Source organism: Pomacea canaliculata, linkage group LG7, assembly GCF_003073045.1.
Source record: "Pomacea canaliculata isolate SZHN2017 linkage group LG7, ASM307304v1, whole genome shotgun sequence".
In the NCBI taxonomy this organism is placed as follows: domain Eukaryota; kingdom Metazoa; phylum Mollusca; class Gastropoda; order Architaenioglossa; family Ampullariidae; genus Pomacea; species Pomacea canaliculata.
The window spans coordinates 26051966-26195240 of record NC_037596.1 but is presented as its reverse complement, the minus strand read 5'-3'; the positions used below and the strand labels follow the sequence as shown (position 1 = coordinate 26195240).

The window sequence follows — 143275 nt, the reverse complement described above, 5'->3', positions numbered from 1 at the left end:
AGCTTTGTCTTTGCACTGAGCACAAGCACCATCAAAATTTGAAGAATACACACGGCATCACAACTTAGCTACAACTCTTGCAAGTTCAGTTCAGCTCACTTGACTGTCAAATTAGTCACAACTTACCAACATCTTCATCAGAACTGCATGGTGGTACAAGACATAACAGTGCAGGAATCTCTCAACTGCATGGGCAAGCAAAAGACCGCATCAGTGAATGTAAAAACATGCACATCAAAATCATTTTGTTCTACTGAGGCAGTAAGCTATAACAGCGTATGGGAACTTCATGCGAAAAATATGCTTATCATCATAAAAAACGCCTTCCTGAGGGTTCATTTCTTCCAGTCTGACACATCTGTCAGACATTTCACCTTAGCATCGTTGAATGTCCATGCCTTTGGTTTATTAAGGCTACAAAAACAGATTTTTTTTCCTATGGAAACAAACATGCATACTCCTTTCACACAGAAGACAGCATCTCTTCTATTATCTAAGTCAGGCTCACCAATATAGATACAACAACTGCACAAGATGCTGAACTCTACACAAGTACAAATGACACTCTGTTCTATTGTATACATATACAGAACAGACAAACTAGTACATGACTGCAGATAATGCAGGAAAATAATATACAATATGATGCTTGCAGGGTGAGGGCGAATCACAGTTTTTCCTGACCCGTACTGGGTAAAGCATCTACAACAATTTTAAAAGTCACCGCAAAATTGTCTATAAATTACTTTTGGTCACACATTTTCAATGGCTTGAGAAAGCCACCAACACAAGTACACGTTGTTGGTAAAAATCTAGACTCTAGGAGTAGTTAACAGTAGTACAAAGTCTCTACAATAACAGATGATACAAACATAAAACAGCTGTCAACAACCAACATCGGCCAAGTGATGCTGGACCTGTCTTCTGGCACATTACGACACATCCATATGTTCTTCGAATAATTCAGAATATCTCTGAGGTGCTTCAGGCAAGTTACTCCCTTTCATGGCTTCTTTCCCAGCAGTCTCTTGGGTGCCGATATGATCAGGCAGACCTGGATTGCTGAAGGAACTCTGCTCCAGTGGCTGAGATGCTAGTCCTTCTGAATCTACAACACCCAGCCCTGAATCAAACCCTTGCAAGGGATGCAAGGAAATGCCAGTACCCTGCAGCGAAAAAATCTCAGATGGAGTATTCCGGGAACTGCTTGTGGTGATACTGTTGAAAGGCGCAGAATGCCCTGAGGGATTGCAAGAGAACGAGGACCTGCTATCAATCCACGTACACTGAGGAGCACTAAGGCCTGCAAGACCAACATCTGCATTGTCAACGGTTTTCTGTATGCCAAAGCCAGAGCTGGGTGCCACTCAAAAATAAGTTGCTCTGCTTAGATTCAGGTACAGATAAAGCAGAAGCATTTTGAAAGGGATGCACAGCCATAAACACGCCTGGTCTTCTTTGCCACTGTGTGTTTGCTGAGGTTGATATCATACTGGCACTCACAATCTGTTCACTATCATCCCCAGACTCCTTGCTTGCCAAATTCTCAACTAAGCCATCTTCAATCTTCAGATTGGCACCATCACTGTGGCTGTCATCATTAGTATTGTAACCACAGGAGTCATGTGTGGCTAGTGGGATCTCTGGAGGGGCAGTAAAAGTGGATAGCTGAAGAGCAGGAAGGTGTGTGTCTTGCTGTGCCGAAGCTGGCACTGGAAGAAGAGTAGACGGCAGAAAACCTGGACTGCAGTGCTGACCTGCTGATGGTCCTAGACTTTGCTGCAGAGAGTTTACTGAATAGACCCCGAATAGAGCTTGGGAAACAGAGTACAAAGAACTGCCCTGGGTAGGAACTGCCGAAGGATAGCTGGAGGTGAAGTCAATCTTGGGTAAGTTGTTTGGGTCAATTTGCAGCTGTTGCAGCTGGGAGGTCAGAGGCAGAGGAGGGGGAAGGTCGCTGTCCTGATGATGAGGGTGGGGTGCGTGCTGATGCGGATGGCCATGTTTCTGGAACACTTGCCGCTTCTGCTGTAGCCTGTGTGACAGGAGTTGCTGCTGCAGGGTCTTGCTGCATGGGGTGTACTCGTATGGCAACGGTGGTGTGGAACAGCTTGGCAAAGGTGGGGCTTGAGGGGCGTGCAACTGGGGACTGGGGGCTCCAGCAGCGACATCTTCCTCAGAGCCTGCACCTGTTCCTGCCCTGTCCAGCTGCTGCTCCAGGTACAGAGACTGTTTCAGTGCCAGAAGCTTATGTGGCTGAATGTCGAAGGACTCGGAGGGCAAGGACATGCGTTTCATCAAGGGTCGACGTCGACCCACTGCTCCGCCTCCACCTTGCTCATCTAAAGACCATTGTCGGTGCCCATGGTGAGGAGCAGACAGCTTTCGATGAGGTTGAGGATGAGCCATAGTCTGGGGAGGTGAGGACGAGGGTGGAGGAGTTGCTTCCCCTTCGCTGCTCTCAGCGAGATTGCCCGAGGAGTAGAGACTTTGAAGCTGTTGATGTTCTTGTCGCAGTTCCACCATTCCACATGCTCGCATGCTCTCGCGTAACCGTTGTCGGAAGGCAATGATGCCTTGAGCAACCAATCCATCTGATGCTCTTCTGCCTTCTCGGAAATTCACAGGTGACCTCGTCTGACCCCTGTCCTGCAGCACGTCCTCCCCAGCTGATGCTTCACCCCGCCCACCACCGCCATTCGGCATTGGGACCAGCCCTGTCACACGAGTCATGGAAGTAGCTGACACTGGATTAGAGCTCGCTGTTGCTGTTGCTAGGCAACCACCTGGTCCCATGACTTGTAGGTATGGAGAATGTCCAATGTTTGTCATGCCTTGAACCCCACCTAAAGAACTCAAACCTGGACCTTTTATGTAGGTGGACATGGGTATAGTTGCACTACCGCACAGTGTGCCAGAATTACTTGTGGCGATATCAACCTCCAGTGATGAGTCAAAGCTGGCAAAGGGTGAAAGACTGCTGCCAAGGGCAAAGGTGTTCAGGGAGGAGCTGCTGTTGGCTCCAGAGAGACTTTGCCTTTGAGAAGCGCCTGACAAGTTCGCACCATCAAAGTATGTGTATCGGTATTCTGGAAGAAGACCGATGCCATAAGGATCTCTCTGCAAAGCTGCAAACCTTCCTGCTGAGAATGCCATGGCTTCATTTGATTCAGACTCTCTGTCCATGATGTCTGCCTCAACGCCTTCATCGATGGATGTTGTGATGACTCCTGGTGTTGGTTGGGGTGCCGGTGCCCTTGGAGGTGGCAACATGTCTGTCATGCACAGAAGCACAGTAGGTGGCGGTGGCATCATGTCCGACTCAGCAGCACCCAGGGTACCATAGGGATATGGGGATGTGGCCTGGGGACCAGCCCCAGGGTTAGGTGGACTATTATTGTCCAGGGTGCGACTCAGTCGGCCTTGCTTCAGGCCAGCCAGGGGCGGCCGAGGAAGTCCCATTGCCTGTGAAGATATAACGTTTTTAATTAAAAAAAGTATGTAAAGATGTTTCAAAAATTTATCTCTGCAAGGCTGTTTCACTTTGTCACTTAATATGGTATTGACACGACTAAATAACTAAATAAGCAGCTGGAATAGTTAAACTTAGGTGCCATTTCTAAAAATTATTGAAGCATAGATCGTTCATTTAGGTATGTGGAAAGGTAAAGTCATATATAGCTGGAAGAACTATTTTGATACTGTAACACTGATTGCTGCTTAGTCAGCAATTTAGAAACTGCAGCTATCCAGGGAGGTATCATAACACAATTTGGTTTGTGACCATCTAATCTCTTGCAGAAGGGTGATCAACTTAGCTACCTGTGAGGGCAACATGTGCAGCATGGCTTGTTCAGCTATTGTTGACGGCCGCCTTCGCCTGGCATCAATGCGTGTGTCAGATGGGAAGCTACTCCGATGCTGCCGGAGGCGGTCAAGCAGAAGATAGTATATTGCCGTATAGTGGTCATATGCATCACTCCTTAGTGCCTTGACAACACAACATATAAAAAAAAAAATATGAAATCTGCCAAAAAAGAAAACAAAAAACCAAAAAACCAAAAACAAAAACCGACAAGGAGCTCAAATTTAATTATAGGCTCAACTTCAATATGAGTTACAAAATTGCGACTGAAGGATAGAAGGGATAAGACAAAGCTTTCCAAGTCACCTCCATTGTCTTCTGCTGGTCGATACCCAAGCTCTGCATGATGCGAAGAATCTGTTCGTTAAACTGGCCCACTTTAGCATTTTGCCCAACTGTCCCAACTGTAGGGGATGAGGGGCATGATTTCCAGGCACCCCCCTCCATCAACATCCATCGATGCTGCTTGATTTGTTCAATGGTATATCGGCGCATGGGATCCAGGACCAGCATGCGTCGAATCAAGTTCTCGCATTCTGACAATAAAGAAAAGACACCCTTTTACTTATCTGAGCTCACTGTGCTGTTTAAAAAATAAAAGCAACAATCTATGGATATCCCGTTTAGTTCAATCAAATGCTGCAGCTAGGTCTTCTGACACCAGTGACAGAAATAAAGCAATGCTGTTTCTTAGCGTTTACATGCAGGGCTTGAGAGACATTGGCCAACAGCAGTATGCAGTGGTGCCAATCGATGATCCTGACCCAATATTTTCATTCTAATATTTTCTCTGGAAAGAGGATGAGTACAAAAACCAGGATTGGGCATGCAAGAATATTTATAATAAAGTGTGACAAGACTGACACATCAAGTATGGCTCTAGTACATAGTTGTCATTCTCACCAGTGGACATGAAGTATGGTATGCGGAATCGTCCTGACAGAACTCTATCTCTAAGCTCTGGTAATGTCGGGCCATCAAAGGGGAGAGCACCGCATACCAACACATACAGCACGACCCCCAGACTCTGCATGAATAGAAAAATGAGGTTAATATTTTAAAACACCAATTAAATATGTGGATCAGGGTTCCTCCCTCAACATAAAAATATGTAGGTTACACAGAGACTATACTCTGCTCCTGATTGTACAGCAGTGTCCATCCTTTTTAAAAAAAAAATCTATTGTTAACACTAAAACAAATTTATTCCAGTAAATCAATGATCTTCACATAAATACAAACATGTCATTAGTTCATTTACACTTCTAATGAGACAAGGCAACTTTTAGTTATGTTTAGCAACTCTAGTAGGATAAGCAAACTTCTTTAATTAAAATTATTTGCAACCAATAATAAATTTTTTAAACTTTACTCATATCATGTAAAATTTACCCATATATCAATCTGTGGCCCTGAATACTTCTTCCCTTCAAACACCTCTGGAGCAGCGTATGGAGGACTTCCACACCAGGTTGCCAACTGTTCATCGGCTTTGAAGAAATTCCCAAAGCCAAAGTCAGCAATTTTGATGTTCATGTTTCCATCAAGCAGAAGATTCTCGGCCTGCAACAAACACATGCCAAAACTTCCAATGATAATGACTGGATGGTTTTAAATCCTTCTTTTAAGATGAGTTGTTTGTTCATCTACAGTTACAAAGATTTTTTTTGGACTACCAGTGTTTGACAGAATGGTAAAAAACATTACAGCAACTAGCTTTCGATGCTCAACAAATGTATTTAAATATCCTGGCAATGTCTATGATACAATATTATGAATCAGTACATAAATCAGCAAACTGAACCAGCTAAAATAACCTTTTCCTATAACTTTAAATCATCCTTCTATAATACAAAGAAACACCTTGTGCTGTTTTCACACTTCCTGCTTGTGATGAGTAATCAACATAGGATATTATGTTTATATTATCTGCGATAATGCGAATTTTACAACAGGTTAGTTACCTCCCCAACTCTTCACAATCTATTGCAACTTGCAGAAATTCTTCTCCTTTGCATATTGACATTCAAAAAGTCATTCAGTCTAAATATCTGAGTATGTTTGATGTTAACAGCCAGCTCAAAACAATCTCATTAACCATTAAATTCTGATCACAGGAAAAGAGACACCTTCAGCTTATCATCTTAAGGTGCCCTAGTAATTTAATCCATTGCATACTAACTTGTAATTCTGTGGAATTAAAGGAAAATGAATCTAGGCATCAATGTTAAGCACATCAGTTATGTGTATAAGCCTAGAAACACGACCACGGATATCTGTGGCAAAAGCACAAGGCTTTCTTCTACTGTGTCTCAATGATGCAAGTGGTTAAATTTTATATTTATAATCCATCTCAGGTCTTAGCCTTACAAGCAGCCTTGACAACTAATGCAATGACCAATACAGACATCTGTGGAGCAAAGGAGATGCATTTAAAAAGGTGCATGGAAAAATAAGCACTATCAGCCTCAAGACTGGCAGACTGGTGTGTATGAACCTGAAACATTTTAGCTCATCAGCTGTATAAAGCTTAAAAGCAATTGCCCACTTCCCCCTACAGATCATAAGTAGCTGCCACCAATATTACAATAATTTCTTTCCAGCAATTTGCAGGCTAGGTGAACTGGATAAGATAGTGTTTACATCAGCTACAGAGGCAGCATTATGATATTACGTTTTAGGACAGTATTGTAGTTCTCATAGCACAGGTTTTCAATTCTCTTCAAACTTCCTTATGGATGTCAAAAGTGGTGTACTTACTCACCCACCCCAACATTCTCAACCCCCTTCCTGTCTACTCAAATTCATCCCACCAGGTCAAAAGCAGTGTAGAACCCCTCTCCCCAGCATGTTCTAAACCCCCTTCCTCTCCTGCCCAAATCCATCCCAGGTCAAAAGCAGTGTACACCCCCCAACCCCAACATGCTCTGAACTCCTTACACTCATGCCTAAATCCAATGCAGGCCCACGTCTCTCTCTGCATTAGATTAGGTTAAGAGCATGCTCCTTGGGAATAATAGTATGTGCTTTGCAAATTTTGCATTTATTATTATTATTGGTAAAAGCAGGTATTTCTCTTTAGACAACCCAGTGAAGAAGAAGAGTAAGACCACATTGTGCTTGACTCCATGTTCCTAATTACTACATGGTCACTTCTCTCTCTGCACCAAGTATGTCTTAAAGCAGGAAGTTGGAAAGCACTGTTTTCTACAGACTCTAATAGCCAGAACAACTCCTTGCAATGTCTTTCTTTCATTTTCCCATTCTTCACCATCTGCCTTTATCTTCACCGCCCACACCTGTATCCTTACCCTGATCTTCACCCCAAGCCTTCATTACATGCCCCTTTGTGCAACTGTCTGGGAGGCTGATCTACTGCATTGTGAAAGGCTCCACATTCAGCCCCAGGAAGGCACAGACTTTATCTAAATATACCACTGCAGCACCAAAATTAGAGCCAGTGACTCTAGGATTAGAAGAAAGCTTAAACTGAAATGCAGATGGGTTACCTAAACTGTGAGTTGATGAGCAAACCACCTTTGAAGCAGACCTTGCACTTCAGTATGCCCTCAACTTGAGTTATGTAATGCCAAAGTGTTGTAATGCTGTTAGCCCATCTCTTTCATTGAAATACTTGAATTTACTATAAATCAAACCATTAAATAAAATGCTGGAAATTAGCTGTCTTCTTTTTTTCTCTGTAAAAATCATTTCACACACTAGGTCACACTTCTATATATTCTTTAAATTCGACCGGTGAACTTTAGCAGGTCAGGAGAAAAAATAACTTCTAGTTGGAAAAGAATGTGTTGCTGCATAAGTATTACTTTTAAAAATCTTTTGATTCCCTTTTACACTCTTGAATGTCTCCATGCACGAATTAGGCGATTTACCATGCTTGCATCCAAATTTGATATTCATCTTTTTTCTTTTTTTCTTTTCCAAACTCAGGATGAAGAAAGTTCTGACAAAAACACATAGGACTAGGTAACAGCAATTTAGGAGTGCAAGGGGGTGTCTCAGATGAGAGGTGAAATGTTAAAAAGAGAGGGAGGATGACCTACAGGTGGAAACAGATACAGGACAGGGACGTGGCTGAAACCACTGTTATATATATATAAAATTATAGACTGCATGGCTAATAATAAAACTTAAAAAAGAAAATGCGGTTAATCAGGGTTAGGTCAGGTAGCATGACATGACAAAGCACTGAATGAGCAGAAAGCTGTCGACTAGAAATAAACTGAAGCTGTTTAATAACAAGACTGAAGGGCATCTAGCACCTTACCTTGATAAACAAACCCGATTTGCACCCTTTCCTATGCTACCCATGCACAAATTGCACCTGCACACATGTGCTCATGCATGTAAACACAAGAGAGAGAGAGAAAGTTTTGGGGTGGGAGGGGATGATTGCTAAGAGGTTCGACCAGAGTCAACATAATGACTGGTGGCTGTACACTGATTTAATTTGTTTGCTAGTTCAGTGCAAAATGAAGGTAGTGTTGACAAACTTACTTCTCTTTCAGTATTTATACTTTCAGTATGAATGGCAAGTAGGACATGCAGTGTTGATGAAATTATTTCTCTTTTGGTACTAGAACTTTCAGTGGGAATGGCATGTAGGCTTCGGACAACACAGGTGTGCATGAAGAAGCACAGGAGCCTCTTAGTGTTTTCCTTAAGTGCAGGACTCCCACCTCATCTCAAATACCCAACCTAGTCCACCACATGCCATTCTTAGCACATCTGAAAATAGCTCTGTACATATGCCCTTTAAAGTGATTTCCCTAAATAAAGACACCTTTAACCTTCCCACCAGACTTTGTTGCCAAAAAAAAAAATCAGTTTCATCCAAACCTGAACCCGGTAAAATAATGTGTAGAGACCATCAGTGCTTGCGGCAACTTTGAATCAGCTACTGTATTATTTTGCTATTACCTCCAAGTAACTATTTTGATGTTTGAATCAACTATGGACACAAACAACAGAAACAGACGATTCAAAATTCTAATTCTATCATGATTCTTTATGATATGATAACAACTGCTTTTCCTGACATAATTGTTCCAAAGTGAAAACAGTATGTTAGGCTAAAAGAAATGCATCCTGTCAAAATCCACTGTCTTCCCTAAGATAAATCTGTTTCTGCCACTTTTTACTCAGTTCAGGTTTACATTTTCAAGTCCGCTATAAAAGCTTCTACTTGGCTTCATGTTCCTATCTCTACCCCATCAATAACAACACTTTATTTTTTTCATGATGCCCCCACAGATATTGTTTTTTCCCATTTTCTAATTTACTGATTTAAAAAAAAATCTCTCTCTTTTCATTGCCCTACTACACTATGCCTTCCTAAAAATGTTAAATACGTGTGATATTCGCTGAATCAAATAGCAGAAAAGCATGCATCATCCAAACAAAAAAGAACTATTAGCTTCAAATAAAAATGATAAAATAATTCAGCTTTGACAGGAGACTCAAAAGCAATTTTGTACTTCTTTAAATGACTTGTGGATCACCTACAGCGACCCAAGCATCTTGATTTAAAAAAATACTAGACATAAGAAACAAAGGTAGAGAATTTCTATGCGGCTGTGCAGATACTGATATAACCTTAAAGGGGTGGGGGGAACTGTAAAGATATATTCTTCTTGCACTGATTTCCTTTATTACAGAAATAAAATCTGTGATGAGCTGCATAACGATTTCTATCTGCATTATGATGAATGGACAAGTTTTCAGCATTCTGTGCACAAGAATATAATTGGACCAGTTGGTTCATTAAACAAGTTAAGTTGTCTATATAAACCCACAATGGCAATAATGAAAATGAGCTTTTCTTGTTTGATGCATTCACCCAAGAGGTGATCGATATTTTTTGCCACACTCAAGTCTGTAACATGGCAAAACTTTGCTCTGGGATGTAGAATCATATGCCAAAGAAAACATACAAAGTATCAGTGATCTATCTGATGTAAAAATAATGTTACAATCCTTGGCAACCATAATTTTTTTCCAGACATATATCAGTAACTATAGTTAACAGAAAGTTTTTGCTGCAACAATCTTTATAAGACATCAGGTCAGCTAACCTTAAGATCACGATGGACGATGTGTCGCTCATGACAGTACTCCACTGCTGACAGTATTTGCCAAAACTTGCGTCTTGCGTCAGGTTCAGACATTCTTCCGTGGCGAGCGATGTAGTCTGCACGCAAAATGAACTATGTCTCAGAATGCTCCTTGCAGAATCATTCCAGGCTGGAACTAAACCTTCTAGCATGTCTGTCTACAAAATGTCTGACCACTACAACTAGCACTTTCCCCTTCCCACCCATTCCAGAATCATTAAAGACACCCAAAACCTAAACTAGAATACACCTAACATAGACAAGGTGGTAACTTACCAAATATCTCGCCATTTGGGGCATATTCAGAAACAAGGTAGAGCATGTTCTTTGTTTCCATCACCTGTGGAATAATGAAAACTATTTTTAGTTGCTGATCATAAAAACGGTATATGTATAACTGCTGCATTGTGAGGTTTCATAAAGCAGCAGCATGCAGTATTACACCCTTTGGGTTGAAACATGATCAAATCTATACAGTTCATCTAATCCCCACCAAGTATGACAGGAATAATAAAAGCAGAAGACACAAGAACTGTTAATAGGGATACAAGTTTCTTTAAAAAAATTTCTACACTTGTTTAAGTATCTTCTGATGTACTTTATTTAAAAACACTTAATCAGGTGTCACACTATTTTTAGCTGCATTTTCGCCCCCACAGATAAAAGCAAAACAATCTTTCCTAGCCTTTGCTTTTAATCTTCCTCTTATTGTGTATTTATGTTCTACATAGATAATTCTCACTTTAGTGTGCCTCACAATTACAAGTTATCTAAAAGAAATTTAAAAAACCTATCACTAATCTGCACGAAATAGTAATAAACAGGTGATTAATATAGTGCATAATCATCCTCACAAAGGAGCATGCAAAGAAAATGCAACTAAATCAGTAATAGGTGTAGAAAGTTGACTCCTTATTTCACAATCATTTGCACCCAGTAGTGTAGTGGTTACAACACTCGCTTGTTATCACTGGGTGAAAAACTGATTTGGTCTGGAGACACTCTCTGTACACGACACCTGTCCGCAGTACTGGGCATTTTCTCTGGGTACTCCGGTTTCCTCCCCCTCCCTCTCCCTACATAGTATAAAATCACCTCAAGGTGGAAGTATTTTAAGTTTTGTTTTTACATCTAGTAACTTAAGAATGCCAATATTATTTATCTAAACTGTCATTATTTCATAATTCTTCCTTCGATGGAGAAAGAGTAAATTTTTAATATGTTTTGCAGTCTCATATTAAAATCAGATAGCTATTTTCTCTTTAGCATTATCTTTAGAGCAGTAAAACATTCTGTACCTTCCACTGGTCTGGGTGCTACATGAAGACAAGTGAGTGTCACACAAACAACCTTTGCTCGACTCTAGTTTAATTTGTTAATATGTTAATCTCATATTTACGTATAGAATACAAATACTTCAAAGAAGACAGATTTTTCGACAGACATTCAAAAACTATCACCTTTATGCACTTGATAAGAGAACATATAATTTCCTCTTCTTTATTACCGCTATGCAGTTGACTGTCTCTTCCTTTCAGCAGTTGGATGAGGAAACAGACACGGAGTTATCAGTCCTGATAAACAGGCAGTAATCAAGACCCAACCCACACAGAACCTAATCAGATGCTATTTCTATGTTGTAACTCAAGCACTTGATCTCGCAGCACAATTCCAGAAAACTTTGACAGAACAAAAGTACACAATATTCAGAGTAAACAGGGAGGTTGTTCCGAAAGGGTGATTGACTCTACTGCACATTGTTTATTTGGCAGAACAAAGTTTAAATTTATGTCACTCATGTCTTCAAACAATTTATATTTCACAAATGCAAACCACAACCGCCCCCCCCCCCCCAAGAAAATGAAAGAAAAAGCAGAAAAAGTTCTGGCAGAACTCTACATAGTTTTGCCTATTTGTCTTATGTACATAAATGTGTCTGTCACTAAGTCTTTCCAATTCAAGGAACATATTATCATTTTAACAGCTTGTATTAATGTAAAGTATAAAATGCAATCATCCTGTTGGGTAGTCTGAACCTTTGTGAAGGAAAGGAAAGGCAAAGGGTTAAGGGGTAGATAATTTACTCTATAAATGTAAATATATGCGTTCCTTTCTCACTATTTCAATAATCATAAAATAAAGATTCTAATGACACTGGCAGTTACTAAGCTCAGTGATAAATCTCCTTTTAATGCTTTGCAGCTTATGATTTCTTGCTCTGCTAGAAAATAAACGTAGGTTTTTTGATTACTACACATTTTACTGAACTCTACAGAGTTGACACGATATAATCTGCAGACACAATACACACCAAAACTTATTTAAAGAAATGCAAGATAAACTGTGATGATAGCAATACCAAAGATCAAGCTGAAAATAGCTACTTGTGACCAAAGTACTGTGTACTTCTATAGTGTCATTAGGTGCATGGAAATACAATCCTTTCTTCTGGCAAAGGGCAAGGATGACAATGTTATCACCAACACAGCTCAGATTTATCAGTGCATATGTGACACGAAATCCACACATAGTTTCTTTATCTGCAATTATATGATGATGATCTCTGTCTTGTTGTCTGCTGTTGTTGACACTACTCACCTGGTAAAGCTTGACAATGTGCGGATGACTGAGTAACTTCAGGATGGTGACTTCTCGGTAAATTTTTTTCATGTTGGATTCATCTAATTGACTCTTGTCAATGATTTTGATGGCCACCTGCAAAAGAAATATAGCCCTATTTAAAATAGTTTTCACTTAAACTCTTGAATGAATGGTCTGTAACTCATATAATTTTAATGAGCAGCCAGTCTACTATAGCAGTGCTAGCTGTTTTATAACAAAATAATGCAAAATGACCATCCTCATATATAGTTTTATATATTTATTATCCCCTGATTGCAATTTAGTAATGCAAAATTTGTAAGGACACTAAACAATCAGCATAGCTTTTGTCGAGGGAGCTTTCTTCTTGCATCATAAAATTATCAGCGTGCAAGTTCCCTCACACTGTAACAACATAAAGAACAAGCAAGCCTTGGTCCTCTGTGGCCTAATCACACGGAACCTGCAGCATCCTTCAGCAGGCACCTTCCTGTTTGACTCCACACTGCAGATGTTGCTTCTCAGTAATAACTCATAACTGCCGGTCTGATGACATTTGTACTTAGTCTGCCGTCAGCAATATTACATTTTTGAGGGGTTTTTATGTCTTCCTTGTGTACTCCCCTCTTTCCCATCATTCATCTGCATTATTTTTTTTTTTTATTTGAAGAAAAAATACATCTGTATTCTAAACAGGTGTGGCTCAGAAAACATTTAAAAGGTTTCACATGTACTTGCATACCACTGATGGACCTAGTACATTAACAAACTGGAGTTGTGTTTACTCTTGAACAATTTATCTGAATATATTAAGCTAAAACATAATCTACTTAGCAGGTGAGCGAAAACAAAAACCATAAATTATAAAAAAGTTAATTGCGGTGTAGAAAGCATTGGGGAAATACGAAGCTGCACATGAAGCGTGTTTATATCATCTTACAATATTTGGTTACAAAATCATAATAAAGGAAAGGGGCTAGCTGCTGACTTCAGAATGTCATGACTAGGTTCCACACTCATTTACTAAAGAATAGAAAATACATAAAATACATTCCTCTGTGTCAGTTCTAATGGTACAGCTTTTATGTGAAAATGCCGTACTGAGTGCTTTAAAATTACAAGGGTCTTATTTGTAAAGGCAGCATGCTCAAAGTGTTTACCTAATACTATCTGCACCTAGCTACAACAAAAGCTGTCAATAGCTGCAGTCTAGCGTTCCTTTCGACTGTCAGTGTCTTGGCCATACCACTTGAATAGCTGCTGTGAAAATGCATGATAAAGGAAATGCCTTATGCCGTTGAAACGGTTTAGATGCATTACTGGGAAGTATAAAACTGGGGATCCACTGCAGTGGGTTCTCTAATGTACACTTGTCAAAATCTGGGTCTCTGCCTGCGTCATCCCATGCAAAAGGGTTGGTGGTTGGAGGGAAAACACTGAAACTTGCCATAAAGAGGTGGAACGAGTGCTAACTTCTACCCCCTGCACCGGCTCTTCTTGAAGATTGTAAACAAAGGCAATGCGATCGTGCTCATGGCACGCGCGGCTGCTCAAAATTATGGACTAGTTCCACCTGACCACTCCTCCATTGTTTGAGTCTGGCAAGCGCCTCACGTACTCACCTACTCACGCAAGTGTGCCAATTCAGCTAGTCTAATTATCTTATCTAATTATCGACACCTGCAACTTCTCTTTGTGTCACTCGTGTCCCAAATAAATTCGCGTCTGCTGAATCGAAACTTGTCAAAAAGGCGAAACTAAACCATCATCAACGAAGACTACACAAAGAATCTGGCGCCGCCAACAACAATAAATAATGATTTTATCCTATTGTGGACAAACATACTGACACAGTCACACTCATTTCTTAAATGTACCGAACTATCCGCTTATTGTCTGAAATAATAATTGCTTTGTTAACAGTTTACTGATATTGGCGGGACATCAACACTAAGGGTGTAAGTATAAATATTGTTTTCATACTCAGTGCACCGATTGAACTCTTCCATGAGACTGAGACATGTAGTACGCTACTAATGACAAGAACAAATATTCTCACATCCTTTTCGTACAAAATTATGTCAGGCTTTTCTCAGAACAACTGTGGTATTCGCTTGTTTCTGAAGTACTAGCTCAGCTCAGTGCACTTCCTCCTCCAACGCTTGCAGACAGCGGAAAAGTTCTATGCACTTGATAACCAAACAAATTCCAGACAAACACGAACAGCAATGAGAATTAAAAACATCTACACACCTCAGTCTTAGTTATACGATGTTTAGCAAGTTTGACGACAGCGAAATTCCCTTTGCCGATGGTTTTCTCGATGTCGTAGAAACCGACACGCACCGATTGCGACTGTCCCTTGGGTCGCTGCAACGAGGGAGTGTCGGCCATCATCACCATTCTCGTACGACTGACCACGATAACATTCGACAAGGACTTTCAATCGTCTGTCCTGCTTTCAGTCGCGTCAATATCCTCGACCGCCTGCGTACAGGCGACATGCCTTCTTGCTCACAAGTTAGTTGCTGTTTAGCTGCCTGTGCACTATCCCCTGCTCGCGCATGGCGCTGGCCACCCTTGCGCTGACGTCATAACTACGTCATGCACTATATTATCGGATTCGAAGGCGGAGTTTCGCATTCAACGGTTGCTAAGGACGGTTGACGCAGGCAAATCGTTTGTGATAAAAAGAAGAAGGAGGAGGAAAAAAAAAAAAAACGGTAGAGGGAGAAATGTGTGTCTTACATTCTGTTCAGAGACAGCTAGCGAGGCAAAGGACTGACGACGGAGGGTAGCGGTAGTGGTTCCATCTTGTGTTTACCAGTAAACGTACTGAGGGAATCCCCAACGTGTAAACTATAACAATAATAAACGCATCAGTCATCGTCGCGGCAAGTGGTTCGCTTGGTGCAGCCTGTTGGCATCGTGTCTAACAGTTTAACAGACTCGAATGAAATCTTTTTTAGGGCCACGGTCAAATCACGGGCATTTTTTTTTTTTTTTTTTTTTTTTTCTTAAAAAGCATTATTGTCGATCGGTTTCTGCTGTTGTTTATTCTAACGGTCATTTGATTCGTGGGAGTTTATTTATGTTTCACGCCGTGCCAGTAGCTATTAGGCCATATCCCCGCGATAAATTCAAGATTTTAAAATTATTTTAGCGCTTTAAAAACAAACGGATCATTTTAATGTAATCTTAACTGTCTAATATAGGCTTTTAGACAGTTAGATTCTAAATAAGAATAGATGAGTAATGAACTGGACGCACCTGTAAATAATAGCTGAGTAACGAACGAAATGTTGTTGACTGCATGATGGATAGTGTATGCAAGGATGAGTGACGTGTATCCGTGTAAGTAAAACTGATTTAAATACAGTGATTTAGCGACAAACGTTTTCGACTGCGTATGTGTGTGTGTGGGAGGGAGGGATTGATATTTTACTCCGAGCCAGCAACTATCACGGCATGGCAACCAACCCTGTAGACTTTTGCTTATCTAAAAAAGTGAAAGAAAAAAGAAGGAAACGAGATGGCGGGAAGAAAGAGATATGAAGAGATATATAGGTAAGGAAGGGAGAGAAAGAGACGCAGAGAAAGAAACAGACAGGAAGAGAGTGCGAAAGACATAATTATTTCGAAAACATGATGAACTGCAAAGCACTTTCGCCAGATATCCGGGTCACCACGCTTCAACGAGCATAGTGTAAACAGAAACAGTCCTCATCCTTTACTTATAATATTCCTCTAGTATAATGGCTGTAAATGTTTGCATCACACTTATCTGATTTTTTTTTTTTTTTTTTTTTTTTTTGGTGACCACAGATCATCAAATCATTTCTGCAGAATCAGGAGGTTTTGTCTGCACAGTTTTGTCCAAGCATTGGACTAATACCGACATTGTAAGATTTTTTGTGAACAACACGAAAACTTGTAAAATAGCCACAATACCTCTCCCACCCCCACAAAAATAATATGCTTAGTTTATCTTTGAAAATTTAAGTGGTGTGTAGAATCAGCAAAATCTGAAAAGGAAAATAGAGATGACAAAAGAATCTCTCGCAAGCATCGCAGAGTAGAACTGTATTTAAACAATAAGTTATACGCCGTTATCATACACATAGAGAAAGAAAGGAAAACAGGAGTTACTCAGCAATTAGCAACATAGCAATGTTTAAACGACTCTTCTGCAAATAGATAAACAATTAAATCCCCCAAAACAACGGAAACAAAATAATTCATGTATGATTTATCTAAAGGATTATTGATGGCAACTTTGGTCTAGCATGGCTGCTGCTGCTGCTGCTTCTGCTGCTGCTGCTGCTGCTGCTGCTGATGATGATGATGATGATGATGATGATGAAAAACATTGGCAGTTTTTCATCTAGGTGTCATGGACAGCCATGTGACAATCTAGTATAATATCCGTGAAAGATGATCGCGAAGAACAAAGTCACTCTGACCGACGACTGAAGACTCGTCAGGTACAGATGACAATTAAATGACAACATCACCGTTATTGATCGAGCAAAAACACTTAAGGCTTTAAAAAAAAATGAGCAGTCATTTTTCGTTCACGTTCACGAAATAAGGCACTTTAATAATAACAGCAAAAATTTAATTCCAAGTTTGCTACAAAGATCGGGTTTCATTATGTAAGGACTTTTTTTTTCTATCAAACTTGAGCGAGCACCTCTAACGACAAGAAAGAGAGAGATTCTTTATTGTTGTGGGGTCATAAGCTCATCGTTACCGGGGGATGGGGATGAATAGGATGACAATAAAAGAGACGCATGTCAGCGATCTCACAAAAATATTAACTAAACATTATTAAAGTTATGATAAAAAATTATAATAAATACAATAAAATCATGTTTGAATGAACATTATGGAAAAATGATGGCGGAAACTGGCTAACGCCATTACGGTGATAAAACAGAAGAAAAAAAAACAAATAAAAAAAACTAATAAAAAAATCAGCATGGTAGCATGGGTGACGTGCAACTAATCTCTTAGGAATAAAACGAAATATAAAACCAACAAGTCCGTGGTCTGATACTGCGCAGATGACTTGCGCAGTAAGACGTGACAAGAACAAGGGCTTTGTTGTCTCGTATTACAAGTCTGTACCCTTGACCCCAAAGGCAGGTCGGGCCTTATCATAATCCATCATATTATTTAGTAACTGTTTCAGGTGTGTTACGTCTCTTTTTATTGTTTTTTGTTGGCTCATGATTTAAGGAGTCCCATGAACAGGCCTAAACTGTGGTGCCCCTGTCCATGGACCTTGCGTGCCAGACTTTCTCAACCCTGACTAAACAGATGTCTTCTATTAGTTTTACTGGTTGAACATCTCTCTTTCCAAGACCGCCAGGAATCTCGGTGTTATCATCGACACATCACCCTCATGAATCTCACATCAGTGCAGTCTGCATCCATCTTTCTTGAGCTTTGCAGGATCAGTCGCATCCTTTCTCTCAGTTCCGCACCACAAACAGCTCTTGTCTGCTTTTGTAGTATCCCGGTTCGATTACCGCAACTTTCTATTCGTTGATCTCTTTAACCGCCTACAGGAAAACTTCTGAGGGCTGAGAATAATGCCGGTCGTGTTGTCTTCCGTTGGCGACAAGCAGACTGTGACACACCTCTCCTTCACGAGTTTTATTGGCTGCCAGGCAAAGCCCGGCTTGAATTACAAGATCGCCTTAATGTACCACCATTGTCTTCAGGGCCTTGCCCAAGTATACCTGTCTGAACCACGGACACCTTGCTACCCGAGTCGGTGTCTTCAGTCTGTGCCACGTGTCCGACAAGAAATTTGGCAGACGCTCGTTCTTGTTCACTGGAATCCGTTGTCTAGAATTCTCTACACATTATATCTTCGAAGTTTGTGTACGTTTCTTGCGGTCCCTTCAATTAAAGGCACTTCAAGAATGGCGGCCGTGTTCAAACAGTAAAACGGTAGTGGGAGGATGGTCACGAGAGTGATGACGTCAAAAACAGGTGGCGAGGGACGATTGTGTGCACCCATTGTCCTTCTTGCTTGTATTAACTTGATATCCTGTCGATATCCTCTCAAACGACCCTTAACTACCCACATACCCACATACCCACCCAGCTAAAACAAACAAACAAAAACTTTGCCTGTAATCTTTCTGCCGCGGACCCCCAGCAAGATGTTCGGGTACACCGCTTTTTCCGTCTAATTAATTTGCGTTCGTGTACAGCAGTCACGTCACACCTGGCCGGTAACGTCACTTAAACCCACGCCGATGACCGCACTTTGGCCGGAAAATAAAAGATCAAATCGCTGGACTCGTGCCCACCGGGTGACGTGCTGATGAGTGCTGACGCACGCGCACGTAACCTGAACGCATCGCGGCTGTCGTGAGTGCTGACGGCAGTTCCTTGACTGTGTACCGCGGAGGTAGCGCTCGCGGGCAGTACTTGCGCTCGGCGGCAAATGGAACGTGAAGGTGCGGTGACGCTACGTGCTGACGCTTTGCGGAACTGGTTACTAACGAGGCTTGTTGCTCGTCAGGAGCGGTCGTTGCTGTCCGGCGAGGGTTTGTCTCCCTTGACTAGTCCAGAGTTCAGCCCCTTGATGCTGAAGAGCCCCATAGCGGGTCAGACTCCTTTACTTACCTATAGATTCCTTTTGTGTGCCTTACCTGTGTAACCGTTGTATTGGAGATTTTCTTGTCTATTGTAGGAGATTAAGTATCACTTGCCTCACCGCAGCTCATTTATTTTATGTGTGACCTGACCAACCCCACGGACTGCAAACCTATTTTTACAATATTCATTATTGTTTTAATTGTCCATTTATATTTTTTCTGTGTATTCAGTCGTATATGCTTGTTAGCGATCGAACGAGCCACTTAACTTGACCTACGATATAGGTGGTTATATTGTAGTGTATTCTCTATAGAGGATCAGAATGTGTGTGATTGTTGGTAATAATAATAATAATAATAATAAAGTGGATTTATAGAGGGCATTTCTTTACTTGGGAGTAAATTCAGCGAGTAAAATAATCCTTTCCCTCGTTAACTTCCAGTTGCTGTCTCCTTCGCTGGTTTTTTTTTTTTTTCGTTATTCATCTCATTCAGTTATTCTTGCCACACTCACAGGTCATATGTACTATATGATTCTTGCAGTTATCTACTCCGTTCCTCGTTCATCACTCACATCTTCCAGCAATCGATCACTCAGCTGCTCGCTCACTTTCAAGTTTCTTCCTCAGTCCCCTCAGTTTCTCTCTAACCGCTCATAGCTCATTCCACAATCATTTTAATTACTCTCTCACTTGTCGTTATACTTTTTCGTTCACTTTCAGTTCCTCCTTCTCTCACTCCCTTGTTTATCATGGACCCAGACTTTGAAGGTGCGAACCTTTCTCTTAAGTATTTCAGGGATAGAAGTAGCAGCAACAGGTATTATCTTTTCAGGCAGCGATTTGTCTTCACTCAGTCTTACAGTTGTTCCATCTTGTAATATATGAGATCTGTGATTGACTGACGACCTCAGCATTACAGTTCAATGCAATTCTTTTTTCTCTCTTTCTCCCAGAGCCCAGCTTATTTCATTTTCTTGCTGTCTAGTAGGCAATTTCTTTAAAAAAGTCAGTTTTTTTTCTGAGATATGCATTTCCCATTGATGTTTGTAGATGAAGTGTTTTTGGGGTTTTTATTTTTTTAGGGGATTGTTTTTTAAATCTTCATGATAGCTTAATAAAGTTCAGTTCAAGAACCAGAGCCTCGGTTCTCTGGTTCGGTTTCTCACTCACTCAGTCACTCACTCAAGGTGCACGCATGTGGAACTAAGTAAGGCAGCTGACAAACACTTGTCTGCAGGCGGGTTGGCAAAAAGGAACTTCTTCATTTTTTTCTTCTTCTAATCTGGTCTTGCGTAAAGCGTGCATGAGTCAGGGACAGGAGAGTCTCCTGTGTGTGTGTGTGGGTGTTTGATGCAATGTGGACAGCCAGGGCGTGCGGGGGAGGAAGGGGTGTAGCTATGGTAACGCTTTTGACCGCGCATCCTGCAGCATGCTGAGTCATCATTAAATTCCTGCCGCAGAGCCCACACTTAAGAACCAGAAAATAGAGAAGCGATGGAGATGCCATCATGGCCAACCCTTTCAATGAGGGGTACTTTGCAGACAGGAGTATTATAGTTTAAGCCCATACGAAGCCCTTGTACTCCTGTTTGGCATTACATACAAACATGAACATATATAACAACATACAGTAAAATGAAATATGGACATTTCACAAAACCTTCAAAAGCTAAAAAAAAAATAAATAAAAAAAAAAAAAAAAATAAAAAATAAAAATATGAAGTGATAAAGTCAGGTAATTCTAACAACATCTCAGTCTAGTTTGTTAGTGTAGCCTAGTATACTTTCATTTCAATCAGGAAGTATCACGATTTGCGTTGTGATCGAAAAAACAAACCAAGAGCGCTTGAATGAACAAATTGATTGGTCTAACTCTCCTTGATTCCTCCATCACTCTTCCTCCTCCCTTTCCTATAATACCCACCACTTGCAAAAAATATATTTAACATCGCTTGGCTCGTTTTTTAAATTATATCTCCAAAGTCGTGATTAGTTTATTGGTTGACTGATTGGTTCATTGAACAGGAAAGTGGCTATCCATCTAAATAGCCTTTTCCACCTAGAGCTACCCGAGTCACCATTGTCGCAGGTGAGATAGGTAGCGACTTCATCCTTGTAGGTCTTGGTTGTATTACATGAAAGCAGATACAATCAAAGAAGTAGAAAATCAGTAAGAGAGAGAGAAAAAAGGAGAGAGTGAACGTCCAGAAAGCAGATCTTGGAATTAAAAAAAAAACACAAGGAAGAAAGAAGCATTTAAACAAATAAGTCACCTGATCGTGTGGAATCCACTACGGGCAAAGTGCCAAGTATCTTGTGAAAACGTTTTTGATTTAGCACCTTCACTCAGACCCTAGAACATCGCTTGCGCTGTTTTTTTCCCTTTGGTTATTTTTGCTCTTGAAATCTGATATCACTCGGCGAGCTGGCAGTAATCAAGTTCTACGGTTATTTGGCTAGACATGTAGGCGGAGAGCTGGGAGGCTGGAGAGAAAGAAAGAGAAAGGATGGATAGGTGGAAAGAGTGGAGAAAGTGAACGATAGCGCGAAAGAAAGAGAAGAAGACAGTAACAGAAATAGAGAGAGATGAAAAAAGAAGAGATATCAAGAAGAAGAAAGAATAATAGAGAGAAAGAGAGGTAAGTGAGAGAGAGAGAGAAAGAAATAGAAAGAAGAAAATAAAGGAGAAAATAAAAAATAGATCGAAAGAAGAAGAAAGAGGGAATGATAAAGAAAAGGGAAGAAAGAGAGAAAGAAAAGAAAAAAAAAAAGTGGGAGAAACAAGAAGCTGGGTAGAGATCAAGAGTGAAAGACAGAGCGAGCGCTGACACGTCATCATGAAACAGTCAATAACAATTCCATCTTCCCCCACATCTTGTCTCCACACCCAAATAAACGAAAATAAGGATGTTTAGGTGCAACAAGATGCATCTCTATCAAGAAGGCGGAAAATGCTGTTCCAGTTGTTTCGATATGAAAAATGACATTGTGGTGGAAGGTGTGCACGCGCCACAAACAGGAGGAAATTGAAAAGACGTTTGTTTGTCGTAAATAGCCTCCCGTGACGTCAGCAGCAGACTGGGCACGAGGTTACGGAGTCGACTGCCCAAGCTATTAACGGCCAAAGTGTCTGGGTGGGTGAGTTGCTGAGAGACTGACCTACTGACCCACACACTTGATGAGCACCGGTGACCCCCTGATGACCCCGCTAGGTTTGTGTGTGTGTATACAAAATACTTGCTCCCTCCTAGTGGTGGCTTCGCTCTGCTGGAGAACAGGAAAGGGGAGTGGAGAATGGGATGGAGTAGATGAAGAAAAAAAAATGAAAGAGAGAGAAAGATTATTTGAAATTATGTTTTGAATGATTTGAAATTGATGAGTGGATTTGTAAGACACATTTAATGATAGTATGTGCTCGTGCAGATTCCTGTCTGTAAAGTGACATCATCATCATCATCTAGGACGTTATCGTTGATCACCAATCAACGATGCGTTTCCGGTATGAGTTCATTAAAACTCACTGCTCCATGTAATGAACATCACATTTAAGTTTGTCTCGGAGAAAGACGCTGATAATTGCTTGATGACAGTAACGTGACTTGATTAAAAATTACTGTTTATTATTTTACTTACTATATTTTTAATTGAATTTACTACAACTACTTCTACTTCTACTTTTTACTATTATTATTATTATTACAAAGTGGGTGATTAATACATTTTCTGTTAGAATCGACTATATTAAGACATACGACGTACTGGGCGTTATAAGTATCGGGAAGTGGGAATTTTTCGACAAAGATTTCTCAGCGCCACCTCTCTATAATGAGGTGACTATTCACTTCCGGTATCTTGTTTACTCCGCCCTTGTGTAATTGGGTAAAGCTGTAGGTCTTCGTAACTCACACACACTATACACATATGCAATTTTTCTACTTTCAATTTTGTGTTAAAAGTTTGACAATCAGTTCATTCTCTACCCTCACTGTATTGGTGACAGGTGCTACCCAGACCGCCCTCCCAGAGAAGAACTGTTAGTGATATTTAGAATATAGTGAGAAATCTTCAAAAAAAATGTTATCATAAGGAAACTTCAAAATGGCGATCGTCATTTCAGTTTATTCACTGTAACTTGAAAGTTCCTGTCGAAGCAGGCGGAGGGAATCCAGCCAACAGATCCAAACAACTCACACTTTGCAATAACATTGTAAACCATCCAGCTGCAAAACAGAAGAATTGTTTAGACAAAAGAGAGGAGACCGAAGTATGTTTGTGGCAAGGACAATATAAATTTACTGTGGATAAGTGCCTTTGGATGAGAGTTCCATTTACGTTGACTCCATTTTTTACTTATCATCATTTTAGTTTTGGATAAACGATTAACTGCGGCGACATAGATAATTTGTCTACGAGAATAGAAGAATTTTAATGAAATTTATTTATTTATACATACTTTTTGTATGTTAGTTTAGAATGGTTTTTTTGGGGGGTGTATCATGTGATTGCAACAGTGTTTCAGGATATAGTTCCACCTTCATGAATGTTTATGTCAGTATGAATTGACTGACCTCAGACTAACTTCATTTAATTCCCGCAGCCAACAACATTTTCTAAGCCTCTGAAATTAGCGGCAATACTCGAAATAGAGGAGATAACAAAAGATGGATTGCTTTACAGCCGCCAGCAATTCAGTGAAAAGTACAACTTAAAAAAAAATGAAAGTAAACAATTACTGTATGACAATATACTCCTAATCTCTCTCTCTGTGTGGACTCATTGGAAATGTGTCAGGCTATTTTTAACCTTTTTCGTATATTTTTTCTTTATTTTTTCCCGAGGGCTGTTTGATTTTAGACGGTGTTGACATAGAAAAGAAAATAAAGTGAAATAAAGAAAGAAAAAATAAAGGTAGAGGAAAGAAGGAAAGAAAAAATGCTAAGACTTAAATAAAATAGGAGACAAGAGAAAAGATCATTACAAATCTACTTATTTGAGCCATTTGGAGGGTTTGTTTGGTACTTGGTTTTATATGTGTACAACTATCAGCGAAAAAACAAGCGATAGCTGCTGAGCAGACCGAGTAAATTACTAAAACAAGTCACGTGACGTTAACTGTCTGTGTCTGCAGCAAAATTAAATTTTCGTTTTCGCTGTTTGCTGTTGTTGTTGGTGGTGGTGGGGCTGCTGATACCCTTTGTGACAACTGTTTGTATTTACGTTCATATTATCAGCCGAAAATGTGTATGTTGTACAAGTATAGGCCCTCATTACCCTCTCTGTGGATCATGGATGTGTATAGGTGGACTGATGTCTGTCTGCCAAGACCAACGATTAGTTCTTGATATTAGTCTCGGCGAGCCTAAACAAAGAACGTGAGTAAACCGGAAGCTTTGTAGTCTCATGCCTCGTTTTAGTAGTTAACTGAGACAAATCGTCTGCCAGCAGTCCAGTAATAAAACTTCGTGTGTGGATTAAGACATGTCAGCGATGCTCACCCATGCGTAACATTTACGCAATATGTTAAGCCAAGTACTTTATAAAAGATTAATATTTTGTGAAAAAAGTTTACGAATCCCAGGGAAAAAGTCTCAAGCTGCTGACATATTCAGAAGCTGAAGGATTTCGGTCAGCAAGGTAAGCAGAAAGTTGATAGACCAGGAGCCTGTCAGAGTTTCCAGACACATTCGACTACAAATGTCACATTTTCCCCTCACAGTCTGGGAATGTGGAAATGAGGTCTGTCGGAAGAAGTGACCTCGTTTCAACTTTGTAATAACATTCACATGAAATATTTCTTTAAACGTACGCACTCATTATATTTTTTAAATGTGCCAAAAGAAGAACTTGGTAGAAAGTTTCTTCCAGTCAGCTATGCAGATAAAAATGTTTGCATCACATTTTTTCTGATCCTATCGGAGGCAACAAGTCCAACTGCCAAAAAAAAAAGAAACCTGAAAAAAAGAACAAAAGCAAAACAAAACTCGAGTCTCCAGAGGGAAATTCTGTCGCCTTCTAGAGCTTACATTGTTTCCCGCTTACTTCCTTGTTTGTACAGGATAAACAAGACTTATCTCTTTGTTTTTCTTTCACAAGGGACTTACACGAACATCATATCACTGTATCATCTTGGTCAGTCTGATTAACCTGATTTTTTACTTAATTAGGTCTACGTGTTCAAGACCAGTGCACAAACCCGGAACAAAAACTTTGCTCAATTTGTCTTCGATGTTTGCTCAACACCTCAACAGTCTTGTTGTTGCCTCAACCTGTGCCAGCCTCGATTAGTCAACAGTAGGTGGAAACTTTATATTTCAATTTTTCTGTCTTTCTTGTTTGCTCAAAGTCAAAGGTCGTCTCTTGACCTTGTTCAGACCAGTTTCCTCGTCCGCCTTACAATCGTCTCTTGTGTTTCTCTGCCATCTTGATGGTCCACCTGCAGCATCTGGACGATTGATAGAGATTCATCTTGTCATGTCGTCGCATCACTTCTGCATTCCACTCCTGTTGTTTGTGTGCTCCAGCTTTCTTCGTGTCTGGGAGTTATCACCCTTTCTCGAAAGAACAACAGTTTTTTTTTCCTTCGAGATGGCGTAAGCTGTTAATTCGGTAAGAAGCCGACCAAAAAAAAAAAAAAAAAAAAAAAAATTACAACTAGGGTGTTAAGGAGGTGGGTGGTGGATAAGTAACGGAAGATTTACAAGCTCATTGCTCTAAAGTAAGACAAGGCCATATGCTTTATTTAAAATATTTTATTTTTATTTGTGATTTAAAATTTATTTTTTTAAACCAATAGTCGAGAGCATCAGATCCTGGTTGTCACCAGCGTCCAGAAGTCTGGTGGCAGGTGACACAGATGAACGAGGACATCCTACACAAGGAGAGTAGGAGGTTATTCTGTGTGGGAGTTGTTTACGTGATGTTTATGTACGGCCAGGAGTGCTGCTGAGTTCACGGCTATGCAACATATCGACGCATGCGCGAGACGGGAAGGTCGCCGCAGGTAGTTGTTTACGTGCTGTTGTGGACACCTGCAATGTCCATCCTTACTTCCCCCCGCAGCGCCACCACGCGGAAACGGGATGAAGAAGGGGAGGGGGAGTTTGATGCGATCAGTAGCAAAGGCTATAACTTATATCACAGTAAATCCCTGTAAAACATGCAGAGAAAGAATAGCGTACCCAAAACGAGATCTGAACCCAGGACAACTAATCATGGATGAAGAGAGGAATGAAGGAGATTGAGGCTTATGCATGGAAAAGGAAATGTCAAGGGTAAAACAACCCAGCCTATCTTTTGCTCTTTCCCTCTATTTTTTCCTTACTTGTTTGTGAGTTTGTGAGCTAGATCGTTAGCTTTTTTATAAAAAAAATGTTCAATTGATTTAACTTATTAAACTACTTTTTTTTACATTTTTCTCCTGTAACTTGGAGGGATTGCCGTCGTAGACGTTCTCATTTTTTCTACTTTCCCTTCTCTCCTTCCGATCAACATTCCAGCCTTATTCTTGTGTTCCTTTTCCGTATTGACTCCTTAAAGTTCAGGTGAACGTAGGTAATCTATAAAGAAAACAACATCTGTTCGGCTGATAAACACTAAAAGGCGCTGAGGAATTTTTTTTCACTTATCCTAATATTTATTGCTCGTCTTACTCTTCTATTGCGCTGGGAACTTCAAGTGAAAGAAGCTGTTTAAAAAAATAAAATAATAATCATCATCGTCATCGTCATCGTCATCGTGCATCTCTAGTCTCTCCGCTCCGCCATGTTGGGTCCTAGGTCACTTCACCTGCCACTATCACACTATTACCTGTATGCACTTCAAGGTGTAGACACTTTCAAGAGGAATACAACTGACAACAGCGACACCTGTAGGAATGGATGTTTTCGTCTGTTTTCGGATAAAGTACTCGTCATTGGTGTACTATGTCTTGGAGTTTTATTTCTAGCAAATAGCAACTTCGTGCAATCTTCTCTCATGACAGATTTCGGCTAGAAATAAGCAGGGCTTAATTTGTTTGTGGAAGATATAAGGATAAGCTGAAAGTGATGGAAGCTAATTTCCTGTCTGGATGCATGCAACCATGCGTGAATGAACGTATATCATGATATCTATAATCATATGTGTAGATGAGAAATTGTAGCCAAGATCCATACTTATGAACAGAGTTAAGGTCACAACAGGACTAGTTATGTCCTGTAATTATATAGATGTAATTAATTAGAAGTGATTAGAAGCATCAGGGCACACTTAGGTGTGGGGATAATATTGATGTGGCTGTCTTGGGCACTAGCCACGATAGGTGTACAAAGTTTACCAGGCAAAGGGTATTTCGGAGATGTCAAGGTAACCAAGGTGGACGGAGGTAGTGTGGGGTGTAGTAGGGTAGATTTTGGAGGAGACAGGTGTTGTCGTCTGTGATGGAACTTTCACCTCTTGCTCACCTGAGAGTCTGACCTCAATGCAAGAAGGTTAAAAGCTGTGGAAGAACATTAACTTTCACATGTACACTTGACATGATGAACCACTTACATTTTACAAAACTTAAAGCTATGAAGTCATTTGATTATTTATTTACACTTTACACGCACGCGCACACACATACATGCAAGTACACACACATACGCGTACATATAGACTATTTTTATGATGTATATCAAATTTTCATCTGTTACCTAACTTACTAACAAACAAACTAATTACCTAACTAATTAACTATCAAACGAATAAAAGAACAACATAACTAATAAACTAAATAAGAAACGAACGAATTAACTAACAAACTAAAGAACAAATAAACTAACTAGCTAATCAACAAATCAATGAACAAACGAGAAACAACTAACATATGAACTAATTATTAATTAACAAAGAAACAAACACAAACGAATATGCGAACTAACTTCATTAACTGACTATTAAAAAAATCGATTAAATTAAGAATGCATTATAATCGTGATTATTTTGTATTATTATATAAAATGATGTTAGAGGGATGTACAAAGGTGTACAAATGGCTGCGGACGTAGACTAGGATGTAGGAGGAGGAGACTGGGTTGGGGTTGAGTGGGTTAGGCGTGAAGTGGTGTCGGTCGAAATCGATCTTCACATCTCGACGGCTGCGACTGCAGAAGACAGTGCTAATGCTTGGCGACTGGCTTCAGGAGCAGCACAGGAGCTGCTTGCAACTGCTGGCAAGACGTGACAGCCGCCAACAGGTGCTACCTCCCGACTCTGAGTTCATCCCCATTTCACAACATCAGGTCGATTTTGGCATCACTTTATGTGTCGCTCCCAATCACAGTCTCCATCTCTCACCCTCCTTCCCTTTCCCTCCCCCTCCCCCTCATTTCCTCTTTCTTTCTATACAGCCTTTTTTTTGAACATTATACATTCTGTACAGTTCCACTAACTGCTATATCATGAGAGTTTCTTTAATGATATTTTAACAGCTCATTAGCAACACCATTGACTTCAGCAAAGGGATGTGCTACTGATATAAAATCTGTATATCAGTGTTTATGTAGTATGCCACGGTAGGAGGTAAAAGATTAATTATCCAGGTGTTGATGGGATATATATAGAATGCTGTTTACTTTTTCTGCGGTTGGCTTTGTTTTGTTTTTATTGAATAATTGTGTATGAAATAGGTCTGCAGCCTGTTGATAAAGATTCGATTCGATTCAAATGTGAATAGTGTGTGTAGTTTTTGTTTTTTGGTTGTTTGGTTGTTTGTTTGTTTGTTTGTTTGTTTGTTTGTTTGTTTGTTTGTTTGTTTGTTTGTTTGTTGGTTGGTTGGTTGGTTGGTTGGTTGGTTGATTGGTTGGTTGGTTGGTTGGGTTGGTTGGTACACGAAACGTTAAAGGTTCATCCTAACCTTCTCATCGTTTGGGAGTGAGATATTCGAGATTGCACATTTCTCGAATCGCCAGGTTTCTCTTTTGTGAGGGCGGTGCCCATCTCCTAACTCTTGAGCCTCGCTTCTTTTCTTCCCTGAATCCTACAATTCAACAGCTGAGTCACATTGCGGTAGTAGGCTGCAATACGCAGAAAGCTATCAAGCTAGACATGCCCATTTAATCAAGAATTGTTAATTTCAACTGTAATTCTTTCGTTTTTCGCTTTCTCTCATTCAATGTAACTTCATAGCTCGTATACTTTCTCTTTCTATGCTTATCAACCTGCTTGTCGCGTGCAATAAAATAGATATAAAATAAAAATATTTAAAGCATATAAGAAATATATAAAAAAATCGGGAAAGGGTTTTTTTGTTGGCCTTGCAGGCTTGGTCAACATATTACATTAACATCAAGTGTGGTCAGACCCCGGATGACATCGCGTGACTGCAGACATGACGCTCCCTGTATGCACTACCACGCTGGCCACCTCTCTGCCATTTGTACTGTCATCGCTAATGACACGACAGCAGTGCCTGCCTTAAAGAGTATTTAATATTCTCTAATTCCCTGTGGAGAAAAATATTAAAATAGTAATAAGCAAAAATAGTAATGCCGATGAAGACAGGATAAAATGGAAGCGATCGAAGAGTTTATTTCGGTTCGTCCTGCTGCCATCGACAAAACGTGGGCTGCTTTTTTTTTCTTCTCCAGACGGCCTTGGTTCTTAAGGAAGACGGGTTAGTACAAGGAAATGTCAGACAAATAGAAAGAGAAGAGAGAGAGAGAGGGAGGAAAAAAGTAATGAATACTCTCATGAATAGAGACTTTGTAATAAACAACTTAAAAAACAAAAAGACAATCGCAACCACTCGTCCTTTATTTCCGGGGAAGTCTGACGGAAGTCGGGCGTCAGCAGTTTCTTACTCTACGCATGCGCACTGCTGGCAGGCACAGTCGATGACTTCATAATAAGCTGGTAGAAGTGATTGTATCGAGGTGAAAGAAGAGTAAGATGGTGGGATGAAAATGTTGGGAAGCCATGCCAAAGCGAAGTGCTCAGTATCAGTAAGACAAAAAGGAAAAAAAAAACACCTTTGTAACCGTGGAACGAACATCGTCCTTTCTAAAAAAAAAATTAAAATTGTTTGATTAAAAAATAATGAGATTATTTAATGGTTGATGGTCTTCTTTGTTCTTACCTCCGACCTCAATGCCACGGAGTATTAATTGGTGAAGGGATATTATTATTTTAGATTCATAACAAAGTCTTCTAGGGTGCATCAGCGATGTGTATCTATTAATAACTTCATTGCAAAATACCTCCACGTCTGCCTTGCATGCCTTCCTCCCCTCATCCCCCTCCTCGCAGCTGCCTGCTTATCTAATTCCGCCATTTTGTGCTGTTCGTTGAATGAATGTTTTGTCAGCCCGTGTGTTTCCCGTCTGCTGGCCTCCTCCAGCCTTTCCTTGGTTTCTGATTGTCCAATACCCTCCTCTGCCCCCGCATGCATGTTCTCTGCATCTCAACGCAGGGTTCTTTCTTCTTCCACTGAGATGAGGTTGTTTGCTTACGAAGGAAACATTGTTGCACCTTCAATTTTTTTTTTAAACAAAACCTGTGGACGACAAAAAGTTGCTGATCCTACAGTTTGGAAGTGAATACATATTAGTGTTTTAACAAGTTAGGGCTGGCGAATCATCTTCGAATGCCGAGATTGTAAGAAAATGACAGAAGGAGAGAAGATAAGAAAAGATAGCAGGGAAGAAGTAAGAAGAGAAAAAAATTTAAATAATGGGAGAGAAAAAATTAAACAAAAGAAAAGAAGTGGAAGAAAAGAGATAGACAGAGGATGGATAAAGTAAATAGATAAATAAACAGAGGAAGGACAGAATGACTCATAACGATCTGTTTGAATGAATGCGTAGGGTTCAGATGTGTCGCGCGATCGATGCCACGTTGGCGCATGACAAGTTTCGGGGTTGTTTTTTTCAACACGCGCATGTCCGGAGAATTATTACGAGCAGGCGCGTGCGTGCAGCTCGAGGTCGCTGTCTTTTTTTCTTTTTTTTTCAGTCAATCAGAGAGGGAGTGCGTGTTTTCGCAGTTAGTGCTATGTTTAGAGTCGCGATGTTACCCAAAATGGCAACTTGGCCATATAAATTAAAGCGAAGGCGGGCGTAGTTTGATCTCATCCCTCGACAGCAGCAGCAGCATCTGTCATCTTACGATGCTTCTGTTTCTGCTTTGTATTTATGGCTGTTAATAGGTCTGTGGTTTATTTGTTTGCTGACTGCTTCGTGCATTTACGTGTTTTTGTTTTCTTTTGTGCATTGAACCTCCTCCTCCTCCTCCTCATCATCATCATCGTCATCATCATCATCAGTTATCTCATCGTCGTTTTTTTCCTCTGTATGTCGCTCTACCTTTTAGTACAAGGAGAACAGGATGTGTTGGGTTCAGATCTCGTCTCGGCAGGTAATTTTTTTCTGAATTTTTCGAAGTTGGCTTAGGATCTGTTGGTATGTGTTGTTCGTTTTCTGCAAATAGCATCTATAATTTTTTCCTAGTGACTAAGTTTAGTTGTGGGTAGGATGTATAGACCAGTAAGTTTCCCAGTTCCAATTCTTTCTCTCTCTCCTTCGGTCGAGCGGTCCGGTGATGCAAAGGTTGGCGTCAGCAATACAGTGAGGGTTGGCTGTCCTGGGTTCAAGTTCTCGTCTCGGACAAGCTGTTTTTCATTCATGTAGCATCTGTTTACAGAACTGGGTGCCTTGCTGGGGTATATCCTTAGTTTCTGGCTCAGCGTTAAAACATCTTTCTCTCTTCCTCTGTCTTTCACCTTCCTCACCACCACAGCTTTCAGAACTCTATATCCTCTGATGTAGGATGAGGTGGACAGAACAAACAAACACAACAAAATTGGAGAAAGGCGAGGCTGAGTTAAAAGATTACAAACATTCCACGTTCAAATGCAGGACCGGCCTCTAAACTCCCCGCGGAAGGTCTCGAGCCCACCTTGGTGTGCCTGATGACGTCACTGGTATTTGTACCTGACATTTGCTGCTTAATTAAATGTGTTCGCTATTGATTGCAAACGCTTCCTTCCCCTCATCCAATTTTTTTTTATTTGGAAAAAGGTCTCTCTCTCTCATCTTGCTCACTCCCTCTCTCCTGCCTCCCATACGTCTGCCTCTCTAGGCCTGAAAATTGTCCCGAATCGATCCGAAAGCTGCTTTCCAAACGGTTTTGCCGAGATGACGTCATGATGACGCGAGTATGACGCAGTTTGCGCGGAGGTCCGAGCATTGAAAGGTCAAGCCGCGGCGCGTGGTAGGCGACGTCGATACCTCCAGCGTGGAGTCTGCAGCGAGCTGCTTCACGTGATATTTACGTGGTCACCACGCCGGCGGAGTTTGCAAGGGGCCGGGCTGAGAGAGTCTTGTCTTGCTGGACGGGAGGGGGACGGCGGGCAGGTTGTGATATTTGCAAGGTGAGAGGGAGAAAGAGCGAAGAGATAAAGACGGAGGGAAGGACAGAATCAAGAGATAGAGAGAAAGTCATAGAGGAAGAAGAGAATCAAGAGATAGAGAGAAGGTCACAGAGAATGAAGGTGGAAATGAGGTAAAGGAGAGAAAGTGAGGAAAAAAAGGAGGACAGAGTATGTCTGTGTTGGAGGAGGGGGGATTCCTGGAGAGAGAGAGAAGAATGGAAGAGAAGAAAAAGGGGAGAAATAATGGAAACGGAACAGAAATATAAATCATAAAAAATTGTATCAGAAGTATTGAAAATGTTTTGCTCTCTTCTTGTCTAACTACCTGCCCACTCACCTTTTGTTCATACCTACCAGTCTACTTGTTTTCCTTTCTTGTACTCACCTGTCTACTCACCTGTCTGTCTACTCACCTGTCTGTCAGTGTACGTAGATAATTTATTCACTAGTAATAGATACATATTATTTGGCTATTTTTTTCTTTAAAAATTTGAACCAAGATCAGATACTGTCGACTCATCTCCACAGAAAAAGAAACAACAAATTCCAGCATTCTCCCCCACCCCCCATAACTTTGACAGATTTACCTCCCTTGTCGGTTTTGAACGTAACGGACAGAAGTAATCTTGCTGCGGGTTGGACGATTCCTAGAGCGTCCTTGTGAGGGTTAATGTCTAGACTTGAGTGACCTGCATGGAGAGTGTTAAGCAAAGATAACGGATTTTTTTTTTCTTGTGTGTGTGTGTGTGTGATTACGTGGGCGTGTGTATTGGCGTTGTGTTGGCAAGAGCATCGATTGGCAGCCTTGACACGAGGGATGGTGTGAGTGTAGATGGAAAGTAAGTAAGTAGAAGAAAATAAATAAGGGAGAGAGAAGGAGAGAGAGAGTGTGAGAGAAATAGAAATGTTGTCTTAGTCTCTTATTTATTTTATATTATCTATTTCTAATCCCCCAAAGGACTTGAAAGATGGTTGACAAACAAAGGATCCGAACCGTGCCCTTTGGATCTCTGATCAATAATGAACACAAGACGGTCATAAAAAAAAAGAACAAAAAAAAAAAAACCGACAGCCTGTTGCAGAACCGCTACAGGAAGCGAAGGAAAAGAAACGAACCTCAATTTCAAGACTAGATGATGATGAGGATGTGGTGGTGTTGGTGTTGGTGGCGGTGGTTGGAGAGGGCTGGGTGGAAGGGAGGGGCGGGCAATGGCGAGCCGACCTCGGCCGATGCGATGTCGACATCGCTGTTGCCGCTACTGGTGGTCGTGGCGATGGAGATGACATTTACGTGTCGAGGGTTCATCTGACTCCCTGCCTGCTCATACCTACATCAACTGCCTAGACTACTAGGCCTTCAAAATACTTGTTTGCACTGCTCAGCAAAGTAACTGCAAATGTTTTTTTTTTAAATTTTATTTTGTTTCCTGTTTGCCGAGACTAGCCTTTTACCTCTCGCAAACCATTTAGATGTTTAATATCCGGAACCTGATAAAATTCTTAAAGTCAACAACAGATTTGCAATAAATTGTCACTTATTTACTTTTTTTTATTTTATTTTTTTTTTTGGCAAAAGTTCTCGACTTTCATTTCCTACAACTAAAAGCCAATAAACTGAAAACACAACATATTATGAAGTTTGAACTTTTAAACATCCGTCAATACAAGAGTTCGCATTCTTGTTGATAATTAAACCGGAAGCAGATTTGTGTTCTGCCCTCGTTCTAGAAGATAACTCGAAAAATTTGTTTGCAAGCAGTCCAGCAGAGTATACGTCTTTTGATGACAGTCACGACGACACGACAATCTGTTACCCTGATCCACCATTGACTTTTCCATCACTTGAGAAGGATATGAAAGGCAGTCTTCTCACATCCATGTTAAGTGAATGCTTGGCCCGATTATGACCTGCTTTCTCCTTAAGTATATTCCTTTGTCTTCTCCTTTGGGATCCCCGTCATCAAAGACTGACAATCAAGCGTCTTCCTTACCTCCTTCAAAACTGTCATGATTCAACACTTTCCAAAAAAACTTTCTTTCATGAAAATGATTTACAAAACAATATTGTCCCATCTCGAAGTTATCGAAAGTTAAAAAAAAAAATTCCCATTAAAAAGTGATTTATTTTGAATCCAGCTGTCGCATTCCTCAGTCTCTGTTTATCGCTGATTTCCCAGTGCAGAAACGATTAGTCTGAAGGTCGTGAATGGCATTTTGAGGTAAAGGGCAGGTGGCAATAGCCATCTTGTGAGACCAGTCAGCAACTTTTGACACGAATGATCATTTAATACTTTGCCGCCTCCATATTGTTTGTATTTCTTTGGGTCCTCCCTATAGCGTGATTGTAGTCTTCCTTTTGTGGAAGACCCCCTTCTGTCCTAGTTGGTGTTCTGCTCTCAGCAGTCGTGATCTTTACCTTTTCGTAAAGTAGAAATGGACTGGATGAATATTTCAGTTCTTCTTTAGCCATGAACCTTGCTTTTGACTTACTAATATGTCTCTAGACTGTTTTTTTTTTCTAACATCTGCATTTTTTCCTACGCATTATCATCAGTATTTTTTCGTTCGAACTGCTCACATCCTTGTTTTGTCTTTGTTTTATAAAGTCTTGATAGCCATAATGATGTCTTGTCCGTTCGTCCTTTCTTTCTTCTCTCCAAACTCCAGCAGACTCTCTTAAAACTCTGCAGCACAACTCATACTCCAAGATAACAAATGAAATCATGAAAACATCTTTTCTCATTCTTTACTGATTTCCTGTCCAGGCTAGTAAACAATATACTTGCTTCACTCCTACCACACTTCACTTGCAGTGGGCATCTTCAACTTCTGCACATACTTGGTTCCATTTTTTTTTTTATTTTGGTTTTCAGAATCAGGGCGAAGAATTTTGGTGAATGCATGTTTGTCCCTTCAGCTTTACCTTGTTGGAACTTTTTCCATTTTGGGACCGCAGTCGGCATACAAAAGAGTCTTTCAAACATGCCCTTAAAACACACAAGAAACATCTGGGCCCAGTTGCACAACACATTTCTAATTTTACGCCTTAAATTTATTTAGAATAATCAGTTTTATTAACAGTGCACAACGCAATTTCACAACTTTAAAAAATTCATAATTATTTTCAAATAAAACTGTTTAAACCAGACTTTTGCTTCTCTTAACCAATTTTTTTTCCAAGTGCGCATGTGCAACGCATCTAAGTGGCAAAGGAACGATTAAATAACAGTTTCTAAATTTGCTTTGTTGAAACAGTTTTCAGTTTCTGAAACATGTTGTTGCAACTAGTCCCTGGGGTTTCAGGCTACACGTTTCAGTCTAGCATTGCTCTAAATCATTAGTAGCTTTCAATCTTTTGAATTGTTTGTAACTATTGTTGTATGGATATACAGATATTTATGTAACTAAATTATTATTATTATTATTATTATTATTATTATTATTATTATTATTATTGTATTATTTTTGTATTATTATTATTATTATTATTATTATTATTATTATTATTATTATTATTATTATTATTATTATTATTATTATTATTATTATTATTATTATTATTATTATTATTATTCCCGTATTTCTCCAAAGGAAAGACAATTTACTGATCGTTTAACACTCGATATATGGTGCTTACCTGTCTTGAAAGCACACGTCAGTCACCTTCAAGCAGTTAACCTATTTTTTCGGGTCCCTGGCATGCCTCATTCCTCGTGTCCCGGCCTCTTCGTTAGGAATACTGCTTACTGCTGTTTGTTTACCTGAGCACTCGCTCGTCATTCTTGCCAGGCTGCGCGGTCTGGCAGGTTCTCTGTTGGTTCTTATGTTTATCTGTGTACCGCTGGCGCCGTGTCAACGGAGCTTGCCCGGTCTAGAGAAAACATTTCCTTGGAACAAAACTCCTAATGAGGCGCAATCTGGAGAGAGAGAGAGGGTGGAGTGTGTGGGAGGGATGGTGAGGGGGAAACAAGAGAGTGGAGAGAGCAGCAGAGAGAGAGAGACAGGTGAAAGAAAGAGGAAAGATAGGTGGAGGAGAATACAGAGGCGAAAGAGAAATATATAAAGAAGAGAGAGAAAGAAATGGAGAAAGACACAAAATGAAAAAAAAAGAGAAAGAAAGAAATATTAAATCATAGAATGGTATGTACATAGCATAATTTCATTCTTAAAGCAAACCAACCTTGACCGCTGGAGACTAGGAAAAACATCTGCTCATCCGACGGTAACCAAGGTTACAGATCTTCAAACGAACTCCTTCATCAGCTCTAAACCATTGCCTTTAATGATTAACTACACGGATATAAAGAACTGCGTTTGAGAAAAAAAAAAAGGAGCAGAAAAAAAGAAGAACAAAGATGCACTCACTTGCTGTCGGAACCAGTAAATGTTTCTCAGGGCTATGGGAAACTTTGCACACAGATTCGCAAGCACACGCGCACACATGCTTCCTCGATCCTCCTTCCAAAAAAAAAAAAAAAAAAAATAGTCACCTCTACAGTGCACTACACACATTAGACTAAAGCCATCTGTGTAATTAGATGTTTAATTTAATAGTTTCAGACCATCAATATGGTAGTAAACAATGCATAGGAATTTCCATTTCTTTATAATTAATTTGTGGATTTCGTTATCTTTTAGATGGCGAGTGTTTTTTTGAAGGGAAGGTTAGAGGTGAAGGCCAGTGGGGCATTGAGATCTATAAAATTTACCCGTAAGCATGGCTGGATATCCAGTGAACCGTAACCCCTACCCCCTCCAAAAATCTACCTAAAACAAACAAATCACAATAAAACTACCTTACATACCTTTGGACACAGCAGCATGTTGAAATGCCAAGCATTCTAACTGGAAAAGATTTGTGACAGCCACACACTTCAATCGAAGAAACAAGAAACGGCTTTATTTGCTCGATAAATTGAAGAAAAAATCAATGAAAAAAAGTGGAGACAAGACAAATATTTCAAACAGCTCGCCATGTTCCGTGTTTCTACGTGCTACGTGCCGTGCGCAGCGGGGAGCAACGGTCACTGGGTTTGCGGTAACAGGATCGTTACTTGGAGAAATGTCAAACTTCAGGGTGGGAAGTACTAAAAAAAAAAAATAATTAATTAAAAAAGGGATAGTAAATCTCGAAGTCCTAGACAGACTAAAATCAGAGATAGAAAAAAAAAAAGTATCGTAGAAAATTTTGTGCCTTATCGAAAAACAAATCAGCAATCTACCAAAAAAACAAAACAAAAACAAAACAAAAACAACAAAAAACAACAACAAAAACAAAAGCAAAAAAGAAACAAAAAATAAAACAAATAAACAACGAAAATCTTAAAGATCAGTAGCCTACATTGGGAGCAGAACCCGAGGATGCCAATCTAGATCCCCCCGTCAAAAAAACAAAAAAAAAAAAAAAACAAAAAAAAAACAACAACAACACAACAAAAAAAAAAAAAAAAAAAAAATAAAAAGCAAAAACAAAAGCAAACTCAAAACAAAACAATCCCAAAACATCCGATGCCTACGTTGAAGAACCGAACCCGAGATCGCTAATCTAAGAATTGAAATAAGGGAGGACCCTTGATTGAGAATCGGGCTCGAGATGGCGGGATAAACCTCCACCATAGTGATTCTTGCGCGTGCACTTGAACTCTGGGTAAATTGCATGCCCGTGCCTGCCCACTCCATCCATTTATTTACATCTGTCCAGCGCAAAATATAAATAATAACATCTTTTATCTAAACTGGTGCTTTAAAAAATCCAAACCAAACTATAAAGACAAGTTCAACAACCACGGAATTTTCCAAGCTTTTATTAACATCATGACACAGACGGCAATCAAAGAAGTGGGTTGCAGATGAGAGCAAGAAGCTAGGTAATGATGAACAAAAGACTGATAAAATCTTTTCGCCATTTTTTTCTTCGTTCCTTTTATCAAAATGCGAATGTATAAAATTGGATTAACAAAACATAAAAAAAAATTATGTGCAGAAATGTTTAGATGGAGATACGGGAAGGGGGAGTTGTGTGCCCCTGGATTGGGTTTGAAAGGAAGGAAAGAGCGAATGACGTAATGCATTCCTCCATTTCTCCACCCCACTCTTCTGCTCTCCTTTTATATTCACGCGCATGTCTGAATCACTCGAAAATCTCGTCAAATATTTTTGCTCCAATGTAAGGGGATGCTGCTCGAGGCCCCCTGACAGCCTCATCACAGTTTTGCGAGAACATCAGTACCTGGTCTTAATTCCCTGGCCGAGGAAGAAGCACAGCTACACGCATGCATGCACGCACGCATACACACGTGCACGCCTGCATCACGTGACATATTCACACACACACACACAGATACACAGAGGCGCATCCACCCACACACGCAGCATCTCACAGGGGAGAGCAAACCTCCACATTTTCATCAAACAGGTTCCTAGCCAAGATCCAAACGAACACTAAAAACTCGTTAGCGGGGGACTTGGGCGGCGATGTGTGGTGATGGAACTGCTGTCCACCGTCTGGAGAGAGCATCGATCCAGCCGCCCCAGCATTCATTGCTTCTTGCAGTGACGTCATACTTGCGTGCGCTGTTTGCTTTAACCCCGCTTCTCTCTCTCTCCCTCGTTCCTGCAGTGGGATTGTTTATGATTGCCAAGACTGCCTCCTAGATGGAGGGTGGCTGTGTGGGGTGGTGGGGGGAAAGGGGAAAGTTGAACAGGGAGAGGGTTGGGGAATATTGTCGTTGCTCAATTTCAAGCCGAGAGGTAAAGTTACTGACAGCGATGGACTGGGACTGGTTTCATTTTCACATGTGTGTGTGGGAGTAATAATAAAAAAGAGTGCACGACAATAATAAGCATGCAATGACAATAAATGTATGCAAAGAGCGGAAATTATAAAAAAATAATAAGCAGAATGCAAAGCTATAATGAATAGGTGTAATAAACAATAATGACCATACAATGATAATGAGCTTTAAAATCACCGAGAACGGCAAGATGCAAGAGAGCACAAAAATACTGAACTATTTGAACAGGTGTAAAACTTTAACGAGGAGACGAAAATACAACGAGGAAACGATTGAATATCACAGTAAAAGCGAAGAGATGATGTCGAAAAAAAAAGACAACCATGAATACACGAGTGAGTAGATGATAGGTATCCGCTGGGTAAAGCGCTGACCAGAGTTAATGAGTACTGCAAACATATAAAGGTTCCAATAAGAACAAACAAACAAACGAACAAACAAACAAACAAACAAACAAACAAACAAACAAACAAACAAACAAACAAACAACAGAAGCCCCGTGCACATTCACAAATGGACGCAAGATCACAAACATCAAAGAATAGTCACTACTCCATAAAATAATCTCACTCATCACTCCGGCAGAAAGTGTATTCTAAAAACTCGATAAGTTGTGTACAAGAGTGTACACAGAAATTTATATGTATTTATGAAAATATATATGTACGTATTAGAAAAAAAAAATAAAGGAAATCTGTCCAACATGTCAAACTAATCATTTAACTCGATGCTAATGACAACAAACATTACAAATGTGGTACTATATATAAAAAATAACAAGGAGGGAAGGAAAAAATAAAAAAAGATGTGAATAAAGAAAGAAGGATGAAAAAAATGGAGATTCCAAAGAAAGAAGCAAAAGCAGACGAATTTTGTGTTCAAATACAAAGTAGAGCAAGTTTGGGCCAGCAAGGGGCAGGGCACTCTCAGCAGAATCACAGAACTTGGCTCTGAACAGTGTTTTAGTTTCGTTCCAGGATACACAGCACAGGAGGAAGCCGAGGATGCTATGCAGCGCACCCAAGAAAGTTCTATAAATAGAGCACAGGCGCACGAGCTGGCTATAAATAGAACAGCTCAAAAAGCGAGCGCTATAAATAGAAGCAAACGCGGCTACCCACACGAAGGCTGAGAGTGTACAAGTTGTGCGCCCTTTGAAGAGGTCTTTAGAGCACGTGCATCATCCGCCAGTTTTCTTTGGGATATGGAAGAAAAAAAAAACATCCACTTTCATTTCCCGACCCACACACAAAAAGACAGAAACCGCGATTTTCTCCCCAAAAAAGCAAAAAGACATGATATGGCGAGCAGTCCAGTATTAGGGTCATGATGAAAAAAAAAAAAGAGGAATAAGAAGTAAACGAAAAGAAAAAATGGGGAAAAGATGAAGAAGAGGTTTGAGGAGCAAGAAAAAAAGGAAGAAGAATCAGAGAAGCAAGATGGAGGAGATGGAAGTAGAATAAGAGGAGAAAGAAAGAATAAACAGGAAGAGAATGAGCTAGAGAAACAGGAAGAAGAGGAAAAGGAAGATGAGGAGAATAATAAAAGAAAGAACACGAAGAAGAATAGGAAAGGAAGAAGAAGTATAAGGGAAAAAAAAGAGGAGGATGAATAAAACTAGAAAGAGAAGAGGGAGTAGGAGAGTTGGCAAGGCAGCCAGGCCTGTATTCTACATTTAGAGAAAAACAGTGTGCCCGAGACGAGATCTGAACCCAGGACAGTCAATAGGATAAAAAGAAGAAATAAGAGGAAAAATAAGATGAAGATATCAGCAGAAAAAAGGGAAAAGAATAAAGGAACGAAGAGAGTAGAAGGAGAAGAATAAAAGGAATTAACTTGATTCTCGGTCATTGTGACTTAGACATCCTCCACTCCACGCTCTCATTTTGTCAGAAAACAAGACCAGAGTAGCTCCGCCATCACTGACTGCGCACGTGGTTCTTGTCGAAGATGTTTATCAGCTGCCACGTCATTGTTTGGTGTCTTGTGTAAACATGATTATTACACGAAGCACGTGTTGCGCGTGTGTGTCCTTGACCGTCACGGGCAGTCGATTGAGAGTTAGTCATGTGGAGCTAAGGTGCAGATGACTAGGCTTCCTCCCTCAACCGTGTGATAATCCAGCCTTATCATCCAGCAGCAGGCTGCAGCCATGAAGCCGTAAAACAAGGGAATCAGATGTACGACAGCCTTGAAGGATAAATTATTGCTGTTTGTGTCAAGCGGGGTCATAATTAATGTTGCTGGAATAGAAACATGTTTACGAATTTCTTCCTTTCTTTCTTTCTTTCTTTCTTTCTTTTCTTTCTTTCTTTCTGTTCTTTCTTTCTTTCTTTCTTCTTTCTTTCTTTCTTTCTTTCTTTCTGTTCTTTCTTCTTTCTGTTCTTTCTTTCTGTTCTTTCTTTCTTTCTTTCTTCTTTCTTTCTTTCTTCTTTCTTTCTTTCTGTTCTTTCTTTCTTTCTTTCTTTCTTTTCTTTCTTTCTTTCTTTCTTTCTTTCTGTTCTTTCTTTCTTTCTTTCTTTCTTTCTTTCTTTCTTTCTGTTTTTTCTTTCTGTTCTTTCTTTCTGTTCTTTCTTTCTTTCTTTCTTTCTTTCTTTCTGTTCTTTCTTTCTGTTCTTTCTTTCTGTTCTTTCTTTCTGTTCTTTCTTTCTTTCGACCCTGTATCGAACTCTAATCGTCAGACATCATCCAGAAGACGTTAGAATTGAGAGAAGAAGATGATGATGGGTGTGGTGGTGGTGGTGGTGATGATGATGATGATGATGTACCCTCGCTTAATAATCATCTACCATGAAATTAAATATACAAAAGTGTATACAGCTGCCACATTCAGAAAAAGAACATGGTGCCCGAGACGAGATCCGAACCCAGGACAACCACCCTTCACTGTATCGGTGACAGGCGATACCCGCTGCACGACTGGACCACCCTCACGTGCGCATTTTCGGGTTCTTATACCCTTTAACCATTATGTTGTGTGACTAAGCCATTGATAGTTTTAAAAAAAAATCATGGCAATGGCTTCAAGGCGATATGTCATGTGACATCAGCTCGATTCAAACCACAAGACCGAGGGAACATCTGTGTGCACCGGAGGACGAGCGAGACTAAATAAGACGCAAGAAGTATAAATCACAACCATTACCATAATATATATTGCATGACTAAGATTATTGACGGTTTGAGAGAAAAAAAAATCGTGCAAGGGTTTCAAGATGATGCGTTGTGGAACGTTAACCCGATTCAAATCAGTAGCGGTGGCCATCTGTGTATTAAAGCATGATGCCGAGCAATTAAGATTTGTTTACCTGCACGCCACCTGTCGGTGGTGTGCACACGCTGTGCTGTGCTTGGATAAGAGAGAGAAGATAAATGAGATAAAAATGAGTGTCGCTCGCTTCTTTCTGCTGCTGCGAGTAGGCGTTAACCTTTTGACCTTTCCACTTCGGTGGAGAATGTCGTTAGGGATGAATACGTGGACAGGAATAGCAGAAAAGATTGGAAAGGAAAAAAAAATATATACATGCACTGCCAAAAAAAAAAAAAACTCAAAAGAAAACCCCAAGAAAACAGTGAATTCAACACCTTATGAAAATTGTAGAGAAAAAGTCTTTTGAATCCGAAATAATAATATCGTCGTCGTCGTCGTCGTTGTCTGCATATAGGGCAGTTTCATTAAACATTCTGTTAGCTCATTACACGCAATGGTGAAAAGTTAATGTATGTCTTATGTCCAAAGCCAACGACAAGTCATGTAGTTGTCCTTTTTTCGGTGGACACACACAGATGACTGTCAGCAAAGTCGCATCAACACAATGGCAGTGACGAAAACGAATGAAGCAGGAGGTCAGAAGGTCAAGCTTAGGCTTGTTGACTGACGAAGAAGATCCAAAATCAGAAGCAGTTCGGGGGAAATGTACCAGAAAAATTTGCCACAAAGTGTGAAAGTGGGAAGAATTAACTCAGAAAACAAAAAGGAAAAAAACGGAGTCAAGATGGCAGAGGTGTTGTGATGGAGACTGTTTGTAGATGAAGAAAGAAACAATTGGTTCCAGACGTTGAAAAAACAAATTAGAACATTGACAGAAGCGCAAAAAAAAAATCCTAGATGAAGAGGACTCACTAGACAACAAACATGTCGATAACTCACGACACCAACGAGAAGAAGAAGAACAAATGAACATCCACTTTCAAACCTGTTAAGCAAATGGACATCGCTTTTTAACATGGGAACCAGTCTGTCGTCTGCTAGCATGATTTTTACTTTCTTTTGGTGTTTCCTTGGCCTTTCATTTTGTGTGTGTGTTTTTTTTTTGTATTTAAATTTGTGTTTCATCTGTTTTTCCATTATCTTGCGTTTCTTTGGTCTTTAAACATGTGGCTTTTCTCGTTGATTTTATTACCTATCTAGGGTCTAATACTTCATCTGAGGGAAGCTTATTTGGTTCAGGACTAATGAGAATGGTACCAGCTTATCGAAATGGTTGTGATGCACGTGTGATCACATGCTGCTGGTTACACGGGTTGAGTCGGAAACTTCTCAAGTCCAACACGAGGAAGACATCAGATGAGACAAAAATACAGCAGAGTTCTACCTCCTTCCAGCCAATCAGTCGAAAGGACATCATTGTAATTCAATCTAACATGTCAAACAAATGTACGAGAGAAACATTGTTTACCAACATTCCTAAGAGGAAAGGAGTACGGTGTGGACGTGCAAAACCACTCACTCATTCGCTCACTCATGTTCTCTTTATTGTGAAAGGCAATAAAGAAAGTATATCTGTGAAAGAAAAAAATTATTAATGCTAGCTTTGTTGAGACTGTAGAGAGTGACACCGAGAACACACACATACACTCACACCAGGGGTGGGTTGTGGCTGCCCTGCTCAGAGAAATAAAAACAAGTGGCGGCCCGTGATATTTTGATTATGGCAGGTTATAATACTACATGTAACTGACTGGTCCGACTCTAACAACATTAATAAATACAGCAAACTAATTAACAAGAAACATAATGTTTCTCGACAACATTGCCGTCAGCTGTGTCGTTATTGTCTCGTTCTGTTTTGTATTCAATATGTATTGGCGTGGCGGCCCTTGGAATTGGCGGCCCTTGGAATTTGGCGGCCCTGTGAAGGTGCACATTTTTTTTTACATGCAAAAGGCCACCACAGCTCTCCAACACACTAAAACACACACACATGCTAAGAAGGTCTAAAGATGAGGCAATCGCTTCAGCTCGGCACTTGGCACACATGCACTCATTCCTCTGGAACCCTTACGGGCACCTGAAGTCTGCGGACAGAGGCAAGCTATTTCTGGTTGTTTTGATAATATTGTCTGGCGGGTGCTATGTTTTGGCAGCGCATGCATCTCGGTTCCAGTAGACCTTTTCCACCCGTTCCTGTAACGGGCGCAGAACTGAGACCGCGACTGTGGCGCTCACTCGGGCTCCTCCGAGTTTCCTCCGTGTTCTGTGAGGGGCTGAGACTTCAGAGGTTTCTGTGTCAGGCTTTTCTTTTCATTTCTCCTCCGATTCTTGCTGTACTATGGTTATCCATTCAGTCATCTGTACTTTCATCTTTATTTCTTTTTCTTCCATTTTCTTTCTCTTTTTCCGTTGTTTTCTTTTTTTTCTTTTTTTTTTTTTTTTTTTTTTTTTTTTGTTGTTTAACATTTCTTTGAATATATTGTTATGTTTTTATCGTTTTTCCTGCTTTTTTAAAATCGTTTTTTATATTTTTCTTTCATTTCTTTCGCTCCTTTTACCATCTTATATTTTTTTTAATTTGTTTTTCTTTTCATTCCTTTATTTTTCTTCATTTTTTTGTATTGTCATCGTTTTCCAGTTGTTATCGCAATTTTCATTGCTTTTATCTAATTTTCACCTTCCACTCCTCCCACGCTCGCTTCGTCCTCCTCCCTTGAATCTTCTTTCTTCGCATTCCTGTTTTTGTTTTTTTTTTCCTTCCTCCTATCAACTCCCAGACAACGGACGTCTTAGAGAATGACCGAAATCCCTGATCTTTTAAAAAAAAGGGAAAGGAAGAGGGAGTGAATGATTCAGGACATTGCTACACATAGTCTATAATATGGGCGCCTATTAAACTCGATATGCCTGTACACTTAGCAAACTGCAGTGATCATCTCGAGAAGAAAAAAATGTGACCCAGATAACTGAAGAAGGACACACAAGACCCAGATGGCGGCAGTCTTCAGAAATGTCGAAAGGTCAAGGATGCGTGGGATCCTATTCTCCGTGTATCTAATTAGCAGAGTATTGAGTTTCTCCTGGCTACAACATTACCGCCTACTTTCCTATCAGATTCGTGTAATTTTAGCTGCTTTTCAGAACAGGAAAAGTGAGATCCATTTTATTTTATTTTTTCTAATTGTAAAAATATCGCGACTCACAAGGCGAGACGTCGGGAACTCTAGTCGAACTACAATGTTGATGTGGATCTCGAGTTGATTATTAGGTTATATTAGTCTAATCCTTTCTGACATTGTATACAAAGATACCCCGATTGGAGTTGACATCACAATTACCATTTCCTGACCTGCAGGTTCAATTTTAAGGTCTTGAGCGAGTTCTCAGTCGTCCTCGATTAACGTCCAAATCGTTGTTGTCGTCGTCTTCCTGTCTTGCTCATCCAGTCACTACATCTGCTTTGCTGTGATACAACTTTAGTTGCTGGCTCAGGCGTAAAACACCAATTTCCCTCCCCGTCCCCACACCACCTTGCTATGTCTGATAAAGTTTACATACCTTCCTGTCTCACCTCACCCCACTTAAAAAGATACAGAAAAATACAGAGCTAATAATACCTTTACAACTCATTTTAAACCACAGAAGACTGAGCCAACAGCGTGGTGGTACTCGAGTATTTACAGCTCACCCAACAGGTGACAGGAAGATTAGGTTTTGCAATTTGGCCAACAGAACAAGGGTAGCGATATTTCAAACAGGTGTTACAATTATTCAGTCCATACTACTTATCGATGTACCTTACTTGCTCAATCAACCATTCATTTCTTTCCTTGCCGATCAAGGCACTGTTGCTGACTAGGATAGAAAGGAAAAGTTCAATCCTGGGTGAAGAGTGGGTGGGGTACGTGTGCCTGTGACGTCACTCCGCAGCAACCATGCGCGACAGTCGTTGGCCGCCAGCGTGACGACGAGGTATTGCAATGCTCCCCACTACCCTAACCGCCACCCTTCTCTCCCACCTGCTTTCTCAAGCGTCTATCACCCTCCCTTCTCTAAGGTTGTCGCATCCCTCCTTCACCAAGTTACCTCCCGCTGCCAAATAAAAAAGCTGTGTATAAAAGCTCTTTAATGTCGTATAATAAACGTTGAGTTTGTTCCTGCGACCGTAAAATCTGAGGGTGTTCTTTGTCTGCTCGCGAGCGCCTCGTTTTCTGAGCGGAAAATTGGAGAGCGCTCTGTCCTGCTCGCGATCGTCGTCTTCTCGCGAGGCCTGGAGATGTCTTTATCGACGGCTTGGTAAAAAAAAAAAAAATCAGCTTTACGAAGACACCCACACCTCCATCCCTTTTCCCCCCATTACCCACCAAAATCCATTCTTGGCACCTTCCTTCTTACTTTGAAAGACCCTCATAGTCCGACTCCAGACCTGCTGCCCCTTCCCCGTAGTCTGTGGCGTGCTGGTGACGTCAGAACTGTTTGGCGGAAGTGAATAAGGCTTTTATGTCTACAAACGGGAGGGACCTCCTCTTGCCTTACAACCTCCCCCCCTTCGCCCTTCAGGGTCTCGGTGTACGTAGGTACTGCGTCAGCCGCTTGGCTTGCCGTCCGGCTTTGTGGACGTTCTTCTTTTGCCCTCGACACAGAAAGCGGACTGTGTCAAGGTTACCGGTGGACTGTCCAGAGAAGAGGGCAAACGAAGACAACAACGTTGTAATTTGAGACAGTACTGAAAGAGAGAGAGAGAGAAAGAAGGAAGAAGGGAAGAAACAAGGAAGGAGGAACAAAGCAAGATAAGGTCTTCCAAAACATTGTACTCCCGAACATGAAGTTAAGGAAGGAGCATCAAGAGTACACGTTTCGCTATTTCCTTCTCTCACTCCGCACATGAATGATTTTGGTTCAAATGAACAGACAGATCGAAAGCTGACAATAAAATCAGAGGAAAGCCAGCAACAGTCATCAACCCGGGAGAAGCCCAGTTTCTGACTCGTATGATATATCTACCTTATCCTACCTGTCAATAGGGAACGGTGCTTTCTATTTTTACCTGAGAGGACGATACAAATTATGACACATATATTGATCTTACATTAGCTGTTGATATCGAGCTGCTTTCTATTTATAAATTTATATCTTATCTGTCGATACCTATGTGATTTATCTTTTTCTATTTGTCGATACCGAACTGTGATCTGATTTTTATCTTAGCAAGCTGTGTCAAGCTGTGATCTATTTGTCTATGTTATCCCATTGATGCCTACCTGTGGTTTATCTATTTAGCTACCTACCTATTCTTTGGTGATGTTTGAAAAAATTCTCTTACCTTCACTGCTGCTGACTCTACTGCTATTCTAATTATACTTTAGAGTTTTCTGATGTTGCTGCTGCAACTACTTGCCTACCCACTCCCATCCGATGCTAGTCCCGGCTACTCCTATGCTTCAGTCATCACCTTTCCCGCTAGCTGTCGCCATGGCAACATATTTTGCATTGAATCTTCTGTTTTGCTCAAAGATTTTCCCGGAAAAAGGAAAAGAAAGATCACCACAGCAACAATCACAAAAAAAAACCTTCGCTAAATTTCTCACAGAAATCAGGGACTGGGTGTACGGTAACGCTAGTTAAATGCTAAAGCAGCCAGGCAGACAAAAGTCCGTGACAACCCTCGATGACGCACGAGCGAGGATGACGTCAGAAAAGCCCTCGTTGAAGGAGATCTGTAAACGAATTCCGGCAAGCGTCCCACCCCTGCCACCCCCCTGGGACGAAAACTCGATAGATTTCCCAATACCCCATCGACTGGGCACAACATCCGGCGACCCCCCTAAAATAGCTCCGACACAGTAGAAACCTCATCGACCACCACCAATAAAGGAACATTAATTCCCCAGGCAGTGACACGTCAAACTCAGAAATCACCGTAGATAAACAGACGGACCCGGGGTAGGGCTTGGTAGGGGGTCAGAGGTGACGGTAAGGATGGGGCACGCACCACGGGAACCCAATATTCCATCGATTTGTAGCACGCTATCGAAGAAAAAAAGGGAAAAGAGAAAGAGAAAATGTCAGCCACAAGAGCCAAACAAACTTGAGAGCACAAGACTTCTGCGAGCTGCAGCAATCCTGCCCAATGACGTCAGCCGTCTGTGATTCCGAGTCTCGAATTTATTTGGAGTGCTGGCGAGGGCTAAGAACAGGAGTTGGGGGGCCCTGGAGAAACGAGTGGTTTGAGTTGCACGCTGTTTTCCACAACATGTGATAGCAGTTGGGAAAGGAGAGAGAGAGAGAAAAACAAGTTCCCCACTTTCCTACTTGTTCTTTCTACGCCCCTCTCTCAATCACTATCCCTCCACCCTACCCACACACACACAAACATACCCCGGTGACTGGTCTTGCACGTCTTTTTGGCGCTGTTGTGCATGCATGCGAATCCGCGCACTTTACGGTACATACCCGGATCACCAGTGGTGCCCTTTCTACCCCTACCCTCTTTTTTATGTTTTATTTCTTCGAGAGCCGACACCAAGCGGTTAATTGCTTCAGCGTGACGTCACGGTCTGAGCCGGGTGCATGATAGAAGTAAAACGCTTACATGGTATCTTTTTAAAAACTTGTGTTTCATAACCCCTCCTCATGCCCTAAAAACATTTTCTTATTTCATAATTCATCCCACTTCCTTAAAAACATTTTCTATTTTACAATTCCTCTTAGTGCATAAAAACATTTACTTGTTTCATAACTCCTCCTACTTCCTTAACAAAATTTCCTTATCTCATAATTCCTCCTCGTCTATTACATATCCTTTTCCTTATTTCTAATTTTTCCTACTGCCTTTACAATTTTCCTTAGTTCGTGATTCATCTTCTATACATAAGTTCATTATAATCATGAAATAAAGACTACAACTTGGCCCCCTCCAGGGACCATCGTCTTGAAGCGAAAGAAGGTCGTTTCCCCAGGGTAAAATGGAAAACTCAAGGAAAAGCGTTTCCGAAGTTAGAAACCAGTATCCAGACTCCGTGAACAGTATTTTATATTTCTTTACCATGGGACACCTCTGCAACCTCGCTATAACTATGGATCCAGGGGTAACAGACCGTCTCTTTATAACTTCGGAAACAAGACATTTATCCTTGAGTTACCCATGTCGCCCAGGGCAATGACTTACCATGGCTTCATAACTACGGCATCAGATGGACTAGTTTATAACTCAGTCGACTTCATCCTGCTACATAGACACTTTGAATACAGTATCAACTAGGTCAAGACGAGAGCTTCCAGGTCAAGAAGGTCAAGACGAGAAGGTGCAAGACCCAAGCATTTAAGAAATCTTCAAGTCCAAAGAAGACAACGTAGAGAATCCAGACATTTGAGAACAACTGCTTCGGGAGACTGCTCCTTGTCTCGTACAGAAAAATAACAACCAGTGGCTTTGTACTAAGCAGGGCAGCAACAATCGTCAGACAGAAGAAACACCTGTTTGTAACAGTTAAGTGGCGTAGCCTAATCTGATCTGACTTGGTCATGTGACCCGCCATGACACCTTGTCCTTCAAGGGGAGTTGGAGAAAGGTCGGAAGGAAGAACTTGCTTACGAACGTGAGAGAGTGGACTAGTGCAAGTCCATTACCACAGGTGAGTGGTACTAGTTGGCCATTGTCAGCTGCCATGTCTGTCCACGTGCTCTCCCCGATTGATATCAGTCAAGGACGAATGGCTGAATGATTATAATATTTTTGGTTTTTCTCCAACTACTCCCACACAGGCAGTGGAAGGTTAGGTTCTCGACCGTGACAAATGTAAAGGGTAACTAGGACAGTAACAACCTCTATGTGGAACAGCTGGGTCAGTTGATAACGGGTAGGGTAGCAGGGTCGGTGTATGCCAACAAACATGTAGTCAACTGGGTCAGGCACGTGACTAACGAAAAACTCTATGGCCAAGAGGGTGTCCGGGTCACGTCTACAGCATCCCACAAATGCAAGGGTAGATAGTTCAGATATTTCAGGTTAATGAATGGCAGGTCATGAGAGGGCATTTTGAAGTTAATTTCAGATTCTAAGTCCCGGGTGGGGTGAACAGTCTGTACCTGAAAGAACGAAAGATAGAGAGAGAAAAAAAAAAGAGATGATAATTAAGATGAATGACCAGACTGTCCAACCAACGAAAATAACCACGAAAAACCTTAAAACGTTTAAAATTAAAATGTTTGACCTATAACCTCTCACCGACATGATAACACACGCATTGTCGTTCTTGGCAGGTCGAACAGTGTAAATTTCTGTTTACTTTGACGATCATATTGGGCAACCGCCAAATTCTCGTTCACCCTCCCTTCCCCACCCCACCACCCACATTTCGGACAAGTGCCAAGACCAGGTGCCAATAAGATATTTACCTTCACCTTACCTTTCCTGTTCATTATAACTAGCGAGGCACAAACCTTGACCTGCAGGACCCGGGCCATTAAACGTATGTAGGTAATATATACCCGGCTCTCCTCGCGCATGCGCAGGCCTGCAAAATGTCGAGGGAATAATATCCCCCTCCACCCGACCCAACTCCCTGAAAGAGTCGACGGAGCGATTTATAACTACTAAATAAATGTTTTCACGATTTGTAGAAAGTCTGAAAGGATTCGTCTGTCACCGATCACCACAATGCCATACCTACCCCATCTCCAGGTTGAAACTTTTTTTGATGTCGACGATGAATGGTTGCTGTCAGTCAGTCGTCAATGGACGATGGTAATGACTGGTCCAGCTTTTATCATCTTCGTGTTTCTTTTCTATTTCTGTTTTGATCTACGTTTGAGTACCTACCTCCAGGTGTGCGCCATGCATCGTGTTTACTGAAAAGCTTATTGTTGTGCAGCGGTTGACGGGGTGAGCGGGAACGAGAGATAGAGAGATGAAAGGAAGGGTGGAAGATTTTAAAATATTCAGACGAGGATTGAGTGAGGGAGGGTCACTGCTCTGTGCTAATGAGGTGTGTTCCTTGTTTACGGACAAGGCTGTGCAGGTATGTGCACACCTGGCTACCTGAACCAAATGAACTAACAGACGAACGAGTGTGCTCCAGCACATGTGTATCTATATGCAAGTAGGTCTGTGCGTGTGTGTGCTATTTCAGTCTACTTGTTGATAGCGAGTTTCTTTACTCTTTCCTCAAGAGTTCAGGAGGGTCACTACATTGACAAATAGTTACTGTAGTCATAAACTTTGTTCAAAAATTGTCTTAAAATATTCTAAATTCAATATTCAAATATTTTTTCACCACATTTAAACCATCAATCATTAAATGAAAACAACTTAAAAGGTATTTATTTATTTGTTGTATATGATAATTTTTTTCCAAATTTCCATTAAATAAACCATCACCCACATCTCCAGTTCTTCTGGAGCCAATGTTTTCATTTCTCAGAAAAAAAACTCTGAAACATTGTAACAATATGTTCCTTGACAAATACTCACTGACCCTTGGATACCTACTGGACCTGTTCATGAATGGAGAAAAATGACAGAAAGTAACCTCAATCATTTCAGTGTATTGACGACTGATGAAGTTAATAATGATAGTTTGCTCTACTTCAAGAAGATGGCAAAATTGCTGATGTTCGGCAAGATTCCTTTTTGAGGCTGGGGACTGATTTTCCTGAAAGGTTTATGGATGGCTTTTAGCCTCAATAGCTTTTCCGAGCACCCGCATCTTTTGAAAGAGACTTTCTAAACAGTGATTGATTTTTTTTTTTTTTTTTAGAAGAGGTGAGATAAGTGGGAATTTTTTAGTTTACCTGCGGTCTTCTCTCCATTAGGTTCCAGAGAAAAGATTTTTATATATAGAAAGATTTCAGTTTTTTTGAGTGATAGAAGAACGTCGCCCTGAGCCATTAATGAGATTGAAAAGTACTCACTGTTACCCTTTTACATCGCTTGACATTTCCGTGTGGAGGAGCAGACGAGAGACTGGTGACGTCAGCAGCGAAATTCAAGATGTGGGAGATGAACGGGAGGTGAACAGAAGGTGAACAGGTAAAAGGTGGTTACAGTTAACCTGCCCTCTCTCTCTCAAACACATACAGAGTAAATAAAATATTATCATGTTATCGTCACAATATTCTTTTCGTGGAAAGAAATGTTAAATAATTTTTGTGACTTAAATCACTTCAATCATGTGACCAACCTGTTTTTATGGCGCTTGATGGTTTATAAAACTCAAAGTAATGTGCATTTGACCACATATTTGAGGCTTCTGTTGACACTGAAGAATCGTGTGTCTTGGCGAGTCCAGGGCAACAGACTCGGAAATTAATGTTTTAGCCTGAGCCAGATACTAAAGCTATATCACAGCAAAGCGCCAGCCCTGTAAACAAATCCTACATGCAGAAAAAAACAGCGTGCCCGAGACGAGATTTGAACCCGGGACTGACAGTCCGCCCTGTGTTGATGACAGTCTCTAACCTTCGCACCACGGGACAGCCTGCAAATATGTGGGAGGACAGTAAGCATGTCATGGCGAATTCAATATTCTGTATGAAGAAGTATGTTCCAAGAAACATGATTTTCTCAGACTTGGCAAAGACTTACGAAGCATCTGCAGATCCGACCAAACGATGGTTATGTTTGTGACCGATTTCCATATTTTCCTTTCTTCTTGTTTCTATCTCCAGACAATCTCTCTCATTCTCTCCAGTTATGCTATCATTTCTTATCTAAACAGCATGTATGTTTTTTAAAATTCGTTTCATAAAAGAAAAAAAAAAATCGGTTCGATTACGAAAAAGTTTTTTGGTAGTTCTCGCGACAACATTCCTTTAGTTTTTTTTTTTCCTCCTTACGACCGTCAGATCACAGAACCAACTTTTCCTTTACCTTCCTGCCTTCCGTGATAGACGAAAACCTGCAAGTGGGGTGTTTAGTCACGTGACTGTAGGGCAAGGCGTCTTGAACCACTCACGTGTCAAGCGTTCTGGCTGGCACTACTGCAGACGTGAGGAAATTAACAAAACCTCAAAAGAACTCTTCCAAAATGTTGAAAGAAAAAAAAAGAAAACAAATTAAACAAAAAGAAATACGGAGGAAAGCAGAGAACTGACGTTGCCACGAAATATATTCAACAACGCGTAAGGAAGGAGGGACAGAAAAAGAAGGGATGGGGAGTGAGTGAAGGGAGGAGAGACTTTTCTACAAGGAAGAATGGCGTTACTGATTTATTTTTTCTTCTTGTTGGTCGACTGGCAAATCGAAAAAAAAGATTAGTGTCAAGCCGTGTAGTTGGGAAGCTAGAGATTCTTCGTTCTGTTTATAGCAGTCACACGCCAGGGGTGGTGGAGATAAGCCCACAGTTGGCGGCGCGTGCGTGGGTGGAGTCGCGCCATGTTGTCTTCGCCGGGCGTGCTGCAACGGTCTGTGGATGACGTCACAAAGGGGAGAGAAGTGGCTGTTGCTGAAGATGAACAGGAGCGCAGGTGCAAGAGAGGACTTTTCCTACCGACTTCAGTGATGCATGCGCATAAAGTCTTTTATTTCATCTTTACAACTTGTGGTTAGGTAGGGGTTTGAACCTGGCTGGCTCTGCTTCAGATCAAGACGTTGTATTGGTACTCGTCAAGAGATACTAGTAAGCTGTGACACTCTATTTTTATATTTTTAATGAAGTGTTAACTTTTGCAAGATGGCCCCATGGAACAAGTTATGTCATAGCTTTTACTATCCAGCAGTTATATAACTATTATCAGTGGGTCAGACTCAAACCTTAACTAACCCCAAAATCCGAACACTATCCTAAATAAACAACCCTAATGCAAAATATTAATCCAAACACTTATTCAATAATCTAAACGTACACTTCTTAAAACCCTGAAATAATAATTAAAAAAAAAAATAGAATCAACAAAAGACATCCAGAACAAAAGGGTGCTAGCGTTTTAAGAGAGAGGTCCTGGGTTCAAATCCCGTCTCGGTACACTTTTTAAATTACAGCTGTTACACTTTTTATTACGAAACCTCTAAGGTTGAAACACTTTCTCGCCAAACCAACACAACCAGAATAAACAAACGAAACGAACCCCGCAAAATTTATATATTTTAATAAATGTGTAACTATATGATAAAATCATGACTTCTTCAGAAATAGGAATTACTTAAAACACTATAATTAAAGTTCCTGGCAAACTCCTAACTCTGTAGGAGCAGATCAAACAGGCAGACAGACTGATGTTTCATCTGGAAAGAAAGACAAAGAAGCGAACCTCTTGCCTTCAAAGTCTTGTGAAGCAGGGTTTGATAGACACAACAATTCCTGCTTAACCTATTGAAAACAAAGTCATAAAGCTACGCGCGATTGAATTGTTCATGGTTCAAATTTGTGACTGGAATGGTTCATACCCAGCAATCTTATTTCAATCACGAACAACAACTACCAAGAACAAGGTACGACTTCTTCTCCACAATATCACGTGCTGTGACGTCAGTGTAATCCAACCCCTCGACATAATATGGCGTCAGGCTCGGTTCCAGACACCAGTAAACAAACAAAGCCACTTGTATCGCTGTGTCCAGGAATAGTGTCTATGCTTGAAGACTTTGATCACATAGACCTATCCTCTAGCATTTACGAATACAAAGCTAAAAAAAAGAAAAAAAAAAAATATGAAAAAAAGAAAGAAAATGAGGATTAGGGTTTGAGCCAAGGACCTCTGTACATTTCTTTCAACGTCAGGGTTGTTTACTAATGGTGAGCTTAAGAGAGTTATCCTCATAGTAAACAAGTCCAAGAACTAGACACCAACATGTTTTTTAGTCTTGCCTTAAATGGCTACCCTAGTTATCTCCCTTGTTCGATTTTTTAAAAAATATTTCTTTCCCGTTTGCTTTATTCTTTCACTGTCTGGAAATAAAGTATATTCAATATCAAAATAACAGAATCCAAAAACTGATTTAAACACAGAGCATTTGTCTAGCACCTGGTGGAGCGACAGACTATGGTTTCCATAAACAGGATGTGGGGCGAGAATTAGAACAGCGCAGGTGCAGTGCAACGGTGAAAGCATCTCCTGTGCAGGGCCTGCTGCTGCTGCTGCTGCTGCTGCCAGACAAAGTAGGTCGGCGTTCGACAGGTACCGTCGGACGATGACCCGAGGAAAGCACCGATCAGACGCCAGGGTCGCAGGTCACGCAGGTATTGACGTCACGGGTGTCCGTTTACAGGATTCCTGTCGTGACGCACATGAAATAATAATAAATCCATGAAGAGCATCTTTCTACTGTCCAAAAAATAAGGTACGAAAATCCTGCCCTGTGAAGTTCACGAGCTGTTATCCACAAATAAGAGCAAGAATAGACGCGTTTGTATCAATCAACACCACATCTTTAGAATAGACGGATTGTAAAGTGCAATACACTGACACGTGAACAGTTTTCGTTGATGTAAGTCTTCCTTTCAAGCAGAGATAAGAAGAAAAAGTAATGATCATCAAAAGAACGAGTTAGCTCAAAAGACAAAGAAGAGACCTAGGAATATAAAGACGAGGTAGCGCTTTCCCAGGATTAGCATCGAACCAGAAACATTGCGGGGTCATGAAATTCGAGACCATGGAGGTCAGCCAATGATAAATAAGGTGGACCCTGTAGTTAAAAAATTATATTTAGCTGTAAAAGGATTGGGATAATTATAACCTCATTTTTCAATGAGGAACCTTGACTAGAAAATTATTTGAAAATCCGTTTTGTTAAAAGAACTTCGCTTCGTTCTTAAAGCACCCAACGACTATCTCCTCTGTACTCTTTGAACAGAAGACTTTGCAAACCTCTGGACATTAATCACTTTTCGGCTTACACAGTTTACATTTTCCAAAACTTGCGCAGCCAATCGTTTTAGCGAATTGATAAAAGTCGTTGTGGTGATGGTGTAAGCAAGAGTAACAACAGGACGATTGGCGGTTTTCCACCGTCCACAACAATTGTTGCTGAAGACTTCATCAGTCCATCGGGCGACGTGGCGCTGTCTGCCCATCGACTGGAACCTCCAGAGACCCCGGCTCTTTGTCAAACGCAGCCAGAGATCAGCCAGGGGCTGCTTCCCCCCTGACCCCAGCTAAACTCTACCGCCTCCAGGCACACTTCAAGAGGTCAAAGGGGACGTTAATCCCGCCGCTCGTGTCTTCATTACCGCCCGTGATTTGACAGCGACGACCACCCTCGTTCGTGCTTGATGAGAAGTCAAGCTCGCGAGATATTTTTTCTTCTTCCTCGTCGCAGCACGTGAACTGGCGAGATGTGCGCCTAAACAGCGAAATAAAAACAATAACCGAGGACTGATCCATAATACGACATCTTGAAACATATCATCAAGGAATATCGCAAAGGCAGGAAGCCAATGAAAGAGAGGAAGGTCTGAGGGAATCGGACAAATAAAGGTGGGTAGGAGAGGGAATTCGTAACATATCTCATTCCGTCTACTGTTTGATGTGAGGTCAAAGCCTACCACCATCGTCGTGCCTCTACAAAAGGGGCCCGCCGGCTGGTCTACCGAACAAGTCGAAAATCAAAGCCGCCATGACCCTCCCTCTCCCCCCCTGGCGATGACGCAGTGTAAGGGGGGAAGGACGGGAAGGAATGAGTAGCGTTGGGGAGAGAATGAATGGCTGCTCACAACGAGACGGAGGTAACTGGGCTCGGAACCTTTTCGCACGAACGCCGTTCCAACCGGATGTTCGACGAGTAATCGTCCGTGAATTGCCTCGCGCAACAGGAACTGACAGGCCGTCCAGGTCAGGGCCATGCGAATCCATAATTTAACTCCTCCACCATCTTGTCGTGCTCTTGATGTGAAAAAAAAAATGTCTGCAGGGGAGAAGGAAGTATCTAGCTCCCCGGTTACGAAGGCCCTTCAGTAGATTACCTTTTGACGTAAGTGTAAGGTGTGACCTGCAATGACCTGCAATGACCTAAGCATGAGATAAACAGAAACCATGTTTCAGCATTAATGTTAAATGTGCATTATTATTAATTTTATATTCGTAAAGTATGGACCTCAAATTATTATTAACAGAGCCCCGTAAGTGGAGGAATGTCTTAAATTAGAGAACTATAAACAGTTTACAATGGATTGTGTTTGACCTAAAAAATACTTCAAATAACTTACAAACATTACCCCATTAAAGCATCCAGATTAATACCAAGTCACCTACACGAGCAGAACTGAATAAGTCGGTCCTCAACTTTCAAGAATTAACAAAATTATATTTTACTTTACAATAGTGTGAAATCCATACATAATCAGTAGAAACTGAACTTTGAATTTTAAATTTTGATTTTTTTCCCGGAAATGCAAAGGGCAGCTCCTGGTCAGCTGTAAAATGTGTTGCTAGCAAATTTTTCTTTCTTGGAGGGTGGGTGAATATTGTGTTTTGAGGTTTGCTAAATTAAGCTACATACTCTGGTGGTCAGCGAGATTATTCTGAAGAGAACCAAAAAGAGAGGGAAAGAGAGAGAGAAAAGTGAAGGAAGAGGTCGATAGACGATAATGTGCATCACGCAGAGAAATGAAAATAGACCAGACGACCGGTCATGAAACAGAATTTTTTTTAACAATTACTTGGTCAGTTGGTCGGAGGGTCATCCAACTTTAGGAAGGCTCTCTGTTCATGTCCGGTCGAGCCCAGGGTTCGGGATGTAAACACGTGGCGTGTTATAGTAGGATATGGATTGATAGAGAGATGTAAACAACAGTTGTGTGCTCGTCACTGCCACAGATGTCGGGTAGTTGCTCTCTCTCTCATCCCCCTTTCGTTTCATCTGCTCCGCATGAATGTCACCCACTCGACATGAGATTCCCCCAGAAAGTTTTAGTAATGGGTGTTACGTTCACGACTTGTAGTAGCCTGCAATAATCCGCAATATCAGAACAAAATATTAGCAATCTTGTAAGTAGGAAATGTTTTGATATTGCGGGTTATTGAAGGTATCCTAGGAAACGGGTTTGTGCGACAGAAATTTTTTTAGAAAAACACGAGACGACAAACCTGCCTCCGGCAAGTGGTGGAAGGGGAACAAAAAACAAAGCAAGGGAAAACAACATAAACAAAGAAGAGTTAAGAGTATTGGGAAGGCAAGTCACGCTAGGTGGCGCTACGTTTCCAACGGGCTTCCCGCACGTGCCGCGCGAGGGCGGGGAGAGCGCACAGACCTGATGACGTAGCAGGTCAGGGCGGTCGAGATGCGTGTCGAGTGGCAAGCGCCCTCATTAGGTCCTCTGACGTCAACGCCAATCAATAAGCCTGATAGGGTGCAAGTGGTCTGCGCGCGCACAAGCGCGAGAGCCGACGCAAGCGCGTCACGTTTGCCAGCCGTTGATCTGTCGGTGTATGTGAACATTGCCAATAGCCTCACAGTGGCACTGTGAACGCCCAGAGGATAATATTATAAACTTCATCCTCCTCCTCTTCCTACTCATCCTCCTCCTTCTCATCATCATCATCATCATCATCATCATCCAGACATCCTTATATAGAGAGAGAGAGAGCAATTGTAAGGCGAAGGTTGGAGAAGTAAAGCTAAACTTTAGTATGCTTAGTTTTAAAATACACGATAAATTGAGTGAGTTTTTGTTCTTCAGATAGCATCAATGTCTTGTGTCGCCAGGAGGCGTTTATGTAAGGACCGCTGATCCCTTCTCTTTAAGAAAATGTAAATTGTCTCCCTTTAAACAAAAATAGAATGGAAAAAGCAAGCTATAATGAAAGGAAACGAGAGATATAAACAATTTTTTTGAAATAAGCAAGTGTGCTAGCATCAGCAAACAAAGTCCCTTTTTTTTATCTAATCCTCACCTAAAACTGAGAAACAATTTGTTCAAGAATAAAAACATACGACAATGGGATGAAGCGTTAGGAATTAAAAGTGTACGAGAGAAAAAGGAACAGAAGGACACATAAAACGATGAAGAAAGCGAGTGGTAAGAGACCAAGAAAAACAGAGACACAGTTGTTTTGAACATAGGAGCTGAATACTTGGTGTGTTTTATATTGTCCTGTCTAAAGTCCAGGAAGCTACTACATCTTGACCTGGGCAGAAAAAAAAGGGAAGAAAATAATTGTTGTTGAAAAACTATGAGTAACAATTTAGTAACATCCTTTCGGAACAAACAACCACAGAATGACAAGAAGGAAAGAAGGAAGAAATCGGATGAATACAAACACTTGCAGACATTGAGATTAACGGACTTTTACAAGCAAGAAAAAGGTTTTGATAAACAGTAAGATTTCTGACTGTCGTCTGTCCCCAGCACAATGTCCACACAACAAACATTATTTATTTAATTAGGTTATGACGCAGTCACACAAACTAAATCATGGCCGGCTAGTGCTGTAAACAAATGCCACATCCAGAGAAAAATGACACGAGAAACTCCTCCTCCTCCATTCCCCTCCTTACCCTGCCTACATCATCCCTCCAGTCTCATTGTCTTGGTGACAAGTAACTCGTTACCCTTTGCGTCACCGCGAACTGCCGTCGTTACACCGGGGGCATGACAAATGGCACGTGACCCGAAGACTGAGTGTCTGGCTGGCAGGTTTGCCCTCCACGAGGAAGTGTTCCTGTTCCCGGTCAGCTGCTGTGCCCCGTATGTTGTACGTTTTCGTAACTGGCAACAAGAATATCTACGTGGGGAAGACGTAGGGGGGACGTAGGGGAGACGTAGGGGGGTAGAATGGAAGAGAAACCAAGACACCAACGGTCCTTTTGACAGCAAGGTTTTGTGTCAAGCGTCGGGATTTAACTGATTACATCCTGTGTTTTTACAAGTGGACTTTGCTTTGCCACGAATTCCGACCATGGTGCAAGTAATGGAGAATTTTTACATGTCCTAGTTAATTAAGACACGGAGTGTCCAAACTGCCACAGACTGACTCTCGAATGGACTTCTGACTCAGATCATGGGAACCAAGAAGTGTCAGCAAGCTCAAGAAAACAGGAAAAGCATATGTAGTTCAAGCTGCGGAAGAAGCTGCTGGAAAAACAGTTGAAGCAGTAGTTGAGGAATGCAAAACTTGCAACACGGTAATGAAAGGGTGAGCACAGGCACACCTCATTAGAGTGCAGATCTTTGAAGAAGATGAATTCTGATGGAGTTCCATGCACCTCCATAAGGTCATCCCTGTGGGATCAAATCAGTTATCACAAACCTATTTGAAGCAGAAAGGAGCCTTCAGGTTACCTGGTCCTACGGACCACTGTTCTATAGTTGTCCAGTTCTTGAGAGGGCATCGAGGACAAAATATTTCTGGTGGCCACGCAAAAAAATATATATATGATATTGCAGAAGTAGAGTCGTTCTTCATGCTCCGGCAGGACCTTGACAGCCTATCAATTACCTATGATGGCAGAACATGACAAGGTTCAGACTGTAAACCATTGCCGACAGCCATGAAGGAATGAGCGCATGAGATATGGGTGTGCATGTCTTCTGCATTACTTGGGTATCATAGAAATCATGAACTGCAGGAGGAAAAAATATCTATTTGTCTATTTACTTATCCTTTTTGCTTGATTTAAAAGTCAGTTTGGAGTTCCACTACCGCTGCTAAATGATATGCTAATGGCAAGAGAGCTGCTATGATAACTACTAATGCTAACAGAGAGCTACTTACGATGACGAGTGCTAATTTAGAGAGCTAATTATGACAAAACTGCTAATAGTAAAAAAGTTACTTTATTTCTTGATTACACAACTGCTAACAAAACTATAATTCAGAACTGATAATGCTAATATAATTGTAAACGCTAAAATAACCATAAATGCTAATTCAACTGTTCGTGCTAGGAAAGCTAACAATACTAATAAAAGTAAAAGCTAAGAAACATATCAATGCTAACAGAACTGCTAAAGACAATGCTATCACTACTGAGTAGATTACTCCTCGACCACAAAGTTTGTGTTTAACGCCGGGTCAGCAACTAGGACCACAAAGACTCAGGAATATAATTATATATACCAAAAAGTACCGCAGCCAGGAACTGTAGAGGTTTAGACTGTTGAGCAGAGCCCGGATGCAAGTCTCGATGTCAGGCCGCCACCGGAAATGACGTCAGCTCATTATGAGATCCGTTCCGAGCCTGACCTCCGAACTTCTTTCCTGCTCTGCCGCTCTCTGTCTCCACATTCAATGATTTCGTCTTTCTTGTCATTGGTGGTGTAGTCTCGTGCTCACTATCATCACTCGATCTCGTGCTAAGCTTCATAAACAGTCCGCAAGCAAAACACGTGTTTCACATTCTTCCTGTTGTCTTCCGACATTCACTGTTCTTTGTCATTCTTCTCCGCAAAATGTCGACATTTGCATTTGTATCTAATTGTTTCTGAAACCACGTGATCGCGACTCTACCTTCAGCGATGAACTAAAAGTAACCGAAAGTAGAAATGTGTTTTCGACAATTATCATGTTAATGACAGTAATAGTCATCTTCGACAAAAAGATCGTTGTTTTCTGTTTTTTTTGGTTTTTTTTTTTTGCGCTCTATGTTTTGCAGACGAAGTTGCTCTTCGCCCTCGTAAGTAAGGGCACGTGACGAGGGTCAGGGATGCACTCCTTTTCCCGTTTACGTCACGAAAGGTCAGCTGCACCGTTTTATGTCAAGGCCAGCTAACGTTAATGAGCAGAAAGACAAGTTTTACAAAGCGAGAAACGAGGAAAAATCTTTTTATTTGATGAGTGTTCCCACTGCGATAATCATCGCGAAAAATACGGCGTTGGTGGCGTTTGGAAGACGGGCACAAAAAAAAAAAAAAAAAAAAAACAAAAAAAACAACAACAAAAAAAAAAAAAGAAAAAAAAAAGAAAAACACACACACACAAAACTTACACACAGACACAGAAAATGCACTCTACCCCTTTATGTACAACCATGCACATACATACCCCCACACACACACGCGCGCGCGCGCGAACTTGATTATCTCCCTTAGCGCTCATTTTCTGAATGCCTTCTCTCCTTGTTAATTATGTGGAAAGAATCGTCTTCACACATTGAAAAAACGATTAATCAAGTCTTTTTTTACCTTTTCTGTCCTTTTCTAACTATTCAGTGTACAGGAAACAAACGTTCAAAGTCATCTCACAACAAGTAGACACAACAGCCATCCCTAGTTTCCTCCCCTACTGACACACTTCCAGCTGAAACACAAGGCGTCTATACATGATTAGACAATTTTATAGTCGACATAAACTAGGAGGGAAAAACCCTCTGAATGTTATAAACCAATCTCTCCCACCCCCTCGACAAAGCGCAGTTTGCACGTGCAGCTCGTAGTCCTACATGCGCGGAGGCACGTGCGATGCACGCCATCATTTCTGACGCGCAAACCTTTTGATGCCCCAATAAACATGATGGGGGCGATGATAACTTCGCAGGCCCAGCCCTTTAATCAAAGAGAAGAGGTTTTTCAGAGACCTGGAGACCCACACTTCCAGCGCACTGGGTTAATGAAGACGGGAAGGTAGCACTGGGGTGGCAATGCGGGAACCAATGACGCGGCGGCAAAGCAAAGCCCTCGCAAAAGGAAGAGAAAAATGAGGGAATGATTGAGAAAAAAATGTGGGATGAGGGTTAGTCGGCCATGTTGGGTGCACGATGATCAGGTATGGAAGACAAGGAGATGAGAAGAAGTGTCCTGGTGAGATGAGGAAGCGATGGATGATGAGCGATGACCGACAAATAATGTGCGATGAGCGACATTAGATGGCAGTAAAAATAGTGAAGAGAAAGAAAAAATTAACAAAACGTAAAAAAAACTCCAAACAAACAAAGAAGTCACACCCAAACAAAGCGATCAAAGAAAAATAAAACAGTATGAAAGAAAGAATAAAAGAATGAAAAATAAAAGAAAATATGAATGAAAGAAAGAGAAGAGAAAGAACGAAAGAAACGCTAGAAAGAAAGAATGAATAAATAAATGAAAAAAGAGAAAAATAACTAAACGAGTCAAAGAAAGAGAGTGAGGGAAAGTTACCGGAGATTGGGACTAAAAAGAGGAAGACAGAGAGGAGAGAGAATTAAATCCCAAAAGGTTTTGTAACCTTTCACAAGACTCGCCGCACGAAGATCGTGTTTACAGAAGTTAAAGATCGCTGAAATAAGATATTTTTGGGGGGCATTAATGCAGAACATTCTAATATCATCACCGTTCTCGACATTTCCCAGTCGAAATCTCATGATTGCAGTTTTTGTCTAAAGGAAGTGACGCAAGCACGTTTCCTCCACGAATCAACGAGAACTCCAGCGACCGAGGTGACTTCTGGTTTAACTCACTTGATCTCGTCATCGAAAGAAATATATTTAATTCTGTAATATTTTTCTTATAGCACCGAGGTGGAAGGTGGGCATGGGGAGGACCTTTAGGAGTTGTGTCTCCGTGACCTATGACCGATGGAAGACTGACCAGGGAGGAGGGACTGCACTTCTGTATTACAGACAATGACCACTCTTAACCAGACCCACCACTTCTCTCCGTCCCACTCTCCTCCATTCCCCATGCCGCTCTGACGCATTCTGGGTAATAGGCCTGGGGATGAAAGGGGTGGAGTGGGGAACAACGATGCCAAAGAAAATTGCAAATAAATGAAGAGATGCTGTCTGACGTCAGAGCCGGGGCGCCATCTAGCGCGGGGCCTGACAGCGGCTGCTATGATGGCTGGTGTTGGACCGGAAATGCACGTGCTTCAAAATTAACAAATAAGAAAGTTGATAGTTCGTAGGATTGCCAATATGTTGGACGATGCGAGGCTGCATTACATTATCAATTTTTGAGAAAAAATGGAATTACTGGAAAAACTAAATGACAACAGAAGGTGCTTTTCTAAAAAAAAAAAAATTCATGTGGTGAAGTTGGTTTTTTTCGTAAAAGCACAGCTAAAAATCACAACTTATCAACACAACAACTCTCAACGAAACAGGACAACAAACAATGAAAACACACACACTACAACACAGCACAGCTCAAGAAGGATATAACACAACACAACAAAACACAACCTCATAACAATCAACACAGTTGACTGAAGGAAAATATAAGACAACGGACAAGAAAATAAACATATAAATACATGGCAAAAATACAACATAACGACACAATTTAAGAAAAAAATAATACACAACAATGAGACAACGGGACAATACCAACACACACCCCAGTCTCTCCTACAGTCCCTCCAAATACATTCTTCCACGGGCAAACCGCTTAGTGGGTAGGATGGTCTGTTAATACTGGTTGCAGAGGGGAAGGAAGATGTTCAGCTTTGGATGGGATGGGAAACAAACTCCATGCTAACAGTGAACAAAGTTCAAATTCTCGCCTCCTCATTTTTTTTTTTTCTTGAGTGGGTTGGCAGCTGCCCCCTTGCAGTCCTTCCCGGTTCATACGCTACACACTGGAAAGAATGGAGCGAAAAGAGCAGGGAAGTTAAAAACTCTCCAATCACTCTTATCTTAAGCAGTTTTGTTTGTTTGCTTGCTTGGGTTTCTATTTAGATTGATAAGTTTTTTCTCCTTTGGTTGGTTGGTTGGTTTGGTTTGGTTTGGTTGGTTGGTTTGGTTGGTTGGATGGTTGGTTGGTTGGTTGGTTGGTTTGGTTGGTTGGTTGGTTGGTTTTGGTTTGGTTGGTTTGGGTTAGGTTGGTTGGTTGGTTGGTTGGTTTGGTTTGGTTGGTTGGTTGGTTGGGTTGGTTGGTTGGTTGGTTGGTTGGAAAAGGGCTTCGCTTTTGTGATTTCACACATGGGGAAGCTGAGATCTGAACACGTAAGTTACTACTCTGGGCTCCTCTTGGGCAATGGTGCTCAGGTCCTAAATATAGTTTGGCTGGACCATTCCTTCACGTTTGCCAGATCTTCCTCCAAACTTTCACTTCTCGCTTGTTCAATCTCTGGGCAATGCAATTATGCACCAGCACATGATTGAAATTTTCTAGTTGTATTCTTTTTTTTGTTTTTAGTGTCGCTCTGTTTGTCAGCAACATATTTTTGTCCTTACCTGGACTTCTGTGTGCTTGAATATTCGTCTTTCTGTCTCATCGCATCACGTTAAGCTCCACGTTCACAGGCAGGAACACGCACACACAAACACACACACACATGTCCCTCAGTACTTATCGCCGGTACAAAGAAGCCAATTCAATGGCCGCGATCAAAGAACAGGAACAAGAACATTTGGATAAAAGGGAATGGGCGATGTGCCGCTGGTCCGCTCGCCAAGATTACACAACTATCTAACGTTCTCAGAGGCCGCAAAGTATTAACAAGCTGACGAATAAATCTTTCTTCTTTCAGCCAATCACGAGCCTGCCCCGGCACCAATGCCGCCGTTACTTAACTGATTAGCTTTGCACGTCTTGTTGCCATGACATTCTCAAAGCAAGGCCGCAGACGTCGCACTGATTAATGCTTTTTTTCGGTGGGGAGGGGGAATCTAAGATTTTTTATCCATTTTTTTTTTATCGAGAATGCTTTAAAAACACAAAATAATTCTTCTGGATTTTTTTTTCTTGTCTTGCTTAGAAAGTAATCAGCGTACCCATAATAGGAGTTAAAAAGGGGAGTTACTTGCCCTTGAGACGGTTAACGGAAAAGTTATCTGCCCCTGTCCAGCTACGTGCGGTTACTCACACAACGTGTTTAGCACGTAAGCCACGTTAAAGGCCAGCGCGTGCTGTATCTCTGTATCATGTTATTATATCCTCCCACCTCCCCTCCAGGTGAACATTTCCCGTTAAGAAAAATAATATTTTTTAAATTATTATTGTGATTATCGTCTTCGTCATCGACATCATCTGTAATTTGTTTGTCCGTCTGTTTATAACATTATTTTTTTTATATAAAAAAACACACGCACATGCACACACACAAACACGCGTGACCAAGCACGTAAACACACGCTCCATTTGTCTTTGTTTTCGGTGTGCGCGTACTCAACCGTCAGCGAACGTGACCCTCGCGCGGTGAGCTCACGCCTGACGTCACGGATGCAATCAAAGTGGCGGCGTCCACCCGCCTCATCACGCCACCCGATCGATAGCGAGGCTCCTCGTCGTGACGTCACTTCGCCGGCGGGACGACCGCGGAAAGGTCGCCCGTAAAAATCGGGAGGGAAATGAGCGTTGCCAACGGTGTTGCCTGCCGCGGCAGCTCGAACCCAGAAAAGGTCAAGGTGCTACCGCCTCTGTCTTTCTCTCTCTCTCTGTCGTCTCTCTCTGTCTCCCGCTCTCTTTCTCCGTCTCTCTCTCTATCATCACTTTGTTTCCAGTGTCATCTGACCGAGACGTGCGTCTGATAGTGACGTCAGTCGCGACTTGATCACGAGGTTTTTGTATGACGTCACTCTTAGCGTCACATCTACAGGCAACTGAATGAGTAGATTCTGTACATGTGGTGTAGTCGTCGTCGTTTTCTATTATCATTAACAACAACACATCGTCGTCTTTTATTAACAACAACAACAACACATTGTCGTCTTCTATTATCATTAACAACAACAGCAGCATCACATTGTCGTCTTCGATTATCATTAACACCCCCACCACCACCACCACCACCACCACCACATCATCGTCTTCTATTATCATTAACAATAACAGCATCACATCGTCGTCTTCGACTATCATTAACAACAACACATCGACGCCTTTAGTATCACTGACAACAACAGCAACAACACATCGACGTCTTTTGTTATCATTAACAACAACAACAACACACAACAAACAACAAACAACAACAACAACAACAACAACAACACATCATCGTCTTCTATTATCATTAACAGCACATCGGTGTCTTTTATTACCATTAACACTACCACGAACAACAACAGCAACAACAACATATCATCGTCTTCTATTATCATTAACAACAACAGCATCACATCGGATCGGCGTCTTTTATTATTATTAGCAACAACAACAACACGTCGTCGTCTTCTATTATCATTAACAACAAAAACAACAAGATAAGCACAATCTTACTAACGTCTACTTGAATTTCGAACTAGCAATATATCAAAACATACATTAACACAGACTTGATAGTTCATCTGATATTAAACTCCCTCCCCCCCAAAAAAACAAGGAGACAGAAATAGAAAGTTCACACAGTATGATTCAGAGAAAAATAAGTCCTTAATTTTATTATCAAAAAACAAGAGAGACAGAAAATAGCTCATACCCCGCAAATAAGACCTTAATTCTTGTGTCAAGCACAATTATACGAAAAATAAGACCCTGTCTCCATTCCCCATAAACAACAGTTTTTTTCTCAACCGAAGCCTGGACCTTGTATTTAAAAGCGTTGTAACGGGAGGAAAAGGAAAGAGCGTGTAGTCAACGGTCCTTGTCAGACCCTCGTGCAGCGCCGACTGCTGTCATCTCCAAGCTAAAAGCGGATGAAGCCCACGATGTGACCACAAGCTGCCTGTTCACATTTCTGTTGGAGGTTGAAGTGAAGATGTAGATGTTACTTCACAGGAGAAAGTCGTGGGGTGGGGCGGGAGGTGAGAGTGAGAGAGAAAAACAACGAGAAAGAGATAGAAGGGGAAGTAGAAAGAGAGAAAGAGATATAGCCAAAGAGTAACATACAAAAAGTTATTATATATATGTTCATAGAGAGTGACAGATGGAAAGAAAGCTTTTATGCATGTATAAAAAGAGAGAGGTGAAGGAAAGAGAGAAAAAATAGGATGAGAAGCGAGCGACAGAGAAAAAAATTATGTATACAAAAAGAGAAAAGATTTCCAGGTGGTTTAAAAACTAAAAGTTAAAAAAAAAAAAGACAACACAAAGCAAACAAACTAAAAATCGTATCCTGCGATGCCATGTCCTGAAGGAAGGATCCAGCAGATGTTTGATAATTTTGAACTCTTCTGTGCAATGCACGACCCCAGAGTTCAGCTCCAGTCTGGCACCGAATACATTATCTTCCAATGCAGCTTTTTTCACAGCTGTTCGGAGATAGCTTCGGGCAAGTATTTTAAGTGGTGCTGTAAGAGTCTTCTTCCTCTTTCTTAGTTTTTGTCTTTTGTTCCTTTATCGATAAACAATGCGCAGGTCTTCACGAGGAATGTTTCCATTCACTCCCCTGTCTGCACCTTCAGCAGCCCCAGCCGCATAACACATCACTACGCGCGAGACGAGAACTTTTTTCTGTCTTGTTTACGTAACCAAATATTTGTTTTATGTATTTGACTATGTCAATTTTGTTTTTTCTTTTTCTCGGGTACAATTTTGCCAAGTATATCACATGCTCATTCAATGTCAATCACGCTACGGATAAAAATCTTTTAATTTTTTTAAACAGAATTTCGTATGCTCAGAAGTTTATGGATTGACTGAGCACTTAAGAAAATAACTAAAAATATTGTCTAATTAATTTCAGAATTTATCTAATGACCAGAAATTTCCACATCTAAACGAAAACATAATTTTATTTCATTTACTCGTCCGGGTATTTAATAAATAAAGCGAGGAAAGAAGGAAACATCTTGTATGATGACTAACTACAACATGTCGGCTTATTTGATTCAAATAAGTCTCTAATACGGAAAATATACATTTTTACAACTGTTGCACTGAAAGTAAATACTCTTATATAAGGTGGAAGTATCGACTGTTATTGTAAGACTCAGAGAAATGCGTTTAAAAAAATGCGATTGTATACAAGAAGTACTTTATGAGCAGACACATAAACATGAATATCTAAATAATTCCCGGCACATTTTTAGAATTTCTCATAATAATATACTGCGTGCTCTAAATCTAGATTTGTAAAGTCGTGACCTCTTCCTGAAGTTATGAATGGCGGTTCGGCGGCGCAACGATTAGAGAGGTCGTTATTAAACTGAAGACTGGTTGTTATGGGTTCAGATCTCGTCTCGGCCACGCTGTTCTTTTTCTTCAAGTGGCATGTGTTTACAGGGCTTGCTGCTTTGAATGATATAACCTTAGGATCGGTGATAAACATCAATCCCTCCGCCAAAGCTTTAATTCAATCACTTTTATGACACTTAGTCAATCCGGTTGCACTGACTGGAGTATAAAATACCAATGAATCTTTTTTCAGCCATCTCGGTCCTAGACGAGCCAGCTGACTATTTTTATGACTCTTGCGAGGTTTTTTTTGCAGGTAGGACAGAAGGGCTTGCTATACTCATTGGTTCTGACGCAAAAGGTGGCGCAAGCACCCGGGGTGGTTGCCAGGGTGAGCTCTGACTGATTCTTTTTCAACGGCTAGCCAGACTAGAAGCAATTAGCAATATCCGCGAAAAACTACAGACACTAATGACCAAAATGAACAAAAAAGCACTGTGTGTAGTGCGTGGAGGTTACAATGGTTTCTAGTTGATGCTTGTCTGGATCTCGTTACCAACGAGAGTTGGGTGAGATGATGACCTTCTTTACACTTCTTTTGATGGATCTCGCAGTGTGAAGGCCGTCATACTTTGATGGATGATTACATTTTTCCCTTTACCATCAAAAGCTACATGACTCCTCAATAGATGTTTTCTTGTTTGTTCTAAGAAAACTTGGATTTATTGATCGGCTTAATTTGGTTGCTGATGGATTTTTGAGAAATTTTGACTAAAATAAAATCCTTTTATCAAAGACTCTCTGAAGCACCGACAGGGAATCGAGATTATAGGAGTCAAAACACTATCCGTGTCTGCACTTTCTTCTTTGTGATATCAACCTGTGATTTTAATATCGAAATGTCTGTTGACTTAATGCACGTCTGGGCTACGTGTACTTTTAGATGTTTGGTTGGTTAGGAACCAAAATAAACTTTCAAACCGGCGCAGAAGCCCTACCTGTCTGAGACTTTAGACGATGACTTAAAAATATTGAAGAAAATATTCAATAACGTGCTCCTTGTTCTCAAACTCAAACCTTCCTTAAATTTTCTGCAGGCAGACAGAATACATAATTGTGATCTTAATTTTTTCTACAGAAGGTAGAGAACAGATGAAAATTTCGAAAACCTCCTCAAAACTTATTTGACAAACGGAAAGATAAATTAAGTACAAATTAGATGCACTCAGATGACGAAGAAACTATGATTAACAAATTGAGATTGAGTGAAACTATACAGGTATCGCAATGGAGGGAGAACGGTCAGGTGGCAGGTTGTAGTAATCTAACATATTTTTATGTACAGAACAGAGCACAAATCGTTTCCTCGCTTCCAATACTGATGACGTCAGAGAACCCGAAATGAAAGCTTCAAAGTCGACATCGACTGGCTCTCTGGCCAGGGCCCAGACTGACAAGGTTCTTTGTGGCTGTGTTTGCCCAAATTTGGAAGTCCGCCTTGTCCTTCGAAATTAAGGAACAGCTCCTGGTTGATGGATGCTGCTCGCGTGGGCCTTCCCCACCTTCCTGCCTCCTCCTCCTCCATCACGTGACCTCCCAGGTCGTGCCCAATGGTGCGGGGGTCCAGCTCGGGGACGACAACTGCGTGGGTTTTACTGCGCGCAATAAGGGACGTAACCCAGCTCACATGCCATTACTGAACTTTACGGTGGAAGATCGCAAAAACGCTGAAGGGAGAAAATAAACTGCAAAAGCGTAACATAGAATAGAAGTCAACTCTGGTCTTGATTGAGAGAGAGAGAAAGGCGGTTCAAAGGAATGAAAAAACGGAAGTTGTCTGTCATTAATGAAAACAAATATAGAAGCTCCTTACGTCATCGGGGTAAAAATTTCGAAGAAAAACTTAAAAAGTTAAAAGAAAATGACAAAGAAGGAGAAACGCTAACGTCAAAGCAAACACGAAAACCAAATAGGAAAGCTGTTAATGTTGCTATTTCTTTGCTGTTTTTCTCCCTCCTCCACTCTTTCGTTGTTTGAAGTCGTCTTGCTGATGATGTGGTCTGTAAGGAAAGATAATTTAAAGAGAGACTTCTTTCCGCTTTATTTTTTTCCTTCAGAATCGCGGATCCGAAACTAATGGATGGACCCTTGACTGGCTCTTCTTCAAACCCCATCGTCGCCATCATCGTGCAGGCTGGCACTTATCTGGTAGTTTGCAAAGACCTGAGAAGAAGCCTCTCCCTTGAATACTTATCTCTTATTCGTTATCGAATTTTATATCTTTGTTTCGTAAAAATCTTCAATTGTACAGCTCTCAGGTGGGAGTGGGTAGGTGTCAGATTAAATTTTAGATGCGAAATAGTCCAGTGCTACTCTTTCTACTCCCCTTTAAAATGTCTTCACATCCTCATACATTAATAATTCTTTCACTAGTTGTTCTTCTTTTCCAACTTCTATTGCTGCTACCATCATTGCTAAAGTCGGACAACAAAACAATTTTCAAATCCACGTGGCAATAAGGACATCAAGAAAACGAAAGTTTTAGAATTTTGGCAACTATGAAATATAAAGAGGACGGTAATGTCCCTTCCCCTCCCCATACGACTGCCAGGTACAAATATCATCTCTGACAAGCACAAACATAAGAGGCCCTTGGCAATATTCAAACATACGCCGACAGCTACTGGGGAGGAGGGAGACAGGAGGCCCCGTCCTGTCAACGATGCGGGGAAAGAGTTAAGATGGCGACTTCCGCGTATGTGAACTTGTCAACCCGCTGCTGACGTCAGCACCAAGGTGGCTTTGTCGCCTTAAACCGACAGGTTTAATCTAGGGCACGAGGGACGGGGGTAGAATGATGGAAGAGGAGGAAGGTGGGTGGGAAGCAGACCCCGCCCTTTGGAGAGCTATGCCAACAAGTGAGGAATCTGACTCCCAGGACATAACTGAAAACTTGCCACCCTCAATATGTGTTGATATAATATATTAATATAAATGCTTACACTCAACAAACGCGTGCGTTTATCTATCTAGGTGTGTGATGAGTGTGAAAGAGAAAGGGGAAGAGAGGAAGAACAAATGGAAAAATGAGATGCGTTGGAGAGAGAATTGGGAGCGATGGAAAAAAAAAAACTTAGAAGGACTCACAAGAAAAAATGTGACAGTTCTTCCCCCACCTTTTTTTTTTTAAATCTTCCTTCCTTTTCTAACCCTCCCCACCCCCTCCGCTCAATCTGTTCTCGAGGGGCTCCACTTCCTTCCTCGTCTCTACAATATTTTTTTTTTCTAAGGCAACAGGAAAACACCAGCATAATCTATGCACTCTACAGGAAAGACTTGAAAAACAATTTCCTTCTCACACTTCGTTTGCGTATTACCCATGACGCTGATTTCCGAGAGAAGGTCGGGAAAAAATGTAAACAGCCCACCACACCCTTAAGCCCCCATCCGACTCCATTTACTCATAAACCCTCAAACCTAAACCCAGGCTCCTGTACTTTCTTCGATCCATGTAGGAGCTGTAGGTCTGGTCGATGGCTTGATAGGTACATCCACACGATGAGGAATGAGACGAGAGAGTGTGGGAGGTGACTGTTGAAAGTGAAGATGAAAAATGGGAGTTTCGGCCCCTTCCCGCAACTCGTATCGAAAGAAAAGAAAGAAAGGAAAGAAAGAAAGAAAAAAAGACTGATGGGGTTTGCGATTGTCAGACCCATGATGTCCTCCGACTGCCTAGCTTGGCGATTTGCAGCCAAGCGTGAAAGAGATGCAAATGATTTGCGTCAGTGGCACGAGCGAGGTCTGACGGGATAGTGGCAAGCAGCTGGGGAGGGCGGGGAGGATAGAGGGAGGGATAGACGGCTGAACTTCATGCTAGTGTGTGTGTGTGTGCAAGTTTGTGTGTGTGTGCATGTTTGTGTATATGTGTGTGTGCACGTGTGTGTGAAAGAGAGACAGAAATAGAACGAGAGAGAGAGATGCTGGCATGTGTATGAACGAGAGACAGGCGAGAGTTTCATTCTATACTTGTTGTCCGCTGGATCGTGTGGCGCGTGTGGGATTCGCGTGCAGAAAGGAGATGACAGTTGTTGAGAAATGATAATCTATTTTACAGTGTTCCTATGATATACTGCTGAAAATTGTGTAAACTGGATAGCAGTAGCTACATCACTAGAGATGCTGCTAAACGGCGCAAAAGTCAGATTCATGTAAAACCATACTCCAGATACAACTGCAGAGGACTCAAAAGAAAAAGCAGTTAAACTTATATTTGCATGTTATGCTATGACTTTTTATCAAATATTTAATGTTAGCAATATTGCTTTCAATTCTACAATCTTTGAACCATATGAACCACGGTCTCGATCTTCATCAGATGAAGTTTGCACTGCTGTTACCAAAATCAATCTTGAATGTTAATTAATTTCCCCTGCTTCAGAATTGACAGTGCCACTACAGCTGAAAATCAAAATTAAAGCAAACATCCAAGTTCCTGTGAGTGATTCCTGTATTCGCAGACTCATTCTTCACAATAAATATCGTGCCTGTTCCTGCTCACAATTCAGCCAATCTGTATAGCGACAGACGCTGTATCGTTGCACCGACTGAGGGTGGCGAGGGTTGTGACGCACGACTTGCGTCAGCAGCCGGCTGAAGAGCTATTGGCTGGGTTATGAAGGTGAGCCAGGGGGCGCTGGGGTGAGGGGATGGGGATGGGGATGGGAGGAGAAAGCCTTTCCCGGGCTGCTGACATTCCGGGAGAGAGAGAGACTGAAGGAAATGATTAAACCTTTGAACGACCGTCGTTTTACTTCGTTAATTCCAACGCACTGGGGACTGGAATTTAAATCTGTGGTGTGATGAGAGCAAAGGATGTAATTTGTGTTGTCCTATTATTAAGATGAGTAAAACACACATTCACACTTATATATATACAGAGATACAGACAGATGAGATGATACTTCATAGAGGAAAGTGAACGAGAAAGTGAGAGAAAGAAATGACACATACACTAGACGAGACAAGCAAACATCAGTAAACACGCTCAAAAAGAAAAAAAAAAAAAAAGACACACGTATTCATATCTATGAGGACGATAATGATGACAATGTTAATGATGATGGTAGTTATCAATGTTCTTCCCTTTCCGTGTACTTTCTGATGGCAACAATAAATGTTTTTTCTCGCTACGAAACTCGAACCAGGGATGCTTCCTAGTGCAAAGGTGTGACAACACACATGACCCCATGTCACCCCATCGCGACCCATTTCCTGTAGCACCAGCATCGCAAGCGCCTGCGCGGCCGTGATAGCTGCTGCGTTTTCATTACCACAGAGTTTGTGTAGCCCGCCTCGCGACTGTCCTCCAGAGTTTTCACTTCCTGCTGCAAAATTAGCAGCGCCACCTGTAGGAGAAACTACTTACACAGATGTCATGCATGGTGATGTCGGTGAAAGGAAAACTTTGCTTCGAGTCGGAGATGAACCGGCTTGTAGCGAGATCTTCACTCGAGAGAATGTCTGCGCGAGGGATATGAAGACATGGGGGGAATGTCTTGACGTAAGAGCTGACGTCATCGCAGTGTTCTTCGCTGCACGTGAGTCTGCTGAACACGAGGGAAGAAAAAAAAATTGTTTTTCTTCTGAAGGGTAAAACCGTGCTTGCAGTTTGTAGAGGAGATTGAAGCTTGGCTATAGCCTGCTGCTTGACTGGTTCGGGTAGATTATTATGTTGTTGTATTGGCGGATAGAAGTATTGGGTGTTCATAGACAAGCGCACACACACACACTTAAATGCCAATAAAACAAACAAACAAAAAAAACAAACAAAAAGCAAACAAAAACAAACAAAACAAACAAACAAACAAAAACAAAAAAAGTAAACAAAAACAAACAAAAAACAAACAAAAACAAACAAAAAACAAACAAAAAACACAAGAGAACAAAAGTAAAATAGAAAGTAAGAAAGAAAAAAAAACAAACAAACGCGTGTAATAACATGCATTCATGGACGTGCCACTTTCCAATACACGTGCATTCGCTCACGAATTCCTGTTTACAGAAAACCAATGGACTCCAGGTGGAGTCAAGAAGCGAACCTTTCCCGCCGATCTTTCTTCTCCAGTACAATCACCTACCGGGGAGAGGGACATACGATGCTGTCGACTTTAAAAGGGCAAACCATGATTTGTCCATACATTACCGATATCTACCCTTTATATTCCCAAAATGTCAGCACACATAATCATTAGAATTCATCTCTGAATGTTTTGACATCTGTCAGCTGCGATCTCGTGTATTGTATTGCCACAGATTTCTGGGGAAATGAACGAAACAGAAAATGTGTCATCACCCCCTAGGTCTGTGGTAGATCGCAAACATCGGTGATAATAACAGCAACAAGTGTCTTGATTATCATTCTTTCATCGAAAACTTGGGGGCATAAAAGTCGTGAAAACTCGGCCATGGAGGTGTGAGCGATCTTTATCGAGAGCAGACTGTTTTTCTCGCTATCTCTTTGGTATATCAATATATACAGAGAAAGAGAGAAAGAAAAAGAAATAAACCATGTGTGTGTGTCTTTGGGGTATAAAGAGACGTTAAGTAGAACACAAACACATGGATATTTACTATATACTATAATTGCGAAAATAAACTCCAATCTGAAGCATTAAGTTTTTTTCCTTCTTTCGTCTGTTCTTCACTCTCTCATTTCTACATATAGAAAGAGGGGAAAACGAGAAAGACAGACAGAGAAAAATAATTAATAAAGAAAGAAAGAGTTAAAGAAGGAGAAAAAATAGATTTCACCTCCCCCCATGTACTGGGAACAGCAGGCCATGCCATCAAAAATAACTTTGGATGTTAAAGGTTTTGCCATGGCTGCCAGTCCTCGATCTGTTTGTCTGTTGCTATTCTCGACCGCTCGTTGTGGCCGCCACTCTAAAAATAGATCTCTGCCCACGTGACCGCCTCCACACCCACAATAAATTCCAAAGGCAATGTCTGAGACCACGAGCGATGTGACCACCTACAGTGATGTGCTCTTTCTTGGTGTCAGGCCATTTTTATTATTTCATTTAGTGGAGATGAGTGGCTAACAACGCCTACACCTTGTGACTAACCCCATCCTCACTTTTTTTTAATTAGAAAATTGGGAATAATTCTTTTTGAATTCAGAATATTCTCGTTCTCGACCAGCAAGAGCGTGATTGAAGGAGTGGCGATGGTGGTGTCGTACAAGCAGCAAGTAGGCTACTGCGATGCAGTATCATAGATATATATACTTTTTTTTAATGATTGAATAAACTTCAGTTCTCATGTTATTTCCAAAATGCTTGGTAAAACTCTCCTCATTCACACTTTCTTCCCAAAGATAAACACTACAAACACCATACACGGGAAAGCACAAAAAAACAACAACAACAAAAAACAACAACAACAAACAACAACAACGATATTAGGATGTACTTAACATGTCAAAGCTTAAGTGATGGGGAACTGGGGTCATATGTTAATTAGGCGTGTCGTCATTCGCATTTGCCCACGCTCGATCGTACACACGCGCTGACGCACGCACAACAGCTGTCTGCCTCTCCTTACAAGCCCTCGTTATTTGGCTAACATATCGAAGAACACAATTAACCGTAGACCGAGAATGGGAGATGTAATTAATTCACTTCATACACATTCGCTGAATTCGAAAACATTATAATTGTCAAAGGAGGAGAGATAATAAATTTTACTTCCCTCTCTCTCTCTTCCCGAAATACATGCATCTGGCCCTAGATGTGGCAGTAGTCATGAAGCGGGGTAAGTCGTTGCCCTGGAGCAGCATACAGAAAATAAAGGACAACAAAAATTATAAAACAGTGTCCAGACCCAGAAGATGTTTTACTTCTGGAGCCGTAGTTATAAAGCAGTGGTAAAGCTTCCATGGGGATAAAAACGAACAAACAAACAAACAAACAAACTAACTAACTAACTAACAGCAACAACAACAACAACAACCAATAAAAAACCAAATAAAACAAATCAGTAATGACTTTAGGGTCTAGAGGTCGCTTGATAACTTCGGGAACAAGAAGGTTTGAGTTCCCAACTTTGCCCTGTGAACACGACTTACTCTCGCTTCATAACTACGGCCTCAGGTGAGAAGTTCGTCACCTTGTTGCTGACATTCGCGAACATTCCATCGAGAGGAATCAACGAGCAGCCACAGCGTAAAGCCGGCATCACACAAGGTGCGACAGAAGTAAAATGCATCACGTGACTTATTAATAGCATAATGAAGTAGTAGGCAATAAGAATGTTTAGGTGGTGAAGAAGTTAAGATGGCGCAGATGGAACATTTTGACAGAACTGGGATGAAGGTTTGTGTGACAAACGTTTGAGCAAGGTTATGACATAGGTCTCACTGGACTGAGTCGGACAGTGTGAACGAAGTGTGAATAAGATAACTAACCCTCGTGTAACAGAGAGAAGTAGCAGATGTGAGGGCGTCATCGCATACCTGCGCGTGCACAACGTATGTTTGTGTATGGTTAGAGGTTGCCAGAATTTACACACCCGTGTACATCAAGTAGTCCCCTGGAAAGGGCGAAGAAGGAGTAAGAAAACAAAAATGAGAAGAGGGGCGAAAAAGTCGAAGAAAGAAACAAAAGGGGATAAGGGTGGGAGGAAACAAATGAGAAGGAGAAAAACAAAGAAGAAAGAAAAAAGGGAAAAAAAGAAAGAAGACGATAAAGGACTAGACATTACAAGAATATTGTGATTTTTAAAGAGGACAAATTAAAATGCTTTAAGAAAGAGGCTGAAAAAAATTATTATGAAAAATAGAAAAATAGCAAAAAAATTAGCAATGATTAAGACATGAAGATGAAATTGGATCCACCTCATGGACTGACTCTCCTTCCTTATTGTTTGTTCCCTGATGTGTCTTCTATGTTTGTCTGCATAGTTGTTCCTTCTTTAGTCCTTCATATTATGTCCTTGTCTTTCACATGCCTTGAGCACTAAGAGCATGCTCTTTTGTGTTTTTTTATGATGAGGATGAGGATGAGGATGAGGACGAGGATTGAAAACTTAATCATTTGCAGACTTAAAAAATATTCAGACGTAAAGACGGGCTCATGTGAAACTGTTGGCCTTCATGCAATATACACACTTGCCCAGTTTCCCCGGGACCAATGTTTCGCTTTTGATTACAAAAATAACGAATATTTGTAAAAGTTAAACATTACATTCCTGGGGCAACAAGGGAAAAAAAGACAGCAAACTTTGGGAAATCATTTCATAGTTTGCTTACAGCATCTTTCCTACAGAACATCTATTACATAGTTTAAATCAAATACGGGTTGTGTTGCTGCCTTTTAAAGGGAAAGGCAAGTCGGCTGAAGTAATAGTTTCAATTTTCTCAATAGTGTCCCCTCAAAATTTAGGATTAAAAAAAAAACTTATTACAATGACGGTAGCAGTGTTTTAGAAACATTTGTAAGTAAACGATTACCTTGTTATCCGGTATTGTCATCGTTCATATTTCATCTAGCCAACTTGTGAGGATACTTGCCATTGCATTTAAATAAAAGATAAAAGGGAGGGGACTACATCCCTCACACAACTTGCCGTGCCATATCGTCGGGTCACTCTAAGCTCGCGCGAATCTTCTTACAGATTAAAGCTAAGTAATAACAAACCACTGTGTATTGTATACTAGCTACTCGTGTAATCAGATCTCTCACACAAAACCTCCATTCGGGGTCAGCTCGGTGTAACGAAAACGCCCCTCGCGCGGGCCGGCTGTTGGCGCTGTTGACTTTCCCTCCCTCGGGTCAGACTCGAGACTGTAATCTTCTCGTGCGAACGCCGCTCTGACGTCAGAGCAGTCGTTCTCGGCCCGCGAGCGAAGATCAAATGTCTCGCCAAGCTCGCGACGGGAGGGGAGATGGGAGGGAGGGAAGGTAGGGCGGCTGCCATGAGGGGCAGGTGATTGAAGGATGCGAAGCAAGATGATGGGAGAAGGGGCCACGGTTGGGGAACTGTCGAGCATTGATCGACTACTTGGTTTCCTCTTTGTGTTTTCTGTATTTGATTTTATTCTTCGGTTGTTTATTCTTTTATAGTTCATATGTCATTTGTTTGTCATCACTAGCGTCACTTTTTTTGACACAAACAAACAAGTAAATAAAACACAGTCAACAAGTCAGGGAACCGATCAAATATGTCACCGCCATGTTTACACGAGTAAGACTGCCACCCGACATTTCCTTGTCACCTGTCTACCCCATAAAGCAATGTCATTGGCCAGAGCTTCTGAAAGCGGGTGGAATTCATGCTCCTGCACCCCCTTTCCCCCGGTTCTGACAACGTGCCTATCGGTCGGTCGTCGACAGGTGAAGTCGGTTGAGCGCCGTCGTGGGTGGTAGGTACCTCCACCCGAAACACGCCGGCAAAAGACAAGACGGTCTTGTAGTTGTGTATAGTTAGGTAAGGGCTTGGGAAAGGGGGCACAGGGAGGGTAGGTCAGGCATACGTTATCTCTGTGTGTATGTGTTTGTGTGGATGTGTTCGCGAGCGTGCGCTCGTGGGTAGAAAACCTCGAGACTGTGGGGTAGCCTTTTAGCTCAGCGGTATATTTGTCGCCCCCTTTGCAGTCTGCGATATTAGCAATAGAAAGTCTTGGCTTCACATTTACTCTTAGGGGATCCAGGTAACATCTTCTGGTTTTTAACAGAAACTCGAATTCCCTTGTCACCTTCACTTTCTTCTTCTCATCCCTTAATTGGTACCGAGACCCCCTTATACAAGCTTTCCTTAATTATTCAAGCTGACCACTAGGTGGAAGCATCTTCCTTTCAAATAAGAATAAGCAACAAAAATAAATTGTTTCTAAAAAATGATGCTTCGTTGCCAGCACCCAAATGCCAGCTTCCTCCCATCATACCTTTTACCCCGCAATCATCTCAAGGTGGAAGCACTTTCCTACTAAACAAACAAACCAATCATCAATGTAAAAGATCACTTGTGTTATAAACTGTCACCATAGTAAATTAATTTTTAAAAATCATGAGAAAAATCAGTCTATCTGCTTTCCAGATCCCTGATGCCCAAAAATGTGAAGGACGGAAATTGTGGTTACAAGCGATAAGAAAAGAAAGAGAGAGAGAGAGAGAAAGAGAGAAAGAAAGAAAGATTCGTGATGACAGCAAGCAACATCGTGCGGTCGACATTTCGTGTCAGGGTTTCAGATAAATCAGCAAGATTCCAACATTACACCGAGGGTAGCAAACACAAAGAAAACATAACAGCGTCTCCGTGACGAGCAAAACAATTGCTTGCAGTGTGAGCTCTAACTTCTTTGCCAGACGAAAAGTACCGCATGATGCTGTTGCCCCAGGAGAGATTGATTCCAAAATAACATTTAGCGAAAGGAGCTTCATAAGTATACAAATAAGTATCATTATTACCAGATGAGCCCTAATAAATATCCACAAATATATCAAACATTAATTTAAAAAAAAAGAATTATTGCGAAATGTGTTGAGGATGTATTGCTACTGAATTTAAACCTTTGTTTCCAAATAATATATCTATTATTAAATAGAACATAAAAATTTAGTTCCCACTCCCCTTCCTCATTCATCCTCATTCACCCCCTACATACAAGGAACAGAGAAATAATTTTCCAATATTAAGAGGAGTCTGTCCGTAAACCTTTATCCGGATTGCACACGGCACTAAGACAACTGCTACAAGCTGATTGGTTGTTGCTATAGGACATCAGTCTGAACGAAATACTCTCATAATTTTAGCTCAGTGTCTTCACTTTGTCTCCTTAACGGCTAGAGATCGACGAGCTGAGAAAAGAAGAAAGCAGTAGATACCTGCGGGCAATGACGTCAAGAGAGTAATTAAGGCAGCTCGCATGACGTCATACAGGTTTGTCACACCTGCACGTGTGAAGAGAGGGGAAGGGGATAGGTGTCGAGATCGCCTGAAGACAAAAGTACATGCACCGACCATTCATCTTCCCAACATCCACCTTCCGGCCTAAGCATCCATGGCTGTGAAAGCACTTTTCCCGTCAATAGCTTCGACAGGTGAAAAAAATATATAAAGAAAACAAAAAAAAAAAACAAAAAAAAAAACACAAACAAACCCACAGATAGAGATCATAGAAGTCGGTGGTACAGCCATACCACGCCATTTCTTCTTATATTTTCTGTTTTTAAGTTTTTCTTCAACTTTATATTTCTTTCTTCATCTGTGTCTTTATCTTTCTCTCTATTTTATAGCTTCTCAGTGTTCATACTCTTTCCGTCTTGCAATCCCGAAGCCGTCTGCATCTTTGTATTCTCTTCCATGTTGTTGTATTTAACTACGATATAAAGGAAGCTCTCCTATACTCGAGAAGAAGAAATGGATCATCACCTTTCAGTCTGGCTGAATACGTCAAGGTGTTCGACACCAACGTCGTCTTTACGTCGTCCGTCAGCTGTTTGTCAGTCACTTTCAGCTACCTGGATAAATAAATAGATCAAATACTTGTTTAAAGTTGTCAAAGTAACTTACAACCATTTGTCTGGATTTTTTGAGCTAAGAAATTATTGTAATAATGAATCAAAAGACATAATTAACATATTTGCCGACTGCCATTAGTGAGATCTGCTTTCTGTGAGAGGGTGAGCAGTGTGTGACGGACTTGATGTTGTCTTTCGACATCAGCCACCATGAAGCATAAACAGACTGAAACCTCAGTTTTGTAATGAAACAAAAGTAAGCCACGTTGACAACTTATCAAAATTACGAAACTACCGTGGCCTATCATTCCAATTACTGTTACAGCATCTTTTTTAAAAGTGGTAGACTGTTGCCTGGGGGTTTGAAGCAGAGCCAGCAGCCAGGATCCTCCATTAGTTTCACATCAGTGATTTCCACCAACACAGAGTGCGTTCAGTGCGTTTGTGACATTGCTCGTTACACTTTGTCAGCGATACACGCCGTAAATTACCAGAGCGTGAACAGGTAATTAAAGGCCTGATAACTATCAGGTCGTTAACGGTTGGTCTAGGCGCTCGCACTTTCTCGAGTATTTCTCTCTTAGCATTTTAGTGCTCGTCAACTCACAGCCAGTATAAATCATACGTACTGAGTTAGAGGTAGGTTTGAGGATAAAAAAGATAGATAAAGAAATGAAGGAAGAACAAATGGAAGAGGAGAGAAAGAAAAAGGGGCAGAAGAAAGAAAAAAGTAAGAAAAAAGAAAAAAAGAAAAAATAGAATGAACAAAAGAAATGAAACGAAAATAAAGAACAAGAGGCAAAGCGTGAAAAAAAGAAAGTAAAATAAAAAAAAACCCCACCAACAAATAGAAAGAGAAAGACAAAAGATGACAAAGATGAGAAAAAAGACGAAAGAAGAAAGAAACGATACAAAGAAAGAATGAAGGAAAGTAGTAAGAAGCAGGAATAAAAAGAAAAACAGATAAAAAGCTTGAAAATGAAAAGAACAAATAAAAAGGATAAATCACGAAACAAAGAAAACAGAAAAAAACGAGTAAAAGAAAACAAACCCCCAAAAAATCAAACAAACAAAACAACGCAACACAAGTAAACAAAACCCCAGATATCAGACAACAAAAGAAAGCAAAAAGTTACAGCCAAACATGCAAGACAGAAAAACATTTGTGAAAGAAAAAGAAGATAAGGTCTGGAGTACACCAACATACGAGTGGCAATCGGCAGCTCCACTCGCCAGATCATGCTGCTCCAAAAAAAGTTTCACGACTTTTATCTTTTTTGGTGGGTAGAAATGTGGAGCATCTCGGGTGCTTTTCTTAGACATACCCGTCAAAGACTTGGCAACAGCTCGGCGGTACAACATATGCTTGTTATAAGTCGCAAATAATTTGTTGTTAGCGGTCTTGGGGCCGTGTGCAAGAGGCTAGATGCTAGGTGCTAGTGGCTATACCTGTCAGCAAAGCTGCTGATGTTTTATGAGTACCTGTCCAGTCGTAATTCAGACTTCCATCAGCATGCAGGAAAAGAAAAAAAAAAGGAATGATTTCTTAGCGTCTTTTGACGCGAGTGTCTCTAACGCACCATCAGCAAAACAGTCTTTACAAGCTGCAATCAGTCATCTGCAAGGCCGCTGGCAAAGACGATTATAATCTTCGGCAAAATGCTTTTTAGAAAATTGCATATTTGTTTTCTGGGTTAAGTGCCCTTGAAAAAATGTTACAAGTAAAACTGACGAAAGAGAGGCAATGAAGAAAGGGGCGTGAGGATAAACAAGAAGAGAGAGAGAGGAGGAATGGACGTGTGCTGGCACCTTTATGTCATCCCGTCCTTCTTTAGCCTCACTCTCATCTTTCATCTATTTTTGGAATGATACAGCAATGATTATTGTCACCCAAACAGGAAAGATTATATAGGTGTCACGGGTTATGATCTTGTCTCGGGTGTGGTGTCTACATTGTCTACCCTTTTATTAATTGTTTCCCATCATTCTCTAGATTTCTGAATTTATTATTATTTTTTATTTTATTTTTTTTTTGTTGTTGTTCCTTTTTGCTGTCCTGACACACTTTACGTTTTTGTTTCCTTCTCTCGAACTGGCGAAAGGCGAAACCCATGCAGAAGTCATGTTGTTTTCTTTTCGTTTCTCCCGTTTGCTTTCTTTTCGCGCTTTCGCCGGAAGTTGGCTGCGGTTGAACTGCGCATGAGCGACGTGGCACGTGCGTCACTGGGTCTCATTAGCGGCGTTTCCTTTATCCCTGCCCCGCATGTGCTTGCTCTAGACAAGTCGTTCTCTAATTCTCCTCCAGTGCTCGTTGGTTTGTTTTATTTTATTTTTACAATCCGACTAAAACCTTACGAGCCAACTCCTGCTTTTTGGACTCCAAAGTTCCCCTTCGAACGGCACCGAGGGTAGTTTTTTTTTATTATTATTATTTTTACAGTCTTTTCGGTCATTCTGACATCTTCCTCCAAATCTCTACTTTTCTTCAGTATCACACCAGTGGATTAGGAAGATGCTCGGCTTTCTGGGGTAGGAGGTGGGGTGCAACTCCGTACTGGGAGTGAACGACCTTTGCACTCTCAGATTACCAAAAAAGAAAAAAAAAAGAGGGAGTGCATGAGTGCAGTCATGCGCACACACACACACACGAATCACAAAAACTTATACTGTTCTATGCTAGTTTTAAACGACAAAGCAGCACTGAAAAAAACTTATCTAAAGATGTCTCATCTATCTATTGCAATTACAAGTTAATATGTATAATATTCAGAATAAGATAAACTTTATAATCATATTAATCACAATAAAAGTTTGCAAGTTAGTACGCCTAAAAGATGTTTAAAAATCTACCTCTTCTTTGATTAATGTCTTTGTTTTGTTGTCAAGTAGTGTTTCTTTTTTTTCAAGTAGATCGATGGTTAGATGTTAGAAAAAAAGCATCACCTTTGCTTATTCTGTTCCCCTCGTAAATAAAGATTTGTCTTTTGTCTCTCTCTAGGCTTCTTTACCTTTTTGTACTTTGTAAGGAATCACATCTCAAGCATTGTTCAGAAGGGGAGGGGGATATTTTTGCCCCTTCTGTATCTTTTTTGAAGGCGCAGTAGCCCCTTCGTACACACATGTATCGGTATTAGTTTCTTCTTCTCGTTGTTTTAGACATAAAAAAACCCCAAAAAAATTGGTCACTGATAGATGCTACCTAAGTGTTTTACTACATTCCTTCTTCTGTAGTAAAAGAATTAATGAACCAACCCAAACAAGGGGAAACAACCCACCGTTACCGAGTCGTTACCGCACGCATGCGCACACAAAAAAAAAACACACGCACGCACACATATGCACAATAGAGATCAAGATACCTGGTTTGTAAGCAAGGCATAACTGACAAAAGGGGAAAATGCAAAAAGCGGGTGTTCTAATGAGGTGATCGGTCGTGTACCGAGGTGCCATGCATGACGTCAATGCTACCCCTTCTGGAATGCCAGATTCCGCGGCTCTGGGTGCACGGTGTACCCTGTTTTGACATCAAGAAGAGATGAGCGATATCCTGAAAAACAGCGGCACAGGAGAGGGAGGGAGAGAAGACAGATTAAAAAAAGGAAAAACCAGACAGAAAGGTAGCCAGGCAGAAAGACAGACATACACAGATATTGGACGCGTAAAGAAACCTCGCGAGAAAAAAACAAACCAAAACCACACAGAGAAAAAAACACACATATAGAAACACACACACATAGAATGGCAAAGAGAAAATGAAGGATATTATGTGCAAATGTGTTATTTATGGATGGAACGATCAGGAAGGTTACGTAGGCACATTGAGCTTTGTACACAGACTGACAGATAATATGACAGACTACAGATAGCTAGCTAGAAAACAGACATACAAAAAAATAGAGATAGGCAAATTAAAAAGTAGGGTTAAAGGATTTATGAACTTCTGATGGACGCTCACACACACACAAGCATTACATGCAAGCGTCAAGCCACAGGGAAGTACCCGACCCCACTTGACCTCTTGACCCTATCACCTGGCCGCAAAGTTGAAAGTCGAAGAAGAAAGCTCAAGGAAGAAACGAGATTTGTTTTGTAGTTAGACAGACAGACAGAACTGACTGTAACGACTGTCTACAGCTACGCATGGGCAACAGTCATATTCTTTCTTTTTTATTTCTTTCTCGGTCTTTGTCTCTCATTTTATCTACATTTCCTCAGCACCATTGGCATGACCGTGGGTGCTGTGTGCAAACCCAGTGCTCACCGTTGATGTGACCTGTCACAAGCTAAGCACACGATGTTGATTTACCACATTATACCGCAGACATCTCTTCCTCTTAGTTTTTGTATTCTTCTTTTAAGTTTTTCTTTTAAACTGCTTTTTAGGATGTGCATGAGAGAGAAAGATAGAGAGATAAGCGGATATGAGTATGTGTAAACATCTGTGAGTCATGTTAGAGAGAGAGGGGGGGAGAGTCCAAAAAGATTCCCTCTAAAGTTTATCCCTTGTGTACATGAACTGACGGTAAGGGAAGGGGGAGGGACGAATAAAACACGCTAACAGGCAATAATGATAAGTATAAGCGTGTAACATTTTAAGTCTCTTAAAAGCCTATAGGGGGTCAACAAGAAGTTATGGAGTTATTAACTTTACGGCTGTCTTAGGGATGTACTTGTTAACTTTTGAAGCTGTACTTAGTGATGTACTAATTAACTTTTTACCGATCAGGGATTCTTGATAGATCATTGAGCATAATTTTTTTTTTACTTTGACCAGTCGACTGAACTGTAAATAGTTATTTGTTAAGTAAGAATAAAAAAAACTAAAATAAAATACATAGACAGACAGACAAACAGAAGAAAAAATAAAACACAATGGAAAAAAAAAAATAACAGCAAAACTAGAATGAATAACAATGAATTTAGCTTCTAAATCATGGTAATAGCAATGAAGTTAACAAGTAACCAACCAAACTAAAGCTTATTAACCAGCAATTAGCGAACAATTCTTACAGAAATTCACTGTTTAATAGAAATATATTTTAAAATATACATTTTAAAGCTATATATATATGCATCTATCTATATACATATATCCTTTCATTTACATGTCTGACTTACGCTAGCAAAGGAAATTTCATTTTTAAAAAAAAAAAAAAAAAAAAAAGGGAGATAGCGGGCTAAGGGAAGCAACTGCAGTTTATATTAATCGTGTGGGAATAGCCTCCCATTTATCGAACGTAAGTTCGCACAATGAATACACGTAAAATATCCCAATGGCTCCAGGAGCAGTAGGGATAAGTGGCTCACCGTATCTATTGTATAGGATGTGAAAAAAAAACACAAACAGACAAAAAAAAAAAAAAAACAAAAAAAAAACACACACACACACACACAGCCAGGTGCCTGACACCTGTTGCTTTCCCACAACTGCGCTTTCTAGTATTTGAGTAAACAACATACGTTGATAAAGATAACATGCTTAGATTTACCAACATAAACATTAAAAGAAAATTTAAAATAACATTCAAAAATACTTTGAATTTAGGAGCCTGATTGTTTTGCTTTTATTTCAGCAAGGTCATTTGGTTTCACATAAGATTGTATGAGAAGAATTATAAAATTTTTCATAGGACTGACATATCTGAAGATCAAATAGTCTGAATGGTCAAAATAACTAGAGGTAGAAAGTAATGGATATGCATGCAATAATGTAAGCATAAAATATTGTGGGTATGCTCACACAATTATATGTGTAGACTCGTATAACATTCCTTTAGTGCATATATAAGATATACAATATATGTATAATATATCTATAAAACAGCACTCTATAAATGTAAAGTACGATATAAATATATTGTATGCTATTAAATATATCCTATAATTAAAAATAACTATGTTTGGAAGATAAAGCTTAAATATACAATACGTTGTGAAAACACAGAAGCTATTTGTAGACACATAAAAATCATTAAATAAATATACAGTGTGCGTTATATCAAGTGTGTGTATATATACACAGATATCATAAATATAAAATATGATGTATAATTATCAAAAAGAAAAAGTATTCTTAGGTAGGATGCACTTTTTTCTTGTAACGCGTTATAATATCGATGCTCACCGGTACTTCCAAAAGTCTGAGTTCAGTATACAGACTGGCATGACAAGGCCAAAGAACTGTTGTTTTGAACCCTAACCCCAGAAGATATATAAAGCTGCCCTTGGCTGCTGAAATCAGAAAGCAAGACAACATGTCCATCTTCTGGTGCTGGTTAGTCTGTGTTCTGGTGCTGCTGGGTCAAGCTGGGGCCAAACGGACTGGAAGTAAGACGAAGAGAGGTGAGTAGAACTGAGACACATGTTGCTAAGCATGCTGCTGCTAGCTTTTTGACCAGTGACCAGGTTTCTGTCGTCATTGGTATTAAGGCTAAGAAAAAAAACAAACCCGGTTGCACACACACAAAGTTTGGAAGGAGTGAATAGGTACCGCCACGATCAGACAAAAAAAAAAAAAAATGAAAGAAATGAAAGTTAGATTGGAAAACTATTTTAACAAGCAGAGATACAAAGATGATGGAGATGAGACATGATCGAGAGAAGAAGAGTAGGAAACTATAAAGAGAAGACGTACAGAAAACGCCATCGGTTGGGAAAAGGAGGGAGGCATAAATGGACAGACAGGTCCACAAGTACACAGACACACAAACAGACGGACTATACACACTGGTAAAGGGAAAACAGACTGATGGATTAAATTCATTGGTAGACGTGTACACAGACACAGAGACTGAAGGACTACACACATTCCAAGACTCACAGGCACACGGAGTGACAGATTGATGACCAACCGATAAAGAAGATGACTGACCCGCAAGCCCTTGACCTCTTGCTGTGTTGCAGCGGTCTGCGGCGTTGGTCTTTTTAGGTGCTCCAACGGTCAGTGCATTGAGGAGGAGTGGCTGTGCGACACGGAGAACGACTGCGGTAACAACGAGGATGAAGTGGGTTGCCGTGAGTAGCTTTTATTGTAACTGCAAGACTGCCAACGAGTTTTGTTTCTTCCTTGACTGGACTTAAATATTCATGGCTTTAACTACGTTTTAAGTCTCTCATTCCATTTTTTGTACTTCTTTCTTTCTTACTTTATTGTCTATCTGTCTGTCATTCATCAATAAAAGTCAAACGCTAAGGTCACAAATGAGCATAACAATTATCCCTCCTGACTTCAGGCTTGAACCGTATGTCAATTAAACAATCGTGGTTTCTCAGTAAACAGCTTCTCTTTACATACGGAGATGATCGCAACTCTGAAATTTAAAGATTAAAATATTATACTTAAGGAGAATTTGAAAAGCAGAAACGTTCATGTAAAAATGTAGTCAAGATCGAGACCTTTAACTCTGTTTTCACAGCTACTGACTGCTCAGGAGAACATCAGGTGAAGTGTGCTAACGGCCGCTGTGTCCCCCTGGAATACAGGTGTGATGGTGACAACGACTGCGGCGACACAACCGATGAGCAGGGATGTAGTGAGTACCGAGATTAATTAATTAAATGATTAAGCTAAAAAATTTTGTTAATCATTACTCATTGACCTTCATCTTGTATTATTTTATTCTTCATTTTTACTTTTCTTCCCCTGTCCTTCTTCTTCCCTTCCTCTTTTCCGCCTTCCTTCTTAGTATTTTGTTGTAAAAAGAATTTTCAAGTGTAAAATGAAATGTAGTGTATCATCTCTTGGTTAACTCACCAGTAAAACTAAATGAACAGTTAATTAACTATGTTGCAGACACGTATAAGTGCTCACAACATGAAATCAAATGCCCCAACAATGTCATCTGCTTTCACACTGCGTTTCTGTGTGATGGCAAGAGGGACTGCCCGGATGGGTGGGACGAGGTTCGTGCCAACTGCCCATCCTTTACAGGATAGAACCGACATCATACATACCGACTGAAACTCTAGGCTACACAAGCCTTTACTTATATGTACAAAAGACTACGTACATGTTGAATTAATTTGTAATAAAATTCTTGTAAGATAAAGAGAATGAAAAACAACAATAATAAAAAATCGTTTGTGGAAACCAGACGTGTTTTGTTAAAGTTTTGCTTGTGTCTTTCTTTTCTGGTTTACATGTAAATACTTACCCTTAGTTTAATGGAGGAATTAAGGTTTAAGTCCATCTAAAGGCCAACAGTAACCGACAACAAGAAGAGTTAAAGTTTAGAGAGCAAAGGAGAAAGAAAGAGAAATATGACGATGACGACATTGACGATGGTGATGATTGATTTTTTGATAAAAGTTTTTAGACAAAGGGTAAATAAGCTTGGATTAATATTTTGGACAAAAAAGAAGACTCAAAGACTGGACTGGAGAGTATCTTTGTCTCAATCTGTTACTTGTCAAAATATATCCGTTGAACCTTGAGACTGGTAAAGCCCTCGTGGATTTGATAAAGACGCCACACCACAGTTTTCCACAGGTGTGAGTATCTCAGCAAAATGCAACAGAGAAGTAAGAACAAGTTACTGGTGGCCTCTAAACAAGGGAGATTAAAAATGACCTTATTTCGTGAATATCACAAGAAATTGTTTTTATTAGAGGATGTCAGCTAACAGGGAAAACAAATCAACAAAAGAGAAATATCTCGTTCTCTCCATCTCCCTTTCTTTCTCTCTCTCTCTCTCACACACACATATATATATACTCAGAAATAGACTGTCATTAAAGTGCAGACATAATTTTCCTACCTTTAGCAGCCAGTGACTGTAAGAGAGGTCAGGAGGAGACATTTCATTTTCTTTAGAAGCTCAGTGTGTGGACTGCATGCTGCTACACCATTCGCCGTTAAGTCCGGTCGACCGCATGTGCACAGTAGTGTGATATGAAATTTCTTCTGTGGCACTGTCCCACAGCTTGATTATTATTTATACTGTTTGAAAAGTGGGTAATATTGTAACAAACAAGTGACAGGTGACGCTGAAATACAGCACACTTTTTTTTATTTTTTTTTGCTACATCTTTACATTTTGTTATCTGTCCTGTTGAGCCACTACCTAAATGGCTACGAGAACTTTTCACCCATCAAAAGTGAACCTCAGTGAAAGACATCCATTGAAAAGTTGTTTGTTATCAGTTCTAGCAACACATGGAACTTGTAACGAGTTATAATGATGCTCACTGGTACTTCCAAAAGTCTGAGTTCAGTATACAGACTGGCATGCCCAGGCCAAAGAACTTTTTTTTTTGAACCCTAACCTCTGTAGATATATAAAGCTGGCATTGGCTGCTGACCTGAAATCATAGAAAGGAAGAAGGCAAGACAACATGTCGTCCATCTCCTGGTGCTGGTTAGTCTGTGTTCTGGTGCTGCTGGGTCAAGCTGGGGCCAAACGAACTGGAAGTAGAGTTAAGAGAGGTGAGTAGAACTGAGACACATATGTTGCTAAGCATGCTGCTGCTAGCTTTTTGACCAGTGACCAGGTTTCTGTCGTCATTGGTATTAAGGCTAAGAAATATATATATATATATAAAAACCCGATTGCAAAACGAAAAAAAAAAAAGGTTTGGAAGGAGTGTACAGGTATCGCCATGAACAGACAAACAAAAAATAAAATAAAATAAAATAAAATAAAATAAAATAAAATAAAATAAAAATTGAAACGAATGGAACTTAGATTGGAAAACTATTTTAACAAGCAGAGATACAAAATGATGTAGATGAGACATGAGAGAAGAAGAAAGGGAAACTATAAAGAGAAAGAGAATACCGACAGAAAACGCTATCGGTTGGGAAAAGGAGGGAGGTATAAATGGACAGACAGGTCCACGTTTGCACAGACACACAGACAGGCAGACTGTACACACTGGTAAAGGGAACACAGACTGATGGACTAAATTCATTGGTAGACGTGTACACACAGACTGACGGGCTACACACACTCCAAGACTCACAGGCACACGGAGTGACAGATTAATGATCGACCGATAAAGAAGTGATTGACCCGCAAGCCCTTTGACCTCTTGCTATGCTGCAGCTGCGTGCGGCGATGGTCATTATGCGTGCTCCAACGGTCAGTGCATCCAGGAGGAGTGGCTGTGTGACACTGGAGAACGACTGCGGTAACAACGAGGATGAAGTGGGTTGCCGTGAGTAGTTTTTTTACTAAAACGTGTTTTGCTTCTTCCTTGACTGGACTTAAATATTACATGGCTTTAACTACGTTTTTAAGTCTCTCATTCCATTTTTTTTTTACTTCTTTCTTTCTTACTTTATAGTCTATCTCTCTGTCATTCATCAATAAATGTCAAGCGCTGAGGTCACAAATGTACATTACAATTATCCGTCCTGACTTCAGGTTTGAACTGTATGTCAATTAAACAATCATGGTCTCTCACTAAACAACTTCTCTTTTACATACGGCGATGACCGCACTCTGAAATTTAAAGATTAAAAGAAAATATTTAAGGATAATTTGAAAAGCAGAAACGTCAAGGAGACCTTGAACTCTGTTTTCACAGCTACTGACTGCACAGGAGAACATCAGGTGAAGTGTGCTAACGGCCGTTGTGTCCCCCTGGAATACAGGTGTGATGGTGACAACGACTGCGGCGACACAACCGATGAGCAAGGATGTGGTGAGTACCGAATTAATTAATTTTTATGTTAATCATTACTCATTGACCTCATCATCTTGTATTGTTTTATTCATCATTTTTACTTTTTTCCCCCTTTCCTTCCCCTTTTTTTATCCGCCTTCCTTCTTACTATTTTGTTGTAAGAGAATATTAAAGTGTAAAATAAAATGCAGTGTTTTATCTCTTGGTTAACTCACCAATAAAACTAAATGAACAGTTAATGAACTATGTTGCAGACACGTATCAATGCTCACAAAATGAAATCAAATGCCCCAATCATGTCATCTGTTTCGACACTGAGTTTCTGTGTGATGGCACGAAGGACTGCCCGGATGGGTGGGACGAGGTTCGTGCCAACTGCCCAACCTCTACAGGGAGCGGGTAGGACCAACATCATACATGTAGACTGAAACTCTAGGCTACTTTAGGCAACTCTATGCTACTCTAGGGAACTCTAGCCTTTACTTATATGTACAAAAGACTACGTACATGCTTAATTAATTTGTAATAAAATTCTTGTAAGATACAGAGAACGAAAAACAACAACAATAAAATAATCGTTGGTGGAAACCAGACGTGTTTTGTTAAAGTTTTGCTTGTGTCTTTCTTTTCTGGTTTACATGTAAATGCTTACCCTTAGTTTAATGGTCGAATTAAGGTTTAATCCATCAAACGGCCAACATGACGAGCATTAACTGACATCAAGAAGAGTAAAAGCTTAGAGAGCAAAGAAGAAAGAAAGAGAAATATGACGATGACGACATTGACGATGGTGATGATTTATTTTTGATAAAAGTTTTTAGACAAATCCTACATAAGCTTGGATGTAATTTTTGACAAAAATGAGGACTCAAAGACTGGACTGGAGAGTATCTTTGTCTCAATCTGTTACTCTTCCAAATATGTCGGTTGAACCTTGAGATTGGTGAAGCCCTCGTGGATTTGATAAAGACGCCACACCTCAGTTTTCCCACAGGTATGAGTATCTCAGCAAAAAGCAGCAGAAGAAGTAAGAACAAGTTACTGGTGGCCACTACACAAGAGAGATTAAAAGCTGACCTTATTTTGGGAATATCACAAGGAATATTTTTTTATTAGATGATGTCAGCAAACAGGAAAAAAATCAACAAAAGAGAAATATCTCTTTCTCTCCATCTCTCTCTCACACACACACACATACTCAGAAATAGTCATTAAGTGCAGACAGAATTTTCCTACCTTTAGGAGATATAAGAGAGGTCAGGAAGAGACATTTTATTTTCTTTAAAAGCTCAGTGTGAGCCTCATTAAGCCGCTGCTATTTATGGTGGATGTGGCTCATTGGAGCAACTCGAGTAATCTTCTGACAATGCCCTTGACAACAAATGTTGCTCACCACACGATTGACAACACGACTGACAACAGCCACGCAGTTTGTTCTAACCCCTCCTATAGTCCTCCCACCCTCCACAGATAATAAGTCAGGTTTAGCTAAATACACTGCACTAACAAAACGATTTCCTGAAAATGATTATGAGAATATGTAAACGTACAAACGATTTTATTAATAAATTTACAAAGAGACATACAGATGCTTGCTCAAGAGGAAAAGATAGATATAGATCGAAAAGTTGGATAAGATAAATATATAGATCATATACTTTGGTATCGCTCTCGAGGGTAAGATCGATCACAGTTCGGTATCGATCACTAATGCATATATAATGTATATATTATAATTTGAAACTCCCTCAAAGAAATAGCACAGTTGGGTATCGTATCGACCACCAAAGATCATATATAGTTCATAATTTGGTATCGCCAGCTAAGGTAAGATAGAGGTATGGTATCGACCGATAATGATAGATATATAGCTCACAATTTGGTATCGCCAGTTAGGGTAAGATGGAGGTAAGGTATCGACAGAGGATAGATCGAGCTGAGGACGTTATCGACCGCTCGAGGAAATGAATCTATTGATCTGCACGCGGCGCGAGGGAGCACGTTCTCGCTAGGTACACGGCGCAGTTGTACCAGTCGCAACCTGTCGCTCACCTCTTCCACCCCCTCCTCCACCCGTCTGCCCTGAGCTTATAGTTCTTTATTGACAGCGGTGGGTGGACGAACACTCCAATAGCCTCCTTCCCGACACCCTTGCTATGCGCTGGCAGGGTAATTACTATCGGTGCATCGATATGTTCCTCTGCGATACGTATTGTTTTTAAGGCTAAAAATAGATCAATACTGCGGAAAATTACAAGACTAAATTAAAATAATCTGATAAAACATGTTTTCCCCTTTTTTTCAATATTTTCTTATATTTCTCTGCCGTTGAAGTGATATTTACAGCTAATTAATGTTCAACTTTGATTATTTGTTTATTTAATTTTTTATTTGTTTATGGATTTAGTTCATGTATTTGTTTGTTTTTATTTGTTTGTGTTTATTTAAATAATTTTATTTGTTTTTATCTATTTTTATTTCTTGTTTGCCGTTATTGATTTCTGCAGAATTTCTCGCTGTCGCCATATGTTTGACTGAAACTCTTTCGTCATTAATTTAGTCGTGGTCATCAAAATGAAAAAGCAGTACTACAAAAACAGATCCTACATATTTTTTTATGAATAAACCGATGTTTGAGTGGTATATTCATCTGTACTGAGGTATCAATGACCTCTATCGTCTGTATCGACAGAACTTCTTTAAGCTCTATAGCAGCACCTGTCCGCACCACGCTTACCTAGCAGGTAACTCAAAGAAAATTGCTCTACAGCCTTGGGCCTGCGCAAGTTGGTACAAGCCACCCGACAACCCCCGCGACATTGTATTCTCCTATTTACCCTTCGCTCGAAGCATGAAAAGTGTCGGATCTGTGGCTTTGTTGACTTGATAGACTTCTTCTCAAGCAGGGCGACCCTGCTGTGTCATCCACCCGGCTTCACCGAGCAGACTAGCGCGTGCGACCAGTGTTTCTACTTCGAGGAGGGGCCGGGTACCGGGTGCACTGCGGTTCCAGATACACGCTCCGCTTGGCTGAGGCTAGACGGGTGGCGGGTTCCGATGCCCTCAGACATTTTTTGTTTCGTGACAAGAACCAGTCGCCGCTGGACTGAGAAATAGAAATTCGGGGGGTTCTGGGGATAGTCCCCCATTCCTCTATGCTTTTCTCACCTGGTACCAACCCTGATCAGACCTTGTGTGTTACCGTTCACCCAACTTTATGTTGTCTGGTGTATGGTACCCGCCACCCGAGGTGCTCAGAGAGCGGTCTAGCGAACCTGTGATCGCTGCTGGTTACTAGACAACAATGCTTGACACGATTTCTTTCTCCAGCAGGCAATTAAGAGTGCCAAGTTCATTGTAAACAGAGACGCCACCCTGCGGAGTTTCCAGACTCGGGTGGGCATGTCACGTGACCTTTTGGGCACAGCACATGTGCTGCCTTAGTGTGAACGGTGTTACCATACACCTGTCGGTGCAACGAACTCGAGACGACGTGAGTACAAATTTTATTTACTTATGACAATATTTGTCTTTAATTAAATTGAAATCCGCAGTTAGTGACTTTTCACGCCGAGTCCAGCGAAGCAAGTGATATTGTTTCCCAATATTTAACTACGAGATTTAATTTATAATTTACCCGTAAAGAAGTTTTATGTAAATAAAAGTAAAATATGATGACTCACGTGCGTTTTCATGAAATGTTTGTGACACGTGACCTGGTGGGATGAGACGTACACGGGAATAAAGTAAGTAGGTATACATTCTCAATAGAGACAATACGGTACTTGGTGACGAATGGTTTTGTTCCAATATTTTTGTCATATTAGGTAAGTGACGATACATACATAATAACTGTCAGATATGAGGAACACCCGACCTAAGAAATTACGCCAACGAGGATTTGCCGTCGTCACGTGACCGTTTCTTTCCACACACGGTTAGCTCCAAAGTTGTCTGCCAATATACTTGTTAGTAAAATGGGACTTTTAGACATCTCGACATTTTAATTCGAGCTTTTGAGTCACACCCTTGATTACTGAAACCACAAACTCGGGTATTTTAAAATCTCAGTGGCAGGCAGCTGTCAGGAGGCGCCCAAGGGAAAATGTTTTGATACTTCCCTTTGTCTCTTCTTCAACGACGATCATTCATCTTTTGTTTTTCCTATCTTCTAAGTATCTCTTTTATTCTCTCTCATTTTGCTTGTTTTTCTATGCAGAGCACCAAGAGTTATGTATCCCCATACTGTTATAGGTGAGAAGGTTTCGGGTGTGATTAAGGTTGTATGCCGATTTACTTATAGGAACTTCCATCAGGAATAAATATCTTTTACATAAAAATGTTAGGTGCGCAAACTGCAGACAGACAGACAGACAGACGGACGGACAACGGACGGACGGACGGACGGACGGTCGGACGGACCAACGGACGGACGGACAGACAGATAGACAGACAGACTATGATATAAATGCAGAGACAAGGGCGAAAGCAGTCACCCATGTGTTCGCATGCATTAAACACACCAGGTTCAAGACACGACGCCTGCCAAATATTGTTTTTTGAGTCCCGTTTGTTCTAATTATAGAAAATTATTTCAACGAGAATGAGTGTGGGTGTAGGGTGAGGGTGGCAGTCTAACAGATATTAATCTACGCACGACAATAAACATACCCGCCATGCAAAGCAACAATAATTACCCGTCACTTCTTTTTTTTTTTACTTACAATCCTCCTATTATGCCCTGTTTATTTATACTGATTTTTTTATATCAATAATTGTTATTAATGGACTGGAGCGTCAGATTTCATACCGGCGTCAGCAGCATAAAGGTTTCAGCACGATTGGCTGTTATTAGAAAATCAAATTGTTTGCCCCTCAGGTCAGAATTAACAGCCCTCGACATGGCGTCTACTGTGTTCTAACCTGTAATAACATGTCTCGCCTCAATATGTAATTACAGTCGCAAATCCCCATACTCACCAAGGGGGGGGGGGAGATCGTATCTAGGTGCGGGACGAGAATCAACCAGTCGAAGATTAATAATAATCAACGCACTCACGGTCGGACGTGACATGTGCTATACTTCCTCCATAAAAAAGAGTTCCAGTTTTTCATTGCCACTTATTTTGTCTGTGACTAAATGTAATCTTTATTGCTTCTGGGGAAGAATGTTGATTGAAAATAAAATCATGCACTCGAAGATCAAAGGACAGACGTGTTCTTAACTATGATTTTAGGTTTAATCAACGGGTAGTTTATTATCGCCATGTAGGAGGCGATTCGACTTTTTATCCTCACCGTTCTGGCTCTGATGATTTAAAAATAATCCGTTAATATGGGGTGTTTACTGTTTCATGGATTCAATTTCCTTTCCGCTTTGTGTGGTCTGTTGTAACCAGAAGAAAAAAATAAGGAGGATATTAAGACTACGAAATAAGCAGACGAGGACTAAATTCCAATAATTACTTGACTTTATTATTAAATTATAAAATAATTATCTTTATGTTACAGCCAGTAATCGTTTCTGATGGAATCCTCAGCCCCTGAAACGTTGCGTTGCTGTGCCTGTCGGGACATTTTAGGGGAGGCCACTCTTTGACCTGCCTGCACGTGCTTTGTCGTGATTGTCTTCCCCCATACAGCGTAAGGGGAGACTACCAACAAAACGGTTCGGTGTTTCTATGTCCTGCGTGTCGTCCTAAGTCACCTGGTGACGTACCCCAGGTCCGGCGCAAGTCCGTGACGTCACAGGTCAACTCGCGCGTGGCGGCCAAGCCTTGCCTGGCCATCGAGGAGCTCAGGCGCCGAAGTGAGGCTGCCAACGGCTGGTACGACTACACCGACGAGGACAGCAACGACGATGCCGGTGAGGAGGAAGACGAGGATGGCTGCAGCAGCGAGGTGGCGCCAGAGGTCATTTCCGGCTCCTCGCTCGTCCTCCCATGCCCCGCGCACGCGCAGCGCGACGCCGAGCAGTACTGTCTGGCCTGCGAGCAGCTAGCCTGCCAGAAGTGCGTCACCTCTGCTCACCGGAAGTGCTCTCACCAGCTCGTGACTTGTCCTGAAGCCGTCGTAGCTCGCCGACCTCACCTGAACGCGCTGCACAGCAAGCTTGCGCAGAAGGTGATCAGGTCGCAAGAGCACGTCACTTCCGACAGCGCCCTGCTGGAGGACCTGGAGAAACAGAGGCTGGCGCTGATTGGTCAGATCGCCGCTCAGCGCGAGGCGTTAGTGAGAGCCATTCTCGAGAAGGAGGCCAGGCTGGTGCAGGAGGTCAACGCGGTTTTGGACAAAGAGACCAACATGGTGAAAGCCAGGATCCTGGAGAACACCTGCTCAGGTAAAGCGGCGGAGGGCCAGCTGAGCGTTTTGGAGGCCGTCATCAGCGTTCAGGTATTTTGTAGTCAGATGGTCCCGACGATTCCTTTGATTCCTTTGACGATTCTTTGATCTTGTATCGCGTTTCTATCCAATTCAATTACAATAATTTCATCTCTATCCCAATTCTGTCTGAAGGGGGAAGCTGAGATTTTGTCACTCGTCCCCTCACTGACGACAGACCTGGACCAGGAAGCCGCTAACTACGCATGCGCACAGTCACAAGAAACGATAACTCTCGTCTACGCCCCGGATGCTCAGCTGGAAGACTCTGTGAGCCGGTCACCTCTGGGCAGCCTGACCGTGGCGAGTTCCGGCAAGAGACACGACGACGCACCTCTGCCACACCGAGACGACCTCAGCTTGACCCTGATGACGTCATTCCACGGCCGCACGAGGGAGGATACGTGTGATCCGTTGTTGACGGATTTAGTTTTGCTGCCCAACGGTGACGTCATACTGACCGACAGGGACAATAAGTAAGGGATTTAAACAGGAAGCTTTACACAGACAACAAGTAATGGATTTAGTTTAGGATTTAGGTAAATGAGTTATCAGGAGAGATAAGACATGGCGATAAGAAAAAAACTGTCTCTGTCTGATGGTATTTGTTCTTGTTTCAGGTGCGTGAAGAAGTTCAACTCCACTGGCCACCTCCTGACCCGGGTGCCTGTCCCAGAAGTACCCGTCCCGAATCGCCTGGTGTCGCAGGGGAAGGCCGCCATTCCGTGATGAACAAGAAGGTGTTGCTGTTCATGTCTCTACTGGGAACCGTCCGCATCTTGTCCTCTGTGCGCTTGAAGCGTCCTTACTGCTTCTTGGCCTCAGCCGGGGAGGGTCTAACCCCGGGTCAGGGTCAAGTCCAGCTGCTGGCCGCCACTAGCCAGTGTGACGTCATCGACGTCATCACCGAGTCCGGGGTCCTCCTGCGGCGGCTCTACACACACAAGGGGGAGCGCGTGTCTCTGTCTCGACCCCTGTATCTTCACGTGCCGACGACTCGCGACCCCGACGTGGCGGCGCTGGTGGTGGACAGCGGGCGGCGCGTGCTCTTTGCCCTCAACGCCGAGGGGCAAACGATCTTCACCTTCAAGCCCAAAGGTGAAGCTGCCCTGGAATGCCCGCTGGGAGTGGCTAGCGTGCCCGGGGCAGGGCTGATCCTGCTGGCAGACAGGGATAAAAATCGAGTTCAGTTGCTCAGTCGGCGGGGGTCCTTGCTGAAAGGACCTGTTGACCGAGAAGGACTCCATCTTCAAGCCCTGCGCCCTCAACGCCAGCGCGCGCGGACGAGTTGCTCTGACCCAAGTGGACGGCTGGGTGAAGATCTACAGGACACAGTAGATATGGGCAGTCTACTCCATTGACCTTTTTGTGGAAATATCCACTTCCGGTTTAGACACTGGTACACTCGTACACCAACCGTGTACATCATCCAAGTTTACCGTCTGTTCAGATGGCTTCCACAAGATACCAACAGACATCGACTAACACTCTGGTAGACATTCCTGTAGAAATCCGGCAATTATCTAGCATTTCGACCTTGTTAAGTCCGTGAACCCTAACCCATCGCTAAATCCATATCACTCACTGTATATTTTTGTTAAACATCATGTATATTTTTCCGCCAAACCCAAGATAAAAGAAAATAAGGACCACAAATTTAAATTATGGAAAATAAAGATGGTTGATGTTCTTGTCTTTAATAAGTATGTTACACAATTCATGTCTAAAGTAAAATTGTATCTGGTTTTGATTGTCAGGTTTCAGTTAAGTATAATTAATTATTGTTTCTTACTCTTATAATACTGACATGATATTTTAAGACTGGTTTATTTTTTCAGTTTTTATGGATATATCCCAAACTATTTCTGAATTATTTAAGTTATGTTGAAACCTTTTTTTTTTCCATTTTACTGTTCATTCTCTCTCAGATTTTAAAATGTGATAATCATATTGAATCTTTCTTGTTAACTATTATACAAATGACACTAAATTGTCGATTATTTTTAATGATATAAATTTAATTTGATTTTTTTTTCCTGTTGTAGCTGTACCAGCTCTTCTGGAAACTGTTATACAGAGTACAGCGTTCAGTCTAAACACAGACATAAACTAATGTGATATTTGTGTTCTTGTGTTATTTAATCTTTACCTAATGGTCTTACCAAAATAGAAACGGTAGAAGATATCTTACTTTCAATGTCTTTTGTTTGAGGTATGACTGTATATACAACCTATGGCCAGAAACAAAAAAAAAGGAATTTTGTTTTAATTTGTAAAATTAACTGCAATCAAAGGTTTTACGGAAAAAAGGCAATGGTCCTTCTTTTTGTTTATGCTTTTGTTTATTTAACGATTATTAATACAAACCAATTTTGCTTTTGCAACAGACATTATTATTTAATATTTTGCATGGCTGGCTGGATCATCTCCATTAAAAGAAGTAAAATGAAACAAAAAGACTTTCTGCTGTCATGTCACTTTATTGTTTATATTTTCTCTTTTTTTTGAGTAATTTATAAACTTTTTTTTATTCACAATTGGTGGAATTCAAATAGTTGAAAATGCTTGTATAATTAAAAGAGAATTATCAGAAAAGTAAATGAAGTTTAAAAAAAAAGGAGAAAAAACAAAAATGTACTCTTGTGTTCCAGAAAACAGTTTTCTCATGATTTTATTTGTGGAGCAGCTAACAAAAAGTATGATACACACAAGAAGCCTGAGATAAGATCATTTCTAGAGTGTAGAGTTTGCGACCCAGTATTGTTTTGCCAGTATTGTGTTATTTACTCATCACATCCTCTATCCGCTCATCGTGGTGCTCACTGGACAGTTGGCAGGAAGCTCGTCCGAGCCATCCGGGCAATCACTGTCTCCATCACAAAAATATTCTAAGTCGACACATATGATGTTGTTGGGACACTTGATTTCATATGACGAGCATTCCATGTGTCTGCAATCAGTTATTGGACTCAAGGGTCAGCTTTGATGGTAATCAAAGGTCAGAGGAGCAGAAGAAGAAAAAGAACAAGAAGCAGAAGAATATATATCCAATGTAGTTAATAGATTAAATTCAGTATAATTTTCAAGTAGGTGTCATATAAACACTTCAGTTTCAGATGTGGTTAGTAAGATTTGAGTGATTAGCTTACAGATAAACTAAAAAAAGAAAGAAGGAGATAATCACCGCATCTTTGTTCATCAGTTCCATCGCCACAGTCGTTGTCGCCGTCACATCTGTACTCTAGGGAACACATCGACCGTTGGTACACTTCACCTGATGTTCTCCTGAGCAGTCGGTTGCTGTGGAGACGAAGAAAAAAAAAAGAATTAAAGAAATCCAAGAATTTTCTGAGGACGTGGATTGCTGAGGGCTTAGAGCGCTGGCATCCGATCCGAGAGGCGTCGGTTCGATACCCGTGTATGTCAGTCGACCTACCAGGTGGAAGTGGATGCCTGAGTTAAGATTAGTGATCAGTGTCTAAATCCCATCTACGAGTGGTAATCATTTTAGCCTTAATTAAAAAAAATCCATAAACACGATTGTAATCCTGAAGCGACAGTGAAAACTACTCACGGCAGCCAACTTCATCCTCGTTGTTACCGCAGTCATCCTCCGTGTCACACAACCACTCCTCCTGGATGCACTGCCCGTTAGAGCACGCATAATGACCATCGCCACAATCGGATGCTGCACAAGCAAGAGGTAAAGGTCACGCGGGTCAATCAGGACACTGATGTCGATCTGTCGGTCGGCTGTCCGCCAATCCGTCCGTGTGTCTGTGTATTTCATTTTTTATAGAACACTTATGTTGACTTTTATTCTAGTTAAGTATTTATTTATTATCTTTGTAGTTCTCCATATCCGTCAAGTAGTGAATGAATAAAATGTCTGGTGTGTAATTTTATTGTTTTTCAGTCTGTGTGTTTGTGTTGCTTTCTCTGTAGCCAGTCAGTTCGTGTTTCTGTGTGTAGCCGGTATTTGGATGTTTCTTTTATTATCTTTCCCAACCTGTCTAGGTTCACAGAGTTTCTTAAATAAGCATTTGCCAGCATTAGTTAATCTGTCCTCAGGGCGTATATAGAACATGTCCTTGATATGAAAATGTCCATCTGTCTCTATTTGTTTAACCTTTCATCTTTTCAAATTGAATTCTCGAATATGTCCAAAACATCATTGCACAAACCTCTCTTTATCTTGGCATCAGTCCTCTTGGCTGCAGCTTGACCAGCGACCAGCAGGACACAGACCAGCAAAGACCAGCACAACGAAGACATGTTTCTTGCGGCTTCTTGCTTCACTTTCTTTGTCTTTGTGTTGTCAGGTCAGCAAACAATGACTTTAAATATTAACTGGGATCTGAAGGGTAGCGGTGTGGTGGGGCAGAAATATCTTTGGCCCACTCAGACTACCATACTGTTGAAATGCTGGTGAACATCATTGTAAGGTAGTGGAAGACCCTCAGAATATTTGGTGGTAAGAAATCATCTCGTTTGGTAAACATGCAACACTCTTAGGTACATTATTACTTGAGTAATACTTATACATTCATACTTACACTATATATTTTATAATATGCGGAATATGTTTACTTTACTATGTGTTTCAGTCAGAAAACGAAGGCACATTTCTTTTCGAAATAGTTCTTTGTTGGTTAAAGATTTTCATTGTTTTTATTTACCTTGTTATTTGCAGTTGAAAAGCTAGATGTGTGAAGTATGTCAATAACATAGAAACATAATATATATACAAAAAAGTATTATGTTTGTCATATTTATATATATAGAAAGAGTCTATTCTAAAGTTATGATAAAGAGCTACATGTATAATAATAATTATTATTCTACAAAGTATTTGAACATTATTTTATTTAATAGTTTTGTGTTAATTACAATATATATATCATGATGTTTTTCAAATGATACTTTTGCCCGTTGCTATAGTTAATTATTAGAATAGTCATCAGATCCATTCAGTTCAAGAAATAGAACATTCAAATCATTATACTCAGGTTAATAAAAATTGCTTATCACTATTGACCGTTTCAAATACAAAAAGTTAATTAACAAGCAGGGACAGAAAAAGTAAAGTTTTTTGAAAACTATATTAAAGTAAGAGACTTAATAATGTAAACGGATAGGTAATGTAGACATGGGCTGCTATACTAGACTAGTTCTCTCTCGATGCCATATACTGAGGTCTACTTGTGCCTGAAAATTTAAAATCGTTGAACTATTGACCTTAAAGAGCAGATTACTGTGTCACGGAGCACTTATATGGGCATCCTATATTTAGCAATATAACTGCAGAGTTTGGACATTCATTCGGATTTTTTTTGGTTCTTTTTGTGTCAACCATCAGAGGATGGGGCAGTTGGGGTGGAGTAAACAATGACAACAACATCGTAGCCCACCCTACGGTGAACGGGGATACACAGTTGAAAATATCTTTCTTCGGATTAAATTTCCATTAACTATATCGTGTTTAGGACTTGTAGTCTTTCAAGCCATTTTGATAGTGTTTTTAACCTGTGAAAATTGAGGGCACTTTATCAGTGTGTCGCTGATTCACAGACATGAAACCTAGGGGTATCTTTGGAAAGGTAACATGTGGGAGAGGTCACAAGCAAGTGTGTGTAGGGTCATCTTTGTTCTGTGGTTGTTCTTCAGAACGATTTTCATGCTGTTTGCTACATGCCAGACCTTTCTGTGTCTAAACTTCTTTTTATTTGTTTACATAACCTGTTTTATATATCTATATACATTAAATTACCCCTTGTATACTTTCATGGCTATTCCTTATCATCTTTCTTTCATGGCTATTACTTCCTCAAATTAGTCTGAATCGAGTATTTTAGTTTGAATTTGGATTAAAGGATGGAACTGAGCATTGTGTTTTGTAGTAGCAGCGACTCGTTTGAGGAACACATGCCATGAACATTTTTTTCCCTAGAAAATACGGAAAGTAAAATGGTTTTAATGTTAATGGTAAGTGGATTTACCTCCCTTTGACTACAATAAAAGCTGGATTGGTGTCCACGTATCCATAATATACTTTATGATTATCCGCTCATGATTCCACGTCTTTTGCCGCCTGGATCTACGTAGCAAGTTCTATGTCAGCTTTTTATCTGATAATTTCAGTCCTACTTTCGATACTGGCTACACTGGACCAGTCGCCTCGCCTTGACCTTTGGCACAAATGCGCCTGACATGACCCGAAAGTTCAAGGTCTCGTGACGTCTTCACATCTCACAGTGAGTAGGGTCCTCGTCCCATCCGTTGCCACAGCCGTTGTGTCCGTTACACAGTTTGGATATCTCCACACAGACGTTGTTAGAACACTTGAGTTCACCCTGGAGGCAGGTCCGGGTGGCTGTGAAAAGAAAAGCGCAGACAACGGGGGAATAATTACTAGCTGAAGATGTATCGTGAAGGGAAAATATATTTATTAAGCATCCAAGGCATAAAAGTGTAAATTCACAAAAAAACCAATTCCAATTATTAAAGACAAAACGTACCACAGCCTGCTTCTTCAGAACCATCTACACAGTCGTTCTCTCCATCACAACGGTATTCGATGGCGATGCAGCTGTCTCGCATCCCGCATTTAAACTGATGAGCCCCAGAACAGTCAGTAGCTGAAGCACACAGTAGCAGAGATTTCTTGTAAATTTTTGTGTAATTCTGGAAAAGAGCAAACACATAAGAAACGAACAAACAAACTCATTCAAATAAATGTATTTATTGTCCACAGACATTGCTAGCTTCTATCAAGGTCCTGTTTGATAAGTGATATCATGTAACTTTATCCAATGTGAAAAAAATTTGTGAATTAAAGTGGTCAAGATTGATTTTTAGAGAAATCAAGAGTAATATTTAATAATATTTTTTTTTTAAGTTGTGTGTTTGGAAGGAGAGCAAAATCCTGGTAAAGGTGAGCACTACTTACGGCAGCCGACTTCATCCTCGTTGTTGCCGCAGTCGTTCTCCGTGTCACACAGCTACTCCTCCTGGATACACACGTTGCTAGAGCACAGGTAGTAAGTCTCCCCACAATCTCTACCTGAAACTGGTGACCACGAGGGATGATGATGATGGTAGTGGTGGTGAGAGTGATGAGGATAATGTTGACGACAATGATAACAAAATGATGGTGTTTTTTATGGGTTATAATTATTGGGAAAGTTGTTGATGTTGTCCATTCCGATAAGAAGATAATCAAATCAAAATCAAATCAAAATCAAAACAGACTTTATTGTCTGCCCAGGAGGACAGAAATTTGTCTTTGCTCACATACCCATACAGACATTTAACACACAGTTAGGACTATACGTATACACACATATAAAGACACACACACACACACACAGCGCTTCATATTCTTCATATATAAAATGTTTTTTTCCGAGGTATACGTTTTGGAGATGAAAAGAGGAAGAAGATAAGTAGCAAAAGAAGAAAAACTTGAACAGCACCATCACCAAGAAACACACAACTTGCCTATCCTTTTCTCCTTCAGTCTAGACTCCTTAACCCGTGCAGACACCAGGAGAGGGCAGCAAAGGAGAAACAAGCAGACGGCTTTCATTTCGAGACTCTTCTTGAGGGACTAACCTCTTTCCTGAAATGATCTTGACTTTTGTAACTTCAGAAACCCTGTTTTCAAATCTCTCAGAAGGAACGAAAAGAGCAGAAGTTCTTTATCAAATTCCGTACACAAGGTGCAGATGCATTTTCTTGTTTATTGGAGAGTAGAATGTAGGACATGATAGCAGGCGCCAGGTGACATGATGGGTTAGTCCACGTGCAGTTGTTTGTTTGTTTTCTTTCAGTATTACACTGAAGTCTCTATCGCAGGTAGAAGAAACAATTTTAAACCTGAGCATCTTATATATGTGTGCATGTAGAAGTGTATATGTGTATATGTGTGCATGTATTTTATTTTTTTTTTTTTTTTGTCGTCACAACGAAGTAACGAATTAGTGAAGAAGTAGAAACTAACCCCCTCCCTCCAAAAAAATAAACAGCCAAGCAAGCTTTGTTTATTTTGATGATCATATATTTTAGCATGACTGCTAGACTGTAGGGCTTTCTGTGCTTTGTTTATTAACTAACCTTATCTAATCTGATGGGCAAGCAGAAATTATCCTGAAGACACTGTAATATGATATATCTTTGTTCTTATATCTACTGTCAGTTCTGTTTATTTTTTTTTTCGAGTAAAATGCTCCCCCCAAAGCTATGGGACTGGACGTCTGACGATTGTAAACAACCAGTTCCTGCGCGGGACATAGTTCTTCACAGTCATTTAGCAACGAATCTTGATGTGGGTATGTTGCGGGTGCTTGACTTGAATACTTAAAAAATATTTTGTGACACATTAGTTCAAAGTGTTGATTAATACTTGGCTGAGGTGCGGTCCTGCGGTTCTACAGAACATTTTCCAGAAATAAAATTAAAATAAACAGGAAAAAACCCCACAAAAAACAAAACAAAAAACAAAAAACAAACAAACAAAAACCAACCAACCAACCAACCAACCAACCAACCAACCAAACAAACAAACAAACAACCAAACAACCAACCAACCAACCAACCAACCAAACAACTAACCAAACAACCAAACAACCAACCAACCAACCAACCAAACAAACAAACAAACAAACAAACAAACAAACAAACAAACAAACAAACAAACAAACAAACAAACAAACAAGAAACCCTGAAAAACAATCACCACGTCTACACCTTTCTTTTATTACAATCAATGAGTTCTGCAGTTATCTCCCTTAGCACTACGACATTTCATATGTGATGTCAGCGCAAGAGCCGATAATGTTGTTACGTAGACAGGTCGTGGGACTCGAGGTTTGCTGTGCCAAGAGCGCTGCCTCCATGAACCAGTTCCTCGTGTGTTTTATTAGCTATGCTTCGGTTGTGGCCGTGAAAATCACACTTCACCCGCCCAGCCAGGTTGTTTATTTTGACAGAATGGGTCGAAGCTTGGGTGGTCTGCACGTGAACTGCAGTCTGGGTAAGTTTGAACTCCATGCTATGCTTTTGCAGGTCCAACTCCGTGATTGAGTCGGAAAAATTGTTTGAGATGCTAGGAGGACAGTTTAAAAAAAAACTGATGTTGTTAATAACTACTATATATAAAAAATTCAGAAAAAAAGCACACACACAGATATACATATAGAGAGAGATGCATACAGAATTACACGAATACAAGTACAAGAAAACAGAAAAGCAACACGCACAAAAACACATACACAAAAAAACCCAATAAAGAACAAACAAAAAAATGAACAAAAAAACCCTAAGAAAAATCAAACAAACAAAAATAAAAAATAACAGAAAAATAAAAACAGATAAATAAAAAGCAACAAAATAAACAAAGAAAAAGAAAAATTGAAGAAAAAATAAACAAGTAACGGTCTTTATCTTTGGTTGAACAATTCCTCCCCCCTTCCTACGCAGGTGACACTCAAGCTCAGAAGGTGTATGCCATGGAGGTATCCCGGGTCACTTCATATCCTCCTAAGTTCCAGGTGTTGGCCAGTGCTTCTGTACTTAATGACCTGTCGCACGCCCGGGTCAACACCGAGGTGCTACAGGGCAGAAATGCTTCAGCGACGGGAGGCATCAATTCCTACAGACCTACAGATAGTGCCATAGAGGTAGACTTCCTCTCATACCCGTATATTTTTTCCTCCTCCTCCTTCTCCTCTTCTTCTCTCCTATCCTCCTCCTTATCATCATTATCATCGTTGTCGTCGTCAAAGTCAACTCAATTACTGAGGATCGATCTTCTGTAAAAAGAAGCCTCACTTCTGTCCAGTCCTTTTGAATTAGCAGAGAAACAGTTAAACTATTTAGTTATCAGTGCCGTTGGAGATCATTGTAATAAAAGGAAAGTCTGGTTTCTAACTACAGCCTCCACAAGACAAACATCTTTCAATGAATTGCAGCTGCTGGTCTGTCATGTGCAGCTTACTTTGGGGGCGATGACCTGCACGGACAGCGGTAAATATGTCTGCGTCATCTATTTCTCCAACAGCAACGACCCCGATGGTACCCCGAAAATTGTGTACAAGTATGACTCGACAAATGTTTATGTTGGAGGCACGTGAGCTGAGGTTGAAATTATTATTTCTTTTTTCGAGAGATATACTACTTCTATTGTTATTCTCATAAAAATGTCCATCAGCACATATTTTTAACTCATCTTTTCATAATACAGTCGTGTGTGGTGTGTGAGAGATAACGACAACCGTACCTTTCTATTATTTCTAGAGCATCCGTCGGTGGCTGTGGCCAGAGCCCTGACCAAACCCACCACCACGTTACGGGTATACCAACCAGGAGAAGTCATAAATATCACATGCAGAGCTTTCGTGGGATCCACACCCGTGACATGGGTTTGGGAAGAAAGAATCATTTACCCCACCCCTGCTAACAGCTCCTTTCAGGTACCCGCAAAATTACAATCAGGTATGTAAGACATGGGGAAACGGATGGCCAGCACGATAGAGCACCAGAACCGTATACCGGTGGGTTCGATGCTCATCTTGCGCAGTGTACTTTTTCTAGTTCTGATACAGCTGCTGTGTGGAGAAGACATGAATTAGTTGTTAAAGCAGCGGGTGTCCTTTGTGATACACTTTACCTCTTCCCCCAACTCCTTTTTATCACCTTCCAGATGATCCAGCTGGGTATCTGAGTAGGATAGTTTTCTGTCGTCCTTATTTGTGGTAAAACATTTTTTGTTTCAGCCAATGAAGGTCCTCAGAGTTTCCAATGCACTTCTTCTGAAGTCTAAAAACAAATGTCGGACTTTGGGCTCCTCAGTGATATCCTACACAGTGCCCAATGCCACGGAGGAAACGCGACAGATGAGGTGCAAAGCGACTACCAATGAATCTTCCTTCGAGAAGCTCGCGGGAACTTTTACCTACTTCATCGGTGAGAGACATAGATCTTGGGCTTATTTACTTCTTAGTATACTTGTTTGTATATCCACGATGGTACATCGGGAATCTTGAACAGGTATACAGCAAGCCAATATAGTCAACAAAGAACGGCGAATTATTTACCGAAAAAAAGTAGAAATGTTAGGATTTGAAATTAATTTACTTTGTCAACATAAACACAAAATTTCACTCTACTAGATCGTTGAGAAAGAGATATACCTATAGAAGAAGACTACATCGTACCCGTTTAGACTGAAACCTAAACCTATTTATTTATTTTGAGGTACAAAGCCAACGAACGCCACAGTACCCGACATAGAGCTGTACCCGCCTCGTCTGGACGGTGTCTATACGAACGCCTCGTCCCTTCAAGCTTATCAATCCCAGGCTGGGAGGGGACGGGAAGTCATCGGGTACGACAGTTTGTGGTACCTCCTGGGCTTCGTGGCAGCCACAACACTCTTCATCGTCGTCCTCTTCCTCACCTTGTGGGGGGTGTCCCGCTGGAAGCAGAGGAGCAACTACATCTCCAGACACGCCATCGTGTACCACCAGCGCGGGGTGGACCGAGGCTGGGGTCCGGGACACGAGTACATCGTAGAATGAACCATGTTAGAAGTCGGTGGAGGAGCTGTGGAGAATTTCTTCCAGAAATCCACAACCACAGCAAGTAGTTGTCGTCAAAACCAAGCCAACAAAATCAAATCAAAAGAACAGAAATTTTTTTTTTTTGGCTCAAGGTGTGTGGACTCACTTTGTCTAAAGGCCATGACCTTTTCCATTGACCTCACGTGACATTTGTAAAAAGTGACTTTTAAAGCTAGGAAACACTATACAGAAAATTACTGACATTCGAACAGTTGTTATGAGTTATTATATTTTTAAATTCTTGACACCTTTTACTTGATATACAACTTCATCTATTTCACATGCGTGAACTTTTTATTATCGCCTGTGATTGAGGAATATAATAATTAAACTTTTTGTGTGTTAAATAACAGACGTGGACAATAAACTTAGTATTTGATATAGATTGAAATAAAAATTTATACAAGCGGACTTTTCACTGGTTTTATTTACGCTGTTTATTCAGTTCCTGAGGACCACGTGGTTAAATGAAGTTTACTTGGGAAATATAAATAATATATAAACATATATATCGACAAACTCAAAGCAAGACCATGCGTGCGTGCGTGCGTGCGTGTGTGTGTGTGATGCTAGAAACAGTTTCTTAAACTGAAACCAGAAGCTTGTCCTGGAGTTCCCCCATGCTACCCCAGGTGCAACGACCTACCCTCGCGTCATCAATACGCTCCTTAGATGCAATACATAACTGAGGAGCTTAAAAACTGAAGACAAATTAGAGAAAATTGGTAATAATACTATATAGACTCTTCTCATGTGTACTTTATGTAAGTCATCTCTCACCGATCTTATGTCCTAAGTAAACTTGTTATTACTGTTGTCCCAAGATATACCCCGATTGACGGTGATTGCTGCTCATTGCGAACCATGTTCAGACCGGGGACACATCGCTATATCAAGACACGGCCTAGATGGTTCTCGGGCCTAGCCTAGAAGCTATACCAGGATAGGGACTTTATCTTTTTGCGCAAGTAGAAAATGGACTCGATGATGATGACGAGAGCGATGATGCCACCAGCCGCCACCCCGAAGATGACCCAGACGTCGTTGGTGCACTCAGAGAGGGTGGCAGCAGCAGAGCTTGCATTACTGGGCGCTAGGGGATCGGTGATTCCACCCGTCACCAGAGGGTTCAAAGAGTGCCAAGTAGTGCCGTTAAGGTTGACTGCAAATAAATGAACAAAAATAAATAAATAAATAATCGAGAAATTAAATAAATCAATAAATAAGCAATAGTGAGAAGAGTAAGGATACTCTGGTATCATTCGATTTCGAATATTCACAAATCGTATCCACTTATCTACTATGGTATCAATGCAACCCATCATTTCGAATCAAGACGTGCGGAATCCAACAACAGCGACTACAGACCGATGAAGACAGTGATGATGGAGTGGGGGAAGAGGATCTCGTGTTCACACTTTTCACACCGGACACCGCACTTGAAACTCTTATGGTCATCGACGTCTGAAAGTTGATGCTCCAAAATGCCCGTGCGAGTCCAAATGCACTCTTTGTCCTCGGCCTCGGTTTCCTAGCACACAAGACAACTTTCTTATCTGAAAAAATTGTTTTTAATGTACTGAAAAAATTAAATTCTCATTATTGTCTATGTCACCAAACAACTCAATGTACAAATGAATGTAAACTATCACTTTCAATCTTGAATTTTTTTTCAGGGGGTCTGATATTAACCTATAAACAGGTTAATGGATTCTGGGGTCAGATGTCTCTCCTACCAACCTCAGTGGCGTTGTAAAGATCCTCTTCATTCAATTCGCTTGTAACTAGGTGTTGTTTGGTTGCGAAGTAGAAATGGCCATTTGGCGAACCCACGTTGCCTTCACAAGTAAAGCTGATGGTGGTTCCACTCATGGCGATCAAGAACCCGGTGTCTGAGACGCCATCTGCTTTTATTTTAACGTCTGATGGACGCGCTGTACAGGTGTGAACAAAGGTATGAAACTAGCGAAAACAAACAAGTGTTGAGTTAGCTGTCCTTTAATATGTTTTGTGTGTCTGTATGTGTCTGTCAGTGCGGACATGTAGGTGGAGATATATCGTCCTGTGTGTGTGAGAGAGAGAGAGAGAGCGCGCGCGCATGCGTATGAGTGTGGCTGTGTGTGGTCTGTGGGTTCTCATACAATGATCACAAAGTGAAACTAGTCAACTCCTATCAACACTTTGCTTATTTTTTACTACTTAGGTTTCCAGTTTAAAAGGGTACGAGACAAGAAAAAGGATTGTCCCCAAAGCCTGACACTTATGTTTGAAAGGAAGGGATGTTGATAGGCAATTCGTTAAAAAAAAAAACAATATCCTCTCTTTATCAGCATTTTTTTCTCTTATCCACGTGTGGCTCATCCTAAAACAGTAACAACTCTTTCTTCTCCGTTACAGCACTAAATATTAAAAACAAAACTATTCAATGAACTTTTTGGGACAGACAAAAAAGGTTAATACCCTATTTAAAGAAAATTAAATAGAAGGAAGAAAATTTTGTTTTCGCACACTCTACTACAACCAAAGATTTCACTTACTGAATCCAACCACCTGTATGGTTTTGGCCTTTGCTGTAGCGTGGGCTGATGGAGGAGTGACCTGGCATGTCCACTTGCCCCTATGTCCACACTGCAGGTGTGCAATGATCACCCTGATAAATAGTTCCCCTTTGTTATCCCCTTTGTTATACACTTTGTTATAGCAGAATCTGGCATCCAAGCCCTCGCATAAAGGCGGTTCGGCGAAGCAGTCTAACTTCAAGTTTCCTGATATTGGTGACGTCCTTAATCGCCTTGTAGTCGTGGCGGAAGTAGTTGTTCTTTTTCTCATTTACTTCCAGTCAGAATGAAAGGGAATGACCAATGATGAAAAGTCCAAGGTAAGATAAAAATAGAAAGAAACTAGCTTTTGTTAGCAGATTGTAGTCAGTCATGCATCATGTAAATGTAAGGAGTAGCATGCACAAGAGGAGAGACAAAAGGAATTATAAAGCTATTCTTTTATGCTTGATCATTTGTTCACCATTTCATTTCAATCAAATTATTGTAACTCAGATGAATACTATTTCACCCTACGTATAAAAATTAATATATAAATTAATCATCATCTTTAAAATTTGTTCAAATTATTATCAGAAATAATTTTGGTAATTTAATGATGTCAACATAACATTTCTAGTCTCAGACCAAATAGAGAGTGAAAGAGTTAATTAAGGCAGTGTTGATTAATTAATTAACTCGGCTGTTTCTCACATATCTGAAAGATTTCTATCGTGAGATCAGACTCATTAGCCTGTCTAAACAGGCTGCATGTCATCGTGAGCTTGTCTCCTTTATTGCCTGGCCCCACCAAATACTCTTTTGGTTCGGCAGAAAAGTTGACATACAGGACAGAATATACACGACTTCCTCCTGGAGACAAAGCAGCATGTCATCAGCAATCACATTTTAAATTCACCTTCTTCTGTCAGCACATAAGAAACCGATTTGATTATAATATTAAGAGTATTATTTCAACTCTTAAAAAACAACAGCCCCTGTTTCAAAAGTTCAACAAAAAAGAAGAAAATTTTCAAAGTGTCTGCATGCGCAGTCGTTAATTAATCATAAAAAATGTTGGAACCATTATTAAAGTGGAATTTCAGCATGTGAGATTAAAATAAACTTGTTTCTGTTTTCAGAATAAAACATAAACTATGTGTCTATCTTAAATAAAATTATTTGCTTTAAGTTTCAGAATGTTGTAAAAATGCATTTAAAGCTATATGATCCGGTGAGGTCCAGCCGCAATGTCTATGATGACCAACTGTTCTACAAGAACTGTCGTTCTTCAGAGTTTGAAAAGAACCAATTTATTACTTCACATCAGAAAATATTTAAAAACTTGCTAGTTAGAACTTTAGTGACTAACCTGCACAAAAGAAAATAAATATGAATATAGTCATCCACATTTGTTTGTAGTTGAATGGAAAATAGAGTCTTGGTTCACACAGCATCTCTTTTTTTAAAAAGCCACTTTAAATAAGATAATATTTTTTTGTAGAATCTTCGAGTAACGTGGAATTAAGCTTAAGACATCCGAACTTTTTCTCTTCTAAGACAGTTATGACTAACGATGTTCTGAAAGTGATTTTTGTAAATAAAATATCTTTGATTTGACGTCTACAGATATTTGTGTAAAATACTTTCCACAATCTTAATCTGACGACTACGACTTTACCAACAGAGGGCGTCACTGTCAAAAGCGAGATTTGAATCACTCAGAAGGGTTAGGGGCGAGCACTCCGCGGGAATGAGATAAAACTGTGAGACTCGATGAACTCGATGGTGAGACCTTGCCCATGGGCAAGTGGGTAAGGAGCATCTAAAACAGGACAGTCACTTCAGCCAGAAAACATCTTGTAAATTTTTTTTAAAATTCCAGGAGTTCTTTTTTAATTGTGAGAAACATTTAATTGAAGGAAAAGGTTCGCCATACCATGTACAAAGTCATAACATGTACCCATGCTGTTTAACAAGCAAACATGACACCAAAGCAATGCCGTCAAACATGTTTTATTTATCAGCTCCTATCAATTGTACTTTTACAATTTCATAAGGTATATATATATAAACAGTAATGGCAATAAACAATAGCCTTGAAGGAACCCATTCAAGTGACAATGAAGCGCAGAAGAAATGACAGGTAAAGGACACTCCTTTATATACTTCGTAATTTTGCTGAAATCCAGGATTGAGAATTTGTTGGAATGATTAAAAATCTGAAGCTAGAAACATAACATTGAGGCTGCATGATGTTAAAGGCATAAGATAAATAAATAGAGTATAGCGGTAATCATGTAGACTCACGCAGACAAAAGAAAACAAGCTACACTCGAAAACTCCGCATTTCTATTTTTTTCTTAATTTTATAAATGAACACTTGCTAACACTTTAGCGTAGTTAAATTATTTGACTGTAGCTATGGTAATTTATTCTTTCTCCATTGCTTTTTTCACTTTACGGTAGACAGCGTTGGCGGACTCCAGGATGATGACAATGACCACCACGCTGACGGCCACCACTCCGAAGACGAGCCAGACGTTGTCGAAGCAGCTTTGTTCTTTGACATCAACTGACGATTCCGTCAACTTCAGAGCCGGATCGGAAATGATTTCCATTTTTTCCTTGCTTTTGCTCATGGTGCGCCATGTTGTTCCTGGTCCATTAACTTCGAAAGAAAACAAAAACTGTTTTTTTTTTTTTGTAAATAAACGAATATTGAATACCTAATAAAATTTCGATCTATCTAGAACAGAAATATAACTGACTGACCAACGTATAACGCGGTAGGCGAGCTACTTAAGATGATGTTGTGGTGGTTGTCCTTCACGTTGCATTTAAAGATCTTGAGATCGTCGTTGTTCTGCACTGTGAGGTTGAAAGTGGCCTCGTGAATCCACTGGCATTGACTCTGTTTGTAATCACTTTCCTACGAACATAAGTGAACACACACACATGAATACATCGGTAGAAACAGCAGTATACTGTACTGTGTTCCTTTTTCTTATTTTTTGCACTTATTAGTCTATAATTTCGCAACTTTTGTGATCACATAGTATTTGAAAAAAAAGTCTGCAAGTCTTACATTGTGGAAACTTTTGTAACGAATTACGAAACAATTTTTGGAAGACAAATTCTCCTTTCAAAGCATTTTAATAGTGCCTCGCCCTCTTATTTTGGTTAATAAAAAAAAAAATCCTTCAAAAACGATGCAGTTATTATTTTAAAGTGTTTGAAAACCTTTTCATGGTGTTTAGTTATTAATATTACAATTTCTAAGAGCTATTATTGCTGTTGTTTTACTGGACTAAAAAGCTGTATGGACATGAGAAATTTTTCTTACACCGAGGAATGAAAAGCTTAGCCAGAACATCAGAGATCACTATCATGTTAAGAGGTTTAGTTGTTGTTTTGTTTTTTTTGTTTTTTGTTTTGTTTCGTTTTGTTTTTTTTTTTGTTTTTTGTTTTTTTGTTTTTTGTTTTGTTTTTTGTTTTTGTTTTTGTTTGTTTGTTTGTTTGTTTGTTTTTTTTTGTTTTACAAGGTAATGGAAACAAATTGAGGGCAAGCACAAAGATGTTTGTTATGAACCTTGGAGGCGCTGAACCATTCTTCGTTGTGCTTCCGTGCCGTTGTGGTGGTAGGAGACGAAAATAAGCCGAGCGTTAGTCGAGCCGACGTTTCCCCGGCACGTCAGCAGCACCTGACTTCCAGCTATCACCGCGACCTTGTTCATCTCCTTATGAGATTCCCCAAAGGTCAAAGTCAAATTAGAAGGCCAAGCTGTACGAAGAAAAAGACAAAACGCTTTAACCTTACTGCTAGGCTAATGTTTATAGTCATTAAAATATAATTGTCTACATTTAATAACGATTTTTATGAAGGAATTTTGTGAACAACAATATATAATATTTACGCCTTGTTTCTAACTTGAGAAGAATAAAACTGTCACGTGATTTTTATGACCCTTTATCCCCAGGTATAAAGTAAGGCCAGTGTATCTAGAACCAATAGCTACGCAATGCCCTTATATCTTGGTCCATCCGTTCATCGATTCATCGATCGATTGGTTCATCTATCGATGACAAAATCAACCATCCATTCTTCAGAAAACACGAATAATGCGTCAGCTCTGTGAATGAAGCGATAGACAAGAAGTAACCAGAAAGAAGGTTTCAGTCAAAAATTACAAAACGGACGTAGGACTGACGTCGCGAGCACGTACAGAAGCCGTGAAAAGTCAAGTGGGCCTTCATGGTGATGTCCTCGAGACGGCCCGCATACCGGAAGATGACCTTACATTTCCACAGGCCACGCAGGCGACACAGAAACGACTTGATGACGACGACGATGGCAAGGCTGCCGTTCTCGTTGTAGGAGAACTTGCTAGAAATCCCTTGGCACAGGACGTAGTCTCCGGCGTAGCAGCCAACAAGTTCAGCGGACACGTTGGCGGTAGGCATGCTGCCTGTCGGGAAGACTTTAGAGACGTAGGTTGTGACTTCCTCGTCCACTGACCGGGAAAGGAGAAAAATCAATCGATCAATAAATCAATCAATTAATCAATCAATCGGCACCAGTATCGATCAACTATTGTCACCTTTCACCTCAAAAATTCAAAGATTAAAGTAAACTATATTTACCCCTTGGCTTTTCGGTTTTGATTATTCACAGGCTAACAATAATTAAACATCAAAAGCTCAGTCAGTGCTACTTTTCATATTAAGGGCAAAGCTTAGTTTTCTTTTTACTTACAATTAATTAAACTTTGTTATTTTTTTATACGCCAAATCGAGGACGCGGAAGCAAAGAAACTTAACAAGAAGTTTATTATTTGATAAATATATAAAATATTCGTATTCTTAATCTGTTTTATCATGGAAAACATACAAAAATAAATTTAAAATTTTGCATTTTTTAGAAAGTTGCATTGCTCCTATAAATTACGGTCCTTGTATTCTAAGAAATATTTTTGATTGTGTGTGTGCGCGTGTTTGTTCATGTGTGTCTACAAAGGAGAAAGGTGTTTAGTGTTTACAGGTGTGAAGAACGCTGAAGGAAAGGAAGGTGCTGGTCGGATGGATCATCCCTTTGCATGTCAGGGTGACATTGTCCCCTGTGTTGTTTTCCCTAGTCAGAGGTTGATCAGGGTTTGCCTCCAGCGTTAGCTTCTCCTCGCCCGCTGCCTCAATAACTGTGAGAATGCACACACACACATACAAACACACATATCAACACATACACATACACACACACATACATAAACACACACAATATAATATAGAGACATAGTATGCTTAACTAACATTCAGAAAGTGTGAATGTTGAGGTATTCAGTAATTATTGCAGTTTACATAGGTATAAAGACAAATTAGTGAAAACCTAAGGGAGACAAATCCAATGTTAAGACAAGACTCTGGCTCTTATCTCCCCTGACGTAGCTCGCTTTTCACGTTCATGAGCATTTGTGTGTTGATCACCGTGTACAAACTGATGATGATTTTATTTTTTGGTATGAAGAAAAATAACCATATGTGTGTTTTCTTGTGCAACTTCACACTTATCTGGGAAAGGTGTTGATGTTGGAGCTATATTCGGAAAAGTATGGTATTAAAACACATTTGAAAACTCAACCTAACTGAATGGTTTCAACATGGAAATAGTAACGAATCTCATCAACTGCATAAACATGAATAGAAAATGAAGTACAATTTTTAAAAGGTAAATCCCAGGGTTTGACTCGTCCTACCTGTGAAAAGGAAGGCAACAAATAAAGCCAGGATTACGGTTCTTCTAAAGCTTGATGCTGCATCCAGATAATCCGATGTCAACATTTGTAGATGATTCGGGACGGCCACAGCTTTGTACCTTCAGTTTCACAGCTTCAGGAAAGGAAAGGAATTAAAACTTTGGCAAGCATTTTTCAGTACCTAGATATATAAAAAAACTTGTTATAAAACTATAACCATGTTTGTTAGTTGAAGCTGCGTAAAACTAATTACACAGCCCGCAGGTTAAATTTAGGATCAAGATATAAATAACTCACTGACGTCATCTGCCAAAAGCGTCAGATAGATGTTAGAACATCATCAACTGTTAAGACGAGCAGTTGATAACGTTTGTTTGATGTATTTCTTATCAAAATGATGAAAATTTATTTATGAAAAAATGTAGCCGATCTCCTTCTCAAAATATAACAGGGAAAAAAGCAAATCTCACAGTATTTCAATGTGACAAAACTTCATGTTGAAATATATAACTCTGTATGTTAAAAAACAAACACCAGACTACAACAGTCGAAGCTCTAAGAATCCTTTTTAAACCAGAGGAAGGAGAGTTTTTCAAGGATATGTTTTGATAAAGAAATTATTTTGTAAATTATTTTGGCGATTATTAATCTTCCATGCACTTATTTTTTACGATTTAAAATTAATCTTTGTGGCAAAAATATGTAAAATAAAAATACAGAAAAAATAATCCTATGCTTAATTGCAAATCATACATTCGAAAGTCTCATCCCACAAGATTCACTCCAGCTTACTCTCCTTACAACTGTCATTTTTCACTTTCTGTGAGTTTTTCAGCTCTCTGTTTCCTAACACATAAGCTCTACTGTCTGGAAATTCTCGCTGAAATAACTCAATCAAAAGTCAAGTTTTTAAAATCATAATTTTTATTCAAGTTTTCACCATATTTGTACACATAACACACTAAAAGTTTTAGTCCATGTCAACAAGAGACAAAATGCGCATTAAAAGTGTAAGACTGAAGATATCAGATAATGATTATCTGAATGATCGTCACCTGAGAGGGCCAGTCTGGACACTACAAGAATGCATGTCTCTGCACTTGATGTAGGGATATAGATACATAATGTCGGGTGTATATATAATGTTAACGATAAGTGTTCACGTAAACGGAACTAAGCTCATGTACGAGACAAACATATTCAAAATTGTCTTTTTCACAGTGAGGTTAACTTTATCACGAGGAATAATGTTCAGGACATCTTGATCTTCCTCTTTTTACCTCTAAGTCTCTTCGTAGCATCTGAAATGTCGCCAGGAACCCAATACTTTGGGTCAAAATTTCGGGACATTTGTAGAAAGGTAATGCATGCTCGTCCTTAACTTTTTTGTCGAGGTGCTTTTCTCGGAGCCATCTATTTTTGTGAGGGTGACCATTTTCTGTCCCTGCTATCACACTCTCTCTCTTTTGGGGGTATCCGACGGGGGAGCCCTTTGGTTTACATGCTAATGCTCTAACCGCTCGGCTGTCTACTAACCGAGACAGAACTTTGGTCAACACATTCTGAAAGTGTTAACAGTTTCTAAAACATTGCCAAATACATTTGCAAACACAGTGGGATTTGGAGACCTTTGAATGCTCTGACATTTCGTCTTTAAAAATGAGCATTACACGCAAAACACTCACTTTCCGTAATTCACACACTTGAAAGATAACCTCAAAAATATCTCCAAGTGAACATAGTCTCGTAAGCAATCACTCTTAAACAGAAAACCCATTAAACATTAATACCATTGTAAGCTTCCACCCTCTTTAAAAAAGATATTGCTTTGAGTAGTAACAATAAGTTGTTCAAGTGATGATTAGATTATTTTTATAGTGTATAATAATCACATTGAAATGAAAGAGGGAATATTTGTTTTACTTCAAGACAACACCAAACCATAGCAAAACATATGCCCCTAAATACAGAAAGATAAACACTGAGACATTTTTAAATAACAACAACCCCAGGGTATTGTCTGTACTTTGTGGATGGCAGTGGGAATGAAAAGAAACGGGAGCAAAGACAGTTTGATGGTGGACATTGTTCGATCTGGTTCGGTTCCAAACTGATTTACCGATCGATCCACAGACACGTAGAAAAATCAACTTTGAGTCATTTAAATGTTTGTGAATGTGGGCTCATAGTAGAACATGTCACGTGGGTGTCGCTTGCCCGAGCGCGCTGATTGGTCGCCTTCGAATCGCCGTTTGTTCTGATCTGGACCGAGAGCCGGTGACGTCATGAACACGTCACTCATCTCGTTGTAGCCTTGGTAGACGTAGGCTTGCTCTGTCATAGAAGTTAATTTATGACTCGAAGTGTTCACGTCATACTGGTAGTTGCTGACGTCATATCCTGAATGCCGTATCGTTGGCGTGTAGTTGCTATATGTCAGAGCTTCGTTCCTGTGGCAACAAAACAAACAAGAAAGAGAAGTAAACAAATTATTGAGATACAGCGCACGCGCGTGCGCATGCACGCACACACAACAACAAACAAAATTTTTATGGCAATCTTTAACCACGGTAAAATTTTACTTTCCAAGAAATATTGAGAACATCAAAAACCATTAGCATTTTCAGGACATTCTTTAAGTTCATTCTAACTACTCCCTCTCGTTAGAAAAAAATGTTTTAAAACTACTTGCCCTCGAAGCATTGCAGACGAATCTCCCAGCATGCTGTGCGGCCTTTGCGTAGGCTGCGACGTGTGCCACTCAGTGCCGGTCACCCTTCCGTTGTTGTGCATCATAAGGTGAGCGCCACCCTGGTCTTCCATGGATGCGCCAAGTGTCTGCTTTTTCGGGAAATTTTAGAAAAAAAAAGTCAATGTAAAACGACTAGACTTAAATTGTAATCAAATAAATAGCGGCAATTATTTATTCTTTTCTTCCTTCCTTCGTTTACAATGTTCAAGGCACGATGTAAAACATTAAGTTTTGCACAATTTTTTCTGAAAAATATCCGATGCGCTCAAAAAATGGTCTTGCCATCCACCATTCCCAAGAAAAAACAAAAGAATAGTCTGGATGTGCGTTTATCCGCTAAATATTTCTGCTGGCTCAATATGAAGGAAGGTAGAGAGAGGAAGGTGAGAGGATTTACACTCACGTGTACAGGGCCGTTGATGGCGCCCTCTATGTTGGAGAAGGGGTGAGCATGTGAGCCGCTGTTCATGCCGGACGCCATGTTCTTGAACTGTGACGAGTAGTGGCTGGATGGTCCAGCAGCGTACACCGCCATGTTGTTTCTGTCAAAGGTCAAACCACTCACATTTTTAAAGAAGTTGTGGTGATAATTTGTGTACTATAGAAACGTTTTCCTGTCGTGATGATACAGAATTGGAAACAAAGACACACAGATGGAAGGGGGAAAAAAAACAGAGAAATGCGAAATAAAGAGACCAGCCTGCGTGCCAGTAAGACTGATTTATAAAGTATGATTAAAGCGCTCTCAACTGAGATGTTCCGGAAGTGTTGTATTACTTGCAGAATTGTATTTAAAAATTGATTAATCGAGATAAGTCAGTAAAGAGAGAGACATTGGAAGGATGTATGATGATGATGGTGACAACGACTAAGACGATGATATCTGGCAAAAGAATTCTCCAAACATGAGTGCATGAATGGAACCAGCATCAACTGTATAACAGAGTACTCACGGGTGCTGAGCCGCTGGCGGGGTCAAAGTTGAGGATCGGCGCAGACTGTCACCGAGACCTCTTGGTGACGGCATCTGGTCTAGAGAGCTGGACTCGTCCGTGGTGTAGCCATCTTGCGGACTGTCGTAATCTGCACAGCACGTGAGAAGAGATAAAGGGAAAAATAAAACTAAGAAAAACAACGATTAATAAATAATTTATTTCGATACTACATTTTTTCATTTAATACTTGTATAACATTATTATTTTATTATACAGACATGTAACAAAAGTATCGACATTTAAATACTGCACAATGGCTCAAAGTTTATCGTGGAAACTAATTTAGTTTGATAAATAGCAACTTCTTTCTGCTGATAATCACCAAGAACTGTAACAAATTTTCTAAACAGATCGCAATTTTTTTGTTTGTTTGTTTCATTGTTTCTCAAAAGCCTTTCTTAAAACCTGTTGGTTCTAGCAACCAGTGGATAATTTCTTGATGCCTCACCCTGTAGGTCCGGCAGAATGCTGCGGTTGGACGTGATGACCGATATTCTGTCCTGGCAGACTAGTCCCGGTGGACCACTCAGTGACGTCATTGGCTGTAGGTTTTCTTTCAGCGCCGAGGGGTCAGGCAGGATGAGGTCATCAGACGGGTCACCTGCGTTTTGTAAGAAACATGCTGATGAAGATGTTTTACTAGAATACTTGAAATACAAAACGCAAAGATAAATCTGGACGCATGCTTTGTGAAATAAATTGTCATAAAAATATTAGATCATTGTTTGCTACTCGGTTACTCTTGTGTTTTTTTTTTTTGTTTTTTTTTTTGTTTGTTTTTTTTTGTTTTTGTTTTTTTTTGTCTCTTATTCGTCATCAGTACTGTTGTTTTTACTTCCGTCGTTCATACGTTTGTTCTTCTGTCCCTCGTATGTTGTCCATGTCCATGTGGACAAATAATCTTCTGTACAAACATCAAACGAAGACCGACCAGGTAAATCTTCTCCTCTCACAATCCTCATGAACTCTAGTGCCCTTTCCTGGCTGTGGAGAGCCTCGATGCGGTACAAGACGTAGTCATCAAACATCAAGTGCAACAGGTGAAATGAACCTGTGAGGAAAGAGGGCAATATAACAGGTAACAAACCCAAACGACCTACATAAATGTTATACTTTATAAAGCAGTGGTCCGCGTGTCTTGTTGCAATATTTAGGTTTTTTACTAAGGTGGTGCGCCGAGTGCATGGGCGTCGTTGAAGAATGCTCGTAGCTTTAGAGAATACAAAGGGAGATGATGGAGTAGTGTTCAATAAAGTAAGGTGCAAGGATGGCACTATGCGTTAGGGATTCAAGTGACCAAGCTGGCGATATGTTTAGGGATTCAAGCGACTAAGATGAAGAACTCACCGAAGCTGGGGGCGCTGTGGAGTGTCATGTCGCGGATGACACGTGTGCCGAAGCACGACCACATCAACAGAAACTGCCGCGCGATACGACGAAGCGATCTGGGCCTGCTGGAGCTGGGCTGAGAGTGATGTGAGAAAAAAGGAACCAAAAAGTAAATAAATTAATTAATTAATCAATAAATCAAACAAACAAAGCACAGAAACAATAAATCACACGATCAATTTGATACAGATAATCCTACCATTCTGCGACTGCGTGTAGACCTTTCTTTTATGTTTTTTCTTTCCTCATCCCTCTATTCCTTTTTATTCTCTTTTTACTTCGTTCTTTCAATTTTGTTTGTGAGATAAGATTTAAAAAAATCAAGGAGCCTCGCTGTAATTTTACACGGCAACACATGAAAATAAAAGTTTCTAAAACGAACATAGCAGGAGGAAAAAAAGTAGGGGACAAGGTGGGGAAGGGTAAAGGTAACATAAATCTGAACCTACCTTGACCACACACCTGTCCACCATGATGTCCAGCCACTCTATGTACGATTCTATCGGTGCTTGCTCTTCGAGTAGCCGCTCAAATTCACTACACACTGATTAAAAAAAAGAGGGCTTAATTAGTAGAATCGGGTGGGGGAGATGTCACATACAACAACTCCTTTGCTGCTTTTGATATCTCATAGTTACAGCTACAGGGGTCACAGGTCATAACTGAAAAAGCTGGTATCGTGGATGCAACGAGTCTAAAAGGTGATGATGAAGATGAGGATGATGATATGTGTGTGAGAGAGAGAAAGAGAAAGAAAGACAAGAGGTCATCTAATCACGGGTAAAAAATAGTATAATTTACAGCTGACGATGAGTGAGTGGTCGCGGTCGCTGTACTGGTCCATGGTGTACAGCGTCTGCTTGACAATGCTGTTGAGGTCCACGGTCAACCAGTCGTCCAGGAGCTGCGCAGTGACCTCTGAACTCTGCAGCACGCTGCGTGCAGCCTGACACAGGTGGTTCAACGATGTCTGACGCCGCAGCACCTGAGCAAACCTCCTGGCCACTGGGCATAGACAAGGAGGATCATGAAAGTCTACTCTCACTCACTACGTTCATTCGTTCATCCGTCCGCCCGTCAGTCATCGTTTTGTTCGTTTTATTGTTTCTTCTCTCTGATTACGGGATATTAAAAATTTGCCACTTACAGTCAAACTTGATGTTCTGCAACCCTTGTGGAAGCGAACTCAGGGCCGTCTTCAGCCACTCGTCCAGCTGTTTGGCGAAGCGTCTGATGACCTGCGTTAGGCTGAAGAACGCACAGAGAAAGTAACTTCAGGCATAAAAATCACATAAAAATCAATGAAACTTTAACTAAGCTAATCGAAATTTCAGAAGACTAATAGAACTATATGACCATAAAGGGAATCAATCCAGATCGAGATTCCCGGAGTAAGCGTCATCGCAATCAGTCGTCCAGGGCACTGGGATTGAAAGGTCGTGGGTTCAGATCTCGGAAATACAAGTCTTTTTACCACTTTATCATTCAAGCATCTTCGGTAAAGGTTCCTCATTTCCTCACCTGTCAGGTAAGGCCTGTAGCACGGTGGGCATGAGGACGGCGGCGATGGCCCTGTACAGGATGGAGTCGCAGACACCAACGAGCATGACGATGGTTGGCGAGTCGAGAATAGGGACGATGTGTGGAGGCATGCCCTGCCAGAAGTGAAGTAGGAAGTTCTGCACCTGCAGACAGGAACATTTCCAGAATTGTGGGTGAATATTGAGAGACAGTAGAGCCTAAAGAATACCGCAACAAGCTAAATAAAGTATTTTTTGGTCGACCATGTCGATTGTACAAATTCAGATATTTGACAGGTGTGATGGGTGTTCAGATTCCAATGTCTTGGAGTGATTTTGAAAGAGAGAGAAAGAGACAGAGGCAGGTAGAGTAAGAGAGGTAAAGATTGTGTTATTGCATTTTGTATCCCTTTGGTGAAACTTTAGTAGTAATTAATCAAAGAAATACAAAATAAAATCTTTTAAAAGTCAGACAGTTTGAGCACAGGTGTTCAACTAACCTCGTCGAAGTTGGCTCGTATCACTGTGTCTAGGATCCTCTGACAATGAGTTCGGTACATCATCAAGAATGTTAACACCTGTTGAATTAAAGGTACTCATGCATAGAAAGTTACCAACAGACACATTTTTTTTCTTCCTACACTCTTTCTCTTTGTCTTCCTCCTCATCATGATCATCATCGTTGTCGTCGTCGTCGTCGCTCTTTCCTAACATATATCCAAGTTTCATTAGCGGATTTAAAAGCAGACCCAGCCGCATTCACCTCCCGCTCTCCGTATGCAAAGTTTCCCACACGTTGCCTGGTACTACTTTGAATCAAAGAATGCGTAAATTCCAATTGTGTGCTATACTTACTAGAAATTGATATTTTTGAATAAACTATCTTAGCTTGCATTGAAATATGTTTGCACTAACCATTGTACACACACGCGGACGCGCGCACGCACGTCGACATACAGAAACAAAAAAATTTGCATACCTTGCCCTCTTCCACACCTGCTGGTATTTTGACATCTTTAATATTTGGAAACTCTGGCAGCAGCGTTCCCAGTTTGGACCTCGGAGAGTAGGCTACCATCTGTAAGTGTATGTCAGTACTTCAATGAACATTTAAATATTTAGATGCTATTAATAAATTAAAATAATTTAATAATAAATTATTTTTTAAAAAGCAGATTACTTGTTTTTAAAAGTCATTGCTCGCTGTCTTAGATAAATTTTAGATTAATTTGTACCAATAAATTATTTACCCACCTTTAGTATTTTCCTTCTTTCCATCACCGACACTGAAAAGAAAATGTCTTTTTATTATTATTTCACACACTGGGTACCATACAAGAAGGGAGGTAACCCATAGGTTCGAGTGTGTACATTAGGTTGTTTCCCTTGATCTTCATCGCCTTAAATTTTTTTCTTCAACTAATTCATCTTTTTAAAGCTTTATGGTTTGCTAATGATCTACACTTTTAAGTCAAATATAGAAACAGAACAAACTTACATTCCACAGGCTGTTCGGTGTGTTCAGAGACGATGTGTAACCATATAAACATTTTGTAGCTCGCCTTATGGTTCATAATTTTCGACATTTATTTCACGCATTTCCCTTTTACTAACCTTTGTACACCTTTCGCAGAATAAATGATGTCGTAGTACGAAGATGTTTCCCGAACTCCAATACCATAGTAATGATATCTACAGGAAGGAGTGTTCAGTCAGATTTCATGGAGACATAATTGAAAAAAAAAATATCAAAGGGCATCTACATGACTTTTTCAAGATAGGGTAGCATGCTGCTTCATGATGTGGCAGTGATATCAATGTTTCATATACGTTTTACTGCATTGCTCTGTGTGTATGAGAGAGAGAGAGAGAAAGAAAGAGAGGGAGTGTTCAGCATGTTTACATTTGAATATGCTTGTATGAAATGCTCGTGGGCGTGTGCAATATATGTATGTGTGTAGTTTATGTAGTACGTTTCAATTTGTATGGGTGTGTATGAAATGCACTTGGATGTGAGAATATAATTTTATGTGTGGCGTTTATGTATGGAAAGTTTAAAATGTATTTGTATATCTATATATGCATATAAATTATATCCTTTTTATTTATTTAGTTTTTCCGACAGACAACACGTTTGATATACAGGAAGGTAAATTACAAAAAAAGGACCTGAAAATAATGTGGAAACTCACTTGGATTGCCCCCGAGTGCCCAGTCTCCTGGTGGTAATCTGAGGAAACTGCTGACGGATTATCTGTAAATGTTCAAGCCACTTGATAAGATGTAACTACAGTTTAAGGTCGATAACAAAATTTCTACAAGCACTTACATTTTTATCGTCAACAAAAAAGTAATAAACATTTCGTGACGTAATATAAATATAAAACACCTCTTGAAACAAATAATGCTTTAAATTCACGATTCTTTTAAGTAAAATTGTTTTCAGTAAAAATAAACTTTCATATTGCTATTAAAAATATTTTGTCAGGACAACCTAAAAAAATATAGTTCTGTTCTCGAATTAGTTTAGGAAAAAGTAATTTAGAGCTGTCTCACCTTGCCGAAGCTGGCAGCATTCACTGGCTGAGTGTCGTTAGCTTGACAAAAGTCCAGGTAGTGATAATACAGAGTACTGCGGGGGATGCACACGCCCTCGGCAATCTCGTAATTCTCCTCAAGCCTGAGATCAAACCAAGTACGAGCAAGCCGATTAAGGTAAATACTTGAGATGAAACACCTGAGATCAGGAAATGATGTAGACAAACAAATTATTTAAAAAGCTCTTGTTACCATTTCAGCGTTAGTGGCGTTGAATGAGGCTTTGATCCACCGCGATTCCGATGTAGATTCTCAACTGGTGCAAGAAAAAAAAGAAGGATAAAAACACATTAAAATATAGTATAAATAATAAGAAAGAAAATTCTTCTTATTAGTGAAAAATAGCCAAAGGTCATGAATCATATTTCTTTAAGTCCGCTATAGGAAAAGGTAAGATACTTGGTTTAAAGTGCTTCGAATATTTGTTTCTGCACATCTTCACATAAAATGTCCTTCTCCCTCCCCTGACATTTATTCAATGTGTTATGTGAGGAATTTCTTTGCATTACAAAAATGCAACTCTTTATACATTCCAAGAAAAAGTATAAAAATCATTTTATTCCGAACGTAGCGTTGTTCATCTTTTTGTGACTTTCAAAAGCCTTCAGCACTATTTTAACTCACAGAAAGTTTTAATACACCGATTGTGTAATTCTACAATCAAAACTGTTCTCTACCTTTATCGTCTGTTTCATCACCACTTCCACTGCACGGAATGGTTGACCGGTCCTGCTCTGTGACGTCAGCCATTGCTGGCCGGCTGGACTCCAAGCATTGGTCAAGCCAGTCTGGAACAAGTTTCATGAGTATGGGCATCATCATCATCATCATCATGTCATCATCATTAACTAATGTTTTGTTACAGTTTTAGTTGTGATGGTGTACTTAAATGGTTTTATTTGAGCTCTTAACAAAGAAACATTTTTTTCTGTTTGGCCATGTAGCAGCATTTTGCGAGTTATTTAATAAAGATGGACAATACATTTGTCTTACACAAAGTCACTCACACATTGTCTTCTTCTCTCTCTTTCTGTGAAACACACATACATACATACATTGCTTTACAACACATAACACGCACATCTATTCACACTTGACTATGAGCACCAAAAATAAAAACACCACAAAAAAAGAAGAAAAAATGTCGAAAAAAAAAACAGATGAACAACAAATAAAACGAACAAACAAACTACAAAAAGGAAAGAAAACACAAAGAAACGAAATAAAAAATAAGAATAAAATGATAAAACTAAATAAGTTAGGCAACAAGTAGAAAAAAGGAAAAGGTTTCATTAAAATGAAAAAAAGAAGAAACAATTTTACAAATTTAACTCAAGCAATGAAGAATATTTAAAACCTGAAAGAAAGACAGGAAGACGGCAGGTAACAAACAAGAGAAAACAAAGCCCTATACCCCGTACATGAGCAAATATTAGACTGTACATACAGACAAAGTGTTTTAATATGAAGAAGGAAAGGTTTTATCATGTTAGGGACAGCGCAGCAAGAGGTTAGAGGGTTCATGACTTGAGTAATGTTCTTGTTTACATGAAAGCCTAGTTTCTGCGCACTGTTACACTAATAAACAACACGGATATTTATTTTGTCCTTTGTCTTCTGACGTCGTAGTTGTCTTCTACTGACAAAAAAACAAACAAACAAACAAACAAGCAAACAAAAACATGAATGCATAAAATAAAAGTATATTTTGCTGATATATTTTTATATTTATGTGTATGTATGTGTGTATGTGCACGCGCGTGCTGCGTTAATGTTTGTGTCTGCGTGCGCAAGAGTGTGTGTACGTGCCTGGCGCTGTGTGTGTGTGAGAGAGAGAGAAAGAAAGAGAGAAAGAAAAAAATGAGAGGAAGCGACTGAGACGGCATACAGGCAGGAGAAAGCCTGTGTCTGTATTCATACTCTTTATGGTGTGTAAGAGAAATAGAGAAGGAGAAAGAAAGTTTTCTTTCCTTCTGTACTTATTGTGTATATTTGTGTATAGAATAAATTGTAAATATATGCATGTGGGTGTGCGGCGTCTACCCGATCGCCATACTGCACAATGTGTGGGCCATGTAACGGCCACACACCTACATCTTTACTGCACATAACCCAGCAAGTACACTTCCTGACTACCTCCCTCCTCCCAGCCAACTCGACCTACAACGAGTCAGACGATATCCCGATGCCCCACTCTCACCCCCAACCAACCGAACACAAAAAAATTCAATAAAAAAAAAAAAAACCAACTCCACACAAAAGTACCACGTGACCACTTTCCCTGTCGACACCCCTACTTGGACTGTCTGCATCCGGAGTGGCGGTCAGTGAGATCACACCGAACCTTCTCTCACGCTGCGAGCTTTGGAGAGAAAGATCACAAGCAACGACTTTTACCGCCAGCGCCGTCACGCTTGGCTCGCCACACCTGGGAGACGCGCACCTGTGCTGGAATGCATGCCGGGATACCGCATGCCTGGCTCCCAGGTGACCGTTGTCAGGTAACGGCTATCTTTGCTTCACATTAAAGAAAAAAAAAAAGGTTTTGAGCTCGAGGACAGCAGAGGTGTGCAGACCGACAAACAGACGACAGGTCTTATGAGTGAGCCGCTAGGAGAGATCTTTCTTGTCTGCGCAACAGTTTACTCTTGACACGGATTATAGGATCAGAGCGGAAATTTTGAAACTGTTTATGAACACCTTTCTTTAGAGTCATGCAAGGGAAAACCCTTAAGGTGAAAGCATGAGCAATAAACTGGTTTTGCATATTTTTAACGGTCATTGATTGCTCTACTAAGCACTTCAAGGGAACATAACAGAACTGAGATAAACGCAGAGTTGTCTCGTTTTAAAGTGTTCAAGAAAGCATACATCTTTAATCATATTACCGATACATATTTGTAGTCCGAGAAAGCACCGATCAGCGATCACAGAGTTTATTTTGGAATATGTTGGTAACCAATAGTAACCAGATCGGAACGTTTACCCCCAAACCCTCCCAGAAAGCCGTTTAAGTTGAACACAGTAAAATGCATTAAAAATTATGTTTAGATGAGGAATAAATGTTGTAGAAAGCAGAATATGTAAATGTTGCTGGTGAAAAATAAGAAGAAAAAAAAAGAAAGAAAGGGCTAAAACATGAAGGATAGCAACAGCATCTGCAGTAGTTGTAACGGCGACCAAAGCGCATAAACAACTCCGATTAATACTGACTATTTTTTCTTGGATATACTGGTCACCTCTCTCAGACAGCTCAAACAAAGCTAAATGAATCTTCGTTAAAAAAACTCAAGCCACATAAGGCCCCACAGAAAGTTCTAAAAATCCCATTTTCTGAGCACAGTAACAACTTGTACTAGTGAGATAATTTTCTGTAAAAATTTTCCAATAAATTCTTCCAAGAAAATTGTAATCCAGGATAAACACAAAATAATCTGCTTTAAAGAGAAATGTTTTCTGAAAAAGGGGTCTAACCCAAAAATATAATTATTCTCGATATTTATAGTTTCAAGAAATATACATATACACATATACAGCTAAGAAAATGCTTATCAGTAAGATTACCATGTTTACTATTTCGATAGAAAAATTAAGATTAGTGATCTCGTTCACAGATCCAGATGTCTGTATTTACATTACATAGACATTGACATATTCAATATACTGCAATTATTTATTCACGTTTTTTTGTTGTTTTATTTATTCTTTCCTTTACTGATACCAGTTGAGAACGGTGACCCTGGTGCACCAGTATTGACCATCGATGGCGGGGCGGCAAGAAGACAGACGCAATGGTTGACAGTTCAACTGTTAAACATGTCCTGCGCAATGGTCAGAAGGTCCTGCAAGAACCTATTAGTCAGGATTGAAATAACTTGTACAAACTGTATTTGATAGTAAACCATGGTTTTGCTACATATTACTCGGGACTTGTATAGACTGTACTTGATAGTAAACCTGATGGTGTTGCTTCATCAGATCTTGTCCATCGAGGACATTGACATTGATGCCATTGCTTTCCTGACACTGGTATCTGCCGTGAAGCTGCCGTCTTTAGAAACAGGTGGTTTTAAATCTCTAAACCTTTACACTTCAATCCATAATCTGTTAAATCGTTTACCGTGACTTTGATCTTGTCCGTTATTGTCTTTATTTCATTTGAGTGCAAACTATCTGTCAATCTATTGATGAGGTCATGTAGTTCCTTTGCTGATGCCTGCTATCAGATCGATGTCGTCTGCAAAACACAGTTGACATATGACCTCTCGCCGATTGAAATGGATGTTTAATGTTCCCGAAGATTTTCCCGCATGATCTTTTTTTTAAAAAAAATGCCGAATAATGCTGGCGATAGGGTGCGCCCTTGACGGACACCCATTGTTGTGTGAAAGAAACTCATTGCACAACATTCCTATTGCTTACATGAGGTGCTCTTCGACTTTAAATATTTGTCACAGACACAGTAACAGCCTCTCGTGCCAGATTCTATCATATGCATTTTTTAAAGTCGGTGAAGATGAAGAGATCCTGCTAATCCTAAGGATTTCCTATCAGAATGCGCAGTTGACTATTTTGTTTAGGTTTACTTCTGTCTGGCCTAAATCAAGTCTGCTCTTCTTCTGGCAGTTCTTCATACTTTCTCATGATTTGCTTGGATGACTGATCAGACATATTGTTCTGTAGTTCTGACATTGCATACTGTTTCCTTTCTTTGTAAAGGGTATGAATAAGGATTGTGTCCATTTCTTTAGCCATTCTTTGTGTTGGTACAAAGCAGTCCCGGTCCTTCCAGTCTCGTCCTCTTCATTGTTCAGGAGCTCAGCCGTGAAGACCTACAACTCTCTCAACCCTTCTCGTAGGATTGGTAGGTCTGCTTGCTTTGCTTTTTGTGCTTCAATTAGTGTCTGACATTTTCTGACACATGAAAGCTGCTCAAAGATTATCGAGGGAAGACACATTGAAATCAGCCAGGGACAGAGGTCATTAACAACTGGGCGAGAGAGGACAACATTATAGTGCAGACCTTACATTAACAGGATTCGTCTAAAATTGTCAACCTCCACACAATAATGTATTCAGATGCACAACACGCTGGTATCCGCATGCCAAGCATCCAGTTATACTGGTCATAAAACCTGAACAGCTTAGCTGGCCGCTAACAAAATTAACCTTTTAGCTAGCAGCTAGGCACTCTAGTGTCTGTCAAGTTCAATTTATAGTTTTTTTCTGCTCACAGTGTAGAATAATTTTTATCCCAATTTTTTTTCAAATTGTCAAAGTTCACAATGCCATCTATTTTGCTCAGGAAAAGTGTGTCACGTGTACTGAGTAGTCTAGGTCACGTGCTTTTGAAATCCTTGTACCTGCAATATCCTTCTTTCTTATCCACCGGGGAACTAATAACAATGATGATGATGATGATGATGATGATAAAATCCTTACATATATATTCCTGCTCATACAAGTAAGAAACGAATCTATTATTTAACGAATACCTTGGACACAGTGGATAGAATACCTTGAATACAGTGGATAGAATACCTCATCTCAAAACACTATCAGTACAAACACAGTAGCCGACAGACTGCATAATAAGTAACATTACTATAATCATTAGCAAGATGGTGATATTTCAAGGCATATTAATGACACACTGTGTATGTCATATATAAATATTTTATGACCATTGAAATACCGATATGTATTATCATGTAAACAACATGTAAATATTAACAGCATTCGCATTCACAGACTGATGTGAAAAGTATAAATGAGTATTTTAGGTCACGAATTAATACCAGTTTCAAGCAATAATGCTTCTTTTAAATATATGAATCCAGTTCACTAATTGCATAGGTCAAACAAAAAACTCTTATATGATCTCACACACACACACACATATATTGTTGTGCTTCAAGTTAGAATCACTATTTACTAAAGTAATTATTGTGGCAAATTATTTTGTGTGGGAGAACGAGAAAGACAGAAATGCTCTGACAGAAAGTAGTTCTTACAAAAATGTAATTGATCTTGTAATTAAAAAACAGAGAGGCGTGACAAGTATGGGGTTACGACCTGTGTTACACAGTCAGTGCTATAGGGGTAGAAAATGTTCCACACTGAGTGCCAGAGGAAAATAACACCAAACAAAGAAACAAAATAAAGAGCAGAAATTTTAAAATGTTAAGTAATGAGAAAGAAATGTCAGCTATACAAAGAAGAATAAAAATATCTTAATTACTTTATGTGCAGCACCTATCCACACAGAAACAGAAAAGAACAGGTATGGATGGATACATGTTCAGAATCATGATGCTATTGAATAACAAAATATAAAATACCGTTTTCCAAAAAGAAATGTGTAATCTTTCCTGATAGTTGTTCTCATCAATTCTTCTTCTTCGTCATCGTCATCATCATCATCATCATCATCATCATCATCATCATCATCACGGAAGTTTTTTTTTTAAAGAGTTACTTTACATATTTTAGTTATTTTCTATTATCGACATTTTATCCAGGAGAACATTCTCGAAGAGTTTGTGATTTTGAAAACGATAGGAAATCAGTACTAACTGACTTGTACACCTGTATCAATCTTCAGGTAGGAGGAGAGGAAAGAACTTACCCGTGGAATCGACAGATTCCGAAAAGGCATCCATCATCTTTGGTGTACTGTTTCTCTTTTTTTTTTCTCCGTCTCTCAGACACAGTTTCTGTGCAGCAGTTTTTGACAGAGTTTGCACAGTGCAATAATATGTCCTGATAATTCTTTGTTTTCCTCCAATGGTGGTTGTTTGTTATTTGTGTCTTGGCATCACCGTGTAACCAACAATACGTCACAGACTGACTGCAGCGATCACCGATTTATGATGCACAGCTAACAGTACACATAACAAAGATGATATTACACCATTAAAAATAAGAAGATGAGTGAATTACAAAAAAAATTCATGGCGAAGAAAATTTTCCACGAACTGTTTGAGTTTTCCCTGACATGTATGAGTGGAGGTTTGCTGGTCTGCCCACTAGCAGCCAGAGGTTCACGAAGAAAGAATCCCGAGGATAGGGAGGAAAAGCACAGGGCCCCCCTGGGGCTGAGTGACGACCCGCGACCATCGCATCCCGTTGAGCGAGCGTTGTAAACTGCGTCTTCAATGTCCACACCTTGGCAGCAGTCGCTGCAACCTCTACGGCTGTCGTCGCGGGTCTTGGTGTAGTTATCCAAGATTTCACTGTCTGGTGTCTCTTTTCACTTGCTCTTCTCGAATTTCTGGATTGAGAACCAAGAAGGTGGAGGGTTTTAATTCCAGCACGCGCGATCTTCCATGGCAGGCTCCACTCTCAGGATATCACATGTTCAGTTCACAGTTTGTGTGTGTGAGAGAGTGAGTGAGAGGTTTTTTTTTTTTTTTTTTTTTTTTTTTGGTGGAGGCAAAGCATGTTTCTAATAAGGAAGAGCTGCGATGATTAGATGCCGGTGGGCGTGTCTTCGAGTAGGAGGGGGGTTTGTCTCAAGTTTTAGGCAGCTCCACCCACTTTCTAATCGATAAAGGCAGCGAATGAAAAAAAGAAGGTATGAAGTGGTAGGGTGCCAATCCCATGCCATGATAGGGCCACGGTAATGCCAAGAGTGGTAGAGCGCGCGACAAGAGAAAAAAATAAACGAATAATAAAATAAATAATTTTAATTCAATCTAAACACAATTAAAGAAAACTTAGTAATGTTTGCAATGACTAGGCACAGATCACAAACGAGGTCTGATTGGCTTTACAAGTGAATGACACAATACTGGACAAATATAAGGTGTTATATAGTATCTTGGTATCGTTAGAAATCTAGATATATCAATATGTAAATACATAAACTCATTTTCTAGACAATTGCTGTTTTAAAGAACCTTTCGTCGATGTTTTTATAACACAACAGTACTTTACATTCTTTGTCCTTACGGTCCCAAAATAAATTAACAACTAAGAACATCGAACAGCAAAATGCCAGAGCGCTTATAAAATGAAAGTAAATAAATAAATCAAGTAAATACTAAAGGAACATTTTATGTTATCAAGGAAACGGATAGTATCACCTGAGAAGTGCTCGTGGACATACAAACTTGATTCGAACGAAAAATCAAGAATTTTTTGGGTGAGCGTTGTCATAACGACCATTTATGCATTTTTTGACTGACATGATACCCGAGACATTTGCCATCATAGTTGACCCCGAAATTGCACTAGAAAATTTGTCACCTCTAATTCATCGACTTAAGAAATAAGTCATTGGACTTCACGGTCCTGAAACTGCATTTAGTCATCATCCAGAAAAGCGATGGACGCAGGAGACTGTGTCACGATGCAACAATGTGGGGAAAACAGCTGATGGAAGGATGGGGACAGCCTTGTGCAATGGTGCAACTATTTTAATGAAGGAGGATAGGATGGTCTGATGGGCGGGAGGGAGTTTCCGGTGGGTAAAGGGAGGGGAGAGAACACAATGTCGTGCGTAGACCACACGGCGTGAGACTCGTCTCCATGGTACAGGTAGTCATGGTTACTTATGTGACTGCACACACCGACACGCATGAATGTATGCATGTATTAGAAGCTAGCGAGAAACAAGAAAGAACAAAAAAAAAATGCAGAAAAGTTATAAAAAAAGGAACGAACAAAAAAGAAATGCTGACAGACAGCAAAACGTTTTAAACTAAAGAAAAAAAAAAGAAATACGGAAACAATGAAAAAAAGAGAAAAATACTAAGAAAAGCAACATTGAAAAATAAAATAGAAAAAAAAAGAAAAATAACATGAAATTATAGAAAAAAATTACAGAAAGAGAAAGAAAGACAATTTAAAAAAATTAATTGGGGGGAAATTAAAAGTGAAAAAAATGAAAAAAGATAAACATGAAAAAGCATAAAACGCAATAGAGTGTCAGAAAGAAGAAAAGAAAAGGAGAGGAATTAAAAATAACAAGCAAATAAACGAAAATGATAGTAAATGCTTCTTATTAAATGACCTATGACTAAGCAAGTAAGTGTGAGTGGGTTGATACAGGAAGTTACAAGTCCTCTCTTCTGTTGATCCACAGTAACAGACGGATTACTATGTACCTCTGATTCATAGCTATACTCCAAGGGATCAAGAAAACTTTGAAACTTGACTAATTAATAACTTAATAGACAAAGTTCACTCAGTATTGTCGATAAACCTTATTTCCCTATGATATACACTCATAAATCTTCTCTTCCTGTGTTCTTTCACTCCTATTTACATAAACAATTGCAATGCAAATTTAGTCAACAATCTGACTGACTGTACAGAAGAATTAGAAGTTGTGAGGACAACATTGCAAACTAGAAATAAAAAGCATGGTACTACGAATCTCTGAGCTAGGTTATCACAAAATATTCTCTTATGTGTCTCAAAGTATATCTCAAATGTTTTACAATAACTCCTATCATGCAGATTCGATCTTTGCTGTTTAATGAATGATTAATTTAATCTCAATTTTAATTTGGTAAAATTTGGTGGAATATCTGTTGTTTTGCCCTTGTAAACTATCAGTTCCCTTCCGTCATAAATTTCTTTCCTGCATGTTAAAATGGCGAATGAGATGATGAAGGCATAAATAACTCGTCCCTTTCTCGTCTTTTTCTGTTCTTTCCTACATAAACTGAATAAAGACATCAGAGCACACTTTCCATTGGTCAAACATGTTCATGCATTTATATGACCGGGTAGCTACCAGCACACAGTTCGTGTACTTCAAGAGAAATATCAAGAATCAAATTTATTTACCTTTTCTCAGATTCCTTGGATCCTGTGTCCATAAACAAGAAACTCCGAATTAGAAGTGGTAAACAATGTTTAATACCTCCGATGTTTCACAGAAAAAATCCAGAAAGGTAGATGTGTTTTTCTGCTGTATCCGAAGGGTTGTCACCATCATCCACTGACACAGTTGATCTCACAGTTGTTCAGATTGTTCACATATGACATCACCAGATGATGTCGTTGCACAAAATAATCCTGTACTGGTAGCACATATGACAGATGAATGCATTCATCCGAATGCAGAAGCTGCATCACTCTTTTGCGCCATTGAAGAGACAGAAAAAATCATACCTGAATAATGTTTGATGAATATCCTTTCAAAGCGAAAACAAACCTTGCATGGTTGTCCCTCCTAGTCCCGAGCTCCCTGTTTAATTAACACCAATCACTAATTTTTCTGTCTCTAACTTTTCTGTGGAAACACTTCACACTTGCCATGACTTGTAGCCAAACTTCCGTCCATCAGCACTGACGATACTGTCATCTGTATGTACCCACGACCATAACACACTCCGTCCTCAGCTTTTGTTAGAGACTGTAAGAGAGGGAGAGAGAGGGAAAAACAGCTTAACGGCTTGACGGAATAATTTTTGTTCCGCCTCGGTGAACGCGGACTTGCCATGACGGGCTGTCAATAAAAGGCCACAGTGTCCCTTTCCAGCAAGGTGAAGCTCGTGGTTCTGTTCTATTGAAAAGGCGAGAGCTGACATATGACCTATCCCCCTTCCCCTAAAAAAAAAAAAAAAAAGAAAAATGTTGAGTAAACTGGAAGTGGGATATGGATTTTGGAATGGAAGATATAGGGTGCAGGTTTCAAGGGTAGGTAACTGCTTTACTCATTGAGATGAAATCTGCTTTACCTGTCCGACGTGCAGGATCACATTTTCCACGGCTGCAGGTGATTTGGACGGGTGGGTGGATGAGGGTAGGCCGGTTGGCGTTGGCCACCCTGCTGAGCCCATTGAACCCGTCACGGCGCGGGCGACCGTCACACCAGGGCCTTGTCACTCGTGCAAACGATATCCTCCCCCACAGTCCCCTACCCCAGCCGTTATCACCTACCCTTCCACCACCCCTCCTCCACACACCTGTTACTCTCCTTCTCGTCCTTTTCAGCATCAACTATCAGTTAGCCTCGTGTTGATTCTAGGAAAACACCAGCCGTGGACGGAAGTAATTTTGAAGAAGAATAAAAAGAAATGAAATTTATTCAGTGAATATCCTTATTTAATCAGAAATATCAAACAAAGTATAAATAAGCCTTAAATGTTTCCTTCTGCCCATAACAGACATAGAAATTTTGATTGATTGATTAATTGAAACTGATCATCTTTATATGCTACTAATGAAGAGTGACAATCTGAGTGGAGAACATTGACGGTGCACGTTTCCAAACATATTTATGAAAAACAGGATAAAAAAAAAGTCAAGAAGGATGCTGTTTGGACCCGGCGATTTCAAAACTAACTTTCCCTAACTAAATACAACACTGATCATAATCATGAGAACATCATTTCTACCAAGATCTGATTATTCTACTTGAACTTGGGCGTTACGGCGGTTTGCGGAGTGGGTGGGTGAGGACAGATGAGGAGAGGGTACCAAGGGAGTCATCATTAAAGCTTATTCTGGTCCAAAACTGGACACTGATTGTCCTCACAAGGCAGCAGGAAGGGAAGGAACACGTACTCTCTTCCCAGGAGGCCTTGCGAATGAAGTGGTCGTCATTGTAATCAGGATGCTTAGAGGCAGCGTGGACTAAATAAAGACGTACCTGGAATTGGAAAATAAATTGGAGTTGAGGTAAGTGCAATGTGTTTAGTGATGTTCAGAGACTGAGGGAGGTTACTTTGTGGTTCTGAAACAAAGGTCAAGTTGAAAGATGGATATACCAGCTTCTATTCCGCTCTCGCCATCAGGATGTCAGGACCGTTGTTACATAAGCGCATAAGTTTTGTTACAATTTTTTTTAAAACAAAATATACTACATACCTTCATCTTACTTTCTTTCAGCCATAAATAGTATCGGTATAGATATTGTTATGTTTTAAACTTTGAACTGCAAACCACTGTGAGCAATGGGGTGTCTGATTCTTGGACAAGCAGAGCGATGGCATCATGCATCACGTGACAATATTAACTGACATGTGGCCGGTTCTCGCACCTGTTATTCATTCTTCATTACAGGGAGATCAGGTGATGGTCATTAGCCTGTACGATCTGCTCAGGTATGAAAATGTATTCACGTCTAACCACAGGTACAGGAACGAAGCTTTCAACGAAGGCGAGTGACTTGCAAGTTTCTAACCATAAAAACATTACATCACTTACATTTAATTTAATTAGATGACCATATATTCTCTTATGGTTTGGGATTCCTTATTCACCAATTTTAATAATAGTTAATTTTAAAATCACATCGATATCAGTAATTAGAGTTTTTGATGTCCTGACATCTCCCGTCTCAGAAATATTCTCAAACTGAAAAAGTCCTGAAACTTAAATGTTTCAGAAGTCGAGCCTTACTGTATTTTTAATTATCTCAGATTTCTGTCAATCATCTGCGTCATGTATTTATTATGTTGACAATATTGTCGGTCTTTTTCCTCCACCCCGCCTCACCCTTCCCTTCTACAAACGGGATTATGTGTCCGGAGCGCTCAGGAGCGATGACTGAGTGACACCCCGAACAAATGACGAGCCGCTTAATACCCCGAATGTATTCAAAATGGCCACACCCGGGAGAATAGAAGCGGGTGGAAGAAGGCGCGGGAGCGTTGGCTGGAGTCAAAAGGCAGAGTAGCCTTATAATCACGGAGCTTTGAGTCTCTTATCGTGTCAGCTGAAGTTATTGTAGAGCGTGTGAGCGGAGCGATCTCAAAAGGCTGTCAGAAGCGGGTCACATCAAGGAGTGAGTAAGTGAGTGAGTGAGTGAGTGAGTGAGTGAGTGAGTGAGTGAGTGAGTGAGTGAGTGAGTGAGTGAGTGAGTGAGTGAGTGAGTGAGTGAGTGAGTGAGTGAGTGAGTGAGTGAGTGAGTGAGTGAGTGAGTGAGTGAGTGAGTGAGTGAGTGAGTGAGTGAGTGAGTGAGTGAGTGAGTGAGTGAGCATGCTTATTTTAGAAATATAAAGTACTAGCAATGTGTATTATACCGTTAAAAACATTAAATGTTGCACTGTGCGAGTGATCTTGTATGTGTGTGTGTATGTGTGTGGTGGGGCTATTTTTTGTTTATCTGTACATACATATGTGTGGTTAGTGTGTAAATAAATGCTAGAAACATAATGTGTATGCGTTCGCGCTCATTTATACCCATGTTTTAATTAAGCATCAAGCGAACGTGGGTATGAGTAGTGTTTCCTTCAGATGGAACAAGATCGAGTGAGAGACAAATCGACAAATCGTCAAATATTAATTTACAATGATAATAAATGAAGCAAAGTATTTTTTTTTACATCTAGTTATCGAATGCAAATAAGAAACTCTATTCCCAACATAACTAGAAAGAATATAATAATGTACAGGGATTTCAGAAAATGTTTGTCATGAGATGTTCTTTCTTCTTGTTTTATTGTGGCTTTTTCTAGTTATGTTGGGGATTTGTTTTTGTTTTTGTTTTTTTCAGGGGAAGAAGAGAGAGAGGGGGGGAATGAATACGAGCAATTTCAGCAATACAATCATATGCTTTTTTCCCCTTTTTTTCATGCTATTAAGATCACACACACAAAGGCACAAAAATGGCATGGGAGGTAACTATGCCTTTTCCACACAATCAATGTTTTGGATTATTTCCCTTTAAACATGCTAAAATTTCTATTTATATGTATGTATACATTTTTTTCTACAAGTTTCGAAGGCTGCTTCATCCGCATTAAGACCATTTAGACACATTTAGACACGTTTGTTTGTACTTTTACACTGAATCCGTGCAGTTTTTGAAAACCTTTTATTATGTTTTATTCTTTCGACCATTCTTCTACCACGACTACCATTACATTTAAAGGCTGATCAAAGTGGATCAGCGTAAATTTATCAAATCATTATTTATTAATTTATTTCTTTATTAAGTAGTATATTTAATCCCTTTGTGGATGTGTGTAATTGTAAATATCGACAAGAAAAGTAAAGGCAGGATCCTTAAAACTAAACAACTTAAGTTAAAACAATCAAATTATTTTTTCATATTATTACTGCAGGTGTTGTTAGAGAAAGTAAGAGAGAATGTGTGCGTGCGTGTGTGCGATCGCGCTAATAAAAGAAACTCGAGGACGAGAATAATCCCTCCAGTTTCTCCTTTCCACAATCTCTCCATCATCGATGATCGTATTCTCAAAAGCAGGTCATCATCAGGTCTCCCTCCTCCCACACACGCTTTCCACACCCGACCCCACCCTCAGCTCCCACTCTCATTCTCCGTATCCCATCACGCTTTTTTATTTTTGTTGTTAATGACGAGTGTCATCACTTTTTAATGTCACCCTCTCACCCTTCAGGTCCCTCCCCATCATCCCCCCAGCTTCCCAACCACATTTCTCCTTTGGCTGGCAATTGGCTACCTCCCGGCGGCGTCATTTCAGCTCGTTCACGGCTGAGAGGGCAAGAGGATAATATCGGAAGCGAGGGAGATTTCTCATCAAATTTGATTGAGAGCTTTTATCGCTGTAATAGGAACCTAATATTCCTGCAGTCGTGGCCCCACCAGTGACTGGCGCCATATTGTGCAAAGCTGCTCGAACGATGTATGCAATTACTCCGTGCGATTTGCGCCGTCGATCGGAGATATTGAATAGGGGCGAAGCCAGAAAAGGGCCAGCAGACGACAATCTTCTCCGGCAGACGATCGCCTTCGGAGTGTCAAAGGACACTTCCGCTCAGTGGTTCAAAACCCGCCGGACGTAATTGGAAAACCTCCGCTTTGTGCGCAAAGAGGACGACTGGCGAGAAAGGTGGGATGTGTCGGACGCAGGGCAGTTTTTTGGTTGAATAATGACAAAAAAGTGGATTTCATGCTTTAAAGACAAGTTTGAAAACGTTAGCCGTTGGGGAAAAAACAAGACAGTTATCTCACATTAATTGCTAAGCTTGAATAGAATACGAATTTCTTTAGTGTATTGAAAAAAAAAAATGGTTTTATATCAGCAGTGATTTTTGATGTGCATTGCATAACTAGTTTTATTCGTTTTAAAATCTTCTCCGGCAAGACGTTTGTTGTCGTTATGCCTGACAGTTTTAATGTACAACAAGATATCTGTCTATAATTGACAAATAAATAACCAAATGTCCTGTATCTGAAT

The 143275-nt window shown here is 40.3% G+C and overlaps 8 protein-coding genes and 2 long non-coding RNA genes across 12 annotated transcripts in view; 4 read left to right on the top strand and 6 right to left on the bottom strand.

The window, feature by feature from the left end:
* LOC112568142 (serine/threonine-protein kinase SIK2-like) overlaps positions 1–15852 on the bottom strand; it is a 22226-nt gene extending 6374 nt beyond the window's left edge. The window contains exons 1-9 of the mRNA XM_025245269.1: positions 14854–15852; positions 12598–12714; positions 10276–10339; positions 9961–10076; positions 5258–5428; positions 4769–4892; positions 4172–4401; positions 3823–3990; positions 1–3465 (exon numbers count right to left, since the gene is read on the bottom strand). The exon at positions 1–3465 is cut by the window's left edge and continues 6374 nt beyond it. Coding sequence (XP_025101054.1) covers positions 1327–3465; positions 3823–3990; positions 4172–4401; positions 4769–4892; positions 5258–5428; positions 9961–10076; positions 10276–10339; positions 12598–12714; positions 14854–15003 — 3279 coding nt within the window. The 5' untranslated portion in view covers positions 15004–15852 and the 3' untranslated portion in view covers positions 1–1326. The remainder of the gene's footprint in view (positions 3466–3822; positions 3991–4171; positions 4402–4768; positions 4893–5257; positions 5429–9960; positions 10077–10275; positions 10340–12597; positions 12715–14853) is intronic.
* A 72313-nt stretch (positions 15853–88165) lies between these two features.
* On the top strand, positions 88166–90075 carry LOC112569106 (very low-density lipoprotein receptor-like). Its single transcript, XM_025246788.1, has 4 exons — positions 88166–88323; positions 88885–88995; positions 89397–89513; positions 89774–90075. Exons 1-4 carry the CDS (start codon positions 88236–88238, stop codon positions 89914–89916), a joined length of 459 nt encoding a protein of 152 aa, XP_025102573.1. The 5' UTR covers positions 88166–88235; the 3' UTR covers positions 89917–90075.
* Positions 90076–91256: 1181 nt separating this feature from the next.
* Positions 91257–93200, top strand: LOC112569107 (low-density lipoprotein receptor-related protein 8-like). 2 transcript variants are annotated; one of them, XM_025246791.1, is made up of 4 exons: positions 91257–91405; positions 92025–92136; positions 92509–92625; positions 92862–93200. In XM_025246791.1, exons 2-4 carry the CDS (start codon positions 92037–92039, stop codon positions 93008–93010), a joined length of 366 nt encoding a protein of 121 aa, XP_025102576.1. In that variant the 5' UTR covers positions 91257–91405; positions 92025–92036; the 3' UTR covers positions 93011–93200. The 2 variants fall into 2 exon arrangements, with proteins under 2 accessions (XP_025102576.1, XP_025102575.1); XM_025246790.1 differs by having other exon boundaries at positions 91261–91405; positions 92022–92136.
* A 4954-nt stretch (positions 93201–98154) lies between these two features.
* Positions 98155–100783, top strand: LOC112567566 (tripartite motif-containing protein 3-like; the record flags this gene model as incomplete). The annotated part of the gene is given in 5 exon segments (XM_025244262.1): positions 98155–99000; positions 99124–99464; positions 99609–99706; positions 99709–100205; positions 100207–100783. Coding segments are annotated over 5 exon segments (1902 nt in total), but the record flags the coding sequence as incomplete, so codon positions are not given.
* Positions 100784–101641: 858 nt separating this feature from the next.
* LOC112568222 lies at positions 101642–103326 on the bottom strand. The gene is made up of 4 exons (XR_003100036.1): positions 103173–103326; positions 102563–102676; positions 102173–102288; positions 101642–101938 (listed from the first exon to the last, which is right to left on the bottom strand). It is a non-coding gene; the product is annotated as an uncharacterized LOC112568222 (long non-coding RNA).
* A 1821-nt stretch (positions 103327–105147) lies between these two features.
* On the bottom strand, positions 105148–106046 carry LOC112568956. Its single transcript, XR_003100260.1, has 3 exons — positions 105938–106046; positions 105507–105626; positions 105148–105361 (listed from the first exon to the last, which is right to left on the bottom strand). It is a non-coding gene; the product is annotated as an uncharacterized LOC112568956 (long non-coding RNA).
* A 1652-nt stretch (positions 106047–107698) lies between these two features.
* On the top strand, positions 107699–111017 carry LOC112569153. 2 transcript variants are annotated; one of them, XM_025246865.1, is made up of 6 exons: positions 107699–108022; positions 108469–108668; positions 108960–109113; positions 109285–109460; positions 109764–109953; positions 110245–111017. In XM_025246865.1, the coding sequence occupies exons 1-6, from the start codon at positions 107803–107805 to the stop codon at positions 110565–110567; spliced, it is 1263 nt and encodes a 420-aa protein (XP_025102650.1). In that variant the 5' UTR covers positions 107699–107802; the 3' UTR covers positions 110568–111017. The 2 variants fall into 2 exon arrangements, with proteins under 2 accessions (XP_025102650.1, XP_025102651.1); XM_025246866.1 differs by having other exon boundaries at positions 107702–108022; positions 108981–109113.
* Positions 111018–111148: 131 nt separating this feature from the next.
* Positions 111149–114718, bottom strand: LOC112569154. Its single transcript, XM_025246867.1, has 6 exons — positions 114519–114718; positions 113861–114019; positions 113147–113441; positions 112350–112543; positions 111978–112140; positions 111149–111771 (listed from the first exon to the last, which is right to left on the bottom strand). The coding sequence occupies exons 3-6, from the start codon at positions 113436–113438 to the stop codon at positions 111536–111538; spliced, it is 885 nt and encodes a 294-aa protein (XP_025102652.1). The 5' UTR covers positions 113439–113441; positions 113861–114019; positions 114519–114718; the 3' UTR covers positions 111149–111535.
* A 411-nt stretch (positions 114719–115129) lies between these two features.
* Positions 115130–119195, bottom strand: LOC112569155. Its single transcript, XM_025246868.1, has 6 exons — positions 118897–119195; positions 118186–118341; positions 117373–117660; positions 116739–116930; positions 115922–116078; positions 115130–115817 (listed from the first exon to the last, which is right to left on the bottom strand). The coding sequence occupies exons 1-5, from the start codon at positions 118979–118981 to the stop codon at positions 116071–116073; spliced, it is 729 nt and encodes a 242-aa protein (XP_025102653.1). The 5' UTR covers positions 118982–119195; the 3' UTR covers positions 115130–115817; positions 115922–116070.
* Positions 119196–121057: 1862 nt separating this feature from the next.
* On the bottom strand, positions 121058–135532 carry LOC112567565 (transcription factor RFX4-like). Its single transcript, XM_025244261.1, has 20 exons — positions 134779–135532; positions 128828–128938; positions 128343–128406; positions 128109–128232; positions 127745–127806; positions 127167–127244; positions 126809–126838; positions 126532–126634; positions 126053–126130; positions 125554–125717; positions 125180–125280; positions 124834–125037; positions 124482–124576; positions 123991–124108; positions 123575–123694; positions 123092–123244; positions 122602–122731; positions 122052–122190; positions 121589–121737; positions 121058–121346 (listed from the first exon to the last, which is right to left on the bottom strand). The coding sequence occupies exons 1-20, from the start codon at positions 134813–134815 to the stop codon at positions 121058–121060; spliced, it is 2349 nt and encodes a 782-aa protein (XP_025100046.1). The 5' UTR covers positions 134816–135532.
* Between the last annotated feature and the right edge of the window lie 7743 nt (positions 135533–143275).

Excerpts from the sequence above, each read along its gene's own strand:
- LOC112569106 (XM_025246788.1), top strand. The coding sequence starts at position 88,236 with ATGTCCATCTTCTGGTGCTGGTTAGTCTGTGTTCTGGTGCTGCTGGGT. Across the intron at positions 88,324-88,884 it reads TGGAAGTAAGACGAAGAGAG|CGGTCTGCGGCGTTGGTCTT; the intron begins GTGAGTAGAACT and ends GCTGTGTTGCAG. Across the intron at positions 89,514-89,773 it reads AACCGATGAGCAGGGATGTA|ACACGTATAAGTGCTCACAA; the intron begins GTGAGTACCGAG and ends ACTATGTTGCAG.
- LOC112569107 (XM_025246791.1), top strand. The coding sequence starts at position 92,037 with ATGGTCATTATGCGTGCTCCAACGGTCAGTGCATCCAGGAGGAGTGGC. Across the intron at positions 92,137-92,508 it reads CGAGGATGAAGTGGGTTGCC|CTACTGACTGCACAGGAGAA; the intron begins GTGAGTAGTTTT and ends CTGTTTTCACAG. Across the intron at positions 92,626-92,861 it reads AACCGATGAGCAAGGATGTG|ACACGTATCAATGCTCACAA; the intron begins GTGAGTACCGAA and ends ACTATGTTGCAG.
- LOC112569153 (XM_025246865.1), top strand. The coding sequence starts at position 107,803 with ATGTCAGCGCAAGAGCCGATAATGTTGTTACGTAGACAGGTCGTGGGA. Across the intron at positions 108,023-108,468 it reads GCACGTGAACTGCAGTCTGG|GTGACACTCAAGCTCAGAAG; the intron begins GTAAGTTTGAAC and ends CTTCCTACGCAG. Across the intron at positions 108,669-108,959 it reads CTACAGATAGTGCCATAGAG|CTGCTGGTCTGTCATGTGCA; the intron begins GTAGACTTCCTC and ends AATGAATTGCAG.
- LOC112569154 (XM_025246867.1), bottom strand. The coding sequence starts at position 113,438 with ATGAGAAAAAGAACAACTACTTCCGCCACGACTACAAGGCGATTAAGG. Across the intron at positions 112,544-113,146 it reads CATACAGGTGGTTGGATTCA|CGCGTCCATCAGACGTTAAA; the intron begins GTAAGTGAAATC and ends ACACCTGTACAG. Across the intron at positions 111,772-111,977 it reads CATCATCACTGTCTTCATCG|TCAACCTTAACGGCACTACT; the intron begins GTCTGTAGTCGC and ends ATTTATTTGCAG.
- LOC112569155 (XM_025246868.1), bottom strand. The coding sequence starts at position 118,981 with ATGTTGACATCGGATTATCTGGATGCAGCATCAAGCTTTAGAAGAACC. Across the intron at positions 118,342-118,896 it reads TGTTGCCTTCCTTTTCACAG|TTATTGAGGCAGCGGGCGAG; the intron begins GTAGGACGAGTC and ends GCATTCTCACAG. Across the intron at positions 116,931-117,372 it reads CTTGACTTTTCACGGCTTCT|CTTGGCCTTCTAATTTGACT; the intron begins GTACGTGCTCGC and ends TTCTTCGTACAG.
- LOC112567565 (XM_025244261.1), bottom strand. The coding sequence starts at position 134,815 with ATGATGGATGCCTTTTCGGAATCTGTCGATTCCACGG. Across the intron at positions 128,407-128,827 it reads TGATGAAACAGACGATAAAG|TTGAGAATCTACATCGGAAT; the intron begins GTAGAGAACAGT and ends TTCTTGCACCAG. Across the intron at positions 122,191-122,601 it reads CCGCCAGCGGCTCAGCACCC|AAACAACATGGCGGTGTACG; the intron begins GTGAGTACTCTG and ends GACCTTTGACAG.